This window comes from Eucalyptus grandis, chromosome 5, assembly GCF_016545825.1.
Source record: "Eucalyptus grandis isolate ANBG69807.140 chromosome 5, ASM1654582v1, whole genome shotgun sequence".
Classification (NCBI taxonomy): domain Eukaryota; kingdom Viridiplantae; phylum Streptophyta; class Magnoliopsida; order Myrtales; family Myrtaceae; genus Eucalyptus; species Eucalyptus grandis.
The window spans coordinates 29,767,317-29,907,637 of record NC_052616.1 but is presented as its reverse complement, the minus strand read 5'-3'; the positions used below and the strand labels follow the sequence as shown (position 1 = coordinate 29,907,637).

The window sequence follows — 140,321 nt, the reverse complement described above, 5'->3', positions numbered from 1 at the left end:
TTCTCTCTTCCACACACTATTATGTTCCACATGTACAGAACGATGGTGAAAGATAAGGCTCAACTTCCTTACTCAGCACTTGTCACTAAGTTATTTAGACATTTGGACATTCAGCCTCCCAGGATTCTTTGTGTTCGAACATGTGATCAAATGGTGGTGGGACTAAAAATGGTCTTAAAAATGCTTTTAAAGGAACTTAACAAAGCTTTGGAGCGATTCAAGGAGAAAACCCCTGTCAAGACTCACCCAGACTCTACGGCTGCAAAGTGGAAAGGGAAGGTGCTCATGGTTGCTCCATTCAAGAAAAGAAGAGCACTTATCTTGGATGATGAAGAAAATGATGATGATATCACAATTTCTACTCTTGCTTTAAAAAACTTGAGTCGTTCTGTTCCAGAGACAGAGGTGAGATAGGAACAAGTCAGAGAAGAGATCGAACAAAGGAGTGGAGAGAGAGAATCAATGGAGAAAGAAGTAGAGGAAGAAAGGATTGCGGAAGAAGAAGAAGAGGGCAGAGGTGAACCAGAGGAAATAGAGCATGAAGAGTACTTCTCACCACCCGAAGGCAATGAAATAGGGGGAGATGCTGAGAAAAGAGGTACATCTTCAATTGCTGCTAGTGAAAGAGTAAGTCATTCACCGGCAGATTCATAAGACATCTATGCCTCTCAATTCCCTGAGGAAGGTCATGAGGTTTCATCGCTAAATCTGAGTGATCGTGCTAACTTGCCATCATCTGCCAATATACCTACTGATCGTGCAGAAGCCAGTACTCAGACTGATAATTCAGCAGACTTTCGCAGAGTGTTTGATATTCTTATGGAGATGCGAGGCCAAATTTATGCTTTAAGATGCGAAGTTTAGAACTTGCAGAATGCAGGTCAGGCCTCTTTCGTTTATTTGCATGATCAAATTCATGCCCTTACGCTTCAAGTGCAAGCAAATGCCAAAGGTGAAGATGTTGCTCAACTGAAGGAGGATTTGAAAAAAGTGGAAGTAATTGTCCAGTCCATGGGAGATTTCCAGCTTATTCGTGTTCCAAAGCAATCCTAATTCCATTCTCTTTTCATCTCTACCTTTTTAATGCTGACAAAAAAGGGGAGAGATGTGGTGCATATTTGATTTGAGATTTAAACTTCTTTTGACTTTTTTGATTGACTTTTGTGTTTGGTGTTTGGCTGTTTGGATGTGACTGGATTTGGATTTGGAATGTTTGATCGTTTATCTTAAGCACTATTGGTATTTCATGGCAAAGATAGTTGTTCATTTACAGGACTAACTTATTTTCTGTGGATGCAGATTTTAATGCTAAGACAATTATTTCTTGTGAGATATCCATGTTTGCTTGAGTATTGTTTTGCAAGTCAAAGTTATCCAAATCTGCAGGAAATTGTCACCATAAAAAAGGGGGAGATTGTTGGAGAAAACTTCCTTAAGTGTTTTGAAGTTGACAAAACATTTCCATCAGTCTAGTCTGAAGACTTGCAGACTCTTTCATCAAAGTCTGAAGACCTTCGGACCGCTAGACTCAAAACTCAAAGTCTATCCTCATTGACAGTTTCTAGACCATTGAAGAAGGCTTATCCAAAATCGTGTATTTTGTTAAGGATTTGATTCTATCGACTAAAGAAGATCTCTTGACTGGATATGGCATATCGGAATCCATTATTCAAATGAAGATTGATTTAGGGATTTTGGATCCGTTGATTGGCAAAGTATACTTGGAAGGTTCTATTTTTGGAAACCTTGATCCTGATTGTATGGGCGAGCAGGATTGGTGGGCTATCGTCATATTTCTTAAATAACTCGGAATCTCCCTAATTGATTCTGTCTAATGGGTAGATTGAAAGAACTCCTTTGATAAGTGCCAACGGGTGTGATGGCATAGAGGAGTATATAAGGAAGATGTTCCAGTTATTCTAGTGTGTGTGCGATAGAAGAATTTCAAAGTTTGAAACTCCTTGTTCTTAGTCAATTCAATTATTGAGCGTAATCTTGTACTCAAAAGAGAGTTTATATCTTTGTGAGACCTTGAGGAAGTGTAACAGAGTCTTTACGCTGTGGAATCAAGGAAGAGCCATACTATAACAACTCTTTTGATTCATAGTGAAATCCAGCCGGTGGGCTGTCAATGCGGAAGAGTGGACATAGGCTTGGATTAAGCTGAACCACTATAAACCTTGTGTTCTTCTTCTCTTCCCTAAGCTCTCTTACTTTGATTGTAACTTAATTTGTTTACAAGAGTCTAATTTCCTTTTCATAATCTATTGTTAATTAGAATTGCACACTTCTCTCTGGAAAATTTGTTTTTGCACCTATTCACCTCCCTCTAGGTGCTCGTACTAGCTTTCACACCTTCTTCCTCTATATTTTTCTTTTTCTTTTTTTCTTTTGCCTGATCAATTTTCTACGTGTCCCTATTAGAAATATTCAGTTTAAAACATTCACACATATTCACCTTAAGTCTTTTAAAATCATGATTTGTGGATTAAATAGTTCCATTACTGTGGGAATTATAAGGTGGTTCATAAATGGGATGATGACCGTAAATGTACTAATGGATGAAATAATGGGTGTTCGCATTGTTTAAAAAGTGCTTAGAGGGAAGTGTTTGCCAAGACAAAATTGATTTGATTACTTAAAGGGTAATGGTATTTTCACAATAATAATAACTTTTTCCACAATCTACAAACTAGAAAATTTTCTTTCACAACAATAATAACTTCTTCAGCAGCCATTTTATGACTTAGTATGCGATGTGCTTGTATCACAGGCCGATCGATTGAGATTGTGACCGTGTGGTGACTTAGGCTCTTTTGGATCACTTAAGCTAGCCTTGCTTGATCAATCGTACACTCGCTCGCACACCTGGATCATAGAGAGAAAAAGCTTCTAGAGAGAGGAGCTCTGGAAAGAAATGAACCTTTTATAAACTAAAATGGTTGGATGGTTCAAATGAGAGGGAGGGCACCCTTTCTTATACTTGAGGCCCTCTAATTACATCCGTTGATCTAAAATTTATCCGGCGGACAAGATCGTACTGCCTCAACTACTGACACTAATGACAACTACCATCTACCGACATAAATAGCTAGAGACTTCTAGAATTAAGCGTAAAGACGATGTCGCCCGCTCTTGGAAATTTCCGGAAGAAGACTTCTTGGAAATCCGAGTGAGCACAGGAGGACCTCCACGAATGAGTCATGGCCGTCACTTAGGAACCTCTTGGATCGGTTTTCTTTCGGGCTGTGACATTCTCCCCCACTCATTCCAGCGACGTCCTCGTCGCTCATAGGTTGACGGGTAGCCTTTTTAGCACGAGCACGGGCTCTCCTCTTTTGATTATGCTTCACTCCGACGCTCACGAACGAAGGAGCACACCCTTCTATCTTCAACTTGGGTTTGGCACGCGGCTCCATCTTCGGCTTGGGCATAGTACGTGGCGAGTACTCAACCTCGGGGAAGAGCGCTTGGATCGACATGACGTGTGTTGGAGTGGGATCCTTCGGTTTCTCCTCGGTCGGCTTGTTCATGTGCTTCTCGGCCTTCAAGCTCTTGTTGAGGTGTTGGATCATGGTGATGGTCTTCGTGTTGATCACTCCTTTGATCATGGGAATCATCAACGAGCATTTTGGATCAAGGATCATAATGCACTTGGTCCTCATGTCGATCATGGCTCTCACGCTATCGAAGAATTTCATTCCCAAAATGAGATCATAATCATTGAGAGGGATTACCTTGAATGCCATCTTGCCCTTCCATTCGCCAATTTTGACATCCACATCCGAAGTTGATCCTACACCATGGAGGCCTTCCAAGTTGATGGGTTTGAACATCTTCCCAGTCGGCTCCACGAAAAGTCCCAATGCTTTGGCTACTTCAGTCGACATGAACATGTTCGAGGCTCCGGTGTCGACCAAGGCGTGAAGCACTCGGCCACACACTTCAACCTCCACGAAGAACATGTCCGTGTTCGATGTAGCTTCCTTCTCTTTAGACGGTGATCGAGTTTGGACGGTGTTCACGACCTTCACAGCTCCAAGCCGGACTTGTCACTTCTCTTCTTTGGGCTCCTCCTCCTCTTCTTTGATGGCAAGGAGGGCGTTGATCCTACCCTTCTTCGGGCACTTTTGGGCCCAATGCAGACCTTTGCAAATAAAGCAAGGAGAAGGCGGGAGTTGATCGAACTTACTCGTCGTGTAGTCTGTTGGTCGACCTTTTTGGAAGGACGGCTTAGAAGTGCCTTCACCCCATGTCTTGACTCAGCCACCTTGATCATGCGTGCCTCGAGGAGTGCTTCTTCCTTCATCCTCGGAGGATCAATTCGACCTCCAATCTCTTGCTCTATTCTTTGGCTTGGCTTTGGTGAGGCCGACGAGAGACTCGGCCACGCTTAGCACTCTTGCAAGAGTACTCACATCCTGTCGCTTGACCTCGAGCTGCGCCCATGGCTTCAGTCCATCCATGAATGCTCCGAGAGCTTCCTCCTCACCTAGGTTGCGGATTTTGAGTTTGAGCTCCGTGAATTCCTTCACGTACTCTCAGATCACACCTCTTTGTTCGAGGCGATGGAGCTTGCTACGGGCTTCTTGTTGAGCAAACTTGGGGAAGAACTAGTCTCGGAATTTCCTCACGAAGTCATCCCATGTATTCACGGGATTGGTGCCATGCTTGGTCTTGTCGCACCTATTGCGCCACCAAAGCTTTGCAGTATCGGAAAGGAACATCGAAGTGGTTCTTACCTTGATTGACTTGTCTTGGATGTTGACGGTGCCAAAGTATTGCTCCTTGCTTCACACGAAGTTGTCCACATCCTTGGCAGATCGGTCGCTTTTGAACTCTTTAGGTTTTGGCACCTCAAGCTTGGGCACTACTTGTGTGGGCATCGCTCCATTGGTGATGCTCAATTTGCATAGGGCGAGCTCGATCTTGAGCTCTTGGATCTCCACCTTCATGGCTTCGATCTCATCCATACAAGGGCTTTCTTTCTCGATCACTTGGACGTGCTCCTTCAACACATCGATCGACGCTTCAAGGGCTTCGTCCTTGTCGTGCAACGGGGCCGTCGCTTGGTTGAGGCCGATCGTGAAATCTTCATGAAGCGTGCCCTCAACTTCCATGATGCGGTCTCTCATGTCGTCCAGGCCTTCCATGAATTCGACCATGGCACTTCAGACCTTTGTGAGCCTCTCATCAATCGCAGATTACGGCATCCATCAAGGCTTCTCTTTTCTTCATTCGACCGCGGGTCTGCTTGACTTGCACGGCCTCTCCATCCATAGTAGCATCTTGGCTCAACATTCTCTCGAACAGCTGATGCTCCTTAATCTCTGGAAACAGATCTCTCATTTGCTTTGATACCACTTGTCAATGGCCGATCCATTGGGATCATGACCGCATGGTGACTCAGGCTCTTTTGGATTTCCTGAGCCAAGCCTTGCTCGATCAATCTTACACTCGCACGCACACCCAGATCATAGAGAGAGAAAGCTTCTAGAGAGAGGACCTCTGGAAAGAAAAGAACCTTTTATAAATTGAAATGGTTGGATGGTTCAAATGAGGGGGAGGGCACCCCTTCTTATACTTGAGGTCCTCTGATTACATCTGTTGATCTATAATTTATCTGGCCGACGAGATCGCACCGCCTCAACTACCGACACTAATGACAACTACCATCTACCGACATATGTAGCTAGAGACTTCTAGAATTAAGTGTAATGACGGTGTCGCCCGCTCTTGGAAATTTCCGAAAGAAGACTTGTTGGAAATCCCAGCGAGCACAGGAGGTCCTCCACGGATGAGTCACGGCTGTCCCTTAGGAACCTCTTGGATCGGTCTTCTTTCGGACTGTGACACTTGTATAATGGTTGTGGAAAAAGTTATTAGGGGTGTGGAAACATCATTAGCCTTGTGTAAAGGGCATTGATTTAGCTAGTCACCTATGTAGTGGAGGGGAGAGGAGGGTCTTTGAAGGAAGACAAAGTCCTCGGATAATTATTTGTGGAAGCACGGGAGATGATTGTTGGAGGAAATGACGAGCTATACCTTCGTTTGGCATTATACTGAAAACTTGTTCAAATAGATTATTGAAATCTTTATTGATGAATTTTTGGTCATATGAAGTAGTCGAAAGCTCGATGTGGTGATAGCTTGGTATAATGTAGCGAAATTGTGGTTATTGTCTTGATTTTGATGCACTAATATCTGATGGTTATTATAATTATTAATTTGGTTATTTGTCTTACACAATAATTTTCATGTAATTTGGGGATCAATGCAATTACAGTTGTTTTATCATGGTTTCAGCAAATTAGCCATTGTGCTTGAGGTCGGAGTTGGGGCTTACTGCATAACGGCGGTCCTCTACTAGCTCAAGGTGGCGCACGGCATCCTCAAGATTTTCCATAACATGGTCAATAGCTTCTAGTGCTTCTTTCTTTTCCAGCACATATTGAATCTTCATATTCAATATTTCATAATTGTTGCCGTTCATATCAGTAATTACATTCTTAGTTGCTGAAACTATCGATCTGAACACATTAGACATATATGCACGAATAATTAATGCCTATCATTTATGCATCCATTTTGCACAGACTCATCATATTAATGAACAATTTCAAGTAAGGTTTCAAAATCAAAAGGTCACTATGTTTCCAATCATCCTCCAAAAATCCTAACTCAAAATTATTATTAATATAATTGCTTTATGCAAAATAAATTCTATGAAGTTACAAAAACTTCTATGAACTACCCACAGCAGTCAACAATAATAGAAAGCAAATAATATTTGACATCCAATAGAATAATAATGCTTTCACATAATACAACTCTCCATTACACTAAGCAATATATACAGAGGAAAAATATCAACATAGAAAGAGATATTCACATTCAAAAACATCTCAAACTCATCTAAGAAATAAATATGGAATGTCCCTTCTAATCTATCAGTCAAAATATCTAAGAAATTTGAAGGCACATTTGCCAACCATGGAAAAAATTTTGAAGAGCTTTCATGTCGCCTCCACTGAAGTTCTGACTTTCCGTGCATTGTTGAAAAATCTGAGAATATCTTTCGTGTATTATCTTGTTCATGTCGTTCGAAACTGAAGCACTATGTAGTGCAAAGAAACTATTCTTGCGCTTTCTAGTTCTGCTCTCGGATATCATATATGCCTTAATCGATTTGTTTGTGGCCATATTTCAGGATGCCCAAGCTCCTCAGGGACTGTTGGTGAGCGAGCTCCGCTTCGTTGAATTGAAGTAAGCAAGTCATTTCTCTTCTTGCACCTGCAACTCATATGCTGATACTCATGGAAATCATACTTGGTTTAGTCGGAACTCAAAGACCTAAAAGAACCCAGGCTACATGTGCTAAGAAATCGTCTGAGGTTTTCTAGAAATATACAACAGAAGGAAGATGATTACGAATACCGAAAGGAAGTCATAAAGCTAAAATCCATTAACAAAAACTCATTTCTTATGTATCATACACACACCAACCAATGTGTACATCCAAAACTACTACTTCTTGAAACGTTGTAGTTGGAGTGTCGCCATTTGGAATGAACAAACCATTCTAATTCTGGAGGAAATGTCAATGAAAGAATAAATTTCGCAAGAGAAATGATACAGTGCAAATTACCGACTTCTTCATTATCTTCAAGCTTTTCTTCAGCTTTGACATGCATATTTAAAGTACAATATATTACCGAATTGGCTTGTTTCCTCAATGTTGCATTGTCAATGAACATGACCGTTGACATCTTCCTCGATTTTTCTCATGGTTTCAAGTTCCACTTCTGGATCTTTGACCTTCAAGACAATCTTCATGAATTTAGTTGGATCCAAAACAATGACAAGTGAAGGAACACGAGTATATGGCCGCAGTCAGAAAAGTCAACGCGCAAGTAGGTAATGACGGCCTCTTAACCATTTAATGGAAAAGTATTTTTTTTTCCACCGATCTAAAGAGTATAATATGTCAATGTCTCCAGATGGGGATATCACAACCAGAACGACCCATAATAGATTAAGCATCCATGTAAAAGCTCAACAACACAGAAAAAATAACAGATTGGAGCACTCAAATTTTCAAGGGCTAAACATGTGGTGTATTCATTAAATAGATCCATACTGCCTTTCATCCTTTGACTTCATCTGATTAGTTCTGCAGACACTATCAAAATGACTAGTGGCATATGTTCAAACTACAGGGTGAAGTTCGGAGTTACCAGCTGGGGAAAGAAATACCAGTAATTTACTGCATTGAAGCTGAAATTCTGGATGGCACAATTATCTCAAAATACAAAATGGTGAAGAGCAGCAAACATTTCTCTTGATTGGAGATGATGAGTAGATACAAGACTTGACATTTTCTCCAAGAGCAAAGAACATATTTTTTTTGTTAAGAATAGTCTTACCGCAATCTCTAGATTCAATCTGGCTGTGAGATCTTTAATGTATGTTTTTGCTGTAGATAAACTTTGCTGCGCAGTTGTAAGAACGCTGTTCAACTTATGCCGCTCCTCTGATGGAAGAGGGAAAGCTAAGACCCTTGGAAAACTGCAACCTTGCTGTGGCAGGATGTTGCACATTAGGAAATCGGGATTGTACATAGTGTTGTTTGCAATGGGGGTCCTCTGCCACTCATCATGCTGATTACATACCTCCGATGCATACTTCAAGCCAGGAAAACCTTTCTATGTCCAAAATGAACTTTCTATTCAAGAGTCCATACTCCAAACTTGCTTCCGGATAGGTCAGCTCATGTTCAGATTTGTCAATGCCAAGATCAGCAGGATCACTATGCCCAAATCTTGGTTATCCAAGTTTCAGATATCTCATAGGATGAATTATTCCCCTGATCTGACAATGCAGAGACTTGGAGGATTATTGAAAACATGAGCTATAGGTTGTGGTGTTAGCAGTTGAGCTGCACCAGGGGCAATTGAATTTGAATCTGAGCGCTGTAAATGTACCTCATCAAAGTCCGCAAAATATAAGGAAAACACATATCGGTACTGTACCCTTATGTCCATCATGCAACAATCACGGTTCAAGTGAGGAGAAATAATGAACTGATGAGGTTTAATCAAATGAGCACCTCCATGACCTCGCAGCAGCTTCAAGCTCAAGAAAATTTGCTACCGTAGCGGATCATGTTTGACCGGAATCCAGTAAGAATTTTTCCATCCAAATCTCCAGACCTCTGCAGTGAACTAAATGTTTGAACGTGTGGAATTATGAATGCTGGGGCACGCTAAAGCAGGGAAAAGGGGCGGGGGTAATGAAGAGATAGCATACCGCTCCCAGAAGTATCCTGCCTTCGATCTCAGAATTTTCTTAGGAGTTGGAGGCAACATTTTCACGGGAAATGCTGTCCCAGAATTTTCTTAGGAGTTGCCATCCCTTCTGGCAATTGTATCCCAACTTGAACCCCGTAACTGTTCCATCGCAATGTCAAAACAGAATCTGATTTGTGGTACCAATAAGTGAAGGCGGCGAATTACTGTAACAAGATATTGTTCTGAGAATATTCAGCTTCCAGAGTACACATACACCTACACAACTAGTTAACCAGACACAAATTCTGTCACTATGTACGGCAGAGAAAACCGAAAGAAAAGGAAAATGACAGACCACCAGCTTGAAATACGAGGTAACAGAGTGAGATCACTAAACGTAATGCAGGAACTACTCTATCAAGATCGACAACACGCAGTAAAGAAAATATTGACTATGGTCAAACTAAAATTGGCAATGGTTTATAACATGTGGAAATTACAGAATTTCCCGATTATACTGGCAATCTGAAAAGACTCACAATGAATCTGAATGAGAGTCAGTTGAGATAACTGCCAGACTCGATTGGAGGATTGGAATCCCTACTCGAGTTGGATTTATATGAAGCAAATATTTAGGGATTACCGGATTCAATTAGAAATCTTGAACTGTTGTAGCATATGAAGATTGAGAATATTATAAGAGAGCTAACAAACATTTTGAACCCTCGAAGTAGGCAACCCAAAACTAAAAAAGTTGGAAAACGGAGTTGTGAGTTGGGGCAGTAACTTCATATTGCTTGTATGGCTCACTTCTGCATTGATTTTGACGCTGCTATCACAGTTGTGCTGGGCACAACACATACAGCGTTATGTGAATTTTTGTAATTATTGCAATTTTCAGTAATTTCTGGAAGAATATAGTATACTTGGAATCTTGTTCCTCTCAATAGATGGAAAATTAATTCCATCTACATGTTTATGTTATTTTTTGTAGAAAAATATTAGGTTTTAAATTTGATATACGAAGTATTTTAAATGAAAGTACATGTGTACAGAGAAATTTCTAATATCAAATTAAATTCTCAAAATTATGTTCTACACGTGTCCAAATGCATCCACTGCTCTGAATATCTATTATTCCATTACTTATCAAAAAATTAATGAAAGTGAGCCTTGGAGATTTCGGCGCTAGTTTAGAAAATTCTATTTTAGGACTATTTCACAAGGAAAAATTATTTTCTGATATACTGGAAAATTATATGGCAATATACTAACATGTAAATATTTTTGAGCTATTTGATATGCTTCGGGCCACGAACCTAAGATCGAACCTCGGAGGTTTTTTATCGTATTTTTGCCAAAACGGGCCTTTTCGCCCAAGACAGTCTACTTGTTGTATTAAATTAGTATATTTCAATATTGGGCCTTAAATTATGTTAGGTACAATTTGAATTTGGGAGTGAACGAGGAAAGTGGCATTCATGACTTCTGTGTTCTGTGAAAACTGATTAACATGTTTTCATTGTCACCCAAACTTATATGTGTTCATTCACAGGTAGGTTCTATTTTGGAATTTAATCACAGCAGACGTGATTTTCGGGACTTATTCACAGCTAATGAGTTTTTCGGGATTTAACCATGCCCAATACGGTTTACATGCCATTCATCCAGCAAAATGTGATTGTAGGATTTCTGATATGATCGACTGAGAATGATTTTTGCTTGCGATATTATATGTCGTGCTATGAATCATGCAACCATGGCAAAAGAATGTGTGGAATGTTCACATTATTTGAGAATGCATGTTGGAGTTACGGCCAGGATGCACATAGAAGTACAAAGTTATAATATTGCATTGGCCATGGCTTGATCCTATGAAATGTGGTGACCGTCACTTATTGAGCCATCGTTTTGTTCAACCCTCTTCGTTCACCATTTCAAGTTTTGAGAACGGAAGACAGTGACGAGTTTACAAAGATGGCGAGGGGTGGCTTAGAATTTATTTTGCGATTCGAAGAGAAGTTTATTATATTAGCGGCGATGGAGGCGGTGGGCCACGTTTGCGGAAATATTTCAATGAGTTTCTCCTCTTTGGCTCTTGGAACGAGCGCGAAGTGAATTATATGCTCAAACTCAACTAATAGAACTTTCGTTGTGTTTGGTTCGGGTTTTCAAATAGTTTTAGGGAAATTCAAAGTAGTTTAGCCTAAGGAGCTTTAGGAAAATGCAAATGTTGTTTGGTAAACTCTGCTTTAAAAAGTAACTTTCAGGTAAATGCTGTTTGGTAGAAAACCTATTTGAAAAACTTACTTGGATAATTAATTTAAATTTTTTTAATTTTTATTCATTTAAAAGAAAAAAATGTCTAAAACTTCTTTACAACATTGTTAAAGATATCGTGTAAACAATTTTATTAAAAATAAAATTTCTTTTTTTTTATTGGCTAACAAAGTTTCAAAGGAAAAATTCACATCAAAGTGGTCTATTTCTCAAATAAAAAAAGAATACTTTCATTACAATAATCATAATAACATATGTCCCGAGAAAAGAAATTCATTATCCTTAAAAGATTACAAATATCCTTAAATATTTCATAAACTCATAGCTATTTGATAAGATAAACATGTCATTTCAGAAGTTGTAGCATCATTTGAAGCACTATCCTCCTCATTTACATCATCAACAATTGTGTACCTTACTTTGATGAGCCAATTCGTATGAACTTTTGAGGGAATAAAAGAAATTACGGGGATTTGTGATAGATTTGCCAATTTTCATTGAGTAGGCACAGAACCAAACTTCCCTAGTTTTCTGTTTGTATCCAAGTTCATGGAACTGCTTTGCCACAAGAAACAATCTGTAGCTAAACCAAAATTAAAATGAATTTGTAGATGTCTCTCAAGTCATCATCTCAAACGATAACCCAACCCAAATAATATAGATGAACCAAAATAAGCTTTCAATATGTGTTATCACAAGAAGAGCAAAATGTACACTCGTTTTCAGTGATTTCTCAACAGATTACAATCATTAAATATGGACAAGAAAAAATGGCAAATTTATGTTTGTAGCTGCCCTAAAAGAAAGGCAAGAATTCATTACTTGCTGCTTCTTATTAACCTCTTATCATGGACAAACAAAAAGCCACTCATGATGATGGAAGCGGAGTAGCTCAGGCACCAAATCCAAGAGCGTCTTCGTATCTCCTTGTAAGGAAAATTACAGCAGCTGCACCGTGCGCTGCAACTTATCAACTTGAATCTCAAGTCCATGAACACATTGTGTGAAACATGTTCAGATGATGATAGTTTATCATTGTCGGCAATCAACTAGACACTTCACCGGAGTTCCTCTTGCTCTGACCTTCTAAATCATCACGGTTAGGCTGCTCACAAAGGCACACCAGAGGATTGCACGAAAATAATCCTCCTCCTTGGGCTTATGACGATAACTCTACGATGACTTGGCTTTGCCTTCTCATGTGCCAAATGTACAGCAACTTCAAAATTATTCTGTGAAAGTGTCCCATTCTGATGCAAATCCAGTAAAACCACAAGCCTTTTACAATCTAAGAGAACGGTTCTCTTAAATCCAAGATACCTGCAAAAAAATGTCACAGTTTGCACACAACTTTTTGGAGGAAAATGGGATAGGCCTAATTAAATCGACTTGTTCTTCCAAGGGAAATAATGGAAGAACATCAATCAAGTTAACACACAAACAAAAAATCTCGAAGGTCCTAAGGCAATCAACAAATAACCAATCAGTTAACTCCCCCTTCTCACATTCAATTGTCACAGATCCGACGCAATCGACAATGACCATTTGTGATATTTCATAGTGTCTACTCAAAACAGGACAAACAAAAATCAATTCTTTGTCGCAACCCGCAAAAAGACATACAAGAATCATGTTGGTGACACGAACTAAAATCATCATTAGCAATGTGTACTAATGAACTCGTAGGCTGTCAACACGAAGCCATAACTGAAATTCACCCACAATTTCAAATTTGATCACCACATCAGCATAACAATCAAACATGCAGACAACACAAGCTGCAGACTGCGCAAACGGCCAAGCATCTGGAATTAACGAAACAAATGACAACTGCGAATTACCTGCGGCGGCAATAGGCGTTGGGAGGAGCAGCAGTGGCGAGTCCGCTGGCAAAAAGTGCTTGGCCATTGCACCGTTAGCTTGACGTAAATGAATTCTCTCTAGTGGCCTCCATCATCAGCCTCTCTGACAATAATCACCGTTGCGATCCTCGCGACAAGAACCGCCGGGCGAAGGGGACAGGAAGAAGAAGCCATCGATGGAGAGAGAGACTGAAACAGAGAATCGAGCGGAGGTAGATCTTAGGGCGAAGGAAGTGCAGAGTCGAGCGGGGAGCAAGCTGAGCGAAGAAGCGGTCTAGATCTAGGATTTTAAATTTTAAAAGGGACAAAATTGGATTTTTAGTAAGGTCTTGGGGGCAAAATGGGCAACTGATTAATTTTCATTAATCAGCCCTTCAAATATTGAAAACTCAAAATAAATCCCCACTTATCTTGAATTTTTAGTATTCTCAACGTTAATTTTCGTTTGAAAACTACTTGAGTTCATCTAGAACTAGCTTTCATCTCGATTGTTGATGAAGATAGGATTTGTATAACATTTTAAAAAAAATTATGCATATAAGATGGATCAATTCGTATTATTTAAATATAAGGAAAAAATAAATTCAATTGCTCAACAACATTTTGTACTTGCTCCCACCAAAAAATATAGCGAGATTGACCTTGACTCATGCAGAAACTTGACTGAACTCCATGACGACCTTAAGAAAATGGTATCCACCTTCTCCTTTTTCTTTTTAATAGTTATTTAAGTCAGCAATTATAAATTTCTAGCATTGGCAAGATTCTAGTATCATGTGCTAAAAAACACGGATTTCTTTCACGTGCCAGCAAATTTGTGGTAACGTTTGGAGGAGTTGCTAGTGTTGATCACTCATCCCTATCAATATAACTATCAAAAAAATAAAAAGAAAAATAATGCATTATGATTGCTTAGCTTTGCTAGCAAAAGTGATTATGCTTGCGTTAGATTGAAGTGATAAGATCTCTATTTAGACTTTAGGTTCCGTACAATCACCTCCTAGGCCTTTTTAACTTTTCTACATTTCTAGATCGATCCTTAGCCTCCAGTCAACGCACGAAAATATACAAAGCAACACGCTTCAAGTCGAGCAAAAAATAAAATTTTGAAGTCTCTAAAAGCCTCTTTGACAAAAAGAAACACAAATTTAACCTTATGAGATTGTAATCAACTAGGATATCAATTACATTGATTGGCCATGATATCAATGGGCCGAAATAGTGAACGGAAGCCTGTCACTACTATTGGACTATCAGTGCACATCAAAGTACATAAAATTCTATTTTTCCAAGTTTCCTTGTAGCAACCGGATATATAAATGTGCCGATGAGTATGCTTCTGAAACCATATGGCCATTGGGCATCGACGGCACATGGGGCAATTCGAGATTGAAACCGAATTGGAGCTGCCGTGAGGGCATGTCATGAGGAATTTGATGCGGATGGATTGATTCCAACTTTTGAATTTGTGCACGAGCCCGATGTGGAGTTCCAGCAGCTCGTGCTTGCCTAAACTAAAACTGGACTTCCAATTGGCAACGGAACAAACAAAAATTATAGCTTGATCCTGGACGGCTTACCTCCTATGTTAAATCACGTGAGTTCTATCTGGGATTTGTGGGACACACCTCATTCAAATGGTATATGTGAGTCTAAGTGCAGCCAAGAGTTTTTCTTAAAATAGAAAAAAAAAAAAAAACCCCTCGTATGGAGTCGAGTTTGATGAACTAGATTTATCTTGATCGTCGATCATTTGTGCTGCAAATAACGGTTTAGATGAACCCATTCGGACTTGGGTAGACAAGTGCTTCCTCTTGAGTAATAGTTTTAGATGTGTGAATGTCAATTCAAAATTGATTGTGATAAGCATCTAATATTCCAACGGTAGATGACTTAATTATAAGAAACTCGCTGGGTCTAAATTAAGGTGGAATCTGGATGAGAAGAGCTCCAGGCATTCTTCCAGCGTTATTGCTTGAGGCTTCCTGCACCATTGATGATCTAAACGTTTGAGTAATACAACCATCATCCTTATTTAGAGAATAATATGGTGAATGCATTGATTTTCGAGATGTGGATAGCTTAATTTAGTAGAATAAGAATTTATGTAGGATGTCTGAAATCATACGGTAATGATGCCATGTATTACTTCTGTTAAAACGTGCCCCAACATGTGTATTTGCCAACACCATATAAAGTTCCAACGTCATGAAATCTCAAAACTTCCATAACTCTGAAAATGATACATAGTTGTACAATATTAATCAAGTATGTTGAGATCCCTGATTTGATATTTATAAGTGAGACTTGTTCAAAATAGTGAATGTGGGTATAAGGAACAATCAATGCATGGTGGACTATTCTTTTTTTCTTACTTGGTTGCTTAACAAGTGTCTAAAAAGCATTTTTTTTTTTTTATAAATAAAATCAATCTTGGAAACGCTATTCATTCTTTTGTATCAAAGCAAAAGGGAAAGAAGCAAAAGACCAAGTATGATATCTCCCACTTCGGAAAGAGCTTCGCGCAGCACACCAAACTAGGTCGTACCACCCACAAGAAAGGCCTCTCTCTCATGGCCGATCCGGCAGTTTCGAGCAGTCATTCCTCGTTCATGCTAGCCACGTTGCCGAAGCTCACATCCAAAACATGATCTGCTAGCTTGTTCGTGGAGCCATGAAATGCACCCGGTATCTTCCTTCTATAATGAGCTAGAGGAAAAAGGGGCTAACTTGTGAAAAGGGCCAATGGCAAATATCGGTCCAACAGATACATTTTCGAATATTGTTGATACTTAAATTTTGCTGATCCGTTTAATTATTCATTAATTACATATGCATTAATTTTAATCCCTAACAAAATTAATTTTCATTAAATTGCATCATGTATGAGCATTAGGAACATTTGCATTACTGGTATTAATTATTAAAAATTTCAAAAAAATTAAAAAAATTAAAAAAATGGAAGAGGGCCTATCGCCGGCTGGTCTTCCATTTTCCTTTGCCCTATCATTTCTTTCCCCGGCCCGTCCCTTCTCTTCCTTCATCAGCCCGGCCTGTTCTCCCTTTTTCTTCCTTCTCTTCTCGCCTATTTTGGGTGCGGCATTACGACAAACAGATGGCAGACGAAGGATGGTACGAAGGAAGGAGGACGAGGAATGTTGTGCGACGCGGCTGCTACGCCTTAGCCCAAAGCTGGCGTCGTCCGGAGGAGAGAGTAAGGACGAAGAGAGGGATAAAGGAGAGAGAGGGAGAGCTCGGAGGGTTCTTCGGGACGAGAGGGGGAGAGAGACGGTGAACGAAGAGTGAGAGGTCCAAGCAACTGAGATAGCAAGAGACGGCTGAATAGGTACGCTCGTCTCTACTCGCGTTCTTTTTTGAGCATGCTAGGCTGGAGATCGCGGCCGTTCGGCTCGTGCGAGCTCCGGCCCTTGTCGTCCTTATATTTTGTTTCCACAGTCCCGGTACGTCGTGCGTGGATATCGCCGGCGTAGGTTCGAGTCCCGGCGGAGCCGGAAACCTTAGGATTTGGTAGCGCACATCAACTGCTTGTGAAAATGTCTCAGTTAGATCTGTGAACACTTACTCCGATTTTCGCTTTGCTTTCGGAATGCTAGTTGTGATTTCGTGTTTCCTTCGTTCGTGGTTGCTTAGTCGGCATTTCCTTGTCGCCTGTTTCGACCGATGGTGGGGTCGGGTCTGTCAAGTCTCCGAATCTGGATTGGGTCAGGGGGGTCGCCGGAGTTTGGGACCGCTAGAGGCGACCGCACCGCTCGTTCGTGGCAACGTTGGTCGGCGAGGGCGGTTGGTGTTGAGGCGAAAGAACTTTTCGATGAGAGTTCGTCTGGTGGATGGCTGCTTCGGGGAAGGTGGGGGAACGAACCTGTAAATAAAGAATAAAAAGAAAAAGAAAAAGAGAAAAACAAACTGGAGAAGGAGAAGACAATTGGGGGCTTAAGTTGCGTTTTTTGTTGAATGCAGGCTTATTTAATGATCGAGTAATTTTGGGCTTGAGTGGTTTTAATAGATTTGGGCTGGCTTCATTTTAGAAGTACTTGGGCTGAGTCCTTTTTAGTAAGATGGGCTTTGGTGCATTCAGTTGCAAAGACATGGGCTTGGTGTAGCTTTAGTGGAAGAGTGGGCTTATTTGGGAGTTTTTAGAACGGGAAGAAATGGAGTGGGCTTGAGGATAAGATGAATTGCGCCCTCTAGTCTAAATCTTGAGTCCAAGTTCACCCATGTTTCGGCCAGGTCCTTATTTTCGGACTACCAATTAATTGAATAAAAATATATCTTTTTAAAAATAATATTTAAAAATTAATTATAAATTCAGAAATTTTTATTTTTATTTTTCCTAAAGTCAGAAAAAGCTTTAAAATAGTTTTTTTGGATAGTTTTCTCTAAAATTATGGGGAATTCATTGAGAAAAAAAATTGTGTTAAAATTGAACAAGCCCGTACGGCTTTACCAAAGAGTTTCAATTGTCCTTAAAAATGAATGCCCTTGATTGTGTGCTTCCATGATGATGATTGCTGTTTACCTTTAGCTTGGTTAAAATTGACGTTTATTTCACGTTAGATCCTTGCTCTCCCTTGAAATTTATTTAACGCTTTTTTTAATTGTTGATTGTTATTTTAATGATTGCTTACTTACATGATCACCTTGTATGTTAGTAAATAGGTTTAAAATCAATCTAGACTAAATGAGACAAATCTTTTGACATGAACGGGATTAGTTACTGAAAGTGTAACCAAGTTCTCGATCCTAAATTCTCTAATTGCATAAGAAGTCAAGTTTTCTCTCATATTTCATTTGAATAATTAGTGGTGACTCCTTATTAGAAAATTCTTAGAGCCTTAAATTAAGTTAACGTTGAACATCCCAACGTCGATGAGATATGGGTTTGGGAGAGCCAATGTCTAAAACTAGGGCCATAGGCTCATTTTTTAGGCAACATCCCTAAATCAATTTCCTCCTTACCGAGGGATAGGTCGTGACAAATCTTCAGTAGCATTTCTTCTTTGAGGAAATGTATTGTGTTCGGGATGATTGGGCAAAAATTTGTCATCATGCTTGTCGTGGCAGCCCAAAGCTCTAGGGTGGTGTTTGAGGGATTCTCTCCCATGGTAATGAGAAGGTGATATTAAAAACGTCTTCCTAGTTGCCTTGCGAATCATTTAGATGAACTTCTCAATTCAAGGACTGTGAGGGCTCTTTACTGCTGCCACCCACGGAGCAAACCCCACCATGAAGAAGTGAAGACGAGGAAAGCACATGAGGTTCGCGGCATGTTTCGTTAGGTCAGAGGTTAGTTGCCCCCAAAACCTCCAGCAGAATGTAACTCCAGATATTGCAGCTGATAACAAGGGTTTCAAATCTCCAACAACAACAACCAAACATACATAATGTTTGCTTAGTTCACAAATAAGCCTAAATGCAGGACAAAAATACACCTGCCCCAAGTATTTCTTTACCAAATACTGCCAGTATATCTGCCCCAATGACCGCGATGTTCAGTGCCGGGAAGATGTGCATGACTGGAGCATCTGGTTACATCACCTCGCGGTTCGTCAAGCCCCTCTTGCAGTGTGGGTACACCGTCAATGCCTCCGTTCACGATCCAAGTACCTTCTCAATCCTCTCCTTTCTGTTTTCCTTTGAAGTTGGTTCCCTTTAGTTCAGTTGCTTTGGTGATAATTTGTCCTTGATCAAAGGAAGATTACTTAACAAGGAAGTCCTCATCATTTTTTATGAGCTGGATAAGAGGGACCAGCTTGCGAAGCTAGCAAGCGAATCCAATTAATTTAGTCCGGAAGGTATAACTATTATTACGACCAGGAATATTGATTGCTTAGCAATCGATGGTATCCTAAAGATTACTATTTCTATGAAATCAACCCATTGAGTCCTACCCCTACTCTTCAACTTTCAGCAAGCGTGCCTTTGAAAGTGAATCGCCTCCACATCATTACCATTAGAGTGGTCACTCCTCTCAAACTTGTTGGATCATGTAGTGCTCATGGTCGACTAATGTATTAAGATATATGTTCACAGATTGGTTTTGTGCTGGTGCTTTATCACAGGCGATGTGCTTTTTGGGTCTTAATTACAGGCAATGTGATTTCTGGGTCTTAACTATAGGTGATTAAGTTTCTGGGCCTTGTCACCTGGTGAAGCGTGACCATAGTATTTTGATATGAGCAATGAGTTTGATATCTATATCTATTTATGATATTGAAATGGCTTGTGAGAAGCCGTATTGCATGCAAGCTTAAGTGTGATTTTCATGTACGGCATAATTATTGTAAAGTTGCATAATTCATTACTCGATCCCATAGAAGTGGTGATTGTCACTTACTGAGCCAGGATTTTACTCATCCCCTTATATTTCCATTTAGGCTTTGAGAATGGAGGAGGGTGACAAATTTATGAAGAACGCATGATGGGGCTGGTTTCTTCATTTTGCTCTTTGAATCAATCTTATTAGACTGAATTACAAAATAATATGGTAAATTCATGGTATTTTGGACCTTATGTTTTTCCATCTAATGCAAGGTTTTGTCTGGTTAGGACCTTTCTTGTGAAATGATTCATTTTGATTAAGCCCTTCGTCCTCTTATTCATGAAAAATGGCCGGTCATTCCTTAAATTTTAAATACAGATTTGGCGTGGACACAGATGCTTCCATCTTATGTTGTGAATTGCTGCAAAATGGGTCTATTTTATCACATGCAACTTGTAAGGTCTATATATACTCAAGCCGTTGTAAGCTTCACAAAGAAGAGAGAAGAATTATTTTACTCGCTGTCCAGAATTTAATGACAGCTAACTCTAGAGAGAATTAGTCCCTCTACTGAAATCCTAGTTGTTTGTTTCTCGAATCATGTTGATCCTTCTAAATCTCCAAACTTCTGTCCGAAATCATCGTCAATAATACCCTCCGATTAATCAAACTAATGCCCAAAAGTTGATCTCTATATTTAGTGAACAAATTGTTGGGAATAACTGATCCCCGAAAATCGGATTCGACACTAAATCGAACCCCTAAATCAATGCGGAAGACAAGCCCGGGAAAATCACGTATCACTGATCGTAAAGCACACCACGGATTCGAGCATACCTTGTTAGCCACAGATTAGACACCGACGCCGATAGGAGGAAGAGAATTTGGCCCTATTCGATCTGATGACGCCTTGAAGGGAAGAAGAACGATGCCTTATGCTTACTGTTTCTTCCTTTTGTTGGAGAGAGAGCGAGGGAGAGAACGTACGTACGTTTTCTGTTTCCAACGGGTGTCATCTCTCTCTCTCTCTCTCTCCTCCCTTTTATACCTTCCCCCATCCACGGGCCCTATTCTCGTGGGCCGGGCCTTTTGGGCCCAGCATGGGTTGGCCTTAAGCCCATCATCAATTAAAACCATCATCTCTCACTCGCATATGGTGGGCTGAACATGATTCTTTTTACCTCTCTTCAACATTCATACTGGTGAATAATCCGTGCAACCAGCATACTTTGAGAGCTCGTTGCTATACATCTGTTAGGAATATATAGTAGCTCACAATGGGCATCACACTCCGAGTAGATTTAGTATGCAGTACCCTAGATCGATTGATCACATTTATATCTCTCTTGATCTCTTTCAAACAATGATATATATATATATATATATATTGTATTCACAATTATGATTATCACAAAGACAGTCATAATTGGTTAACCGATGAATACAAAACTACAATGTGATTCTCTAAAAACGATCTTCCTCTTTCTTTCAAACTCTCAATTTCAGTTCAGCTTGCTTTTCTAGAAATGCCCTATTAGATCGATCAAACTCATGACCATTGGCAACATCCTAAGATAGCAAACACTAAATAGAAATTTTGATAATAAGTAAGAGTCATGAGGGGACTAAAAAATTGAGGAACTTTTTTTTTCAAGAGTCTCACACGACATAAAAATGTTGAGATCAAACTTTTGCCACTCTTATTGGTCGTCTCATGCATAAGTAGTATGAAATACGTATTACGGTAATAACTCATTTCCCATGGAGCGTATGTCTACACCTTCAATACCGTACAGATGATAGTTCAGATATACCCAATGTCTAACTTGAGTTCACGTATCTACTCATTCACAAAATTCATCAGAACTCACATTTGGCATCATAGACAGATAAAGTAAAATATGTGGGGTATTTTACTTTCGGACATAGTAAGTATTATGTCCTCATCTTAACACCCAGTTAAGGCGACATACATATTTTAAGCTTGAGCTCTTGATTATCACCTAAATAATAAGCTTAAAACAGTTTCATCTCTATTTATCACACAGTAAATAGAGGCGATTACCCGTGTAAGTGGGCTAATCTTATATTTGTCCGACATACTTTCTCAACTTAAAATAATGCACTGAGCATTAAGATGCATAAAAATCAAACAAAGATTTATAGGCATTAATGATGAAAAACACAAATTCATCAAATATGAACATTTAAGGGAAATTGCAATCCAGTACATCAGACTCTACGCAATCCTAGAGATTTCATATGGCCACAAAACACATCTCTAGGTATTGGCTTTGTCATAGGATCTGCTACCATTCTATGCGTAGTATGTATTCTAAGTTCACATCTTTTCGTGCAATCATATCCTTGACAAAAGTATACTTGGTATCTTTATGTTTGGTCTTGTCATGATATTTTGGATCTTTGGCGTACGCTTTTGCTGCTTGGCTATCATAGTTAACCAACAATGAATCTGCAGCACTTCAAATAACACATAAATGATCCAATAATCTCTTAAGCCAAACATCTTCTTATACTGCTGCTGATAATGCCACGAACTCAGTTTCCATCGTGGATAAGGCTATACACTTTTGTTTCTTATTGCTCCAACATATGGTGCCATTATTCGGTAAGAAAACAAACTCAGAGGTAGATTTTCTTTCATCTAAATCTCCTCTTCAATCAGCATCAGAATAACATTTGAGTTGCAGATCATTTACTTAATAACTCAGCGTATAATCAGCAGTCCCCTTTGGATACCTCAGTATTCTTTTAACGGCTTTCCAACGTGCTTGACCTAGATTGGATTGGTATCTACTCACCATTCCAACTACATAACATATGTCAGGTCTTGTACACACCATAGCGTACATCAAGCTCCCAACAGCACTAGCATAAGGAACATATTTCGTTTGTTCCTTCTCTTGTGGAGTCCTTGGACACAGTCTATGGCTTAATCCTTCACCTTTTGCAATAGGAGTGTCTATGGGTTTAAAATCCTATATCCTTCAATTCAGGAAGACAACCAACTTTTGACAATATTGACAATCTTCATATTGCTTCCGGCAATTAGTATATCATCAACATATAATGATGTGATCACAAATAGACCTTTGGATCTTTTGATATATATACAATGATCCTCATCTATCATTGTAAAATCATATGCCATTATGGCATTATGAAATCGTATATACCATTGTCTTGACGTTTGCTTAAGGCCATATATCGACCCCCAAAGTCGACATACCTTTTCTTCTTGGCATTTCACTATGAAACCAGCAGGTTGTTCCATATATTTATTTCTTCCTCTAATTCTCCATTGAGGAAAGCAGTCTTTACATCCATTTGATGTAACTCAAGATCCATACTAACCACTATTGCCAGAATTATGCGAATCGAGGTAAATCTCACTACAGGAGAAAATGTTTCTTCATAATCAATTCTTTCCTGTTGATTATACATATTTGCCACAAGGTGAGCCTTATGCCTTTCTATCGAGCCATCAGCCTTTCGCTTTATTTTGAGAACCCACTTGTTCCCAATAGCTTTGTGTCATTTTGGAAGATCAATTAGTTTCCCAAACTTGGTTTGATTTCATTGACTCAATTTCCTCTTCCATTGCATGAATCCATTTTTCCTTACTAGGGCAATTCAGAGCCTCATTAATATTTCTTGGCTCATCCTCATCTTGTGGAGTAACCATAAAAGTTTCCCCTTCAATGTCAAAACGTCGACGGGGAATACTTTGGCGCCTTGTTTACCGTATGGGAGATTGTACACTTTGCACATCATTCCCCATTATGCTCCCACTTGGATTAGGTAATGATGATGTCGTCTCATCATGCGGTTGTAATTGAGAATGAGTTGAATTCAATTCATCACTTCTCATATTACTCCCACTTGGATGAACTCCATTAATATCATTATCTTGATCCAAGGTTTCAAATAAGAAGTAATCTTTCCCTATTTCGCCCTTCTTAGGAAATTCATCCACTAAGAATGTGACATCCCGTGATTCAAAATTCAGTTATTCTCCCACTTTTCTGCTCACCTGTGAACACATATCCTTTCAAGTGTTCGGAGTATCTCATTAAAATACTCTACTTTTATCCGGGGACTCAATTTCCCAAACTTGTGAGAGGACATATGAGTATAGGCAGCATAACCCCATGGCTTAAGTAAACTTAAGTCCGGTTTCTACCTATCCATAACTCATATGAAGTGGAACTAACTGATTTGGAAGGCACCCGGTTAAGTATTTAGGCAGCAGTTAACAACGCATCACTCCAAAAAGTGATATGTAAGTTAGCATATGACATCATGGACCTAACCATTTCCAGTAGGGTTCTGTTTCTTCTCTCCGCAACACAATTTTGTTGAGGAGTATATGGAATAGACAACTATATTTCTATTCCTTTTCATCACATTATTTTCTTAACTCATCAGATAAATATTCTCGACCTCGATCGGATCTCAATACTTTTATTTTCTTGTCTAATTGATTTTCTTCCAAGTTCATAAACCTTTTGAAACAACTTATGCTTCAAATTTATGAGAAATCAAATAGACATATCCGAATCGAGTATAATCATCTATAAAAGTGATGAAATAAATAGCCCCATGCCTTCCTCTCACATTCATTGAACCACAAACGTCAGAATGGATTAAATGCAGAGGAACGTTAGCTCTTTTACCTTTTCCAAATGGTTTCCTTGTCGTTTTTCCCTTCTAGGCAATGCTTACATATGGACAAATCGACTTTTTCAATATTGCCCAACAAGCCCTCTTTGGCTAGTCTATTCATATGTTGTTGGCCAATATGACCAAGTCTAGCATGCCACACATTCACATCATTATCACATGAAGTAAAAGACGTGAAACAAGGGAACAACATATTGACATCACCACAGTCAACATTCAGTATAATAAAATCATCTAGAAAGTGACCACAACCATAGTAGTTTGTATCAAAACATAAATCTACACCTTTATTATGGAAGTTCATACCAAAACCAAGCTTAACCAACACCAAAACAGACACTTAAATTTCGACGAATCTCCGGAGTATATAGATCATCATGTAGGAACAAGGTGCGTCAATCACGCATGTTCAATTGGCAGGTGCCAATCCCTTTAACTTCATCTCTGGAGTTATATCCCACATAAATCCACTTAGTTCCAGTTGGTACTCGTCGGAATTCCACGAAGGATCCTCTATCCTTCGCTACATTATCTGTTACTCCTGAATCTATAGTCCACAAAGGATTGGATTCATCCAATAATACAGAACTTGACACATAAGCAAAGTTCTCAAATGTGCAAGAGGTGTTTACCTTCTTTGGCTCACGACAGTCGCGAGCATAGTAACCCTTCTTGTCACAATTGTAACACCTCACCCTTGATATTTTCTTCACTTGAAGACGTTTTCCTCTCTTGTAATGTTTAATTCTTGATCTCTTGCAATAATGACTTGATCCTTTGCATTCCCACATATTAAACGAATCAATACGATTGCGCTTAGAGCTCAAAGCGCTTTCTGAGCTAGAACCAGCATTGCAAATATTTATTTTCAGCTCATATGCCGTTAAGCAGTCCTCTACCAGCTCAAGGTGGCGCACAGCATCCTCATGGTCAAGAGCTTCTAGTGCTTCTTGCTTTTCCAGCACATATTGAATCTTCATATTCAATATTTCACAATTGTTGCCGTTCATATCAGCAATTACGTTCTTAATTGGTGAAAACATCGATCTGAACACATCAGACATACATGCACGAATAATTAATGCCTATCATTTATGCATCCCTATTTGCACTGAGACCCATCATATCAATGAATAATTTCAAGTAAGGTTTCAGAATCAAAAGGTCACTACGTTTCCAATCATCCTCCAAAAATCCTAACTTAAAACTATTATTAATATAATTGTCTTATGCAAAATAAATTCTATGAAGTTACAAAAACTTCTATGAACTACCTGAGCAATCAGCAATAATAGAAAGCGGATAATTGACATCCAATAAAATAATAATGCTTTCAATTAATACAACAATTCATTACACTAAGTAATATATCCAAAAAGAAATATCAACATAGAAAGAGATATTCATCACTCAAAAACATCTCAAACTAATCTAAGAAATAAATAGGGAATGTCCCTTCTAATCTATCAGTCAAAACATCTGAGAAAACTGAAGGCACATTGGTCAACCATGGAAAAACTTTTGGAAAGCTCTCATGTCGCCACCAAGGCGCATTCACTCTGCACCATGTGGCGCTTAATCTAAGGGTTGAAGTTTTGGCCAACTCAATCCTATAGTACTCTCTTACAAAAGCTTCCACTAGCCTCCTATAATCCGAGACCACGTTGACCTCCCATAGCCGATCTAACACTACTTGTCATTCAGGTGGAAGAGTGTTCATCAAAGCTGGCACCTTCTCAAAGTCCGGCATAAGATAACCATTCCAGATGATTTCTTGTATCATCTGATTAACCTTGACCATATGTGATACTAAATCACCATCAAGCCACCGATAATCAGCTAACTCTTTCATCGGCCTTTCGCCTAGCTCTTCCTTCGTCCGTTCTCAGATTGCGGGTATCCGTGCATAACGCATCATAGTTCCCGCAACAAATGCGTAACTAAAATGGATCACTTTTAATCCACAATAAACAAAATGGAAAATATATAACTTTCCATGATTCATGCAACAAATGCAAAATTAAAAAATGGATTACCTCTAACCCACACAAACATAATTGAAAAAAGAAACAAATTCTTTTTTTTTTTGTCAACGGTCAACGGGTCAACGGTCAAGTCGTCGAACCGGTTGGACTGGTCGGACCGATCGGACCGGTCAGGCTGTCGAGTCGATCGGGCTGGTTCTCGCGAACTGCCCGCACGTGCCGCCCGCGTGCGCAGGCTGACGTCACGCAGACGTCAGCCAGCACGTGCCACGCGCGTGCCGGGCGTCCGCTGTTGTTGGGTCGGGTCGGGTCGCTGGCCGGTGACCGCCCACCCAACCGGGCGTCATTGTTGATGTCATCGATGACGTCACCCCAGCGATTATTGACCATTGGGTGATGTCATGCTGACGTCAGCACTCGTCGATCCGCCGATCGGCGCGTGCCGGTTCTCCGGCTGCCAGCGCCCACGTGCCGGTTCACCACCAGCGCGTGTGGCGCACGCGCTGGGCGAGCCAGCGCTTCCGGGCGCGTCATGCCCACGCGCAGCGCCTTCTGGCCGCGCGTGTGGGCGCGTGCTGCGTCGCCCGGCGGCACACAACATGTCGCCAGACTCGCCTCGATGACCTCTTTCACCCAGTGCCTTCAAAATTCGATTTTGACTTACGAAAACTCAAAAAAATGGCTGAACAGCGCTCGGGTGTTGGGATTTCTCGCCCTGATCCGTACAGCCGATTTTTTTTTTTTTTTTTTGGCAAAAAATCAATCAAAAAACATCAAACGGGTCAGGAAAAACGTAAACTAGGGCTCTGATACCAATGTTGGGAATAACGGATCCCCAAAAAACCGGATTCGACACTAAATCAAACCCCTAAATCAATGCGGAAGACAAAGCCCGGGAAAATCACGTATCACCGATTGTAAAGCACACCACGGATTCGAGCATACCTTGTTAGCCACAGATTAGACACCGACGCCGATAGGAGGAAGAGAATTTGGCCCTATTCGATCGATGACGACTTGAAGGGAAGAAGAACGATGCCTTATGCTTATCAAGTTTCTTCCTATTGTTGAGAGAGAGCGAGGGAGAGAACGTACGTACTTTTTCTGTTTCCAACGGGTGTCATCTCTCTCCCTCTCCTCCCTTTTATACCTTCCCCCATCCACGGGCCCTATTCCCGTGGGCCGGGCCTTTTGGGCCCAGCATGGGCGGACGGGCCTTAAGCCCATCACCAATTAAAACCATCACAAATGAATAAAATATTCATGTGCATGCTACATATGTCGCTTCCTTGTCGCAAAATCTGGGAGGAAATGAACTAAAAGAATAACTTAACAAGAAAAGGATCACAATAAGTAATCATTTGCTCCTTAAAAGTTGATCTCTATCATTGATTGTCAACCGTTTGATTGGGCCGATAACTTTGCCATGGTTTAAGTCACGGCAAGGTAGGAATGCCTAGTTATGTTAGACGTATTTTCAATTATGATAGGGCGGTGGGTGTACCCTAAAGACAAAGATAACAGGGAATTCCAGGAAAATGAATAGAACTTGTGTGGAAGTGCCCTTCCTCTTTCCATAAAGCTGGAGACTTTACTCCTCCACTTTGGAAGACTTGGTTGGCTTTACTTGAAGTCATTGCTCTTCTTTTCTTTCGATGCTAAGGGGGAAAAAGCTAAGCAAATGTCATGTCTTGAGCTTTAGAGGGCTGGGAACTTGCGTCAATATGAAGCGACTTTATTACCACCAAATGTCCTTGGTAGTCTAAAATCTTTGTCAACTCTAGAGATGCATTCTAGAACTAGGGAGTCTGAAGCAATTGCACCTGTTGTGTTCTTAGGTAAGAAAGCTTCCAACCTCAATTGGACGATTGAAGTCACTAGTTAATTCATTCTTGTCCAACAAAAGAACTGCAGGATTACCATGTTCCATTCAAAATCTTAAAATGTTGCAGGTGATAACATTTGTACTTGACTAAGTAAGAGAGCCACCAAAACTCAGTGGAGAATCTTGGAGAATTGCCCAATGTATTAACATGGAAACTTCATCATCTTGTCATCTTAAGTTTTAGAGTGCCCTAGGTTACAAGACTTCGATGGCCCCTTCTGGCTTTACACTAAGTGAGAAAGTCACGGTAGAATCTGATTGTCATTTGTTTGTGACACTTTCCAATCAATCATTTCATGTTTAAAACATATTCAATGGGTGTTATTGACCGAATGCCCTAAGCTAATTCAGATTCCAGGCTTGTTGAGGTCATTGAACATATACTGCCAATTGAATTCAACAACTCCATGTAAACTTTTAATTGGCAATATATCCAATGGGTATTATTGACTGATTGGATAATTTTTTCATTGTCTAGAAGTTACCAACAGGCAACTCTAAGGAGAATAGTCCCTCTATCGAATCCTCGCTCTTTGTTTCTCAAATCTTGCCAATGCTTCTAAATTGTCCAAACTTCTATCCGAAATTATAGTCTATAACACCCTCTAATTAGGCATCTCTCTCTCTACACTTTGAATTTATTAAACTAATCCCTTAATGTTGATCTCGATATTTAGTGAACTGATGAATGAAACATTCATGTTCAGGATATATTTGTCGTCTCATTGTTGTAAAATCCAGGTGAAAATGACATAAAAAATAACGTAATAAGAAAAGGATCAAGAAAATAATCATTTGCTTAAACATTCTCCCTAAAACTCGATCGCTAATGTTGATTATCAGTCGTCTAATTGGCCTGATAACTTTGCCTTAGTTAAAGTCACGGTAGGATAGGAATGCCCAATAATGTTAGACGTGTTTCCAATTATGATAGGGCGGTGGGTGGACCCTGTAGACATATATAACCGGGAATTCCAAGAAAATGAATAGAATCTTATGTGGAAGTGTTGTCCCTCTTTCCATAAAGCTGAAGACTTCACTCCTCCACTATGGAAGACTTGGTTGGCTTTAGTTAAAGTCGTTGCTACTCCTTTTCTTTAGGTGTGAAGGGGAAAAGCAAGCAAATGCCGTGTCTAGCTTTCGGAGGGTCAGGCACTCGCGTCAATGTAAAGCAACTTGATTACCACCAAATTTCCTTGGCAGTCTAAAGTCTTCGTCAACTCAGGAATAAATTGTTTAGTTTCTGGAGACCTATCCCACAGGAAACCACCAGTCCCCCACAAGATGTCGAAACTATTGACGTGCTTCTACGGCACATGAGGATTGGAACTACAACCGCAACTTATGATGGATCGAGTAGAGGGGAGTTTGGTATAGCCAGGAAGGTTAGGAGATAAGCACAGTCAGCCTTGGCGAGGGTGAGCCTCGCCCACCCCTAGCAAGGTTCGACCCTTTTTCTCGACCAAAGAAGCTTAAGAATTTGTTATAGTCACCATGGGGTCAACATGATCAAAGGAAGATTACTTAACAAGGAAGTCCTCATCATTTTTTGTGAGCTGGATAAGAGGGACCAGCTTGCGAAGCTAGCAGGCGAATCCAATTAATTTAGTCCGGAAAGTATAACTATAATTACGACCAGGAATATTGATTGCTTAGCAATCGATGGTATCCTAAAGATTACTATTTCTATGAAATCAACCCATTGAGTCCTATCCCTGCTCTTCAACTTTCAGCAAGCGTGCCTTTGAAAGTGAATCGCCTCCACATCATTACCATTAGAGTGGTCACTCCTCTCAAACTTGTTGGATCATGTAGTGCTCAAGGTCGAGTAATGTAATAAGATATACGTTCACAGATCGGTTTTGTGCTGGTGCTTTATCACAGGCGATGTGATTTTTGGGTCTTAATTACAGGCAATGTGATTTCTGGGTCTTGACTATAGGTGATTAAGTTCCTGGGCCTTGTCACCTGGTTAAGCGTGACCATAGTATTTTGATCTGAGCAATGAGTTTGATATCTATATCCATTTATGATATTGAAATGGCTTGTGAGAAGCCGTATTGCATGCAAGCTTAAGTGTGATTTTCATGTACGGCATAATTATTGTAAAGTTGCATAATTCATTACTCGATCCCATAGAAGTGGTGATTGTCACTTACTGAGCCAGGATTTTACTCATCCCCTTATATTTCCATTTAGGTTTCGAGAATGGAGGAGGGTGACGAATTTATGAAGAACGCATGATGGGGCTGGTTTCTTCATTTTGCTATTTGAATCAATCTTATTAGACTGAATTTACAAGATCCCTAATATGGTAAATTCATGGTATTTTGGACCTTATGGTTTTCCATCTAATGCAAGGTTTTGTCCGGTTAGGACCTTTCTTGTGGAATGATTCATTTTGATTAAGCCCTTCGTCCTTTTTATTCATGAAAAATGGCCAGTCATTCCTTAAATTTTAAATACAGATTTGGCGTGACACAGAAGCTTCCATCTTATGTTGTGAATTGCTGCAAAATTGATCTATTCTATCACATGCATCTTGTAAGGTCTATATATATTCAAGCCGTTGTGAGCTTCACAAAGAAAGAATTATTTTAATCGCTGTCCAGAATTTAATGACAGCTAACTCTAGAGAGAATTAGTCCCTCTACTGAAATCCTAGTTGTTTGTTTCTCGAATCTTGTTGATCCCTCTAAATGTCCAAACTTCCGTCCGAAATCATCGTCAATAACACCCTCCGATTAATCAAACTAATGCCCAAAAGTTGATCTCTATATTTAGTGAACAAATGAATAAAATATTCATGTGCGTGCTACATATGTGGCTTCATTGTCGCAAAATCTGGGAGGAAATGAACTAAAAGGATAACTTAGCAAGAAAAGGATCACAATAAGTAATCATTTGCTTAAACATTCTCCTTAAAAGTTGATCTCTATCGTTGATTGTCAACTGTCTGATTGAGCCAATAACTTTGCCATGGTTTAAGTCACGGCAAGGTAGGAATGCCTAGTTATGTTAGACATGTTTTGTTTAAGATAGGGCGGTGGGTGGACCCTAAAGACATATATGATAGGGAATTCCAGGAAAATGAATAGAACTTGTGTGGAAGTGCCCTTCCTCTTTCCATAAAGCTGGAGAATCTTGACTAAGTAAGAGAGCCACCAAAACTCAGTGGAGAATCTTGAAGAATTGCCCAATGTATTAACATGGAAACTTCATCATCTTGTCATCTTAAGTTTTAGAGCGCCCTAGGTTACAAGACTTTGATGGCCCTTTCTGGCTTTACACTAAGCGAGAAAGTCACAAACGAATCTTATTGTCATTTGCTTGTGACACTTTCCAATCAATCATTTCATGTTTAAAGCATATCCAATGGGTGTTATTGACCGAATGCCCTAAGCTAATTCAGACTCCAGGTTTGTTGAGATCATTGAACATATACTACCAATTGAATTCAACAACTCCATATAAACTTTTAATTGGCAATATATCCAATGGGTGTTATTGACTGATTGGATAATTTTTTCATTGTCTAGAAGTTACCAATAGGCAACTCTAAGCAGAATAGTCCCTCTATCAAATCCTCGCTCTTTTTTTCTCAAATCTTGGTGATGCTTCTAAATTGTCTAAACTTCTATCCGAAATCATAGTCTGTAACATCCTCTGATTAGGCATCTCTACACATTAAATTTATTAAACTAATCCCTAAATGTTGATCTCCATATTTAGTGAACTGATGAATGAAACATTCATGTTCAGGATATATTTGTCGTCTCATTGTTGTAAAATCCAGGTGAAAATGACATAAAAAAATGACGTGATAAGAAAAGGATAAAAAAAAATAATCATTTGCTCAAACATTCTCCCTAAAACTCGATCGCTAATGTTGATTATCAGTCATTTGATGGGGCCTGATAACTTTGCCTTGGTAAAGTCACGGTAGGATAGGAATGCTCAATAATGTTAGACGTGTTTCCAATTATGATAGGGCGGTGGGTGGACCCTAACCGGGAATTCCAAGAAAATGAATAGAATCTTATGTGAAAGCGTCGTCCCTCTTTCCATAAAGCTGGAGACTTCACTCCTCCACTATGGAAGACTTGGTTGGCTTTAGTTAAAGTCATTGCTATTCTTTTTCTTTCGGTGTGAAGGGGAAAAGCAAGCAAATGCCGTGTCTAGCTTTCGGAGGGTCAGGCACTCGCGTCAATGTAAAGCAACTTCATTACCACCAAATTTCCTTGGCAATCTAAAGTCTTCGTCAACTCAGGGATAAATTTTACGGAACTAGCGTGCCTGAAGCATTTGCCAGCAACACTAACACCGAGGTATAATATACACTACGCTTTAGTGGATGTGAATTTTAAACCAATACTTCTAGATATGAGGTACTATCGCTGAAGAAGGAACAGTGTAAAGCAACCTCATTTATTGCCAGAGTAACGTGATGAAGTTGGACCCCGCCACCTTGGAAGACTTCCATTGGCTAGACTTACCAAAGTCATCGCCATTCTATTTCCTTTCGGTGCCGAGGAAAACGCAAACAAATCCGATAAAGACAGCGAAAGAGCATCGCAATTCTCCAGCCTTTGCCGCTTTTTTGAATCCCACATTAGATTCAGAAAGGATCCACATCTCGCTGCAATTAAACCCGGTGGAGATTTGAGCACCTGAAGGAGAATGAAGAGAAAGAGGGATTCCCCAGATGCAGTGACCATGTCTGCCTGTGTCGATGATGGCAATTTGTCTTTAGGGACTGAATTCGAGGTGTTTTTGAGTTTCAGAGGCCCGGATACTCGCCTCAATTTCACCGATTGTCTCTATCACTCCTTAGTCAAAGCTGGGGTTCGTGTTTTCAGAGATGATGAAGAGATCCGAAAGGGCAAAAAGATTGAAGGTGAACTTTTGCATGCCATTGAATCCTCCAAAATATACTTGCCCATCTTCTCTAGGAACTATGCATCCAGTAAGTGGTGTCTTCGTGAGCACGCACATGCTAGAGTCCTCGAGCAAAGCGAATGACAAAGTGATCCTACCCATTTTTTATGACGTAAACCCTGATGATGTAAAGCTTAAAACTCAATTGTACCTCAATGCTCTAAAGGAACAACAGAAGAAGTTCAGCCACGATGAGGTTTGGCAATGGAGGGAAGCTTTGACCGAGGTCGCAAGAATCAAGGGATGGGACATGAAGGACAAAAGGTAAGAGTATGACTTTGGAATCTGCTTTTGTTCTCTCTTTTTTTCCCCGAGCAATAAAAAGTGAGATTATAATAAGGAATGTAATTTTCTCCCTTTTTTTTTGTTTTAATTACTCCCGCCAATCATAGTCCTAGTAATTATTATCTTCTGTTCCCAAGTCACTCATCCAAATAGAGTATAGATCTAAGTTTTCATTAGTCAAGATTTCCTTTTACTAAAGAAAGTGAGCTTCCATTTGGTAAAACCTTGCCCATTTAAAAATCCATTAGTTTTGTGTCTACATATTTCTCGACTTGAAAGTTCATTTGCCATATGTTTCACGCTAAGACTCTTATGTCAATATGGCAGCCATGGTGAAATCATCAACACTATTGTTGATGAGGTTTTGACCAAGCTAATGAAAAGAATGCGAAATCTGCCTAATCATTTAGTTGGGATTCATGATCATGTTGAAGCTATCATGGACATGTTAAACAAAGGTTCTTGTGATGTTCGTTACCTGGTCATCCATGGAATGGGTGGTATCGGTAAGACAACTCTTGCAAGTGTTGTCTTTAATAAAATCTCCAATCAATTTCAAGGTTGTAGCTTCCTTTTGGACATTCGCGAATCTATGCAACAGGGTAGAATTGTTGACTTACAAAAACAGTTGTTATCAGAGATTCTCCAAGGTGGATCTCTAGGGATCCACAATTCTGTTGATGTAGGGATTAACACAATTAGAGAAAGATTTCATCGTAAGAAAGTTCTCCTTGTTCTCGATGACGTGGATAATAGGGATCAACTCTCTAAGCTAGCTGGAAAGAGTGATTGGTTTGGTCCAGGAAGTAGAATCATCATTACAACGAGGGACATCAACTTTTTGCCAATCAAAGGGAAGGACAAAGAGAGTAGTTTCCAAGCACATTCTCAAGAGTTTCAAATCTATAAAATGACAGAAATGGATTTTTTCCATGCTCTTCAACTTTTTAGTAAACAAGCCTTCAGGATAGATTTACCACCACATGACTTTGTTGATATCTCAAGGCAAATTACGACCAAAACGGGTGGACTTCCTTTAGCTCTTGAGGTTATCGGTGCCTCACTTTATGGCGAGAGCAAAAAGTTCTGGAAAGGCACTTTGCAGAAGTTAGAGTTGGTGCCCAACCAGGAAGTCTTCAACAAATTAAAGATCAGTTATGACATGTTGGAGCCTCACAGAGAGAGATCTTTCTTGATATTGCGTGTTTCTTCATTGGAGAAGATAGACTCCACCCGTGCTATATGTGGAAAGCTTCCAACTATTTTCCAACAAGGGAACTACCTGTCCTTGACTCGTATGTCTTTGATAAAAATTATGATAGATTGTGGATGCATGATCAACTTAGAGATCTTGGAAGAGAAATTGTTCAGCGTGAGGACATCAATTTTCCAGGGAAGCGTAGTAGGTTGTGGGAGCCCAAGATTGCCTTTGATGTGGTTCGGATGAAAGAGGTAAGCTATTGTCACCGTACTATTTTCTTTTGGAAAAAATCAACCATGCATTTTTCAAAGGTTGTGGAGTTAGTTTCTTGCCGGTATATATTTTTGTTTAACTTTTAATTTGGCAAAGCAAAAAAGCAAAAGGTTTGTATATGAATTCATGATGGTAATTCCATTACATATTGCATCTAAATGGTTGCAATGAAAGTTATTGGAAGCAAATATCATAGGAATACAGTTAAATACAAGGTTGTTCAACAAAATATATGGAAACAGATTGCGACCTCCTAAGCTATCAAAGCTATTTAAGGCTGATTTTATTCCCTTTTGTTAAGTTGGAAATCATTAGCAATATTACTTTGCGATGAGATCCCTTACCTGAAATTTGGTAATAGATTTAGATTTTGTAATTGAATGTAACATGCAATCTTTTGTGTATACTCCGATAGAGCTTTCAAACAATATATGAGAGACTTTTATGAGGTTAGTTGAATAACTTTATTATTATGAAAGCAAATCCTATTTTTACTATAATCTTTTCTGTAGAATCTGCAACGAGTTCTACAACAATTAAGACTTTCTAGCTCCTGTCTTCATCTTGTAATCAAACTCATATGAAACCTAATAAAGAGACACTCTGGAGTTAACCGATCTTCCACACACTCTAGACCAAGCAGATTTTGACGCGTAGAGTTGCAATGGGGTTATAAACTCAAGAGACTTTTTTTGGATTTGGTCTGGCCACTTTTTCTAAATTTTGCAAAACCATGGCAGGTTTTTTGTGTTGCAAAATAAATAAATATGTGGGCAATATTTTCTATCAGGTGGTTTCGCTCAAAGATAATAAAGTTTTTGTTATCATTACACAATAGGAATTCGCTTAAATTGATGGAATAGAAATATTACTATGCTTAACACATTGTAGAGAACTCTTTCCAATTGTATGAGCTAGTTGAATTAACTTGATTAACTCTTTGTTATGGTCAATTTAAATATGTACAAACGAAATAGTAATGTGTGTTTCATTAATGAACATAATTAAGTTTCTCAGACTTGTACAATATTATGTTTTTGATCTAGTTTAATTGTTTATGTATGCTTTTCCTATCACTGTGGGACAGACAAAGTCATAGCACTTAGATTAACAAGACTTTGCGAAGAGCACAGTTTCACAAGTGAAGAATTTTCAAAGCTGCTCAATCTAAGATATTTGGAATTAGAGTGCAAGAACTTGGTAGGGGACTTTAAGAATCTTCTCTCCAAGTTAACATGGCTCTCTTGGAGTAATTGCTCGTCGGAACTAAACGCGACGAATTTGCGTCTCGAGAAATTAGCCGTGCTCAAGCTTTCGGGAATTAACATTACTGAAGATTTGGCTGGATGGGGGTCATGTCTGGTACAAACATTATATCTTGCAGTTTACTTTTTCTCAGATTTGTCTTGCTAACCAAACTTACTAATTTGCCATTCTTGACTTGGTTGATCCTTAATTTGTTTTTTCAGATGAGTGAGAACTTGAAAGTTATAGAAATTAATTTTGACCCAGGCTTAAAGAGGACTCCTGACTTCTCAAAATGTTTGAATTTGAAGAGATTGGTTATTCGACAAAGGACAAACTTGCTAGTGGTTGATGGCTCTCTCTCTAAACTAGAGCACCTGAAGCACTTGGAAATCATCTCTTACGGATCCTCGAAGAGAGATGATTGCGACCTTGGTCTAGTGTCTTTTGTATTCGGTAGTCTAAAACCACTGTCAAATTTGCAAATAAGAGGGATGCACTTGCGAGAACTTCATCATTCCATTGGAGGAGTGACACGACTAAAGTATTTGTCTTTAGATGATTGTTCTTTGCTTAGAACACTTCCAGACTCCATTGGAAATCTTAAAATGTTGAGGACGATGAGTCTTAGAGGAACTTCAATAAAGAAGCTACCGAACACAATAGGAAAATTAGAATCTTTGCTTGAGCTATGTTTGGACCAGACAAAAATAAAAAAATTACCTGTTTCTATTGAGAATCTTAAAAAGTTGAGGTACATGGGCCTTGATCACACTCCTATAAAGAAGCTACTGAACCAAATAGGAGGGCTGGAGTCTTTGTTAAGGCTAAGTTTACAAGGCACGGATATCACAAAATTACCTGCTTCTATTGGAAATCTTGAACAGTTGAGCTTCTTATGTCTAGACAAATGTGCAATCAGAGAGCTAACAAAGGCCATAGGAATGCTAAAGAATCTTGAAATTTTGTATGTGAGTTCTTGTGAAAATATGGAGGAAGCAATTCCAAGTGAAATTGGGGATCTATCTTTTTTAAGGGCCCTACATTTGACAAAGAACAAGATTAAGAGATTGCCCACGACTATGAGTAAGCTTTCTCATCTCCAAACTCTTCGTTTGGATCAATGTGATGAACTTGAACAGTTGCCAGAGCTCCCTGTGAGTTTGAAGGAGTTAAAGATCTCATCTCATTTATTGTGGACAGCCCTTGACCTATCATACCTGACTAACTTAGCCAATCTTCATATATGGGGCGATACTCCTAGGTTGTCGGAATTCAAACAAGGAGTTCCAAAGATAGAGTGGATCGAAGGATTATCTAATCTAGAGAGATTAACAATTGTTGTTGGAGATTTCACATTTCCTCCGATTAATTTGGCTACTCTTTCGCAGCTTCAGATTCTTGAGATAACTTGTGTTGACACGCGATCTCTAATGGGGCTTCCATCCAATCTTGGACAATTGACTATATATGATTTGAAGTCACCTATGGGAAGGTCACTCTTTTCCAATTTGACAAATCTGCTCAATTTGTGCCTTGTTAATTGTCGGCTGAGGGAAGTCGAATTCGATGATGTGCTTGGACAACAATTGAAGAAACTCCGTAGTTTGCAATTGACGAAAACTACAATGCTTGAGAGGCTTTTGGTATCGAGACTAGAGGGGCTCCAAACGTTGATAATGGATGTTTGCCATGGGCTGACGGAGATTCGAGGTCTGGAGAAATTGGAATCATTAGAGGGATTATTTTTTTTGGAATGCGATTCCTTGAAAGAGTTGCCTGATTTATCAAAATTGAAGAAGTTGCTTTATATGGGTGTGCCGGATAATTTTCCGGAAAAGTTGGTTTATCCACGTCTTCCAAACACGTGGGAAGAAGGCCAGATTTCATGTCAGCGGTTTTACCCAAAGTCAAAAGTTTACATCATTAACCGCCATTTTTAAAAAAATTTGGGACCGACCGACCGAGCGCGAGTCTCTTTCTTCACGTCTCTTTCTTCACTCTCTCTCACTCTCTCTCTCTCTCTCTCTCTCTCTCCGACGAACTCTCTCACTCTACCCTCCCGGACGCGACCTCCCAGTCTCTCTGTGCTTTCCCTCTTTTCGACCGGCGAACCACCGCCAGCGACCGACGAACCACCACACCGGACCGACGAGAGGACCGCGACCTCCCCCTCTCTCTCTGCCCTCCCTCTTCCGACCGGCGAACCACCGTGAGCAAATAAGATGTTTTTGTAGAGATCTTCTTTTTCCCCCATTTTCCCCCCGAGGCCGGCGACATCATCGGCGCTTGCTCCTCGACGACGCGCTTGCTCCTTCGCGTCTCCAAACTCGGGGCTCTCGTGGTTCGACGAGGTCAAGAACATCCTGATGAAGGACGACGACGTCCACGTGCTTGCTGAGTCGGGGGCTAAGCGGGCCGTGCCGAAGGGACTCAAGCTTCCCGCGGACCTTCGCTTCCCGGCCCCCGCCGCCGGCTTCTCCGCACACCTCGCAAGATGCGGCAACAGGCCTCAGTGCTCCGCCGCTTGGCTGATTTCCTCGGTTTCCATGGCGCGTGTTAGGGATTCTCATTTTTTTTTTTTTGTTTCGTGTGTGGATGATTACTAGTTCTGGGAGCAGGAGGCCGCAGGTCAAGAAGGCTTTGCTGGATAGGATGCCGTCGATTGTGGTTAATGGAGAGGGCGAAGAGGACGCTGCTTTGGCGGAGAGTGTGCGTAGCGCTGATCGGGAAATTGTGGCTAATGATTTTGAGGACGATGATTCCGATGGAGTCGTGATTGATGTGGAGAACCAGAATGCTGATAGAACAGAAGCTTCCGGCCGACGGTGCGATGGAGACAAATTTGTATTTTTCTTTGCATTTCTAATGCTTTCTAGGGAATTTTTTTTTTTTAATCTGTCCGGATACGCGTATGCAATGTGCACATTGGTTCTAGTTCATGAATATCTCGCAAATTAAGAATTTGAGAGCATGTTTTCTTCGGGGAGCTGCAATTGTTTTACACCTTCAAGCACAAAGTTGACACTATTGTTGGTGATGTTAATGATCTCATATATGGGCTTTATTTTGCACTATAGCATCAATGTGGTTGAATTGCAATGTTCTACATTGCTCAATTATTAGATTGTTATTTCTTAAAATTACGGGCTTAGTTCTCTTGTCCTTTTTGCATGGGACTAGAGATGAAGGCTCCATTCGCCCGTAATTTAAGTTTATATAGGAAATATGCTCATTCCTAGTCTTTTGAATATCTGTACATGTTCTTATATAGTGTGAGTTGTTACTTCTATAGTAGGCCATCAATAGTTCTTTAAAGATATATTATTAATTCCTTCAATTTTTATGGCTTTAGGCACCATGTTTCATCGATGGAGTAACTTCACCACAATGAGGAAGATGACTTGCTGCAGTTGAATCTAATGTAATTAAGATTTCAAAATTACAGCACTTGAGACTGACATATCATAGAGTGTATCCTCTTGATCGATTGCTCATATTTGTTTGATTTCCATGGCTGACCATGTGGTTGACCTAAGTCGCAGTTTTCGTGAGAGAAACCATGAAGTGGCCCTTTTTTCAGATAATACTTTACCGTCAATACACCCCTTATCTGTTACCCTTTCTATATGTGTTTAATGTCTCATGATGCATTGATTTTCTAGAGTTTGGAATAATAATCAATGTTCCTTCCAGAATATAGGAGAAATACAGTTACATTTTAAGTCCATTTGCATGCAGGTGATTGGTGTTAGTCAACAATAATTGAGTGGCTCTCATTTTTTGTGTCTTCTATGAGACTGCCATGATGCAGTGATATGAAGAATTAGGTGTTGGAGAGTTTATTGTTCCCAGTATATTTTTTCACTCATGCTATTTCCAAAATCATCATTTAGACCGTTTTAGTTGACAATATGGCTAATGAGCAAGTTGTGTTAGACATGCAATAGTACTTATTGGGATGCTGAATAATGCTTCCATTTGACAATGTGATGCTTACTAAAACAGAAGAAGTTGCTATTGAAGGTGAAATTGGAAAAGTATACGAGCAAGTTTTCATGATTGTTATGGAAGGAGTGTTCTTATATTGAGACTTGGAATGCAGTTATTTATCCATCCTGTTGTTGCTAATTTCTGTAGCTTTTATTTGCTCTTCCCTATTAACTTGGCAATAAATCTTGCAGAATACTCATGTACTATTTGATGAGGACTACAGCATGTACTGGCGGAGGTCGGAACTCATGAAATACAAAGATGGTGAACTCTCATGGTTCAATGCCGGAGTGAGAGTTGGAGTTGCAATTGGGCTTGGCATATGCATAGGAGTAGGGCCGCTGGTGCGTACTTACCAAGCAACTACTCGGGAACTTTAGAAGGCGGCTCATGTAGGACATCACCTCTCTAAGTTCTACACTACAATCTGCGATCCGTGGATACCTCATAGATTCTCGCCTCCCGGCATTCCACCAATGTGCTTTTCCTTGTTGAAGGTTTTGGCTCAAAGTGTCTCATTTCCATGGTCGAGCGTGAGCAAATTTTCGTGTGCTTTATTTGTGGTATCTTCTATTTAGAGGGAGGCAAACGATGTGTAGATTCAATGAATCTTGAGGGCGCTGAGTTGAGTTTTAGTTTGGAGAACAATGTGTGTGGTGCTAGTGTGGCCAAGGGAGTCTCGCCGTGCTCTCGGTATGCATCTTGAACCTTGAAATCAGCCACCGAGCTTTACAATCTTGATTACCACCATTTTCCTGCTTGATATGTTCAAATATGTTCTGATTAGAAAATTAACTTCAATCCATATGTAGGAAATACCGATGATATGTTACCCCATGTTGCAAAGTGAATGAACTATTTTAAAGAGTAAACTAAAGGTTACTACCAGTGCATTCTGCTTGTAAGGTGTTCTTCGCCGATGGTTATTGTGACATCTCGGCGTGTAAGTAGATGATAGATGATTGATGTGTTCGAATTTTAGGAGCCTCTCCTTCATCTTATGCACCAACATGTTTGTTTTGAATTAGCAAGATTTTGTGCTGGAGGTCATCAAATCTTTGAAGTCATCGTGAGCCGTTTCAAGCTTTTGGTTCTTTCATTTGTCAAGTAGCATAGTCTTGGTTAGTTATAAACATTCTGTGTACTTGGTTGAGCCACCTGTTGTTTATCCTAGAAATTTCCTCTTCTCCTTCATGGAAGGAAAATTGTAGAGAAATTTATGATAGAAATTAGTTTATAAGTTTCGCTGCTGTCTTTTTGCATGTTGCTCGATACCAATTTTAACGTTGTTGTGTTGTAGAACCCCGCCGCTAGGTTCCCTGTTTTTGTTCCTATGCATCACATGCCTATTTACCCTGCCCCCGCTGCTCCTGTTGGCACTGGAAGCAGTGTTGCAGAAAACGCAGAAAAGGGAAATCCGAAACCTCTGGCAGCTTTGGATCGTGTGGGCTACAAACCCTCGACAAGAGCAGGAGACACAAAGTATCAAGGACGAAGATGAAGGCGGGATTTTTGCTGTCCCGAGTTTTGGCATAGGCTGATTCTCTTTGTTGGGAATGACTGATCCCCGAAAAACGGATTCGATACTCAATCGAACCCCTAAATCAATGCGGAAGCGAAGCCCAAGAAAACGACACGTATCACCGATCGTAAAGCACACCACGGATTCGAGCGTACCTTGTTAGCCACGATTAAACACCAATGCCGAAGAAGAGGAAGAAATTCTGGCCCCGTTCGATCCGATGATGACTTGAATGAGAGAAAACAAAGGCCTTGAACTTATCGCGTTTTCTTTTGTCTTTTGGAGAGAAAGCAAGGGAGAGAACGTACGTACGTTCGCCAACCAAAATCATCTCTCTCTCTCTCTCCTCCCTTTATACCTTCCCCCTCCATGGGCCCTATTCCCGTGGGCCGGGCCTTTTGGGCCCAGCATGGGCGGATGGGCCCTAAGCCCATCTCATAAATCCATCATCTCCCACTCGCACATGGTGGTACAATACCAACATGGGCGGACAAGCCCTACTCAGCCTCATTAGAGAAAAAACCATCATAGACTTTCTCTTAACATGGTGGGTCGAACATAATCCTCTTTTCCTCTATTCAACATTCATACCGGTGAATAATCTGTGCGACCAGCATACTTTGAGAGCTCGTTGCTATACATCTGTTAGGAATATATAACAGCTCATAATAGGCATCACACTTCGAGTAGATTTAGTATGCAGTACCCTAGATCGATCGATCACATTTATATCTCTCTTGATCTCTTTCAAACAATGATATATATATATTGTATTCACAATTATGATTATCACAAAGACAGTCATAATTGGTTAACCGGTGAATACAAAACTACAATGTGATTCTCCAAAATCGGTCTTCCTCTTTCCTTCAAACTCTCAATTTCAGTCCAGCTTGCTTTTCTAGAAATGCCCCATTAGATCGAATCAAACTCATGATCATTGGTAACATCCTAAGATAGCAAACACTAAATAGAAATCTTGAGAATAAGTAAGAGTCATGAGGGGACTAAAAAATTTGAGGAACTCTCTTCCTCAAGAGTCTCACACGACATAAAAGTTGAGATCAAACTTTTTGCCACTCTTATTGGTCGTCTCATGCATACGTAGTATGAAATACGTATTACGGTATTAACTCCTTTCCCATGGAGCGTATGTCTACACCTTTCAATACCGTACAGATGATAGTTCAGACATACCCAATGTCTAACTTGAGTTCACGTATCTACTCATTCACTAAATTCATCGAACTCACATCCGGCATCATAGACAGATAAAGTAAAATATGTGGGGTATTTTACTTTCGGACATAGTAAGTATTATGTCCTCATCTTAACACCTAGTTAAGGCGACATACGTGTTTTAAGCTTGAGCTCTCAATTATCACCTAGATAATAAGCTTAAAAACAGTCTCATCTCTATTTATCACACAGTAAATAGAGGCGATTACCCGTGTGAGTGGGCTAATCTCATCTGTCCGACATACTTCTTCTAACTTAAAGTAATGCACTGAGCATTAAGATGCATAAAGATCAAACAAAGATTCATAGGCATTAATGATGAAAAACATAAATTCATCATATGTGAACACTTAGGGAAAAATTATAATATTTAGTACATCAGTCTCTACGCAATCCTAGAGATTTCATATGGCCACAAAACACATCTCTAGGTATTGGCTTTGTCATAGGATCTGCTACCATTCCATGCGTAGTATGTACTCTAAGTTCACATCTTTTCGTGCAACCATATCCTTGACAAGATTATACTTGGTATCTATATGTTTGGTCTTGCCATGATATTTGGATCCTTAGTGTACACTTTTGCTGTTTGATTATCATAGTTAACTAATAACAAATCTGCAGCACTTCCAATAACACCTAAATGATCCAATAATCTCTTAAGCCAAACATCTTCTTATACTGTTGCGATAATACCACGAACTCAATTCCATCGTGGACAAGGCTATGTACTTTTGTTTCTTACCGCTCCAACACATGGTGCCATTATTCGGTAAGAGAACAAACCTAGAGGTAGATTTCCTTTCATTTAAATCTCCTCCCCAATCAACATCGAATAGCCTTAGAGTCGCAGATCCTTTCCATAATAACTCAACATATAATCAGCAGTCCACTTTAGATACCTCAGTATTCACTTAACGGCTTTCCAACGTGCTTGACCTGGATTGGATTAGTATCTACTCACCATTCCAACTGCAAAACATATGTCAGGTCTTGTACACATCATAGCGTACAACAAGCTTCTAACAAAGCACTAGCATAAGGAACATGTTTCATTTGTTCCTTCTCTTGTGGAGTCCTTGGACATAGTCTATGGCTCAATCCTTCACCTTTTGCAATAGGAGCGTCAATGGGTTTACAATCCCATATCATTCAATTCAAAATTTGGAAGACAACCAACTTTTGATAGTATTGACTAGCTCCATATTGCTTCCGGCAATTAGTATATCATCAACATATAATGATATGATCACAAATTGATCCTTGGATCTTTTGATATATACACAATGATCCTCATCTATCATTGTAAAGTCATATGCCATTATGGCATTATGAAAATGTACATATCATTGTCTTGACGACTGCTTAAGGCCATATATCGACCCCCAAAGTCAACATACCTTTTCTTCTTGGCCTTTCACTATGAAACCAACAGGTTGTTCCATATATATTTCATCCTCTAATTTTCCATTGAGGAAAGCAGTCTTACATCCATTTGATGTAACTCAAGATCCATACTAAACACTATTGCCGAACTATGCGAATCAAGGCAAATCTTACTATAGGAGAAAAATATCTTCATAATCAATTCCTTCCTATTGATTATACCCCTTCGCCACAAGGCGAGCCTTATGCCTTTCAATCGAGCCATCAGCCTTTCGCTTTATTTTGAGAACTCACTTGTTCCCAATGGTTTTGCGTCCTTTTGGAAGATCAACCAGTTCCCAGACTTTGTTTGATTTCATTGACTCCATTTTCCTCTTTCATTGCATAAATCCATTTCTCCTTACTAGGGCAATTTAGAGCCTCATTAATATTTCTTGGCTCATTCTCATCTTATGGAGCAACCATAAAAGTTTCCCTTTCAATGTCAAAACATCGACGGGGAATACTTTGGCGACTTGTTCACTGTATGGGAGATTGTACACTTAGCACATCATTCCCCATTATGCTCCCACTTGGATTAGGTAATGATGATGTCGTCACATCAGGTGGTTGCAATTGAGAATAAGTTGAATTCAATTCATCACATCTTATATTACTCCCACTTGGATGAACTCCATTAATATCATAATCTTAATCCAAGGTTTCAAATAGGAAGTAATCTTCCCTATTTCGCCCTTCTTAGGAAATTCATCCACTAAGAATGTGACATCCGTGATTCAAATTCAGTTATTCTCCCACTTTCCTGCTCACTTACGAACACATACCCTTTTGAGTGTTCGGAGCATCTCATTAAAATACTCTACTTTTATATGGGACTCAATTTCCCAAACTTGTGAGAGGACATATGAGTATAGACAGCATAACCCCATGGCTTAAGTAAACTTAAGTCCAGTTTTCTACATATCCATAAGTCATATGGAGTGAAACTAACTAATTTGGAAGGCACCCGGTTAAGTATTTAGGCAGCAGTTAACAGCACATCACTCCAAAAAGTGATGGGTAAGTTAGCATGCGCCTTCATGGACCTAAGCATTCCAAGTAAGGTCTGTTTCTTCTCTCGCAACACCATTTTGTTGAGGAGTATACGGAATAGACAACTATCTTTCTATTCCTTTTCATCACATAATTTTCTGAACTTATCGATAAATATTCTCAACCTTGATCGGATCTAAATACTTTTATTTTCTTGTCTAATTGATTTTCAACCAGGTTCATGAACCTTTTGAAACAACTTATGCTTCAGATTTATGAGAAATCAAATAGACACATCCGAATCAAGTAGAATCATCCATAAAAGTGATGAAACAAACAGCCCCTTGCCTTCCTCTCACATTCATTGAACCACAGACGTCCAAATGGATTAAATGTCGAGGAAATTCAGCTCTTTTACCTTTTCCAAATGGTCTCCTTGTCATTTTCCCTACTAGGCAATGCTCACATATGGACAAATCAACTTTTTCAATATTGCCCAACAAGCCCTTTTTGGCTAGTCTTTTCATATGTTGTTGGCCCATATGACCAAGTCTAGCATGCCATCATATTCACATCATTATCATATAAGATAGAAGACGTGAAACAAGGGGATAACATATTGACATCATCAGTCAACATTTAGTACAATAAAACCATCTAGAAAGTGACCACAACCATAGCATTTTGTATCTAAACACAAATCTACACATTTATTATGGAAGTTCATTCTAAAACCAAGCTTAACCAACATCAAAACAGACATTTAAATTTCGACGAATCTCCGGAGCATATAAAACATCGTGTAGGAATAAGGTGCGTCCACCACGCATATTCAATTGGCCGGTGCCAATTCCTTTAACTTCATCTCTGGAGTTATTTCCTACATAGATACACTTAATTCCAGTTGGTACTGTCAAAATTCCACGAAGGATTTTATATCCTTCGCTGCATAGTCTGTCGCTCCCGAATCTACAGTCCACAAAGGATTGGATTCAGCCAATAAAGCAGAACTTGACACATAAGCAAAGTTCTCAAATGTACAAGAGGTGTTTACATTCTTTAGCTCACGACATCGCGAGCATAGTGACCTCTCTTGTCACAATTGTAACACCCTTCCCTTGACATTTTCTTTACTTGAGGACGTTTTCCTCTCTTGTGTTGGTTAACTCTCGATTTCTTGCAACAAGGACTTGATCCTTTGCATTCCCACATATTGAACGAATCAATATGCTTGCGCTTAGAGCATAAAGCCCTTTTTCTGAGCTAGAACCAGCATAGAAAATATCTATTTACAGCTCAAATGCCGTTAGGCGGTCCTCAACTAGCTCAAGGTGGCGCACAACATTTATAAGATCTTCCATAATATGGTCAAGAGCTTCTAGTGCTTCTTGCTTTTCCAGCACATATTGAATCTCCATATTCAATATTTCACAATTGTAGCCGTTCATATCAGCAATTACATTCTTTGTTGCTGAACAATCGTTCTGAACACATCAGACATACATGCACGAATAATTAATGCCTATCATTTATGCATTCCTATTTACATAGACCCATCATATTAATGAATAATTTTAAGTAAGGCTTCAGAATCAAAAGGTCACTACGTTTCCAATCATCCTCCAAAATCCTAACTTAAAACTATCATTAATATGATTGTCATATGCAAAATCAATTCTATGAAGTTACAAAAACTTCTATAACTACCCACAGCTAACTACCCATAGCAATCAGCAGTAACAGAAAGCAAATATTATCTAACATTCAATATAATAACAATGCTTTCACATGATACAACTAATATATCGGTTGCTACATTAACAACAATCAGGTAGTAATCATTACACTAAGCAATATATACAAAGAAAAAATATCAACTTGGAAAGAGATATTTACATCCATAAAAAATCTCACAATTAATCTAAGAAATAATTAGGGAATGTCCCTTCTAATCTATCAGCCAAAACATCTGAGAAAAAACTGAAGGTACATTTGCCAACCATGGAAAAACTTTTGGAGAGTTTTTATGTCACCACCAAGGCACATTCACTCTGCGCCACGTAGTGCACAATCTAAGGGTTGAAGTTTTGGCCAACTCAATCCTATAGTACTCTCTTACAAAAGCTTCCACCAGCCTCCTATAACCCGGGACCACGTTGACCTCCCATAGCCGATCTAACACCGCTTGCCATTCAGGTGGAAGAGTGTTCAACAAAGCCGGCACCTTCTCAAAATCCGGCATAAGATAACCATTATTGATGATTTCTGTATCATCCGATTGACCTTGACCATATGTGATACTAAATCACCATCAAGCCACCGAAAATCAGCTAACTCTTTCATCAGCCTTTTCGGTCTAGCTCTTCCTTCGTCCGTTCTCGGGATTGCGGTGTATCCTTGCATTACGCATCATAGTTTCGCAACAAATGCGTAACTAAAATGGATTACTTATAATCCATAATAAACAAAATGGAAAATACATAAATTTCCATCATTCATGCAACAAATGCAGAATAAAAATGGATTACCTACAACCCACACAGACATAATTGAAAAAGAAACAAATTCCTTTTTTTTTTTTTTTTCGGGTCAACGGTCAAACTCAACGGTCGGTCAACGGTCAAGTCAACGGTCAACGGTCTTCGGTCAACGGGTCAACGGTCGCGCGGGTCGGACCGGTCGCGACGGTCGAACCGGTCGGACCGGACGGGCCGGTCGGACCGCTCGCACGGACCGACCGCACGTGCCTCGCGCGTGCGGGGGATGACGTCACGCAGACGTCATCCGGCACGTGCGGTGCGTGCCTCGTTCGCGAGTCGGGTCGGGTCGCCGGGGGTCGGGTTCGCCGGCCGGTGACCGGCCGGCCAATCAGCCGTCGGTGGTGACGCGTCATCAATGACGTCATCTCGACGGTTATCGACCGTTGGTGACGTCACGATGACGTCAGCGGGTGACGTCAGCACGCGTCGGTCCGCGGACCGGCGCGTGCCGGTTCGCCGGCCGCCGGCGCGCACGTGCCGGTTCGCCACCGGCGCGTGTGGCGCACGCGCTGGGCGAGCCAGCGCTTCCAGGCGCGTCGCGCCCACGCGCAGTGCCTTCCGGCCGCGCGTGTGGACGCGTGCGGCGGCTTCCGGCGGCGATCGACATATCGCCGGACTCGTCTCGACGTTGCGCTTCTCCCAGTGCCTTCAGAATTTTATTTCGACTTACGAAAACTCAGAAAAAAGGCCGAAAAGCGCTCGGGTGTCGGGATTTTCGCCCGGTTCCGTACGGCCAAAGGGATTTCGCGAAAAATCAATCAAAAACATTAGAATTGATCGGGAAAAACGTGAAACAGGGCTCTGATACCAATGTTGGGAATGACTGATCCCCGAAAAACGGATTCGATACTCAATCGAACCCCTAAATCAATGCGGAAGCGAAGCCCAAGAAAACGACACGTATCACCGATCGTAAAGCACACCACGGATTCGAGCGTACCTTGTTAGCCACAGATTAAACACCAATGCCGAAGAAGAGGAAGAAATTCTGGCCCCGTTCGATCTGATGATGACTTGAATGAGAGAAAACAGTGCCTTGAACTTACTGTTCTTTTTATCTTTTTGGAGAGAAAGCAAGGGAGAGAACGTACGTACGTTCTGCCAACCAAAAATCATCTCTCTCTCTCTCTCCTCCCTTTTATACCTTCCCCCTCCACGGGCCCTATTCCCGTGGGCCGGGCCTTTTGGGCCCAACATGGGCGGATGGGCCCTAAGCCCATCTCATAAATCCATCACTCTTCTTTGCGACTCGATTGATTTCCCGCATCAGGGTTCGCCTTTGTTTCTCATTTCGTGGTCTAAAATGGTGTAAGATACTGGAATAATTGGCTAGGAAATGAGGACTTTTTGAGTAGATCCGAGCTTTTTATGTAAATCCCCCCAGAACCACACCCATGATTAGTCCGTATGATTATAGCAGTTGCTTTGCCTAAGTGGGTTCATGATTTGGTTCAGCGCCTTCTTGTGTGTCCTTTAAGCGGAAAAATGTAGGAAAGGGAAATCCGAAACCTCTTAAACGTGATATGTTGCTGCATTTTAGCCCTCTCTACCAGCGGTTGCCACCTGCCACTGCCACGGGCAGCGATGGTGGCAGGCATCTAAATTCAGCAATGGTTTGGTCTCCCGTGGGATAGGAAGGACTGCCAAGGGGACATAAAATCATTTGAGTTTTTCCTCTTTCTTTGTCCTAGACTAGAACTGTTTTTCCTTTTCTCTGCTCAAATCGAATACAAAATGACCGATTCCTTTCAATTTTTCTTTCTGTTTCTTCAGTGAATATCTATTTGAAAATCAAATAGGTCTTCTCTTTCGTTTTCTCTTTTTGCATTTCTCTTCTTATGTTGTTATCATCGAGAGTCCATTTTTTACCCTTATCTCTATCTGAACGAAACAGAGTTGGCAATCTCAGATTGAGATCTCTCCGTTCTAAAATTGGATCAAGCTGTGTTTGACCAGAGAGCAACATGGAGTTAGATGGAACAAAATGAGGGATTGAAATCAATCCTCAAACTTTTTTTTATATCAAATCACTTATCCGACGACTCATTTCATATATAATCATACTCGAACTTCTTTATATCAAATCACTTATCCGACGACTCGTTTCATATATAATTGTATGTACTATGGATGCTTTCTAATATAAATTACTGAAAAATTACAATATAAAATACTAGGATTAGAAAATAAATCAAACAAACAAAAAGAAAACCTAGACCTAATGACTGCCCCTGAAACTCTAGGATAACAGCCCCGTCCTCCTCGATGGCGGGCGACACCAACACCACAACGACCCCCATGGTGGCGGTCGTCTCCGTCGCAATGGTCACTTAAGACTGTCGTAATTGATTCTCCATCTCACGCGCACCCGTGAGAGATACAAAGGCGACCACCGCATACCATTCAGGTGAGAAATAGAGAGATAGCGAGTGAGAGAGATGGCCACGCAATAAATAAAACAAGGTCATTGTTAGATATCATTGTAGCAACAAAATAGCACAATAGTACATGGCGAACGGAAAAAAATTTAACACAACTCGATGAGAGAATAATATAACCAACCAACTCTAATATAAGCTCACATCCACCTAATGCGAACATTTAAACTCCAGGTTGAAATGAATATTCACAATACCTCTTCAGCTTTCAAGGCGACTCCAATTGAATCGTTGACATAAGATAAGGACACTTCCATATTGTATAGGGACAAATCAGGATAAACGAATGACTCCCCACTAGAGTATATCACTTCAACTGGTTCAACTTCATACTTCTTCCCACAGTATGCTGAGAAGATTGTCACCTAAAGGAAAACACTCGCCCGCGTTAGTCCTCTATACAGAAGGATGGGTGGTGTAGAGAGAAGGACAAACAATTGAGTATGCTCACCATTGTATTTAGAACTATCTTAGCTTTTGTTAAGTCCATCGCAGTACATTCAATGAGAACATTTTTCTGTCTTTAAAGTTATTGCCGAATGTGCACCATTGATAATTGGCGGCAGAGACAGGACAGTTCTGCATGGAGTAAAAAATTTGGCTTTTCAGTGATGAGAAGCTTAGTCAACTGTATCATTTCAGTCAATGTAGATGCTCGCTAATCAATCAGACTATACATCACAAATATCTGTCAAATTGTTGATTGCAAGACACCCAAAAAGTGGATGAAGCATCACTTTGCCCACGCTGTTTGGCTATGACAGCTAAATAGTCACTACAATTTGTTCACATTGAGCATATTCAATGGGAAACAAAATTGTGAAGCCAATGGCAACAGTGTAATCTAACCGCAACTGGAGTAACCAAATATCATTGAACCTGAATGAGCTAGATTAGAACCCCATGTGCAAAAAAATTCGAAACCATTCTTTTTAAAAAGCTGACCCCTGTCCAAACAGGATAAACAGCTTAATGGTCAACCATAATTGGTTGTTGCCTAATTAATACATTACCAATAAACATCAGTCCACAGCTAATCAAGAATTTGTGTACTACATTATAGCATCTTTCTTATTGACATTAGGCACTTGCTTTCCCATGTCAAAGTTTGTGACACTGCATGCAAAAGTTCTTTTTCCTGATATGGTACCTAGCAACCGGTGGAGAGAGAGATGAAATAAGAATGGACTGCTATGTTCAGTGTAAAGGTGTACATAGGAAAGACAATGTTCAAAGAAAAGCAAAGATGTATAGAAGACTACACATTTTCACTTTTTTCTCTGGCTCTCTTAAAAGTAATGTTATAGGCATAAGACTAGGCTCTGGAAGTCTCCGACTGTGCTAATGTAGAGTCAACAACTGCTTTTCTAAAAACTTCGCCCTTTTACTAAAATAGTATACCTCCTTTATCAGTTTTGTTTAGAGAAAGGAACAAAAAGGGTCAAAGAACATGACCTAATTTCATCTTTTTCCTTGAGGGAATGCCTCAGAGAATGATCGACCTTACTTGAGGTGCTTTTGAAGTCGCCACATTGGGTGCCTGCCCAGGCAACTCCAGTGCTTTTGAGAACACTAGTGAGACCTAAACAGAACAGTTGATCTCACTTCAACTCATAAACGAGACCAAGCGCTTAGTGGCTTAACGTGGCAGAAGATGCTTGAAGGCCTAGATTATTTTCTCTTTGCAAATTGAACCCATTGCATCGATCAACCCCCAAATAACTCAAGGTTGCAATATTAATGACTTAAGTGGCAATGGTTGAATCAAAACTAAGTCAACATGTCATTACATTTAAGTGGTTATTTATTATTTTCCTTAACATCAATATACACACTTCATATTTATACATGGAACTCACATTACAAAGAAGAGTGTATGAAGAAACCAAGATACCTCTTTGAATCATAGATAACAGGGAACACAGCGAGTTCTCTATTATGTGCAAGAACTTGTTCAATTTCAAATCGACGCAACAAAGTAGCGAAAAACAGTTAAAACAACATGGCAAAAATGAGGAACTATTACATAATTCTTCATTTACAGGTAGATATCAACTAGCACACTGAATAAGCAAGTTCCAAGCATAAGATATATGTAACAAAACAAATATGACAGTTATAAAAAGACCATTAAAAGGAGCAGCTATCGAGGACCCACCTTATAAAATTCCATTAGTTCATCACCTCTGAAGTTCTTCACCTAATATCAGAACAGAAGCTAAGGCGCGATCAGCCAACACATCAATCACAGTTCGTAGAGAAAACACAACAAATATATAAATGAAAGCAATCTCATGAACTCATAAGTGGCATTGACATTTTAAGCATACTTAATTTGGAATAATTCACTTTGCAAAATAGTAATTCGAAATAACACGCTAATGCATTGGAAACTACAAAATTTCCTTTTTAGTTACTTAGTAAGTCTCCTTAGAGCACTGTTAACAAAAGGGCACTTGTTAAACATACTTATTTAATATGATTCACTTTCCAAAGAAAAAATTACAAATATCACAAGAACAATCTGTGCATCCAATTGAAAACCATAAAAATTTCTTAATCAACTACTTAAGAATTGCCCCTAGAGAACGATCCAACAAAATCCTTACAAATACATAGATCTTCACTACAGATCAGACTCATGGTACATGCATGAACAGAAAAATACGATCTTTATCATGAAACTACCTGCGTCAAGGGGACGAAACTTATACTGGAAGGTGGCAAAGCCTGAGACCAAAGGAAAAGGAACATGAGTCGGTGATACGCTGCACTTCTCGTAACATTTTATCATACTTTGCTCTAAGAAACATTTAGCTGTAGCAGATATATAACTCGTACATCTTAAGAAGAAACATTTAGCTGTAGCAAATATATAACTCATACATATTAAGCTAAACCAACTGTGCAATTCCTCGTCATGTTTGTTTTCGTCTATGCTTTATCTAGTAGATGAGCACTCTGATAGCAAAACATAATACTACGAATTTTGGGATCAAAATAGAGTATCTCAGATATATATAGTAATACCATCCTCGGGACAAGCTCGAGAGGATGACAAAACTTGAACTGGTCAAAGCTTGTCTAGCTAGCTGCAACTCCTCAAAACATGTAATAGATGCCGAGGCAAAGTGTGGGGTAGAAAGAACCTTCAAGAGGGAATCCTTCAGGCATTTAAATATATAGAGAGAAAAAAAGGAAAAAATAGGTGAGCACAAGCTTCTAGCCCGGATAACACTCTATCATGACAAGATCCATTATGCCAGCAATCTGAAAATCTTCCATTTAAGTTCTAGCTGGGCCTGAGCTTCAAGTAAGGATAGTAGGACACGCGTAGAATTCTTCATTTTAGATTCTAGTTTAGGCGATTAGTTCAAACACACACCTCATAGCTGAAGGGGCCTTCTAGCGTATCCAAGTCATGAGTCCCAATTGCAACCAGTGTTCTTCGCCTAAAATCCAAGCAGAACATTTTGAGGATCTAGCATAAGCACAAGCATCTGATGTACTAAGTGGAGGGATTGTGGGGCTGGGCATCTATTACATGCAAATAAAATATCAAATTGAATATAGATCTCGAGGATGAAAGCTAGTTCAAAACAACTCAGCGGAGTCCTCTCTCTTTACATCCAGGCATTTCTCACAATTTAAAGCCCTCCTAAGGGTAATAATATATATGGCCCCTACTGAGCACATAGAGCATAAGCAACGGTAAAGCCATGACTTATTTAAAAATAAATAAATAAATAAATAAATAAATAATGCTTCCCTCACATCTTTAATTTATAAAGTAACATTATTGTATCACACTAAAATGCACGCTTGCAAAGACAATTGGCTGCATGCTGGAAATTTTTTAAAACCATTGCTCTGGACAAGTCATATAGGACGTTGCATCTCAATGTTAGATCACGGTCTCTCTTCTTTACATTTAAGGTTCAAATGAACACAGTAAAAGCTTCCCAAAAATGTGTTGTCCTCCCGCCACTCCCTCTCAAACCTAAAATCTTGAAATAGAGAAGGAAAACAGGTATTATGCTGCATGTTAAAGATCCAAAATTAATACCGGCAAATGTTACGATGGAGCTTGTCTTGAAGATCAATGAAGCTGTTATAACTGGCTTCATCAAATGTTATCCCTCTTAAGACAGCAGAAACAACGTATGGATGGATTTGTGAGGTCTGCAACACATACATGGTCACTCAAGTAATAAATGATTCCAGCATAGATCAATCTAGACAGATCAATCCTCACATATGTACCTCTGGTTTTACATGCATCTTAAGCATTGATCCCCTGCTGATGTTACGAAGACTGTATTGAGGTGTCTCCTCCTGCTTATTGAATACACGTAGGGCCTGAGCAAGCCCTTCGAGGCAAAGCAAGTCGTATCTGTGCATTTCCCAGAGGATACCTTATTATTATAATAGTATAGTCATTTCTACAGTACATGCACAAATGTATCAAGAAGAATAATCATTAATTACCAATACAGACTAAAATGATGATAAACCCGTCATCTCTTTGAAAAACTTGACTTATAACTAAATAATGAAGTTTCTAGATGCCATGATTCAAAATAAAGCCAACAGCATTAAGGAGTCAATATCGCAACCTGCTGACCAAATCTGAAAAGGCTTGTTACCTTTCTTGCCAACGATAATACCTATAAAATTTGGGGATTGACCCATCTAGCATGACAAAATGTTGAACATAAACTAAATTCAAGATCGACCCCTTTCAGGACCATTATCATGAACTGGGAATCCCAAGGTTCATAATATCAACCCACTTCCCCATACAACTAGAATTCTTCACAAAGTGGTGAAAAAATGTCCTAACTTGTACCAATCTTTCGAGACTATTAAAAGAAACTATTTACACATAAGTAAGAAAAGCCTCGATGCACACTATAAATGCTACATCACATGTGACTACTCAAAAGCTGAGCCTTTTTCAGGTGGTAATGTGTTTATGAAGTCTCTAATTACATGCAATTGGTCCTTCACATTGATCGACAGAAAAGATAACAAAAAAAAAAAAAAAAAAACCTTCGGCAACATCATAACATCAAAGAAAAGATCGAACCACACAGCATCTTGATAGCCATTACGAGCAACATGTTCCGCGAAAGACTTTAACCCATCCGAAGTCGGACACTAGCATCTTAAACCCCCGAACCAAAATTCATCCAGGACCCGCGAAACAGCTCCAAACCCATCCGAAACACACAACATCTAACAGAATGCTGAATCAGCTTCGCAGTCACCTGTTCGCCGGAACTTTGATTTTATAGATGACTTCCTCGTCCTCATCAGTCTCCTCTTCCAGGTGCTTCTCCTTTCTGATGATAGCCTTCTCCGTCGTCTAGCCAGCACAAACAAAGAAGCCCAACCCCCTCAGCCTCTTAAAAAAAAAAAAAAAAAAAAAAAAACCCAGGCAAACCACGGTCTGATTTGCTCGCGCGGTGGTTCGCCGGTCGGAAAGAGGGAGGGCAGAGAGAGAGGGAGAGGTCGCGGTCCTCTTGCCGGTCCGGTGCGGTGGTTCGTCGGTTGCTGGCGGTGGTTCGCCGATCAGAAAGAGGGAGGGCACAGAGAGACTGGGAGGTCGCGTCCCGTTCGTCGGAGAGAGAAAGAGAGAGGGAGAGTAGAGTGAGAGAGGCGCGAAGAAAGAGAAGAAATCCTCGGTCATCGGTCAGTCCAAAATTTTTTCAAATGACGCCTAACACGAGGACACGTGTCGTCCTTCTACTGCCTTTTTATTTGCCACGCTGGAGCGTGAGACACGTACCCAATATTTTCTCCTAAAATACACCCAATATGGACAATATCACAACCAATTCTAGAAACAAAAGAATTATCCATCCGTCCACCCTGGCTGGCCAGGCCTTTTCATCAGGTGTACCTGGCCGGGAATGGTTACCTAGGATTGGCATCGCGCCCTCCAAAGTGGCCCCCTTAACCCCCCAAAGGGGGTGTGGACAGGGTGACCAATGGGGCAGAAATATTTTTCGAGGCCCGGATTTTACCCAGACTTTTCCGATAGTCAAAACCTTTTAAGGTCTTGCCTGGGACCAGAAAAGACAAAAAGGTTCTCATCTCCTCTTATAGTTGGTAAAAGTTCCTTTGGTTCCCTCTTCCTCTATATTTCTTTTGCCTAATCAATTTTCTATGTGTCCCTGTTAGAAATATTCAGTTTAAAACATTCATGCATGTTCACCTTAAGTCTTTTAAAATCATGATTTGTGGATTAAATAGTTACGTTACTGTGGGAATTATAAGGTGGTTCATAAATGGGATGATGACCGTAAATTTACTAATGGATGAAATAATGGGTGTTCGCATTGTTTAAAAAGTGCTTAGAGGGAAGTGTTTGCCAAGACAAAATTGATTCGATTACTTCAAAGGGTAATGGTATTTTCACAATAATAATAATTTTTTCCACAATCTACAAACTAGAAAATTTTCTTTCACAACAATAATAACTTCTTCGGCAGCCATTTTATGACTTAGTGTGCGACATGCTTGTATAATAGTTGTGGAAAAAGTTATTAGGGGTGTGGAAACATCATTAACCTAATGACAACTACCATCTATAAATAGTTAGAGACTTCTAGAATTAAGCGTAATGATGGTGTCACCCCGGTCTTGGAAATTTCCGAAAGAAGAGTTGTTGGAAATCTGAGCGAGCACAGGAGGCCCTCCACGGATGAGTCACAGCCATCCCTTAGGAACCTCTTGGATCGGTTTTCTTTCAGGCTGTGACACTTGTATAATAGTTGTGGAAAAAGTTATTAGGGGTGTGGAAACATCATTAGCCTTGTGTAAAGGGGATTAATTTAGCTAGTCACCTATGTAGTGGAGGAGAGAGGAGGGTCTTTGAAGGAAGACTAAGTCCTCGGATAATTATTTATGGAAGCACGAGAGATGATTGTTGGAGGAAATGACGAGCTATACTTTCGTTTGGCATTATACTGAAAGCTTGTTCAAATAGATTATTGAAATCTTTATTGATAAATTTTTCGGTCATATGAAGTAGTCGAAAGCTCGATGTGGTGATAGCTTGGGATAATGTAGCGAAATCGTGGTTATTGCTTGATTTTGATGCACTAATATCTGATGGTTATTATAATTATTAATTTGGTTATTTGTCTTACACAATAATTTTCATGTAATTTGGGGATCAATGCAACTACAGTTGTTTCATCATGGTTTCAGCAAATTAGCCATTGTGCTTGAGGTCGGAGTTGGGGCTTACTGCATCATAGATCAATTCCCTCAATCACTGAAGTTCTGACTTTCTGTGCGTTATTGAAAAATCTGAGAATATCTTTCGTGTATCATCTTGTTCATGTCGTTCGAAACTGAAGCACTATGTAGTGTAAGGAAACTATTATTGCGCTTTCTAGTTCTGCTCTCGGATATCATATATGCCTTAATCGATTTGTTCGTGGCCATATTTCAGGATGCACAAGCTCCTCAGGGATTGTTGCAGAGCGAGCTCGGCTTCGTTGAATTGAAGTAAGCAAGTCATTTCTCTTCTTGCACCTGCAACTCATATGTTGATACTCATGGAAATCATACTTGGTTCAGTCGGAACTCAAAGACCTAAAAGAACCCAGGCTACATGTGCTAAGAAATCGTCTGAGGTTTTCTAGAAATGTACAACAGAAGGAAGATGATTACGAATACCGAAAGGAAGTCATAAAGCTAAAAATCCATTAACAAAAACTCATTTCTTATGTATCATACACACACTAACCAATGTGTACATCCAAAACTACCACTTCTTGAAATGGTGTAGTTGGAGTGTCGCCGTTTGGAATGAACAAACCGTTCTAATTCCGGAGGAAATGTCAATGAAAGAATAAATTTCGCAAGAGAAATGATACAGTGCGAATTACCGACTTCTTCATTATCTTCAAGCTTTTCTTCAGCTTTGACATGCATATTTAGAGCACAACATATTACCGAATTGGCTTGTTTCCTCAATGTTGCATTGTCAATGAACATGACCGTTGACATCTTCCTCGATTTTTCTCATGGTTTCAAGTTCCACTTCTGGATCTTTGACCTTCAAGACAATCTTCATGAATTTAGTTGCTTCATCCAAAACAATGACAAGTGAAGGAACACCAGTATATGGCCGCAGTCAAAAAAGTCAACGTGCAAGTAGGTAATGACAGCCTCTTAACCATTTAATGGAAAAGTATATTTTTTTTTCCACCGATCTAAAGAGTATAATATGTCAACGTCTCCAGATGGGGATATCACAACCAGAACGACCCATAATAGATTAAGCATCCATGTAAAAGCTCAACAACACAGAAAAAATAACAGATTGGAGCACTCAAATTTTCAAGGGCTCAACATGTGGTGTATTCATTAAATAGATCCATACTGCCTTTCATCCTTTGAGTACATCTGATTAGTTCTGCAGACACTATCAAAATGACTAGTGGCATATGTTCAAACTACAGGGTGAAGTTCGGAGTTACCAGCTGGGGAAAGAAATACCAGTAATTTACTGCATCGAAGTTGAAATTCTGGATGGCACAAATCACAGCTCTTATCTCAAAATCCAAAATGGTTAAGAGGCAGCAAACATTTCTCTCTTGATCGGAGATGATGAGTAGATCCAAGACTTGACATTTTCTCCAAGAGCAAAGAACATATTTTTTTTTTTTGTTAAGAATAGTCTTACCGCAATCTCTTGATTCAATCTGGCTGTGAGATCTTTAATGTATGTTTTTGCTGTAGATAAACTTTGATGCACAGTTGTAAGAACTCTGTTCAACTTATGCCGCTCTTCTGATGGAAGAGGGAAAGCTAAGACCCTTGGAAAACTGCAACGTTGCGGTGGCAGGATGTTGCACGTTAGGAAATCAGGATCGTACATAGTGTTGTTCGCAATGGGGGTCCTCTGCCACTCATCATGCTGATTACATACCTCTGATGCATACTTCAAGCCAGGAAAACCTTTCTATGTCCAAAATGAACTTTCTACTCAAGAGTCCATACTCCAAACTTGCTTCCGGATAGGTCAGCTCATGTTCAGATTTGTCAATGCCAAGATCAGCAGGATCACTATGCCCAAACCTTGGTTATCCAAGTTTCAGATATCTCATAGGATGAATCATTCCCCTGATCCGACAATACTGAGACTTGGAGAATTATTGAAAACATGAGCTATAGGTTGTGGTGATAGCAGTTGAGCTGCACCAGTGGCAATTGAATTTGAATCTGAGCGCTGTAAATGTACCTCATCAAAGTCCGCAAAATATAGGAAAACATATATCGGTACCGTACCCTTATGTCCGTCATGCAACAATCTCGGTTCAAGTGAGGAGAAATAATGAACTGATGAGGTTTAATCAAATGAGTACCTCCATGACCTCACAGCAGCTTCAGGCTCAAGAAAGTTTGCTACCATAGCCGATCGTGTTAGACCAGAATCATGTAAGAGTTTTCCCATCCAATTCTCCAGACCTCTGCAGCGAACTAAATGTTTGAACGTGTGGAATTATGAATGCTGGGGCACACTAAAGCAGGGAAAAGGGGCGGGGGGTAATGAAGAGATAGCATACCGCTCCCAGAAGTATCCTGCCTTCAATCTCAGAATTTTCTTAGGAGTTGGAGGGAGCATTTTCACGGGAAATGCTGTCAAAGAATTTTCTCAGGATTTGCCATCCCTTCTGGCAATTGTATGCCAACTTGAACCCCGTAACACTGTTCTACAGCAATGTCAAAACAGAATCTGATTTGTGGTACCAATAAGCGAAGGCTGGCAAATTACTCTAACAAGATATTGTTCTGAGAATATTCAGCTTCCAGAGTACACATACACCTACACAACTAGTTAACCAGACACAAATTCTGTCACTATGTACGGCAGAGAAAACCGAAAGAAAAGGAAAATGACAGACCACCAGCTTGAAATACGAGGCAACAGAGGGAGATCACTAAACGTAATGCAGGAACTACTCTATCAAGATCGACAGCACGCAGTAAAGAAAATATTGACTATGGTCAAACTAAAATTGGCAATGGTTTATAACATGTGGAAATTACAGAATTTCCCGATTATCCTGGCAATCTGAAAAGACTCACAATGGATTTGAATGGGAGTCAGTTGAGACAACTGCCAAAGTTGATTGGAGGACTGGAATTCCTACTCGAGTTGGATTTACATGAAGCAAATATTTCGGGATTGCCGGATTCGAATAGAAATCTTGAACTGTTGTAGTATATGAAGATTGAGAATAATATAAGAGAGCTAACAAACATTTTGAACCCTCGAAGTAGGCAATCCAAAACTGAAAAATTTGGAAAACGGAGTAAGTGAGCGGGGGCAGTAACTTAAGACTGCTCGTATGACTCACTTCTGCATTGATTTTGACGCTGTTATCACAGTTGCACTGGGCACAACACATACAACGTTATGTGAATTTTCAAGAATTTTTGTAATTATTGCAATTTTCAGTAATTTCTGGAAGAATATAGCATATTTGGAATCTTGTTCCTCTCAATAGATGGAAAATTAATTCCATCTACATGTTTATGTTATTTTTGTAGAAAAATATTAGGCTTTAAATTTGGTATACGAAGTATTTTAAATGAAAGTACATGTGCATAGAGAAATTTCTAATATCAAATTAAATTCTCAAAAATTATGTTCTACATGTGTCAAAATGCCTCCATGCTCTGAATACTTATTATTCCATTACTTATAAAAAAAAAATTACTGAAAGTGAGCCTTGGAGATTTCGGCACTAGTTTAGAAAATTCAATTTTAGGACTATTTCACAAGGAAAAATTATTTTCTGATATACCGGGAAATTATATGGCAATATACTAACATGTAAATATTTTTGAGCTATTTGATATGCTTCGGGCCACCAACCTAAGACCGAACATCGAAGGTTTTTTTTATCGTATTTTTTGCCAAAACGGGCCTTTTCGCCTAAGACAGTCTAGTTGTTGTATTAAATTAGTATATTCTAATAATGGGCCTTAAATTATGTTTAGGTACAATTTGAATTTGGGAGTTAACGAGGAAGTGGCATTCATGACTTCTCTGTTATGTAAAAACTGATCAACATGTTTTCATTGTCACCCAAACTTATATGTGTTCATTCGCAGGTAGGTTCTATTTTGGAATTTAATCTCAGTAGACGTGATTTTCAGGACTTACTCATGGTTGATGAGTTTTTCAGGATTTACCCATGCCCAATACGGTTTACAAGCCATTCATCCGGCAAAACGTTATCGTAGGATTTCTGATATGATCGACTAAGAATAATTTGTGCTTGCTATATTATATGTTGTGCTATGAATCATGCAACCATGGCAAAAGAATGTGTGGAACATTCACATTATTTGAGAATGCATGTTGTAGTTACGGCCAGGATGCACATAGACGTACAAATTTATAATATTGCATTGTCCATGGCTTGATCCTATCCTATGAAATGTGGTGACCGTTACTTATTGAGCCATCGTTTTGTTCAAACCTCTTTGTTCACCATTTCAAGTTTCGCGAGAGGAGGACAGTGACGAGTTTACCAAGATGGCGGGGGGTGGCCCAGAATTTACTTTGCGATTCGAAGAGAAGTTTATTATATTAGCGGTGACCGGAGGCGGCGTGCCACGTTTCTGGAAATATTTCAATGAATTTCTCCTTTTTGGCTCTTGGCACGACTACGTGAAATGAATTATATGCTCAAACTCAACTATAACTTGGCCTCATTAGAACTTCATTTCGATTACTGCTGAAGATAGGGTTGTTATAACATTTAAAATTATGCACGTAAGATGGATCAATTGGTACTATTTAAATATGAGGGGGAAAAACAATTCAATTGCTCTCCCACCAAAACATACAGCGAGATTGACATCAACTCATGCCAAAACTTGATTGAACTCCATGACGACCAAAAAAAAAGTTATCCACCTTCTCCTTTTCTTTTTAATCGTTATTTAAGTCAGCGATAATAAATTTCTAGCATTGGCAAGATTCTTGAATCATGTGCTAAAAGTTACGGATTTCTTTTTGTGCCGGTAAATTCGTGGTAGCGTTTTGAGGGATCTTTAACATTGATCGCTCATCTCTATCAATTAATTATTAAAAAGAAAAAAACAATAGAATGCATTATGATTGCTTGAGCTTTGCTAGCAAAAGTGATATGCTCACATTAGATTGAAGTGATAAGACCTCCGTCTAGACTGTAGGTTTCGGACAATCGCCTCCGATGCCTTTTAACTTTACTACATTTCTAGATTGATCAATAGCCTCCAGTCAACGCATGAGAACATACAAAGCAACTTGCTTCAAGTCGCGTAAAAAATAAAATTTAAAAGTCTCTAAACATATAATATACACAAGAAAATCCCATAAGCCTCTCGAGAAAAAGAAACACAAATTTAGCCTTATGAGATTGTAATCAATTGGGATATCTATTATATCGATTGGCCATGATATCGATGGACCGAAAAAGCAAACGGAAGCCCCGCACTACTATTGGACTAGCAGTGCACATCAAAGTACATAGAATTCTAATTTTCCGAATTTCCTTGTAGCGACCGTATATATAAATGTGCCGATGAGTATGGTTCTGGAACCATATGGCCATTGGGCATCGACGGCGCATGGGACAATTCGAGATGGAAATCGAATTGGAGCTGCCGTAAGGGCATGGCACGAGGAATTTGATGGGAATGTATTGATTCCAACTTTTGAATCTGCGCACGAGCCCAATGTGGAATTCACCCTGGGAAGCAACGAGCAAGGGTTGGTCTCGCACAGCTGCTCGTGCTTGCCTAAACTAAAACTGGACTTCCAATTGGCAACGGAACAATCAAAAGTTAAAGCTTGATCCTGGACGGCTTACCTCCTATGTCAAATCACGTTATTTCTATCTGAAATTGGCGGAACATACCTCGTCCGATGGTATGTGTGAGTCCAAGTGAAGCCAAGAGTTTTTCTAAAAATGGGAAGAAAAAATCACGTATGGAGTCAAGCCTATTGAACTAGGTTTATCTTGATCGCTGATCATTTGTGTTGGAAGATATGCTTGAAGATCCGCCGGATTTGATCTAAATTGATCATCCGCCAGATTTTGATCTAAATTGATCTAATCATATCAATTAATATTGGACAGAAATATAGATTTGATTTATAGAATTTTTTATTTCCTTTCTTCATGTACACTCTGTATTATAATTACAGAACATTGTATATCGAATTGATACAATTGAAGTAATAGAAAAACTTCTCTCAATCCCTTCGTCTCTTGCATCTTGCTTCCTTTACACATTCTGTCATGGTATCAGAGCTTTAAGCTTTTGAACTTGCTTCCGCACTAGTTGTTCTTCGAACTCTCTAATCTGCAAAAGAGATTTATGAAGGAATCATTTTTTCGCTAAAAGGAAGAAGAAGCAAGCACAAACGATTATCATGGCTCACCTAGCAAATTCATCCTCAACTCTTGATGTTTCGTCCACAGAAGAAACTACGCCACAAATCTCAGAGGCACAAAGCCATCTCGTGCCGATTCCCACAACCCAACAGCAATCTCAGACTCAAGGCGTGCAATGGCCATTCTTCCCGGCTCAGTCAAACATGGGGTTACCCATTGCGGGCCATCCTTACCAATGGGTACCGTATCCATGGTATGTTGGGCCAAATGCATCATCGCCGAGGATTATAGGCTACCAAAGTAGCGTTCAGTCTGACGGAGGCTCACCAGCCACGAATGGGGCAAGCCAGACCGCCGGAGCAGAACAAGTTGGTGGGTCGGATGAAGCGGGTGGGATCGAATCCCTACCCGAATTTATTGCATGCAGGTCATGGAATCGGATCCAGTGGGTCGGGCTTAGGGACGAATCCCTACTCGAGTTTCTTGCCCAATTTTTTACCTTTTCTGATCGCGGCTGTTACCGGCCGACCAGAATCTGGAGATCCCTTTTATGTATCAACAGCCGATGGTCTAGAACTACGATTAATCACCTTGCAGCTGATCGGACCAGAAACCTATTCCAGATGGTCACAGGATTTCTGGCGAGCCCTCGTGACAAAGGACAAGGACGGATTCCTCGACGGAACCGTGCCCGTTCCTTCGGACGAGCGACTGGCCCGACACTGGAGAAAATGCAAACACCTAATCCGAACGTGGATTGGCAATTGCGTCTCTCCAGACATCGCGGCTGGCCTCCCACCAACAGAAGATTCAAAGAAAATGTGGGACAATATCAAAGAAATATATGGAAAATTAGATCGAGCAAAGATTTTTTCACTCAAGCAGGAACTCGGCGAATTCAAGCAAGGAAATCTGACCGTCACGGCTTGTTACAACAAGCTATCGTTGCTTTGGAACGAGCTCGAGGACACAGAAGAAAAACTCAAGGGACCGGCGGAGACCCTCAAGCAAAGTATAGATCTATAAAAGAGAGGGAGAAAACCACTTGTTTCCTTTTGATCTTAAACGAAAATTACCTGACGTTCCGATCGTAGATCCTGGCGATGGATCCCGTCCCTCCTCTCGGAAGGATCTTTCAACTCGCTGTCCAGGAAGAAAACCAACTACTCATGGCGCCGGAGCACAAGGAAGGAAGCAACAGTGTCGCACTTGCACTTCGCGGCAAGCGATTGGGGTTCAAAACCCTAACGCAAGAGAAAGAGAATCGAGAGACCCTAGGATTTCACGGGAGCGGCGAGAAGACGATTAAAAAGGGAGGCACCAACGGTCCAGATTTCTCTCGCCGATCCGACGGTATCCAGGAGGCTGATCTTTCTGTGGAATCGAACAGCGCATATAATCCCGCAAAAAGAGGATCGGACGGTCAGATCTTTTCAGCATCGGACGGCCAGATTATTTCCGCATCTTTAAGAAATTTTGGCCAAAATTTGAAAGGGAGAGGTAAATTATATTGCGAATACTGCAAACGCCCGCATCATACTATAGAAAATTGCTGGAAATTGCATGGAAAGCCAAGAGAAAAAAAGAAAGAATATTCTGCAGCTTACCAAGTTACTGGGCTCAGTAATGACCAGGCAATTACCTATGGACAATATGAGCAATTAATGTAGGCTCTACAGAAGGCAGACATCACAAATAAAGGAGACAGTTTTTCAGGTATATCTCATTGCCTAATAAATTCTATTTCAAGGAAAGCTTGGATAGTGGACTCAGGAGCAAGTGATCACATTATTTGTGATAAAAGTTATTTTTCTGATATGCATAAGGAGCTGAATATTCCTATTTCTGTGCAATTGCCAAATGGCAACATCACTAATGTCACCTTGATAGGCACTATTCATTTGAGTCCTCAAATTATCCTTCGAAATGTCCTCTATGTTCCTAAATTTCAATTCAATCTTATCTTAGTGTCCAAAGTTTGCAAGGAAAATTCTTGTCGAGTCTTCTTTGATTCTGATGCTTGTTTTTTTCAGGCCCTTTCAACTGGCAAACTGATGGGCTTGGGTAATCTCTCAGAAGGATTTTTTTTCTGGAATGACCTTCCAAATCACTTTTGATTTTTCATCAATTGTCTTGAATAAAATATCATTGTGTAATGCTACTACCGATGATAAGAGCTTTCTTTTACATTCAAGAATGGGTCATAGTGTTTTTTTTCCCCTATTCTAAATGTCATATATGTCCTATGGCAAAACAATCTCGCACACCCTTTCCCACCACTAAGAGTCACTCCACTACTGTTTTTTCACTACTTCACGTTGATGTTTTGGGACCTTATCACACAGCACATTGTGATGGTTCGCGTTTTTTTCTTACTATTGTGGATGATCACTCTCGTGCCACCTGGATATTTCTAATGCAATCCAAAGCTCAAGTGTCTTCTAATATGAAATTCTTTATCATTCTGACCAAAAATCAGTTTGGGAAGACAATCAGACGGATTGGCACTGATAATGGGAAAGAATTTTTTAACCATGAATGCAGCTCGCTTTTCTTATCTCATGGGATTCTCCATGAAAGCTCCTGCGTTTACACTCCGCAACAAAATGGAGTAGTAGAACGTAAGCATCGTCATCTATTGGAGGTTGCCAGAGCACTGAAGTTTCAGGGATCCATTCCAGATATTTATTGGGGCGATTGTATTCTCACTGCAGCATATCTTATCAACCGGATGCCAACTTGAATGCTCGCTGGTAAATCACCTTTTGAATTACTATATGGAAAAAAAACCAGCACTTGATCATTTAAGAGTTTTCAGTTGTTTATGCTATACTGCAACTGTGAGACCTCGGGACAAAATGAGTCCTCGTGCCAGATGATGCATATTTATGGGTTACCCCAATCTACAGAAAGGATATCGTGTTTTTGATCCCATCCACAGGGGATTTTTTCGTGAGCAGAGATGTCATTTTTCATGAAAATATTTTCCCATTCCAAGAAACCAAGGAAAATTTAACCGTTTCAGATAATTCTCGTAATTCTTCCCATCAGGAAGATGTTTTTCCTGAATATTTTCTCACAGGATCTCCAGCTCAAGTAATTCCTCCACACCCATCATCTCGTTCACCTCATCAGTCAAATCATGAGGAAGAGATGGAAGGTATGCCTACAACTCCATCTAATGTGGACAATCTTTCTGATGTTTCGGCAGAAACAGCCATAGGAGAACCATCTCCTTCACCTCCAGAGCATCCTCCACGTCGTACGGGACGAGCCACACAACCACCGACATGGACCAAGGATTATATCCGTGCCTCTCTTAATTCACTAGGTATTCACTACCCAATATCCTCATATGTCTCGTTTGGTAGACTCTCGTCCGAACATCGATGTTGCATTAGTCAGATTTCCGATGAGAGGGAACCATCTAGTTATAATGAGGCTTCTAGAGATCCCCGATGGCAACAGGCTATGGCAGCAAAATTACAGGCATTGAATGATAATCAAACTTGGGAACTGGTCCACCTTCCCTCCAACATAAAGTCTATAAGATGCAAATGGGTTTATAAGATCAAGTATAGAGCTAATGGATCCATTGAGTGTTACAAGGCTCGGTCAGTGGCCAAGGGTTATACTCAGTGAAAAGGTTTTGATTATCATGAAAGCTTCTCCCCAGTTGCTAAAGATGTCACCGTTCGATCTTTCTTATCAGTTGCAGCAATCCATGATTGGTCCTTACACCAAATGGATGTTCACAATGCTTTTCTCCATGGCAACTTGGATGAAGAAATTTATATGGATATTCCTCAGGGCTTACAGAGACAGGGGGAGAATAAGGTATATCGTCTCCGCAAATCCCTTTATGGACTAAAGCAAGCTTCTAGGCAACAATATGCAAAATTTGCTAAGGCTCTCATCATTGCGGACTTCAAACAATCCAAATATGATTATGCCTTGTTCACATGGACTAAATGTACGTCATCTATTTACTTAATGATATATGTAGATGACATTCTCATTATGGGAAATGATGAAGCTGCAATAGAGAATCTTAAGAAATATTTGCATACTACATTCCATATAAAAGATCTGGGAGCACCAAAATATTTTCTTGGAATTGAGATTGCCAGATCTCACCAAGGAATTTCTCTCAGTCAGAGGAAGTTTGTATTAGAGATTATATCATAAGTAGGTTTATCAGGATGCAAATCAGCAATTATTCCAATCAAGCAGAATACCAGATTAATTGCAGCGGATCATGTCAAGGAAACATCTCAGGATGATCCTCTTCTTAAAGATCCAACAAGTTATCAGAAACTCATTGGAAAACTCATATACCTGACTATGACCAGGCCTGATATATCGTATGCAGTGCAAAATCTCAGCCAATTTATGCACAAACCGAAGGAATGTCACATGAATGCTACTCTGAAGGTTGTAAAGTATTTGAAGAAGTGTCCAGGACTGGGAATACTTTTGTCTAGAAAATGCAACATGGAAATGACAGCATATTGTGATGCAGATTATGCGACTTGCGCTATGAGTCGAAGATTTGTCTCTGGTTTTTGCATTAAACTAGGAGAATCACTTCTTTCATGGAAAACCAAGAAGCAGGCAACGGTTTCTTTATCTTCAGCCAAAGCAGAATATCGAGCTATGGCAAAAACCACATGTGAGATTGTATGGATACAAGGTCTACTTGGAGATCTTGGAATACAAGTTAAAGGGCCGACAAAACTGTTCTGTGACAATGAGTCGGCACTAAAACTTGCAGCCAATCTCATAATGCATGAAAGAATATAGAAGTGGATTGTCACTTCACTCGAGAGAAAATCCAAGAAGGGATGATTGAAACAAGAGGGATTGGAACTGCTGAACAACCGGCGGACATTTTCACCAAACCTCTATGTTCAAGGCAGCATGCATATCTACTAAGCAAGCTAGGTGTCTTGGATATCTACAAGCCACCGGCTTGAGGGATAGTGTTGGAAGATATGCCTGAAGATCCGCGGATTTTGATCTAAATTGATCTAATCATATCAATTAATATTGGACAGAAATATAGATTTGATTTATAGAATTTTTATTTCCTTTCTTCATATACACTCTGTATTATAATTACAAAACATTGTATGTCGAATTGATACAATTGAAGTAATAGAAAAACTTCTCTCAATCCCTTTGTCTCTTGCATCTTGCTTCCTTTACGCATTCTGTCAATTTGTGCAACAAATAACAGTCTAGATGAACCCATTTGGACTTGGGTAGACAAATTCTTTCTCGAGTAATAGTTTTAGATGTGTGAATGTCGATTCAAAATTTATTGCAATAAGCAGATAATATTCCAACGGTAGATGAGAAGAGCTCCGTGCATTCTTCCAGTGTTATGTCGAAACTACCATAACTAAGATGTTATGTAGTTGCACATGAGATCCTTGATTTCATATTTATAAGTTGATTTGTTATGCTCAGAATAGTGAATGCGGGTGTCTTGGATATCTACAAGCCACCGGCTTGAGGGATAGTGTTGGAAGATATGCCTAAAGATCCGCCGGATTTTGATCTAAATTGATCTAATCATATCAATTAATATTGGACAGAAATATAGATTTGATTTATAGAATTTTTTATTTCCTTTCTTCATATACACTCTGTATTATAATTACAAAACATTGTATGTCGAATTGATACAATTGAAGTAATAGAAAAACTTCTCTCAATCCCTTTGTCTCTTGCATCTTGCTTCCTTTACGCATTCTGTCAATTTGTGCAACAAATAACAGTCTAGATGAACCCATTTGGACTTGGGTAGACAAATTCTTTCTCGAGTAATAGTTTTAGATGTGTGAATGTCGATTCAAAATTTATTGCAATAAGCAGATAATATTCCAACGGTAGATGAGAAGAGCTCCGTGCATTCTTCCAGTGTTATGTCGAAACTACCATAACTAAGATGTTATGTAGTTGCACATGAGATCCTTGATTTCATATTTATAAGTTGATTTGTTATGCTCAGAATAGTGAATGCGGGTATTACGAGTGTCATGGGAACAATTGATGCATGGGGAACTATACTTTTCTCTTACTTGATTGCTTAACAGCGTCCAAAAAGCATTTGTTAATAAAATCCATTTTCGAAACGCTATTTCTTCTTTTGTATCACTAAAGGGAAAGAAGCAAAAGACCTGGTATTATATCTCCCACTTCGGCAAGAGCTCGAGCCACTTCGCGTAGCACAACAAACTGGGTCGTACCACCCACAAGAAAGGCCTCTCTCTCATGGCCAATCCAGCAGTCCTTCCTCGTTAACGCTAGCCCCGCTGCCGATGTTTACGTAAAAGACCGATCTGCTAGCTTGTCTGTTGAGCCATGAAATGCACCCGGTATTTTCCTTCAGTAATGAGCTAGATGAAGAAGGGGCTAACTTGTGGAAAGGGCCAACAGAAAATATCGGTGCAACGCATATATTCTCCTATCTTCGGTAGCATTTCTTCTTCGAGGAAATGCATTGTGTTCGCGATGGTCGCGCAAGAATTTCTTGTCGCCCTTGTCATGGCAGCCTGGAGATCTAGGGTGGTGTCTGAGGGATTCTCGCCATGGTAATGGGAAGGTCATTGAGTGACAGCAACTTGTTCTGATTTTCGATAATTAGATATCTCATGTAACGTCTTCCTAGTTGCCTTGCGAACCGTTTAGATGGACTTCTCAATTCAAACTTGCCTTGGAAAGTTAAATAGCCTTGCTTGTTAGCTAGGGGAAAGGCGGCAAAAGCCAAAATAGAAGCAGCTGAACTGGCGTGTTCGAGGGCCGCTCAGGTGAAGCTGAGAAGCCGGTTACGATGGAGATCGACTTCGATTCAATTCAAAAGAAGGTTTTATTTTGGAGTCATATAAACTTAATTTTTACGACAAATCTGTATTTTGGTTTACGAAATTTAGAACTGATGAAGCGACTACTTTACTCGTTTCATTTCCCTCCAATTTCTCTAATCAGACCTTTTTTCCCCTGAAACAAAAATGGGGACAAATTTCAGAAAATAAAATACAAATAGCAAATTTCTTAATTATTTTTCAAATTAATATCTGAACTTTAGTTTGGTTCACGAATTATTCAACGTACAATGATAATATCACTGCTTTGGCAAAGCCTGCATTTGTCAAGTACCGTACAATGTTCTTCCTTCATTTGCCAGGATAGCAGAATCCGATACAAGTTTTAGGTGACATACCACCTTACAATTCTCATATCTGTAGTTAAATACATGGCATGCCCATCAGACAAGACTCAAAAGTCCTAGAAAAGAGCGTAAGACACTCTCCAGATCAACCTCAGCTCACAAAATTTGCCTCGTTAAAATTGCAAGCCACAACTCGCAGTTCATGATAATTGAACATTCTTAGAGCCCTCAGAAAAAATTTCCAGAATCTGATTTTGGGATGAGAAGGAATTCAGAGAGCGAGGGAGCACGGAAGCAGAGAGCGAACAAGCCAAGCAAGCGCCGGAGCAGAGAGCAAAGAAGCGAGACACAATGAGAACGAACGCCAAGCGAGCAAGCACGCATCGGAGAAAACAAAGACGAGGGAACCTAAAATTTTGAACTTACAAGAGGAAGGGAGAGAGAAGGCGTCAGTCTTCATCCTTCGGATGGAGAAAAAGCAGGAGAGAGGAAATGACTCCGCGCCGGGTCTGGCGCGGCAACTAATGCGTGCAAGCCTATTATCGTTTTTTCTTTTCTTCTTGGTCAAATGCAGGCCTATTATCGGGGGAAAACCTTTTAACTAAGAAAGAGGTAATTCATATTTTATATGTGAAAAGAGCAGTAGGAAGTAGGAACCATTCGTTGACGTGGACGTGTTGTGGCCGACCGATCTCATATTTCAATGAGGTATTATTGCACAAGAACGAACGGTGTAAAGCAACCTTTTTCATTGCCAGCATAACGTGATCAAGCTGGATTCCGCCACTTTGGAGGAGGCTAAGACTGTCCAAAGTCGTCGCCATTCTTTTTCCTTTCCGTGCCGAGTAAAAAGCAAACGAATCCGAGAAAGACAGCGAAAGAGCATTGCAATTCTCCTGCCTCTGGTGCTTTGCTGATTCCTCTTGAGGAATCTCAGATCAGATTTAGAAAGGACTCCACATCCCGCTGTGATCAGATCCGGTGTAGATTTTGAGCTCCTGAAGAAGGATGAAGAGAAAGAGGGACTCTTCAGATACGATGGCGACGTTTGCTTGTGTCGATGATGGCAATTTGCTGTCAGTGGCCGAATTTGAGGTGTTTTTGAGTTTTAGAGGCCCCGATACCCGCCTCAATTTCACTGATTGCCTCTATCACTCCTTGGTCGGAGCTGGGATTCGTGTCTTCAAAGACAATGAAGAGATCCGAAAGGGCAAAAAGATTGCAGGCAAACTTCTGCATGCCATTGAATCCTCCAAAATATACTTGCCCATTTTCTCTAGGACCTACACATCTAGTAAGTGGTGTCTCCGCGAGCTCACATACATACTAGAGTGCTCAAGCAAAGCAAATGACAAAGTGATTCTACCCATATTCTATGACGTGAATCCCGATGATGTAAAGCTCAAAACTCGATTGTACCTCGATGTTCTGAAGAAGCATGAGAAGGAGTTTGGCCTCGATGAGATTCGGCAATGGAAGGAAGCTTTGACCGAGGTCGCAAGAATCAAGGGTTGGGGCATGAAGGACAAAGGATAAGAGTATGACTTTGGAATATGCTTTTTGTTCATTTATTTTCTCAGGCAATAAAAAAAGTGAGATTATAATAAGGAATAGAATTCTCTCCCATTTGTTTTCTGTTTTAATTACTTCCACCAATCACAGTATATTGGTTTATCCAATTTCTTTCCTTTTTCCCTGGCAATTATTATCTTTTGTTCCCGAACCACTCGTCCAAATATAGTATAGATCTAATTTCATTAGTCAAGATTTCCTTTCAGTAAAGAAAGTGAGCTTCCATTTGATTAAACCTCGCCCATTTAAATCCGCTTGATTCCGTGTCTAGAATATTGCTCAACTTGAGAGTTCTTTTGCCCTATGTTTCATGCTAAGACTCGTATGTCAATATTGTAAGCAGGGTGAAATCATCAACACTATTGTTGATGAGATTTTGACCAAGCTGATGAAAAGAATGAGAAATCTGCCTAATAATTTAGTTGGGATTCATGATCGTGTTGAAGCTATCATGGACATGTTAAACGAAGGTTCTCGTGATGTTCACTACCTAGTCATCCATGGAATGGGCGGTGTCGGTAAGACAACTCTCGCAAGTGCTATCTTTAATCAAATCTCCAATCAATTTCAAGGTTGTAGCTTCCTTTCAGACATTCGCGAATCTATGCAACAAGGTAGAATTGTTGACTTACAAAACAGTTATTATCAGAAATTCTCCAAGGCAGATCTATAGGGATCCACCATTATGTTGATGTAGGGATTAACACAATTAGAGAAAGGTTTCGTGATAAGAAAGTTCTCCTTGTTCTCGATGATGTGGATAAGAGAGATCAACTCTCTAAGTTAGCAGGAAAGAGTGATTGGTTTGGTCCAAGAAGCAGAATCATCATTACAACAAGGGATATCAACTTTTTGCCAATCAAGGAGGAGGACAAAGAGAGTAGTTTCCAAGCACATTTTCAAGAGTTTATAATCTATAAAATGACAGAAATGGATTCTTTCCATGCTCTTCGGCTTTTTAGTAAACATGCCTTCAGGATGGATTTCCCACCGCGGGACTTGGTTGATAGCTCAAAAAAATTACTACGAAAACAGGTGGACTTCCTTTAGCTCTCGAGGTTATTGATTCCTCACTTTATTGCAAGAGCAAAATTTTTTGGAAAGACACTTTGAAGAAGTTAGATTTGGTGCCCAACCCGGAAGTCCTCGATAAATTAAAAATCAGTTATGACATGTTACAGCCTCATCAAAGAGAGATCTTTCTTGATATTGCTTGTTTCTTCATTGGAAAAGATAGACTCCACCCATACTATATGTGGAAAGCTTCCAACTATTTTCCAAGGAGTGAACTACTTGTCCTTACCCGTATGTCTTTGATAATGATAACAAAAGATGATACGTTGTGGATGCATGATCAACTTAAAGATCTTGGAAGAGAAGTTGTTCGACGTGAAGATGTCAATTTTCCAAAGAAGCGTAGCAGGTTATGGGAGCCTACGATTGCCTTTGATGTGGTTCGGATGAAAGAGGTAAGTTATTGTCACCTTACCATTTTCTTTAGGAAAAATCAACCATGCATTTTTCAAAGGTTGTGGAGTTAGTTTCTTGTTGGAATTTTTTTTTTTTTTTTTTGGTAAAATATTTTTTTTGTTTGACTTTTACTTTGGCAAAAAGAAAAAGAAAAAGAAAAAGGTTTGTATAAGAATTCATGATGGTAATTCCATTACAAATCATATCTAAAAGGTTACAACGGAAAGTTATTAATAGCAAACACTTTGGGAATACATTAAATACAATGTTGTTCAGCAAATTATATTAAACTAGATCCACATTGAGACTTCCAAGGCTATCAAAGCTTTTCAAGCCTGATTTCATTCATTTTTTGCTAAGTTGGAAATCATTAGCAAGTTTAGGAACTTTACTCTGGAATGAGTCCTCTTACTTGAAATTTGGTAATAGATTAAGTGAATAATTGTAATATGCAATATTTCGTGAATTGTCCAGTAGAGCTTTCAAACATCATACTAAAGACTTTATGAGTGGATTGAATATCTTTACTGTTATGAAAGCAAATCCTTTTAAAACATCGATCCTTTTTGTAGAATACACAATCAGGATTTGATCCATATAATTGCAATGGGGTTATAAACTCAAGAGATTTTTATGAATTCGGTCTGGCACTCAATGATAGGGAAAATTATTTAAAAATTCTAAACCTATTAAATTTTTGTTAACTCAGTGTTAAACCTTTCAATTTTGCAAATTGAGTGCTAAAAATTTTCACGTTTTGTCAATTGAGACCGCACTAATTTTGGCCGAAAATTGTTGATGTAGACATTGGTAGTTTTATGTGCTATGGCCAACACACACATGAACAATTTTAAATAATATATTAATTTTATTTATTTATTTATTTATTTATTACCCTATTTCGGCAACCCTCGCCTGGTTTGGTGAAGAAGTTGGTTAGCAAGGGCCTCCATCCCATTGCCTAGACCAAGCAAGGGTTGGCTAACAATCTCACTAGCCTTAGTTTAAGAAGAAAAAAATAAAAAATAAAAAAATTTTAAAAAAATTGAAAAAAATATTATTAAAAATTGTACACGTCAACGTCGGCTGCGTCATGTCTTACCAAAAAAAAAATGTTAGCTACGTCACATAAGACAACCATCATCCACATTAGTGATTCCTAGGAAAAATTGGCCAGATATACTAAATTGGCATAATATAAAAATATTTAGAACTTAATTGGCAAAAATCCAATATGTTTAGAACATTTTGGACAATTTTCCCCTAAGTAGTAATAAAGTTCTTTGTGACAAAAGTTTGCTTCAATTGATGGATTAGAAACATTATTAAGCTTTATACAAGATAAATCATTCTTTTCAACAGCAAGACCACTTTTGTATTCTTTTCTCAATTTAGATTTGTACGAAGCACTAATGTGTGTTTCATTGCTAAACATAAATAAGCTCCTTAGACTTGTGCAGCACCATGTTTGTCATCCAATTCAAATGTTCATGTAGGCTTTTTCCTATCACCAGGGGACAGACAAAGTTGTAGCACTAACATTAACAGGACTCTCTGAAGAGTACAATTTCACAAGTGAAGAATTTTCAAAATTGCCCAATCTAAGATTCTTGGATTTAGAGGGTGGGAACTTGGTAGGGGACTTTAAGAATCTTCTCTCCAAGTTAACATGGCTCTCTTGGCATCGTTGTCCTTTGGAATTAAATGTGAAGAATTTGAGTCTCAAGAAGTTAGCTATGCTCGAGCTTTCAAGTGATGACATTTCTGAAGATTGGACCGGATGGGGGTCATGTCTGGTACGAACATCACGCCATGTAGTTTACTTTTTCACATTTCTCTTGCTAACCAAACTTTCCAATTTCCCATTCTTGACTTGGCTGATTCTTGTGGCTGATTCTTGCCTTTTTTTTTTTTTTTTTTTTTTTTTTTGTTAAGTGAGCAAGAACTTAAAAGTTATGGAGATTGGGTATTGTCCAAACTTAAAAAGGACTCCCGACTTCTCGAAATGCTCAAATTTGAAGAGATTGGTCATTAAAGAGTGCACAAACTCACTAGTGGTTGATATCTCTCTCTCTAAACTAGAGCACTTGAAACACTTGGAAATCAACACTTGGTATGACTCACATAACAACGGTTCTGACCTTTTTCCTCTACCGTTGGTATTTAGTGGTCTAAAATCCCTATCAATGCTAGAAATAGTAGGGATGCAACTTCAAAAACTTCACCATTCCATTGGAGAGATGACGCGTTTGGAGTATTTGTCTTTAGATGATTGTCATTTTCTTAGAACACTTCCAGATTCCATCCAAGATCTTAAAATGTTGATAAGGATGAGTCTTTGTAACACTTCGATAACGGAGCTACCGAACACGATAGGAGGATTAGAATCTTTGCTTGAGCTAGATTTGAGCGGAATTGAAGTCACAAAATTGCCTATTTCTATTGGGAATCTTAGAAAGTTGAGGAAGATGAGTCTTTGTCGGACTAATATAAAGGAGCTACCGAACCAAATAGGAGAGCTAGAGTCTTTACTTGAGCTAGATTTAAGGGACACATATATCACAGAATTGCCTATTTCTATTGGGAATCTTAAAAAGTTGAGGAAGATGAGTCTTTGTTGGACCGATATAAAGAAGCTACCAAACCAAATAGGAGGGCTAGAGTCTTTGCTTGAGCTAGATTTGAGGGAATCAAAAATCATAGAATTGCCTGTTTCTATTGGGAATCTTAAAAAGTTGAGGAAGATGAGTCTTCATCAAACCCATATAAAGAAGCTACCGGACCAAATAGGAGGGATAGAGTCTTTGCTTGAGCTAGATTTAAGCGGAACGGATATCATAGAATTACCTACTTCTATTGGAAATCTCAAACGATTGAAGATTCTTCGTCTAGACGAATGTGCCATTAGAGAGCTACCAAAGGTCATAGGGATGCTAGAGAATCTGCAAGCTTTACATGCGAATTTCTGTGGAAATATGAAGGGAGAAATTCCAAGTGAAATTGGGGGTCTATCCTTTTGTACAAAGCTAGAGATGACAGAGAGCAAGATAAGGAGATTGTCCACAACTATGAATAAGCTTTCTCATCTGCAACAACTTCATTTGGATCGGTGTAATGAACATGAACAATTGTCAAATCTCCCTGTGAATTTGAAGGAGTTAAAGTTCTCATCTCATTTATTGTGGACAACCCATGACCTTTCATGCCTGACTAACTTAGTCCATCTTCATATACAATGTGACACTCCTAGGTTGTTGGAATTTAGACAAGGGGTTCCAAAGATAGAGTGGATCGAGAGGCTAAATTTTATGGAGAGCTTGACACTTGTCACTGGAGATGTCACATTTCCTCCGATTAATTTGGCTACTCTTTCGCGTCTTCAAATTCTTGAGATAACTTGTGTTGACCCACGATCTCTAATGGGGCTTCCTTCCAGTCTTGAAAAATTGACTTTACATGATGTGAAGTCACCCATGGGAAGGTCACTCTTTTCCAACTTGACCAATTTTACTAGTTTGTACCTTCTTAACTGTCAGCTAAGGGAAGTTGAATTTGATGATTTGCTTGGACAGCAACTAAAGGAACTCCACAGTTTGGAGTTAAAGGATAGTGCAATGCTTGAGAGGCTTTTGGTATCGAGATTAGAGGGGCTCCAAGTGTTGAGTATGAGGGGTTGCCCTGGGCTAATAGAGACTCGAGGTCTAGAGAAATTGGAATCATGAGTCTCATTGACTTTTGATGGATGCGATTCCTTAAAAGAGTTGCCTAATTTATCAAAATTGAAGAAGCTGTGGCATTTGATTGTCCCAGATCAACTTCAAGAAAAGTTGCCTTGTCCACATCATCCAGACACGTGGGACCACCAAAATTCAAATATAAGTCATTGCCTCTTGTGAAAGATAATAGAATACCGATATCAACAACCAACTCGAGAAAGAAAGAATTATCTCAGCTCTTCTTACGGTCGGTAAAAGTTCCTTTGGTTTCTTCTCTTCCTATATATATACACTTGTCCCCGTTAGACATATTCAGTTTAAAGCATGCATACATGTTCACCTTAAGTTTTAAATCATGATTTGTGGATGATGACGGTAGAAGTGCTAATGGATAAAATAATGGGTTTTCACATTTTTTTAAGTGCTTAGAGGGACTTTGTGTTAGCAAAGACAAAATTGACTCAATTACTTAAAAGGGTAAGGGTTAATACCTTGAAAAATTTCAAACTGTTACACTTGTGATAAATTTACCCAAAACTAATTTTTTGATCACAAAAAACCTCAAACTGACACGCTTTTGACAAATTTACCCCAATTTGATACACTTATGACAATTTTACCCTATGTTAGTTTTCGTTAAATTTTACTGTCACATTACTAAGTTGAATGATACGTGACAATTGTTTGGTATACCAATTTACGATTTTACTTTCCATTTGTCACAATTATACAATTTTTGTGATTTATTATGGTATTAATACAATTTAATGGATGGTATATTTGTCACAAATGTACCAGGTTTGGAGTTTTTGACTGTTGAATAAATTTGTTACGGATATACCAGTTTTGGGTTTTTTATGATCAATTGCGGTAAATTTGTAATAGATGTATCAGTTTGGGTTTTTCATGAGGTGAATTTGTTACACGTGTACTAGTTTAGGATTTTTCAGGGTATTAACCCAAAGGAAATGATATTTTCACAATAATAATAATAATAATAATAATAATAATAATAATAATAATAATAATAATAATAATAATAATAATAATAATTTCTTCCACAATCTAAGAACTAGAAAATCACGGTGATTTTCTTTGTTTTCGTGTAATTTTGTCCGATTGTTATTACGATCATTAATTTGACTATTCGTCTGATGCAGAATGATTTTCATGTAATTTGAGGTATCGATAGAACTAGAATTGATTATTATGGTTTCAGCAAATGAGCCGATTTGCTCGAAGCTGGAATTGGGGGCTTGGTGCATCGTAGATAAATTTCCATATGGTTGAATCTCGTATGACCACCTTGTAGCTATTTGCCCATAAATTTGCCAAAAATACTCTGTAAAACCATACAATGAATTTGTTTCTCACATATATCGGCATTATTTTTTTCTTTTTTTTCCAAATGTCATGTAAATCGTATTCCTTTTTTCCGAAAACATAAAGACTGGTTCATATAGTGGGAACCTGGACTATATACGTTTTCTTTGAACTTGTAGGTAACTAAATTAGCTCCGGCTGGAGCTACTAAATGATGCCCTGATGATGTAACTCGGATTCGATCGCCAATGGACGGTCTAATTTGGCATTATACTGAAAATTTGTTAGAATGGATTATTGAAATCGTTATGGATGATTTTTTGGTCATATGAAGTAGTCCAAAGTTTTCGACCAAAAAAGAAAAAAAAGTAGTCCAAAGTTCAATGTGACTTGGTATAATGCATCGAAATCATGGTTATTGTCTTGATTTTGATGCACTAACGTCTGATGGTTATTATGATTATTAATTTGGCTATTCGTCTTATAAAGAATAATTTTCAAGTAATTTGGGGATCAATGCAAGTACAGCTGTTTTATCATGGTTTCAGCAAATTAGCCATTGTGCTTGAGATTGGAGTTCGGGCTTAGTGCATCATAGATCAATTCCCCAAATCACTGAAGTTCTAACTTTCTTTGTGTTGTTAATAAATCTGAGGATATCTGTTGTGTATAATCTTATGCATGCCGTTCGAAACTGAAAGCACTACAGAGTGCAAAGAAACTATTCTTGCACTTTCTAGTTCTGGTCGTGGATTTCATATATGCCTTAATCGATTAGTTCATGGCCATATTTCAGGATGCACAAGCTCCACAGGGATTGCTGGAGAACGAGCTCGGCTTCATTGAATAGAAGTAAGCAAGTCATTTCTCTTCTTGCATCCGCAACTCATATATTGATACTCATGGAAATCGTCATCGGTGATGTTAATCAAGGATTTGGGCTTGGTTTAATCAGAATTCAAAGACCTAAAACAACCCAGGCTGCATATGCTAAGAAATTGTCTGAGGTTCTACAAATATACAACAGAAGGAAGATGATTACAATCCCAAAAGGAAGCCATAAAGCTGAAATCCATTAGCAAAATCTCATTTCTTATGCATCATATACACACTTATAAGTGTGTACATGCAAAACTACCACTTCTTGAAATGGTGGTGTCATGGAGTGTCGCCGTTTGATATGAACAAACCATTCTAATTCTGGAGGAAATGTCAATAGAAGAATAAATTTTGCGAGAGAAATGATATTGTGCTAATTACCAGATTCATCATCTTCATCCTTTTCTTTGGCTTTGACATGCATATTTAAAGCACCATGGATTGCCGAATTGGCTTGTTTCGTCAATGTTGCATTGTCAATGAACAAGACTGTCAGCATCTTCCTCAATATTTCTCATGGTTTCAAGTTCCACTTCAAGATATTTGACCTTCAAGACACAATCCTCATGAATTTAGTTGCATTATCCTAACACTGACGCATGAACGAACACAGGTATATATCAGCAGTCAGAAAAGTCAATGCGCAACAGGTAATGGTAGCCTCTTAACCATGTAACAGTCTCAAGATGGGGCTATCACAACCCGAACGACCCATAATAGATTAAGCATCCCATATAAAAGCTCCACAACACAGAAAAAATAACAGATTGGAACACCGTAAGATTTCAAAGGCTAAATGTATTCATCAAATATATCCATACAGACTTTCATCCTTGGAGGACATCAGATTTGTCCCGCTGATACTATCAAAATGACTACTGGCATATGTTCAAACTGCAGGGAGAAGGTTGGAGTGACCAGCTGGGGAAAGAGATACCAGTAATTTACTGCGTAGAAGCTGATCGCAACTCTTATCTCGAAATACAAAATGGTGGAGTGGCAACAAACGCTTCCCTTGATGAGAGATGATGGGTACATACAAGACTTGGCATATTCTCCAAGAGCAAAGAAGATACTTTGGTTGTTAAGAATTGTCTTACAGCAGTCTCTTAATTCAATCCAGCTATGAGATCTTCTATGTCTGTTTTTGCTATAGATAAACTTTGTTGCGCTTTTGTGAGAACTCTGTTCAACTCATGCCACTCTTCTGATGGAAAAGGGACAGCTGACACCCTTGGAAAACTGTAACCTTGTGCTGCACGTCGGGAAATTCGGGATGATACATAGTGTTGTTTGCAATGGGATAAAATGCAGCTACTTCGCTCGCTTTTCTGGAGCTTAAGGGGGTGCATGACAATCCAAAATTTCTGTTCCAGAAATAGTTTTTCTGTTCCAGACCTGTTTCTGGAAGAGAAATCCGTTTGATAAACTTATTCAGTTTTTCTATTTCTGGAATAGATTTCTATTCCAGAAATAAATTTAGAAGAGAAATCAGAAGCTAAGGGCGCGTTTGGCAACGATTCTGTTCTCGGAACCGATTCGACAAGAAATGATTATTTTTATTGTTCCCGGGGAACCGATCCCGAGTAAAAGAACGTGTTTGGTAAGAATCGTCTAAAATTTTTATTATGGAATAGAATTGCGTTTGATAACGTGTCCATTGATTATGTTCCAAATTATTTTTTTATTTTTAAATAATTTTTCTACTTTTTTTTTCTTTTTTTTTTTTACCTTTTTTTCATTTTTTTTTTACCTTTTTCATTTTTTTTTCTTTTCATTTTTTCCTTTTTCTCATATTTTTCTTTTCTTCTTGTGGCCGGTCGCGGACCAAAGAAGCCGGCCGGACGAGGGCCGACGACCTCACCAGCGTCGCCGGCCCGGCGAGGGCGACCCTCGTCGGCCGAGCGTCGCCGGCAGCCTCGCCCGGCCCGCCGAGGCTTAGCCTCGCCAGATTTGGCGAGGCCGAGCGTCGCCGGTGGATAGGCGGGCCTCACCGGGCGGGCGAGGCTCGCCGGGCGGGTGAGGCCCGCCCGGCCACCGGTCGGGTTAGGTGAGCCCGGCCGGTGGCTAGGCGGGCCTCGCCTAGCCCCGGCGAGGCCTCGCCTCGCCGGTGGACGGCGGGCCTCGCCGGGCCGGGTGAGGGCCGCCTGGCCACCGGTCGAGCTAGGCGAGCTCGGCCGGTGGCCGGGGCGGGCCTCGCCCGGCCCGGCGAGGCTCGCCGGTGGGCGGGCGAGCCTCGGCGAGCTCGCCGGACCCGGCCGGCGGCCGGCGACCAGCGATGATGAGCGGCGGCGGACGGCGGGCGGCGGCGGGCGACGGTCGCGTGATGGCGGAAGGAAAGAAGAAGAGTTTTATTGTGTTGATTCTTTTTTGATTCTCGGACGTAGAATCAACTTTTTTTTTTTTATTCTCAAATCTACTCCAAAACCGGTCGGGAACAAATTTGTTCCTAGGAAACAAAATTTTTACCAAACGCGATTCTCGTCCCAAACCGATTCTCGGGAACAAAAAATCAAAATTAGTCACTGTTTGGAATGTTGCCAAACATGGCCTAAAATTTTCTACTTCGATTTACGGAAGATAAATCGAAATAATTTCTCTCACTAAACCCTAATTTCGGTGAGTCCTCCCTCATCTCCTCTACGTCTCTGCCTCCTCCTCCTCCTTCTCCTCCTCCACCTCTCCTCATTTTATTAAAAATAAAAATAAATAAAAATAAATATATTCATTTTATTCATTTAAAAATAAAAATAAAATTATTAAAATAAATAAATTATTTTTATTTATCATTTTATTTTTAGTTTATTAAAAATAAATTTAATAAATTTACTTTTATTTGCCTTGAGTGTTTTGCCAAATAATTTTTTTTTTTTTTTTTTATTCATTTTAAAACAAATTTATTCATAAAATCAAATAAAATAGAATAAATAAAATAAATTTGTTTTTATTTTTATATTTTATATTTTATGATTTATTTTATTTTATTTTATTCATTTTTTTTGTTACTAAATCATTTTTATTTTTTATATTAAAGGTCGTCGGTCGTCGCCGCCACCGTCCGAAAGGAAGAAATTTTGTGTCGTTATCAAACGGTTATTTTTCTTAGAAACTCTTCTAGAAATAAAAATAGAAAAATCTATTTATGTTTAGAAACTATTTTAAACAGAATGGTTGTCATGCGTCCCGCGCTAACAATTTCTGATGGTGGTCATTGAGCATGAACCATGTGACTTTCTCTTTCAGAAGGGAAGTCCTTGTAATACTGATCTTTGACCATGGCAGCATTATCATAAGGGGCTTTCTGCCACTCAAAATGCTGTTTACACCTCAGTTGCGTATGTTGAGCGACGAAAATCCTTCTATTTTTTCCAAAATGAAATTTTATTAATGAGTGTCTACATCAAACTTGCTTCCGGATAGGTCAACTCATATTCAGAATTGTCAATGCCAAGATCAGCAGAATCCTCATGCCCAAGTCTTGTTGATCCTAGTTCACATATCTCATAAGATGAATAACTGCCCTGATCTGATAACAGATCACTCACCCACTTTGAGACTTCAAAAATGACAAAATCTTTCACAATAATCCTCGTGTTGTGAGCCCTTCTGGCCATGTATGCCCCCTTGAACCCTGTAAAACTGTTCTACATGAATGTTAATATAGGAAATGACTTTTGTGATACCTCTACTACAACTAAAGGTGGCAAATCGCTGTATCAAGGTTTTCATCCACCGGATATGGAAGTTTCTGCACAACTAGTTATCCAGACACAAATCCTGTCACTTTGTACAGCAGAGAAAATGTAAAGAATAGGAAAACAACAGATCCTCAGCATGAAATATGAGGTAACAGAGTGACAACACTAACAAGATCGACAATACACACACTCATGACCCCAACATAATGCAAGAACTACTGTATCAAGATCAAAACACGCAGTAAATAAATAAAATAAAATCTGAGTGTGGCCTAACTAACAATTGGCAATGGATCTATATATCCATAAAAGTCTATGGTGTTTGTTTTAGGGGACTAGAATTGCTAATTGCAATGGAACTATCTGATACCGAAATTACATCGGAGGTAACGGATCTCCATGGGAGTCGGACAAGAGTGCTACCAAACTCTGTTCAAGGACTTGACTCATTCCTAAAATTGGATTTGAGTGAAACATGCATTATTACGTTCTGTGGATTTTCTGGAAATTTTCGAATTATTGCTATTTCCAGTAATTCCTGGAAAAATATTGTATACTCGGAATCTTGTTGCTCTCAGTAGATACCAAATTATACGTCTATGTTTTTTTTTCTGGGGAAAATATTAGGTTATAATTTTTGGCGTATAAGTATTTTGAATGAACATACATGCGTACATCGAAATGTATGAACTGCAATATTAAGGTTGACGCGTGTAAAAATGTTTTACTCATCTAAATGTTTGTTATTCCCTTACTCATAAAAGAAATTGATGGAAACTAAGTTTTGGAGATTTCGGTATTCTAAGATTTGGAGAATTCAAATTTAGGACTAGCACACGAGAAAAATTATTTTCTGATATCCTGGGAAATTATATGGTAACATACTAACTAGTAAATATCATTGAGCTATTTGATATGTGTCGGGCCAACGAACCTAAGACCAAACCCCGGACGACATTTTTGAAATTTTACCAAAACTGCCTTTTTCGCCCAAGACTGTCTAGTTCTTATTATAAGCCAATAATTTATGATAATGACTCCGCATCGTTTGACTTCGTGATTAAAGGAGGTAAGTGACTTTTATCACTCTATGTTTTGTAAACATTGCGTGGCAAAAAAAGTCCAAATAAGAGTCTAAATTATTCTCACTTTCTCAAATAAAGATCTAAAGTGGATTTTATTTCAAATTAAGGACCCGAAGTGGAACATATTTTAAATAAAACCCTGAATGCTCATATCAGTCTAAAGAAAAAGCCTAACCTCTCTTACTAAAAGGACATTTTCATCTTTTACATTTTAACATTTTTATATCTTTTTTCTGTTCTTTTATTTATTTATTTTTCTTTTTCCTTATTCCCTCTACCATCCATGGCAAATGTCACCAAACTAGGGCCCCCGTCACCTGGGCTGGCAAGGGTCACCCTCACCCGCCCAACCTAGGCGAGAGTGAGGGTTGCTCTCGCTAGATCAGGCGATGGGGGACCAAGCGAGGGCATTCCTCGCTAGATCCGATGAGGGGTCCCCCTTGTAATGCCCTCGCCCTTGCCCGCCTAGGCAAGGGCTGCCCTTACCCAATGCTGATGAGGGTAGCCCTTGCTTGAGGCCTCTGACCTCCACTGACCATTGATGAGGCACAACGATGTCAGAGGAAGGTAGAGGAAAAAGGGAAAAAAAAAAGGAAAGAAAAACAATAAAAAAATATACTTATAATTTTTTTTTTTTTACTAAAATACCCATTCTCTGATGGCAAGAATAGTTATCAGCCTACCAAAAGTCTATATTTAATATGATTTAGCCCCTTCGGGCCTTATTTGAGAAAATATCCACTTTTGGCCATATTATACAAAATTATGGCATTTCAAGCCCTTATTTGAAATTTTCCATTTTCCTTTTATTGTGAATGAAATTTATATGTATTCATTCACCGCATAGATTTTAAGATATAGAGAATTTGTTTTGTAGCATGCTATTTGTGAAAAATTGGATCAAGCGTTTGATCATTTTGGCATCACGCGAATGTTGTTCGGAAAAGTATTGAAGCTGAAATATAATCTATGTTAATGTGCCAGCATATTCGATTGTGATTTAGTTTTTGTGCTCATCATCAAACCTAGAAATGAGGAACATTAGTTCTATTTCGGGGCTTAATCACAACTGATGTGAATTTCAAAGCTTAATCACAGTCGATGTGTTTTTCGAAGCTAGCCTATATGATTTTTGGGCCATGTCACTAGGCCAAGCATAACCATAGGATTTTAAAAATGAGCTAATCGAGAATGATATTTGCTTGCTGTTTTGCCTCATTGCGTTACAAAAAAAGAATTTAAGGAATATTCACGTTATTTGAAAATGAATGTTGGAGTCATAGTCATGGAATTGCATTTCCATTGTTTGATCCCATAGAAAGTGGTAATTGTCGCCATTTCAGGTTTCGAGAGAAGGGGGGAAAATGACGAGTTTACAAAGAGGGCAAGGGGTGGCTAAGGATTTATTTTGCTACAAGACAGAAGAATTCCATGTTTGGTACATTTATAATATTCTGAACGGGGAAAATTGTGAAGACCTACCATTGCACCTCACCTTTTTGCCAGGGAACTAATTTCGACCAGAATGCTGGAAAAAAGAAAAAAAAGAAAATACAGAAACATCAAGCATGGACCTTGTCCTCGATCGCCACGTTGGGAATGGTCGGGGATTTGATGCCATTCATTTCATGGCGCGTCAACATGATCATGCGTGCTTGAGAAAGTGAGAGAGGAGTTAGCTGATGAATCGTAGCCATTGAGGGGGCTTTGGAGACAACGGGCGAGCGAGGTGGAGGCAAAGGAGCTCGGGACCCTAGGGGCTCTTGGGGAGGTGGAGGCGATGGGGGCTTTGAAAGGGAGAGAGAGGGAATGGAATTTGAAAGGGAGAGGGGGGAATAAAATTTGAAAAAAAAGGAAAGAGAGAGGACACAGCTATCTAAGGGAGAAAGTGGGACCCATGGGCGACATGAGGCGCCACGTGTCGTTCATTGAATGGGACGGTCCATGTTTACGCTACATTTTTCTCGCTTTCGTATACCGTGATAAAGGTAGACCTTGCCACTTTGGAGGACTTTACTTATCAAAGCGGTCGGTGTTCTTTTCCCTTTCGGTGCTAAGGTAAAAGCAAACCAATCTGCGAAAAATACAGCGAGAGCGCATTGCAGTCCTCCTGCCTCTTCCGGCGCTTTGCTAATTCCTCTTGAGGGATCCCAGATCAGATTCAGAGAGAAGGATTCCACGTCTCGCTGTGATCTAATCCGGTGAAGATCTTGAGTTCCTGAAGGAGGATGAATAGAAAGAGGGACTCACTGGAGAAAGTGACCACGTCGGCTTGTGGTGATGATGGTGATTTGCAGTTGGGGGCCAAATTCGAGGTGTTCTTGAATTTCAGAGGCCCCGACACCCGCCTCAACTTCACCGATTGTCTCTATCACTCCTTGGTTGGAGTTGGGATTCGCGTTTTTCGAGACAACGAAGAGATCCGAAAGGGAGAAAAGATTGGAGGCGAGCTTCTCCGTGCCATCGAATCATCCAAAATATACGTGCCCATCTTCTCCAGGAACTATGCATCCAGTGTGTGGTGTCTTCGTGAGCTCACGCACATGGTGGAGTGCTCAAGCAAAGCAAGTGACAAATTGATCCTACCCATTTTCTATAATGTGAATCCTGACGACGTGAAACTTAAAACTCGATTATACCTCGACGATTTGGAGAAGCATGAGAAGAAGTTCATGCGTGATGAAGTTCTAGGATGGAAGGAGGCTCTGACTGAGGTTGCAACAGTCAAAGGATGGGGCATGAAGGACAAAGGGTAAGAGTGTGAGTTTCGAATCTGTTTTTTTTTTTTTTTTCGCTTTGCAATAAAAAGTGAGATGATTATAAGGGGCAGAATTTTCTTTCAATTTTTTTTTTCTTTTTTAATTACTCCAATCGATCACAATATATTGGCTAATCCATTTTCTTTCTTCTTTTTCCTTTGTAATTGTTATCTTCTTCCTGAACCACCCATCCAAATTTAGTATTGATCTAATTCTTTCATCAATTGAGATTTCCATTTACTAAAAAAAGTGAAATTTTACTCGGTAAAACCTCGCATATTAAAAAATCCAAGTAGTTTTATGTCTACAATATTCCTCATTTTGAGAGTTCATTTGCCATATGTTTTGCGCTAAGACTCTTACCTCAATATGGCAGCCATGGTGAAATCATTAACACTATTATTGATGAGATTTTGACCAAACTGACGAAAAGAAAGAGCAATTTGCCTGATCATTTAGTTGGGATTGATGATCATGTTGAAGCTATCATGGACATGTTAAACGATGGTTCTCATGATGTTCGCTACTTGGTCATTCATGGAATGGGCGGTATCGGCAAGACAACTCTCGCAAGTGCTGTCTTTAATCAAATCTCCAATCAATTTCAAGGTTATAGCTTCCTTTTGGACATTCGCGAATCTATGCAACATGGTAGAATGGTTGAGTTACAAAAACAGTTGTTATCAGAAATCCTCCAAGGCAGATCTCTAGATATCCACAATTCTGTTGATGTAGGGATTGAAATAATTAGAGAAAGGTTACATGATAAGAAAGTTCTTCTTGTTCTCGATGACGTGGATAAGTGGGAGCAACTCTCTAAACTAGCAGGAAAGAGCGATTGGTTTGGTCCAGGAAGCAAAATCATCATTACAACGAGGGACATCAACTTTTTGCCAATCAAAGAGGAGGACAAAGAGAGTAGTTTCCAAGCACATTCTCAAGAATTTAAAATCTATGAAATGATAGAAATGGATCCTTTCCATGCTCTTCGGCTTTTTAGTAAACATGCCTTCAGGATGGATTGGCCACCACATGACTATGATGATATCTCACACGAAATTATTAGAAAGACAGGTGGACTTCCATTAGCTCTGGAGGTTATTGGTTCCTCACTTTACTGCAAAAGCAAAAAGTTTTGGAAAGACACATTGAAGAAGTTAGATTTTGTGCCCAAGCAAGAAGTCTTCAATAAATTAAAGATTAGTTATGACATGTTAGAGCATCGTCAAAGAGATCTTCCTTGATATCGCATGTTTCTTCATTGGAAGAGGAAGAATCAACCCGTACTATATGTGGAAAGCTTCCAACTATTTCCCAAAAAGTGAACTATTTGTACTTACTCAAATGTCTTTGATAAAGATAGATGAAAATGATATACTACGGATGCATGATCAACTTAGAGATTTTGGAAGAGAAATTGTTCAACGTGAAGATGATAATTTTCCAGGGAAGCGTAGCAGGTTGTGGGAGCCCAAGATTGCCTTTGACATGTTTCGGATGAAAGAGGTAAGCGATTGTCACCTTACTATTTTCTTCAGGAAAAAATCGACCATGCATTTATTAACGGTTGTGGAGTTAGTTTCTTGCTGGTATATTTTTTTTGTTTAATTTTTCTTTTGGCAAAGAAAATAAGAAAAAGGCGTGGGTAAAAATTCATGATGTTAATTCCACTACACATCATATCTAAAAGGCGTTGATAAGTTACATTTAAATACAAAAGTTTTTCCACTAATTATATGCAATCTTTTGTGGATAGTCTGGTTGTGCTTTCATACAATAGACAAGAGACTTCTATGAGGTTTGTTGAATATCTATACTATTTTGAAAGCAAATCCTTTTTGTACGCTGATCTCTTATTCCGTAAAATCCACAACTAATCCTAAAACAAGTAGGACTTTCTAGCTCCCATCTTCGTCTTGTAATAAAACTCATATGAAACCTAATAAAGAGATGCTATGTTGAAGTAAAGTCGACTTCCACATGGACCATACCAAGCAAGTTTCGATCCATAGAGATGCTCTGGATTAGAAATATTATTATGCTTTATATAGTGTAAAGAACTCTTTTCAATTGTATGAACTAGTCAGATCAACTTGATTAACTCTTTGTTATGGTCAATTTAGATATGTACGAACAAAGCAATAATGAGCGTTTCATTACCGACCATAATCAAGCTCCTCAGACTTGTCATCCAATATAAATGATCATGTATGCTTTTCTTATTATCAGGGAACGGACAAAGTCATAGCACTCAGATTAACAAGACTCTCCGAAGAGCACAAGTTCGTGAGTGAAGAATTTTCAAAGATGCCCAATCTAAGATATTTGGAATTAGAGGGCGGAAACTTGGTAGGGGACTTTAACAATCTTCTCTCCAAATTAACATGGCTCTCTTGGAGTCATTGCCCTTTGGAACTAAACGCGACGAATTTATGTCTCGAGAAATTAGCCGTGCTCAAGGTTTCGGGGATTAACATTACTAAAGATTGGGCCGGATGGGCGCCATGCTTGGTACAACATCATATCGTGCAGTTAACTTTTTATGGCATTTGTCTTGCTAACCAAACTTACAAATTTGTCATTCTTGACTTGCTGATTCTTGGTTTGCTTTTTCAGGTGAGCAAGAACTTGAAAGTTATAGAAATTAATTCTTGCCCAAGCTTAAAAAGGACTCCCGACTTCTCAAAATGCTTGAATTTGAAGAGATTGGCTATTGCATTGTGTTCAAACTTGCTAGTGGTTGATGACTCTCTATCTAAACTAGAGCACCCGAAGCACTTGAAAATCATCTCTTGGGATACCTTGAAGTGGGACGGTTGCAACCTTTTTCCACTATCTTTTGTATTTGATAGTCTAAAATCCTTGTCAATGCTAGAAATAGACGGGATGCAACTTCGAAAACTTCATCATTCAATTGGAGAGATGACGCGTATGGAGGATTTGTCTTTAGATAATTGTTCTTTGCTTAGAACACTTCCAGGCTCCATCGGAGATCTTACATTGTTGAGGAGGATGAGTCTTTCTAAAACTCCGATAAAGAAGCTACCAAACTCAATAGGAGGATTAGAGTCTTTGCTTGAGCTATATTTGAGCGACACAAAAATCAGAAAAATACCCGCTTCTATTGAGAGTCTTAAAAAGTTGAGGAAGATAAGTCTTTTTGAAACTCCGATAGAGAAGCTACCGAACTCAATAGGAGGATTAGAGTCTTTGTTGGAGCTATATATTGATGACACAAAAATAAGAGAATTACCTGCTTCTATTGGGAACCTCAAAAAATTGAGGAAGATGAGTATCTGTTGGACTCCTCTAAAGAAGCTACCGAACCAAATAGGAGGGCTAGAGTCTTTGCTTGAGCTAAATCTGAGAGAAACACGTATCACAAAATTACCTGTTTCTATTAAAAATCTCAAATGGTTGGAGATTTTATGTTTGGACTTTAGTGCAATTAGAAAGCTACCAAATGCCACATGGAAGCTAGAGAATCTTAAAGCTTTGCATGCAAGTTTCTGCAAAAATCTAAAGGGGGAGATTCCCCGTGAAATTGGGGGTCTATCCTTTTTTATGACACTAGAGCTATCAGGAAGCAAGATTACAAGATTGCCTGCAACTATGAATAAGCTTTCTAATCTCCAACAACTTCATTTGGATCAATGTGATGAGCTTGAACAGTTACCAAAGCTCCCTGTGAATTTGAAGGAGTTAAAGTTCTCATCTCGTTTATTATGGACAACCCTTGACCTCTCATACCTAGCTAATTTAGTCGGTCTTCATATATGGGGCGGCACTCCTAGGTTGTCAGAATATGGACAAGGAGCTCCAAATATAGAGTGGATCGAGAGGCTATCTCATCTGGAGATATTGACACTTGTTGTTAGAGAGGTTACATTTCCTCCAATTAATTTGGCAACTGTTTTTCGGCTTCAGATTCTTGAGATAACTTGTGTGGACCCGCAATCTGTGGTGGGGCTTCCACCCAGTCTTCGAGGATTGACTCTACATGATGTGAAGTCACCCATGGGAAGGTCACTCTTTTTAAACTTGACAAATCTGTCCAGTTTACGCCTTCGTAATTGTCAGCTGAGGGAAGTCAATTTGGATGATTTGCTTGGACAGCAACCGGAGAAACTCCATCGTTTGGATTTGACGGATAGTGCAAAGCTTGAAAGGCTTCTAATTTCGAGATTACAGGGGCTCCAAGAGTTGAGTGTGACCAATTGCCCTGGGCTAATGGAGACTCAAGGTCTGGAGAAATAAAAATCATTAAAGGAATTGTCTATTAACGGATGCAGTTCCTTAGAATGGTTGCCTGATTCATCAAAATTTAAGAAGCTGCAGAGATTGGATTGCCCACATTGTCCACCGGAACAGATGCCTGATCATGACATTGAAGACCTGTGTGACTTGGTCATTGGAGGACGCCGCATTTCTTATACCTTTTCTGGCCTTTACAAAGTTCAGCTCTGTCATAAGCATTTGCGTGATGACTCATCACTGATGAGTGAGCCTTAGAGTAGTAGTTTGCTCCTATTTTTGAATGCAAATCAATGCAAATTGGAAGTTCTAACGGTGGCGGCGGAGCATTGAGTCAATTCATGAGCCATGATTGTAACATTTCATGCAAGCATCAGCGATGAGCAACCCTCTATACCTCACGAAGAAATCCTGCCTGGAGATTATTTTGCTGTTCAACATTGAGGGTAAGTAATTTATAACTGCTTGATGCAATCAGACATATCAGAAGTAAAGCAATACTTCTTAGCTAGAACTTAGCAATTTTGAACAATGTCGTATCTAAACCTGTTGAAAAGTATTATGTTGTTTTGACAGGCCTGATGATTGTGGGTTTTTTGAATAGATTGATCTTGATCTGACAATTCAGGAGAAATAAGTGATTTGCCAACTGATGAATGATAATGAGACATTGAAGGAGATGGTGCAAAATGTGGAGAATCAATTGAATTATGGCTTACAGAATGAAATCATGAGATGCAAGCGAAGAAGAAGACATATGTTAGATATACTTGTATTGATAGGAGCTTTGATAGGAGGTTGCAACATCGCTTGCCGTGAGGTTTATTTTCTGAGAATTTTTTTAATTATATATATATATATTTGGCACCGTATTAGTCAGCCATTTTAGAGTTGGCGTTGTGGGAGGGGGAAAGATGGGCTGTTTTTGTTAACGTTATTCTGGAAATACAAATTGTTTAGCTCATGTTCCTGGGAACATGCTGTCAATGAACATGACCGCCAGCATCTTCCTCAGCTTTTCTCATGGTTTCAAGTTCCACTTCAAGTTATTTGACCTTCAGGACACAATCTTCAAGAATTTAGTTGCATCATCTAAAACAATGACACATGAACGAACACAAGTACAGCAGTCAGAAAAGTCTACGCACCACCAGGTAATGACAGCCTCTTAACCATGTAATGGTCTAAAGATGGTAAAATTACAACCAGAACGATCCATAATTGATTGGAACACAGAAAATACAACAGATTGGAACACCACAGGCTTTCAAGGGCCAAACATGTGATGTATCATCAAATAGATCCATACCGCCTTTCATCCATTGAGTACATCTCATTAGTCGTGCAGATACTATCAAAATGACTTCTGACAGGTAGAAATTCAGAGCAACCAGCTGGGGAAGGAAATGCCGATAATTTACTGCCTAGGAGCTAAAATTCTGGAGGGCACAAATCACGACTGTTGTCTCAGTTTACAAAATGGTGCTCAGGCAGCAATCGTTTCTCCTGATTGGAGATGATGAGTAGATACAAGAATTGACAAATTCTCCAAGAGAAGAAAACATAATTTTGTTGTTAAGCATTGTCTCACAGCATTCTCTTGATTCAATCTGGCTATGGGTTCTTCCATGTCTGTTTTTGCTGTAAATAACCTTTGTCGCACGAAGGTAAGAACACTGCTCACCTTAAGCCGCTTTGCTGATGGAAGGGAACAGCTAAGTCCCTTGGAAAACTGTAACCTTGCGAGGGCAGGATTTTGCATGTCAGGAAATTTGGGACTATACATAGTGTTGTTTGCAATGGGATTAAACGCAGCTCCAGAAGCTTAAGCTGCTGCCAACAATTTCGGATGATTGTCTCCAAGCATGAACCGTGTTACTTCCTGTTTTAGAAGGAAAGTCTTTGTCACGCTGATCTTTACCATGGCAGCATTATCATAAGGGGCTCCTCTGCCACTGACAATACTGTTTTCACCTCTGTTGCGGATTTTAAGCGAGGAAAATATTTCTATGTTGTCCAAAATGAAGTTTTTATTAAAGAGTGCCTACTTCAAACTTGCTTCCGGAGTGGTCAACTCATGTTCAGAGTTGTCAATGCCATGATCAGCAAAATCAGTATGCCCAAGCCTTGGTGATCCAAGTTGAGATATCTTATAGGATGAATCATTGCCCTGATCTGACAATATAGATGGGCTTGCGACATTATTGAAAACATCAGTTACAGGTTGCTGGGTCAGCAAAGGAATGGCACCAGTCACAATCAAATTTGCATCTAAGCTCTACAAATGTACCTCATCAAAATCTGTAAAATCTAGGAAAACGTTTATCAATACCATTACCCTTATGTCTGTCATGCAACAATCTCGGTTCAAGTGAAGGGAAATAATATACTGATGAGGATTCATCCAATGAGCAAATGCACGACCTCGCAGCAGCTTCAAGCTCAAGGGATATAACAGATCGTGATACATCAATATCAGGCAAGAGATTTAGCATCCAATCCTCGAGAGAACACCTTCTCTGCAGTGAACTAAATGTTTGAGAAACATTACTAATTACCATTCATATGATGAATTTATTATGTAAGAATAGCACTGAGAATTATTTATCACTAGGTCTTAGGGTAATAAATAAGGGTCGGGGTTGAGGCCAGTTTTTCAAAAAGGAACCCAGAGTGTGAACAGATTCGTGCCTATACTTCCTTTTTTTTTTTTTTTTGGTCGATAAAGCATTTACCATTACTAATTTGTTGCTGAACTCGAACTAAGTTCGAGATCATTACATAATAAAACCGAAAGTGGATAGGGGGATATAAAACCCAATTCTGAGGAAGGTGGTTGTCTCGACTTCCTTGAACGGTCATGCTTGGTACCCAAAGCTGGGTGTAGTTTTACGGGGAATTGGCAGAATTGGAATCAGAAAGGATACTGCCAAGAGCAATATGGTCATGGACAGGGAAGTTACATACTCACTAATTGCAGCTGACTATCCAAGCGCATCTATAAGTTCGCCTCCATGGGTCAATTATCTAAGGGAATGGCATCCTGAGATTGCTTTGTTAGTGCAGAGGAGGTAAAGAAGGTGCAGCAAGTATTGCTAGGAAAGCTTAAATCGGCATTTGATAGTTTGGTGAAGAGTCTGTCAAGTGAGTTGTTGGGGCAGGAAGGGCCTACATGTCCTCAAGAGCACCTGGAGTGGTGAAAAAGTTTGAGGATTAACCCAACTATAGCTCACATAGTAGGGATAAAGGCAGACACAGAAGTTGTTCTTATCCAGTTTATATCTGTGGTGTACTTAAGTGATTCTTCAATTTTGTTCATAGATTGTAAGCAATTTTACCACTTGGGAATCAATAATATCCAAAGTTTCCAACACTATAGAAATACATTATACATACATTTAAATCATATCAGTTCCCCAAATAACTTGAATTCACTATTAACAACAGTCAATAGTTTCTAATGAGCAAACTGCTCTGATCAACCAACAAAAAGATATGTTTGGAAAACAAAAACAAAGGAAAACTCCCCTTAACTAATTCAACACTAGTCAACGACATTTTAATGAAAAGCTCAAATCTAATTATCACATGAAAAATGGTCGGCATCTTTCAACATCATAGAGCCAATTTAACTGCATTTCTGGTGAGAGAGCGCCAGGAAGAAGCCTGACAAAGGGCCAGCAATAATAGATGTGAAAGGGATGATTCAACGAGTGCTAAAGATCGCCCAGAAGAGAAAAACTAATGCTTAAGTTCTTGCTTCATAATCTCAGGCAATGTGTGAGCCACTCTAATTATCCCAATCAAGATCATTCTCGTTTGTTATACTATGTTAGAAGGCCCATTTGTTGTGTGAGCTTATTCATATGCTAGCTTTGTCCCATCCATTCTCCACTGGCTGCTCAACGTTACCTGTTGAGTTACCTTATGTTAAAGTCGATTCAATCTTCTCAAGGACTGGGCTTCGTATGAGAAGGTCGTCCCAACGGGAAGAATTCTCCAGCAAAAAAGCATCAATGTCAAGATATTGATGCATTGAATGAATCCAGATCCATGAAACCACCGATTCCCAAATAAGTTCTCGCTTTGTCCTCACCAGCAGTATCTGGAACTCTATCTTGCATCATATCTGACAATGAAGAGAGCTCAGGCAAAGTCACATCTTCCTCACCAATTAAGGCAATGTGGCAAACTCCTCTTCCACTAGGCGGACTCACGGCTAAAAGCTCACTTGGAGTCACTCTTGGGACCCGAATTTTCGTCGATCATGTAGGCGTCCGTCTTTTTGCAAAAATATAAAAATAAATAAATAAATAATTAGACAAAAAATTAAAAATAATGAAAATAATGAAATACATCGGATGAGCCTATGTCCCCTAGCCCATTTTCCTTAGCGAAATTTTGGGCTTGCAAGAGCCCATGCGACCAGCGTTACTCTTCTCATTACCCGGATTATTATTTCCTTTGGGGCCCAAGTTTTTTGTGTTGTTTTCTTTGAGCCCAGGAATTGAGCCCGTGAGCAAAGTGAAAAAAAAAAAAAACAGAGGCCTGGTCCCTTTGTTATTCCCTCTCCTAAGCAACTCCTCATGACTGTGAACGCGAAGCAGTGACGGCAACAAAAGGACACGGGCGAGTGGATGGCGAGCGAAGCACCGTCTCTGATACAAGGAAAGCACGGGTGAGTGACATGAGCAGAGCCCAGTTCTGCCCTCATTCAATGGCACAGCAGTTGATAATAAAGCTCGATCGACAAGCTCCTCTCCCGGAGCTCCTACTCCTTGCGCCCTCTCCAGCTATGGCGGAGGCTTGCCTCCGGAGATTGGTGACCTCACTGAACTCGTTAGGCTCGATGCTGTTAACTGCGGATTGCCCAGTGAAATACCGCCTGAGATTGTCAAGTTGCAGAATCTCGACACTCGGTTTCTGCAAGTGAATACGTTTGACTCCGGAGTTGGGCTACTTGAAGAGCCTCAAGTTTCTGGATTCGTCTAACAAAATGTTATCAGGAGAGATTCCCGAGTCCTTCTCCCAGCTGAAGAACCCAACCCTTTTGCATCTCCTCGGGAACAAGCTTAATGGTGAGATTCCTGAATTCATTGCTGATTTGCCTTGAGTTATAGCACGGGTCATTTGCTTCTCTTAAATCCACTGCACGCCCTGTGTCTGACAAAATGTTTAAACCAAGTTGTGCCCATTTTCGTCCCATTTTCAGTTGCTTCGAAGAATATGTAGTAATAGGGCTCGTTTAATGGTGATCTTTCGGTAACCTCAACACGCTTTTTTCACCATTGCTCAATATGCTTTTTGTTCTTTTCGAGTCTTGTTCGGTGCTTCTATGGTGCTTGCTTGGTGACTGCGGGCAAAGTGCTAGCGAGAATAGATGATGGTCGATGATGCCCTGGTGGTCCGGCAAAGTGCTGATGGTAGATGATAGTGAAATTTCATTGAATGTTTGAGTGGCAGTCCATGAGTGACGCCTTCTTTTGTTGATTTTAAGTCCTAATGTTGAGGGTGGATGAGTTCACGTTTTGGGTTGGGCAGAAATAGCTTCGGGCAGGGAGGGTGCTGTTCCGGCGGGAGACGGGCGGAGGAGAAGGGAGAATAAATAAAGAAATAAATAATAAGCCGAAAAGGAAAAAAAAAAAGAAAAAGAAATACAAATAGAAAATGGGCTGGGTTTTTAGGGACCGGCCTCTTTTTTAGTCCAACCCTGACCCATAGGGTCTGTGTCGGTTTGGTCTGGCCGGGTCTCTAGAAAGTTAAACCCAAAATTAGAAAAGCCTTTAGGCTTTACAATAAGGTACTTTGTTTTGATATATTTTTTTTTAGGACAATATGAAGATGCTTGCGCGTTTTCATTATGATTATATTTGGTTGTGCACCTCAATATCTTGAATGTTATTTTCTTTGTTTTAAAATGGTTAGGACGAAACCCAGAATTTTTCAATAGGTTGCTTCGGCGTAAGCTAGCATTTGATTGAATTGGGTACCGAAAGGTCATTACTCTTAGGACTAATGTAATCAAATCCACAAGTCTATAATTTATGGTTGCATAAATAATAAGATATGCTTGTATCATTCTCGATTTCTAGCCAACCAAATAAGGCTGATGGCAACTCCTTATGTAATAATTTAGGTAGGATTAATTGTTTAAAATTTGAACGCTCGATGTAGCGCGAGGAGGAATGGGAGAACTCAAGTTAATGAAAGACCATTGGCTTGAAGTTGGCAATACCCCTAAACCTAATTCCCATTCCCTAGTCGAAGGCCTCGGGTTGCGACAATCACCCTTTGAACAAGGTAGCATCCAATCCCACAATCTACCTTTAGCATAACATTTGATGCGTTTGGAAAAGTTTTTAGGGAAAGTCTTTGGGGAAATGCAAATGCCGTTGAGTTAAAGGTGTTTTTCAAAATATAAATTGTGTTTGGTAAATTGTATTATAAAAGTCCATTGTGAGGTATCTTTAAATAAAATGATGTTTGGAAAAATTATATTTGCAAAAGTCTTTTGTTATTAGAAAAAGAAAAAAAAGGAGAGTTGGCTAGCCAAGAACAAGTAGTCGCCGGCGAGGAGCAAGCGATCCGGCGAAGGGCGGGTGGTCCGATGCAGGCCATCCGGCAAAGGTAGGTGGTCCAGCAAGGGTCGCGCGACCCTCCGGCGAGCATCACAACCCTCCAGCGAGCATCGTGATGATCAAATCTGGTTGCTGCAACCCTTGCCAGAAGGTTGGCCAGATTTGGTCACCGCGTGACCCTCTGGCAAAGGTCCCGACAACCACATCTGGTTACAAATAGATCTGCACTTAGATGGGTCACACGGCCTCGGTGACCTCCATGTAGAGGTTGCTGCCAACGATTGCCTACCCTTCATCAGTGAGCACTCACGGAGAAGAAGAAGATAAATAGTCAAGACAAAATCGGAAAAACGAAAAACTAAAGAGAATAATTTGGGATTTTTTTTTTATTTACCCATTTAGGTCAGCATGCCAATAAGGCTAAAAGCCCAAGGCAACCCCAACCTGCCTTGAGCTTTTAGCCTTGTGAAGGCTGGCATTTCCCAAATGGGATTTGAAATTTTTTTACCAAACATCCCTAAATTGGCCCAAGGAGCTTTGGGTGCCACTCCCAAATGCACCCCTTAGATGCCTCATTTATCGGAGGGTAATATCTAAAGGGTAATATCTAACAATCTATCCATCTAAATCATTAGTATCAACATTCCTAGACACATCTTCCTACTTAAGTCTTCACCATTTGTTGCCTATGGTTATTTGTATGTTGTTCTCATTCTAATGTTGGACAAAGTGTGCCAACGATCCGGGGCTCGAATAGCCTGTGTCGGGAATGACATCATTTCTTTGCTACCAGCTCCATCCCTTGAAGGCATTAGGCTGTCGGTTGTAATTGTTTCTCAGTAGCCTATCATTGTTGCCTGAACTTTACAAGCTCCTGCATAAGCAAATTCTTGTCTCTTTTGAACCTATCAGCCTCTTCCTCACATTTTCCAATCTCCACACAAGCACCGACTGGTTTACTATTTGATTGTTGTGTCAGCTAATGACTATGTCCATGAGTAGGTTTTTCACCGATTTATACTCCTATCTAGCTCTTGTACCTATCAAGACTCCGCTAGGAAATTACGTCAGAATCAAGCCCTAAGACGCAATCTGAGTTGCGCCACGCTGAGAACAGCCACCTGCCATTGTAATTGTTGAAGCCACTCGGACCTTGACTACCATTTGTTGATCATCACTATTGCCATTGGAGGGCATATCGATGCTGCTGGGGTTTCAATCACTGTTGAAATCCAAGCCCTAGGACTCGGTTTTTGGGGCCCCCAATGTTGTCACGTCCTTCAACTGCATGCCACTAGTCCTCAGCCAAGCCCAAGCCATTGTCATCGGTCATTGTCAAGCTCGTGTGATTAATGAAGAAATGGATGCATTTGGGAAAGAGAAGCGTTATTTAGAAGTGTGTAAATCTAAAACTACCACTTCTTGAAATGTTGGAGTCATGGAGCGTCGTTGTTTGATATGAACAAACCATTCTAATTCTTGAGGAAATGCCAATTAAAGAATAAATTTCATTAGAGAAATGATAAAGTGCAAATTACCGACTTCTTCATCATCGTCATCATTTTCTTTGGTTCGGATGTACATTTTTAAAGTACAACAAATTGCCAAATTGGCTTGTTTCCTCAATGTTGCATTGTCGATGAAAAAGACTATCAATATCTTCCTCAATTTTTCTCATAGTTTCAAGTTTCACCTTAAGATAATCAACTGTTGACATCCGAATTTTTATCGATGTTTTAAATATCCATTTATTTTGTAAAAAAAAAAAAGCTAAAAAACTTATAAAAAGGTCAAAAGCAAGAAATATATATGTATAAATAAAAAATAGCAGTAGTAGTAGTAGTAGTAATAATAATAATAATACATGAGAGTGGTTAAAAAAATGATGAAGAAAAATGAGAAAAGTCGAGTGGGCTGGCGTAGCCCGGCCCATTCTTTTATTTCCTTTTCAGCTCACTCTTTTATTTCTCTTCCAGCCCATTCTTTCGTCTTTCTTTTGGCCCATCGGAAATTATATAAAGAGAGGCCCAGCCATCATTCCTTTTCTCTCCTCTACGCACGCCACCGCACGACGGAGGGGGCGACACGGCGCCGGCGGGGATCGTGAGCCAACCACCCCACGTTCGAAGATCTTTTTGCAACCGGAGGGCCTCAAGCATCCCTCGCGAAAATATATGTGGATGTCAATCCACTACTTCTAGATATGAGGTCCTAGCGCACAAGAAGGAACAGTGTAAAGCAACCTCAATTATTGCCAGCCGCTTTGGAGGAATTCCGTTCACTTGTTGAAGTTGTCGCCGTTCCTAATCCTTCCGGTGCCGGGCCCAAAAAAAAAAAAAGGCAAACAAATCCGAGAAATAATGCGAAAGAGCATTGCAATTCTCCTGCCTCTGGCGCTTTGCTGATTCCTGTTGAGAAATCCAGCTCAGATCCAGAAAGGGCTGCACGTCTCGTTGCGATCCAACCCGGTGAAAATTTTGAGCTGCTGAAGGAGAATGAAGAAAAAGAGGGACTCACCAGACGCAGCGACCATGTCTGCTTGTGTCCATGATGGCAATTCATCATCAAGGGCTGAATACGAAGTATTTTTGAGTTTTAGAGGTCTTGATGATATTGCTAGTATGAGTACCTAGAGGGGGGTGAATAGGTGCATAAACAATTTATTGAAATACGGAAGCGATTCTTAGCATATGATAGAAAGTAAATTCTCTCTTAATTAACAAAATGAAATACGATCGAGGTAGAGAGAATGAGGAAGAGAAAATTGAACACGGGATTTATAGTGGTTCAGCTTATTCCAAGCCTACGTCCACTCTTCCGCACCTGACCCACCGGCTGGATTTCACTATGATCAAAAAGAAGTTACAGCACAGCTTTGCCTTGATTCCAAAGTGTAGATGTTCTACCACACCTCCTCAAGGTCTCTCATAAATATAGACTCTCTTTTGTATACAAGTATTCGCTCAAAAGATTTGTCTAAACAAAAAGAAGCTTGGACTTTGGAATTCTTCTATCGCGCACACCTTGAACAACTAAGACAGTCTTCCTTATATACTCCTTTATGCCATCATACCCGTTGGCACTTACCAAAGGAATTCCTCCAATCTACCTGTTGGTCGGAATCAATTAGGAAGATTGTTCAAGCTATTAAAGGAACGTGTTGATAGCCCATCAATCTTGTTCGCCCATACAATCAGGATCTCGGTTTCCATAAGCAGAACCTTCCAATAATACTTAGGCAATCACCGGATCTTCAATTATCGAGTCAATCTTCGATCAATCAAAGGACTCCGTTAAGTCTTCTCCAGCCACGAGATCTTCTCCGGTTGATAAGGTCAAATCCTTAACGAAACATACAGTTACGGGATAACCTTTCTTCAATGGATTAGAGACTATCAATGAGGATAGACTTTTAGTCTTGAGTCCGGCTGTCCTGGGAGGTCTTCGGACTTTAAATAGCGAGTGCAAGCCTTCGAGACTAGGCGATAGAATCGTTTTGTCAACTTCAAAACACTTCAAGAAGATTTCTCCAACAATCTCCCCCTTTTGATGGTGACAAAACTTTCCTGCAGATTTGGATATCTTTGACTGCAAAACATTCCTCAAACACATATGCATATCTTATAGAGATAAATGGCTAATGAGAATAACACTAGAATCTGCAACCACAGAAAATAGGTTAGTCCAGGTATATGATTTAAGCCATTCATAAGATATCAATATTGGTTAATAAGCGATCAAAGTCCAAGTCTAGTTCGGTTCTCATCCAGGACACAAAACAAAGTCAAACAGGTTCAAACCACAAACCACAAAACAATCCAACAAACAAAAAGTTTAATGAATGAAAAGTTTTGATCAAATCTTGCATCTCTCCCCCTTTTTGTCATCATTAAAAGGATGAGATGAAGTTAAGATTGCTTGGGAACGCGGACAAGCTGGAAATCTTCCATAGGCGAACGATGCCTTCCGGCCTCTTAAAGTCTTCCTTTAGTTGTGCAATCTCCTCACTCTTGGCATTGGACTGATTCGAATAGAGAGGGCTTGCATTTTATCATTCAAAAGAACAGGAAGAAGCTTGACCTTCATTCTTCAAGCTTTGAACTTCGCATCCCAAGGCATAAATTTGACTCGCATCTCAAGAGAATATCCATGATTCTACGAAAATCTGCTCCATTATCAGTCGAGTACTTGCTTCGGCTCGATCGATGGAGTAAATGCGAGACGATGGTAGATCAGCATAATCTTGCGGGTTTGGCGATGAAACTTCATGACCTTCTTCTTGAAAGCGAGATGCAAAAACATCCTGCAGGTCCTTTGGTGAGCGATTGACTCCTTCACTTGCATCGGGACATGAAGACTTCACTCCTTTCTTGATCTCCCTGTTTTCATGCCTACGGGTGGAGAAGAGTGTTCCTCATGTTCTCCTTCTTCTCTTCTTTCTTCTTGGTCTTTCCTCCTCTGTTTCTTTTTCAGCTTCTAATTCTTCTGCTTCCTTCTCCTCTGCTTCTTTTGTCATTTGTTCAGAATCTTCTTTGTGGAATAGGACGACTTAAATTCTTCAAGGCCAATGCGAGAGATGGTGATGTCTTCCTCATCATCTTCATCCTCAACGAGGAGAGCTCTTCTTTTCTTGGATGGAGCAACCATGGGCTCCTTCCCTTTTCTTTAGCTGCGAGAAGATATTTGATGAGATTTTGCGGGAGTCTTCTCCTTGAATTTCTCCAACTCCTTGCTCGGTTCCTTCAAACGCATTTTGGTCACCATTTTCAGACCTACCACCATATGATCGCATGGTCGAACACAAAAGATTTGTGGAGGCTGAATATTCGAGATAATCGAATAACTTCGTAACAAGGCTTGGATAAGGGAGTTGACCTCTGTCCTTCATCATTGCTCTATACATGTGAAACATCACGGTGTGAGGAGAGAAAACCTTTTCCAAAAAGAATGGCATACATCGGCTTGGCCTCCGAACTTGAAACATCTGTCTTGGAAGTTGATTTGGTCGGAGGCAATTAATCACAATCTTGTGAAGCAAGATGTTGAATGCACCCATCCTTAAGTAGTTGATCTTTTCATCTGTTCTCCTGTCCTTCACTAGTTCAAGTGTGGCCCGAGCAATGGAAACTTTGATTGATTGATATCTTCCTCTTTCGACTTCTAACACATGCGGTATATTCATATCCACAACATAGTCTTGGTCTTTTACGCTGAAAGAGAATCTATTTGCATCCAAAAAGCTTAGATTTGAATAGAAATATGCAGTTAATTCAGCATATGCCTACGTAGTATCGAAGCGAGAACTTTTCAAGTTGAAGATAATGAACTTTTCCCTCAAGTTCACATTCTTTGCATCCAGAAAATCAAAATCCACACTTCTAGGGTTTATTACCCCACGTTTCAGCAATTTCGAGTACATATCATTTTGCTCCTTTGATCTGAACAAATCTCCCATTTTTCCTTGATTTTCAACCGCAACACCCATTTTCGGTTGAAATTGTATATAATTTATCATCATCATTTCCATCTACAGGATTATTTGCCCCCACGAGGATCACTTGGGATATTTGCAAGGGTCTCCTCAGCCACCCCTTTTCGAGCAATTCCCAAACTTTCCATTTTTTCAGAAAGATATATTCGTTCCCATGTCCTTTGTCTTTAAGAAAATCATCAATGTATTTCAAAGGAGTACGAATTCCTTTTAGGGCACGATATAACTGGTAAATATAAGCGGGCTTTTGAACTCTTACGAGTCTGCATCCTCGATGATTTCTTTCATTGTTGATGATCAACTCCTTGAGGACTAGATGGAGGAGAATGACGCTGTTGAGAATGTTGTGGGCTCGCTTGCTGTTGGAGTCACTTCATCTTGAAGATCGAAGTGCGTAGGCCCCCTCACTCATCCGCCGTGGTCCCCCGCTTGCGATTCTTGAGGACTTCCTTGAAGATGACATCTTTCTCAGTTTTGGAAGATTCCTTCTTGCTTGACTTTCCCAGGAAAGATGACAACTTTTTGAGGATTAAACGAAGAAGACAAACGGGAATGGAGGATCGATGCTTTCTAGGGTTTTTTGAGAGAAAAGTGAAGAGGAATCGACGGTGCACGATCGGTTAAAAGAAGGGTAAACGAACCATCACAAAGGAAATAAAAATATGCCTTTTCAAAATAACTGTATTTTTCGCAAAAATAGCTATTTCAAAAATAACTTCCCTTTTGAAAATGAAGCGATGCAATATTTACGTCAATTAAATATAACAACAATTTAACACGGTCGATGATCGTACATTTTCAAGATGAGATTCAAGGGAGAAAGACTTACGGTCGACGGACGTACCAAGGCTTGTCTTTCGAGATAAAGTCTTGTAAGTGCGAGTCCGAAAGTCTTTAGACTTTGATATCCTCATACCTCGGAATGTTGAGTCCGGACCGAATAGACTCAAATTGATTTTTCTCCAAAGGCTTTGTGAATATATCCGAGTTGATTCTTTGAGTCAACAAATTGAATTGAAACATCTCCATTTTGAACATGATCTCTAATAAAGTGATGTCGAATCTCTATATGCTTTGCTCTTGAGTGGAGAATTGGATTTTGGTGAGGTTGATAGCGGGTGTTGTCGCAATTAATCTCTGTGCATGAGTCTTCAATTTCAAAGTCTCTTAGCTGTTGTTTTATCCATAGAATTTGCGAACAGCAGCTTCCTAGGGCTACATACTCGCTTACGTTGTTGAAAGAGACACGGTGCTTTGTTTCCTTGAAAACCAAGACACTGTCCCGCTTCCAAGCAAGCGGCAAGTTCCGAAGTGCTCTTTCTATCAACTCGCAACCGGCGGATCTGCGTCCGAATACCCAGGAAGATTAAAGTCTCCCTTCTTAGGATACCAAAGACCGATGCTTGATGATGAAGCCACGTATTTAATGATGCGTTTCGCAGACTTGAGATGGGATTCTCTAGGATACGATTGAAACCTAGCACGAGATGCAAACACTCAACAAAATGTCGGGTCTAGAAGCGGTAAGATAAAGAAGTGAACCAATAATGCTCTGTATAGCTTTTGATCAACTTTCTTCCCTTCTTCATCTTTGTCTATCTTCAAAGAACTTGACATCGGTATGTCGGTCTTTTGCACTTCTCAGTCCAAATCTTTTGACAAGATCATTAATATATTTTTCTTGATAAATAAAAGTTCATTCCTTCAATTGTTTTATTTGAAGACCAAGAAAGAATGTTAATTCTCCCATCATACTCATTTCAAATTCATCTGCATAGACTTAGAAAATTTCTTGCACATATTTTCATTTGAAGATCCGAAAATAATGTCATCCACATATATTTGAACAAGTAGGAAACTTTTGATTTCCTTTTTGATAAATAAAGTCGTATCTACTTTACCTTTGACAAAACCATTTTGTATTAAAAACTTACTTAATCTGTTGTACCAAGCTCGAGGTGCTTGCTTTAAACCATACAAAGCCTTTTTTCGAAGACTAAGTCGGCTTCTTTGGGTCTTCAAACCCTGGTGGTTGTTCACATAAACTTCCTCATGGATAAATCCATTTAGGAATGCGCTTTTGACGTCCATTTGGAATAACCTGAAATTCTTATAACAAGCAAACGCAAGTAATAGTCGAATAGCTTCTAACCTTGCTCGGAGCGTAAGTCTCATCATAGTCTATTCCTTCTTCTTGCGTATATCCCTTGGCCACGAGTCTTGCTTTGTTTCGTACGACTTTTCCTTTCTCATTCATCTTGTTTCTAAACACCCATTTAGCTCAATAACGGTTTTACCTTTTGGTTTGGATGTCAATTCCCGGACATCATTAATGCTTGCTGTATCGAGCTCTTCTTGCATAGCTTCAATCCAGCTTTCATCGGACAAAGCTTCTTCTATGCTTTTTGGTTCAATTTGAGAAACAAGAGCTACGGCACTAGACTCTTCTTGCCTTTTGGATGCAGTGCGAATTCCTTCATTAATTTCGCCGATTATAAGATCTTTGGGATGACTGGACTTATGCTTCCGGTTACTTGTTGATTTGTCTGTTTGATGATCTCTCTCTTTGTTTGAATCTTCACGAACATCCCGATCTGGTTTTCAGTCTCGAGATGCTTCTTGAGTTGTAAGCTTTGGAAGGTGCGGAGCGGAGTTCGGACTCTTTTTGATGAGTCGACTTGATTCATCTTGTGTTGAGTCTTGAAATTTGACATTCATTGACTCATCCATAGACTGGCTCTTCTTGTTATAGACTCTGAAGGCTTTGCTTGATGTAGAATATCCAAGGAAGATACATTCATCTGATCTTTCTTCAAACTTACCAACTCGATCTTTTGCATTTTTCAATATAAAACATTTGCAACCAAATACATGAAAGTATGAAACAATAGGCTTCTTATCTTTGAACAATTCATAAGGTGTTTTCTCTAGAATAGGTCTTAAGAAGACTCTATTGATGATATAACAAGTTGTTGAAACTTGACTTGAGCCCAAAATCGTGAAGAAATCTTGCTTTCTATTAAAAGAGTTCTAGCCATTTCTGAAGAGATCTGTTCTTTCTTTCCACAACTCCATTTCTTGAGGAGTATATGGAGAGGAGAACACATGATTAAAGCAGATTCATCACAAAATTTTGTAAAATCTTGATTTTCAAATTCACCTCCATGATCTGTTCTTATACAAGAGATAACACATCCTATTTCATTTTGAACCTTTTTAGTAAACTTTTCAAAATACGAGAAGGTTTCGGACTTACTTGCAATGAAATATACCCAAGTAAACGGGAGTAATCGTCCACAATTACTAGGCAATATTTCTTACCTCCAATACTCGTGTTGGTTGGTCCGAAGAGATCCATATGCAGCAACTGTAGTACATGATTAGTAGAGACATGATTTATTGGCTTAAATGAATTTCTTACCTGTTTTCCCAGAATACATGGAGTATATGGATCAGTCTTTTGATAAGGTAACTGGGTAGTCCTCGAACAAGCTGTTTTGATGAGATTTTGGCTAATTGCTTCATGTTGACATGACCAAGCTTTCGTGCCATAAGCTTGCTTCGTCTTGAATTGAGATAAAACATTGCGATTCATTTGGTTTCACATCCGGAAGATAGATGTTTCCATGTCTACGACCCATGAAAGGGCGAGTAGAGTCTTTCTTGATTCAGAACATATTCCTTCTTGAAAGAAGATCTTGAAACCCGGTATCACACAGTTGACTAATCTTTGAGAAGATTGTAATTGAGTCCTTCCACTAAGGAAACATTACTTATTGTGAGATTTCCAATTTTCACAGTTCCAAATCCCACAATACTTCCTTTCTGTTTCCTCCAAATGAAACTTTTCCACCATTTACTTGAGCAAGCTTTATGAAGCATTTTGAGTCTCTGTCATGTGTCTTGAGCATCCATTGTCAAGATACCACTTTACATTTTTCTTGACGGTGACCTGCATTTAAAAAGAGTCTCAAGCTTTCTTTGGTACCCAAACTTTCTTGGGTCCTTTGGTGTTAGTAACATAAGCGAGTATTAGCCCATATTTTCTTAACAGGTTTCCAAACCATAGGACACTCTTTTCAAAGTGATCCGGACTATTGCATTTGAACATTTTAGAGCATTTCTACCTACAGATTTAACAAAAACTTTCTTGAAGTGATTTTTGTAAACCTCACTCGAGAGTCTTTTCTTAATTCTTTCTTTTACTTTAGGAAAATCAATCAAGGGAATTGTTTCTTCTGTCATACCTAGACCGGACTTATTGAAGTAAGGTCTTTGTGCTGAAAGAATTTTCTCAAGTTTTCAGACCCTATTGAAAATTTCTTTGATATATTTGATAAGTCTGTTTTTAAAAAAAGCATTTTCTTTTAAAAGATTGTCTTCATTTTCTTTAAGATTGGAAGCAGAGACAAGTCTAGACTTTTCACTCTTTCGCTAAAACATTTTCCTTTTGTTTTAGAGCTGAGTTTTCTTTTTTCAGTTCGGAAATTCTTTTGAGAGAAGTCTTAAGACTAAAGCATAGTTCATCAATATATTTAGAAACTTTGACAGGAATTTTAAAATTACTTGCCTCAAATTCACTTTGTCCGAGTCGATTGAGTGCGAGTGCGAGTCGATTATGCCATCGACATAGATTGGCATATTCATTATCACTTTCTTCACACTCCGTGTCACTCCAGGTTTCGGCTTTGAGAGCTTTTGAAATTTTCAGCTTTTCTCTCTTCTTCTTCGAAGAGGACGGTTGGAGTCCGATGTGTCCCTTTTTCTTACATTCAAAGCGGACTACGTCTTTATTTGGTTCCTCATCATCAACAGACTTAGTCTGCTGTCTTTGAAAGCTTTGTTTCTTTGTGTTGAACCTTCTTCCTTTTCTATTCAGTTTCTGAATTTTCTTATCATGAGAGCAAGCTCCTCATCGTCCATATCATCTTGAGAGAATGTATCATCGGAATCATCATTTGATTTTAACGCAATGGATTTCTTACCTTTTGGATCTTCATCTTCATTGATCATTTCCACTTCATAAGGCGAAGAGTTCCAATTAGCTCGTCGACGAGATAGTGGCATAATTCTGCGTCTCTCTTATCGAAGTCTTTATGTGATTCTAATCCCTGGAGAGTCCACGCAGTAGCTTGTTTACCTTCATGGGATCAGAAGTTGGTTGACCTTGATTTTCAAGACCATTCACAATATTTGTAAAACGACTAAACATGTCAGATATAGATTCTCCTAGTTTCATTCGAAGGCTTCGTATTGACCAAGAAGAATGTTGATTCTTGTTTCCTTCACTCGTCTGTTCCTTCATAGGTGATATGCAATCTGTCCCAAACTTCTTTTTTGTACCACAAGAAGATATTATATTATATTCAGTTGGTGATAAAGCACAATATAAGGAGTAAATTGCTTTTGCATCGAGTGTTTGTCTCTTGATTATTTCTTCTGAGACATTCCGCTGGTTTCATCGGTTTCTTTTCCTCTTTCGGGGCGATGCGGTGGTAGGAGTAATTTCTTTTTCTACAACGTCCCATTCCAGAGGATCCTTTGATCGTAGGAAAGCTTTCATCTTGTTCTTCCAGATGTTGTAATCCTTTCCATCAAAGTAGGGTGGTCAGTATTGCTTTGCTCTTCCATCAGCCCTGGTGCTAGCATACTAGCCATGGATCTTTTACTACAGTAAAACACTTCAAATAAAGTAAGTACTCGGGCTCGATACTAATTGATATTGCTAGTATGAGTACTTAGGGGGATGAATAGGTGCATAAACAATTTATTGAAATACGGAAGCGATTCTTAGCATATGATAGAAAGTAAATTCTCTCTTAATTAACAAAATGAAATACGATCGAGGTAGAGAGAATGAGGAAGAGAAAATTGAACACGGGATTTATAGTGGTTCGGCTTATTCCAAGCCTACGTCCCTCTTCCACACCGATGCCCACCGGCTGGATTTCACTATGATCAAAAGAGAAGTTACAGCACAGCTTTGCCTTGATTCCAAAGTGTAGATGTTCTACCACACCTCCTCAAGGTCTCTCATAAATATAGACTCTCTTTTGTATACAAGTATTCACTCAAAGGATTTGTCTAAACAAAAAGAAGCTTCAGACTTTGGAATTCTTCTATCGCGCACACCTTGAACAACTAAGACAGTCTTCCTTATATACTCCTTTATGCCATCATACCCGTTGGCACTTAGCAAAGGAATTCCTCCAATCTACCCGTTGGTCAGAATCAATTAGGAAGATTGTTCAAGCTATTAAAGGAACGTGTTGATAGCCCATCAATCATGTTCGCCCATACAATCGGGATCTCGGTTTCCATAAGCAAGAACCTTCCAATAATACTTAGGCAATCACCGGATCTTCAATTATCGAGTCAATCTTCGATCAATCAAAGGACTCCGTTAAGTCTTCTCCAGCCACGAGATCTTCTCCAGTTGATAAGGTCAAATCCTTAACGAAACATACAGTTCCGGATAACCTTTCTTCAATAGATTAGAGACTGTCAATGAGGATAGACTTTTAGTCTTGAGTCTGGCTGTCCGGAGGTCTTCAGACTTTAAATAGCAGAGTTTGCAAGCCTTCAGACTAGACTGATAGAATCGTTTTGTCAACTTCAAAACACTTCAAGAAGATTTCTCCAACATCTGATACCCGCTTCAATATCACCGATTGGCTCTATCAGTCCTTAGCCAATGCTGGGATTCACGTTTTCAGAGACAATGAAGGGATCCGAAGGGGCAAAAAGATTAAAGGTGAGCTTCTGCATGTCATTGAATCCTCCAAAATATACTTGCCCGTCTTCTCTAGGACCTACGCATCTAGTAAGTGGTGTCTTCGCGAGCTCACACACATGCTGGAGTGTTCAATCAAAGCGAATGAAAAAGTGATCCTACCCATTTTTTATGACGTAAATTCCGAGGATGTAAAGCTCAAAACTGAATTGTACCGTGGAGATCTAAAGGAGCATGAGAAGAAGGGCCGCTGCAATGAGGTTCAGCGGTGGAAGAAAGCTTTGAAAGCGGTTGCAGGAATCGCGAGATGGGAAATGAGGGACAAATGGTAAGAGTATGATTTTGGAAACTGCTTTTGGTTCATTTATTTTCCTGAGCGGTAAAAAGTGAGATTATAATAAGGAATAGAAATTTCTCCCATTTTTTTCTGTTGTAATTAATCCCACCAATCACAGTCAATTGGCTTATCCATTTTCTTTCTTTTTTCCCTGGTAATTATCTTCTGCTCCCAAGTCACTCATCCAAATAGAGTATAGATCTAATTTTTCATTAGGCAAGATTTCCTTTCACTAAAGAAAGTGAGCTTCCATTTAGTAAAACCTCACCCAGTCAAAAATCCAATTAGTTTTGTGTCTACAATATTCCTCAACTTCAGAGTTCGTTTGTCATATGTTTCACGCTAAGACTCTTATGTCTATATGGCAGCCAGGGTGAAATCATCAACAATATTGTTTATGAGGTTTTGACCAAGCTGATGAGTAGAAAGAGAAAATTGCCCGATCATTTAGTCGGGATTCATGATCATGTTGAAGCTATCATTGACAAGTTAAACGAAGGTTCTCGTGATGTTTGCTACTTGGTCATCCATGGAATGGGCGGCATTGGTAAAACAACTCTAGCAAAAGCTGTCTTTAATCAAATCTCCAATCGATTTGCAGTCTGTAGCTTCCTTTCGGACATTCGTGAATCTGCAAAACACCAAAGAATTGTTGACTTACAAAAACATTATTATTAGAAATTCTTCAATCCCAATTTCATGAAACTCTCAGTTCTGTTGACATGGGGATTGAAATGATTAGAAAAACACTTTGTGATAAGAAAGTTCTCCTTATTCTTGATGATGTGGATAATAGGGATCAACTCTCTAAGCTAGCTGGGAAGAGTGATTGGTTTGGTTCAGGAAGCAGAATAATCATTACAACAAGGGACATCAACTTTTTGCCAATCAAAGAGAAGGACAAAGGGAGTAGTTTCCAAGCACATTCTCAAGAGTTTCAATACTATAAAATGAAAGAAATGGATTTTTTCTATGCTCTTCGGCTTTTTAGTAAACATGCCTTCGAGATGGATTTACCACCACATGACTTCGATGATATCTCAAGGAAAATTACTACCACAACAGGTGGACTTCCTTTAGCTATTGCGGTTATTGGTTCCTCACTTCAAGGCAAGAGCAAAACGTCTTGGAAAGTCACTTTGCAGAAGTTAAAGTCGGTGCCCAACCGGGAAGTCTTCAATAAATTAAAATTCAGTTATGACATGTTAGAGCCTGAGCAACAAGAGATCTTTCTTGATATTTCATGTTTCTTCATTGGAAAAGATATACTCCACCCGAGCTATATGTGGAAAGCTTCCAACTATTTTCCGGAGATGGAACTACTTGTCCTTACTCGTAAGTCTTTGATAAAGATTACAAAAGATCTTAAATTTTGGATGCATGATCAACTTAGAGATCTTGGAAGAGAAATCGTTAGGTGTGAAGACATCAATTTTCCAGAGAATTGTAGCAGGTTGTGGGAGCCTGAGTTTGCCCTCGAAGTGGTTCAGAGGAAAAAGGTAAGCTATTGTCACCTTACTATTTTCTTTAGGAAAAACTCAACCATGCATTTTCCAAAGGTTGTGGAGTTAGTTCTTGCTGGTACATTTTTTTATTTAACTTTTACTTTGGCAAAGAAAAAAAAAAGGTTTATAAGAATTGATGATGGTAATTCCGTTATCTATCATATCTAAAAGGTTACAACATGAAAGTTAATAGTAGCAAACACTTCAGGATTGCATTTAAATACTAGTTTGTTCAACCAATTCATATTGCAACTCCCCAGGCTATCAAGGCTATTTAAGGCTGATTTTATTCCTTTTTGCTAAGTTGGAAATCGTTAGCAACATTACTCGTAATGAGACCCCTTACCTGAAATTTGGTAATAGATTTTGTAATAGTATGTAATCTTTTGTGTATAGCTCGGTAGAGCTTTCAAACAATATACGAGAGACTTTTATGAGGTTGGTTGAATATCTTTACTATTATGAAAGCGGATCCCTTTTTTGCATGCTCTTTTATTATGTAGAATCAGCAGCGAGTCCTAAAACAAGACTTTCTAGCTCTTGTCTTCATCCTGTAATAAACCTCACAGGAAACCTAATAAGGGAAACTCTTGAGTATATCAAGCTTCCACACACCCTAGGCCAAGCAAATTTCGGGGCATAGAGTCGGAATGGGGTTATAAACTCAAGAGACTTTTTTTAATTTGGTCTGGCAACTTTTTCTAAATTGCAAAACCATTGCAGAACTTTTTGTTGCAAAAAGGTTAATTATGGGGCAGTATTTTTCTATCAAACGGTTTTGCTCGGTGATATTAAAGTTTTTTGCAATCATTTTGCAACAGAGCTTAAATTGATAGATTGAAAATATTATTTTGCTTTATACAACATAAGCAATTCATTTCAATTGTATGAACTTCTTACTTATTCTTTTCTCAATTTAGATTTGTATGAACCAATAATGTGTGTTTATTACTTTGAACATAATCAAGCTCCTCAAACTTGTACAGCACCTTGTTTGTCATCCAGTTCAAATGTTCACTTATGCTTTTCCTATTACTAGGGGACACAGAAAGTAGTAGCACTCAAGCTAACAAGACTCTCCAAAAGCAAACTTTCACAAGTGAACAATTTTCAAAGCTGCCCAATCTAAGATTCTTGGAATTAGAGGGCGGAGACTTTCTTTGGGGACTTCCAGAATCTTCTCTCAAAGTTAACATGGTTAACTTGGGTTGGTTGCCCTTTGGATTTAAGTGCAACGAATTTGTGCTGGAGAAATTAGTCGTGCTCTTGCTTAGCCGTAGTGATATTGCGAAGATTGGGCCGGATGGAAGTCATGCCTGGTACAAACATCATATCATGCAGTTTACTTGTTTTATCACATTTGTCTTGCTATTCAAACTTATCATTTCTTGAATTGGCTAATTCTTGATTTGGTTTTTTTAGGTGAGTGAGAACTTGAAAGTTATAGAGATCTATTTTGGTACAAGCATGAAAAGGATTCCCGACTTCTCGAAATGCTCAAATTTGAGGAGATTGACTATTCAATCATGTGCAAGCTTGCTAGTAAATGATGGCTCTCTCTCTCAACTAGAGCACCTAAAGTACTTAAAAATATGCTCTTGGAATATCGTGACCCTTTATAGCCCGATAGAGGCAAATCGTTGTGATGACCTTTTTCCAAAACCTTCTATATTTGGTAGTCTAAAATCCCTATCAATGCTAATAATAAAAGGGATGTCCATTCATGAACTTCCACATTCCATTGGAGAGATGACAAGTTTGAATGAATTGTCTTTGACTAATTCTAATTTGCCTAAACTTCCAAATTCCGTAGGAGGTCTTAGAATGTTGAGGACGATGACACTTACAGACAGTTGGATAGCGAAGCTACCGAAGACAATAGGAGGATTAGAGTCTTTGCTTGAGCTAGATTTGACCAGAACAAGAATTAGAAAATTACCTGCGTCTATTGGGAATCTTAAAAAGTTGAGGAAGATGAGCATGCTTCAGGCTCCTATAAAGAAGCTACCGAAGGAAATAGGAGGGCTAGAATCTTTGCTAGTGCTAGATTTGAACTACACAAAGATTACAAAGTTACCTACTTCTATTGGAAAGCTCAAACAATTGGAGATTTTAGGTGTAATTGGTACTGCGATTAGAGAGCTACCAAATGCCATATGGATGCTAAAGAATCTTAAAGTTTTGAATGCTGGATCTTGTGAAAATATGGAGGAGAAATTCCAAGTGAAATTCAGGGTCTATCTTTTCTTAGGGGGCTACAGCTATCAAAGAGCAAGATTAGGAGATTGCCCACAACTATGAATAAGCTTTCTCATCTCCAACAACTTTGTTTGGATCAATGTTATGAACTTGAACAGTTGCTTCCTGTGAGTTTGAAGGAGTTAAAATTCTCACCTCTTTTATTGTGGACAGCCCTCGACCTCTCATACCTATCTAACTTAGTCGATCTTCATATAAAGTACGACACTCCTTGGTTCCCAGAATTCAGACAAGGAGCCCCAAATATAAAGTGGATCGAGGGGTTATATTGTCTAGAGAAATTGACACTTGTCATTGGAGACGTCAAATTACCTCGAATTAGTTTGGCTACTCTTTCTTGTCTTCGTATTATTGTAATTTTTAGTTCTGCTCACGGATATCACATATGCCTTTATCGATTTGTTCATGGCCATATTTCAGGACGTACATGCTCATCAGGGATTATTTGAGAACTAGATCGGCTTCATTGGATTAAAGTAAGCAAGTCATTTCTTCTTGCATCTGCAACACATATATTGATACTCATGGAAATAGTCGTCGATGATATCAATCAAGGATTTGCACTTACTTTAGTCGGAATCCAAAGACCTAAAAGAAAACAGGCTACTATGCTGGATTCTTAGCGATGTAAAAGAAATTTTCTAAGGTTCTACAAATATACAGCGGAAGGACAATGATTACAAATACCAAAAGGAAGTCATAAAGCTAAAATCCATTAACAAAACCTATTTCCTATGTATATAAACTCTTAGAAGTGTGTACATCCAAAACTACCACTTCTTGAAAGAGTCGTGGAGTGTCGCCGTTTGATATGAACAAACCATTCTAATTCTGGAGGAAATGTCAATCAAAGGATAAATTTCGCAAGATACAATGTGAATTACCAACTTCTTCAACATCTTCATCATTTCTTATGGCTTTAAAGCACAACAAATTACTGAAATGGCTTGTTTCCTCAATGTTGCATTGTCGATGAACTAGACCGTTCGCATCTTCCTCAATTTTTCTTATGGTAATCAAGTTTCACTTCAAGATCTTTGACCTTCAAGACACAATCTATATGAATTTAGTTGCATCATCTAAAACAATGACACGTGAATGAACACGAGTATGTGGCAGAAGTCAGAAAAGTCGACGCGTAACTAGGTAATGACAGTCTCTTAACCATGTAATGGTCTCAAGATGGGGATATGACAACCAGAACGACCCATGACAGATTAAGCATCCATATAAAAGCCCAACAACACGGAAAATATAACAAATTTGAATACCGCCACTTCCAAGGGCTACACATGTGAAGTATTCATCAAATAGATCCATACTGCCTTTCATCCTTCGAGTACGTCTGATTAGTCCTGCATATACTATCAAAATGACTACTGGCATATGTTCAAACTACAGGGAGAAGTTCGCAGGGACCAGCTGGGGAAAGAAATACCAGTAATTTACTGCATAGAAGCTGAAATTCTGGATGGCACAAATCTCAAAATACAAATTGGTGGAGAGGCAGCAAACATTTCTCTTGATCGGAGATGATGGGTTGATACAAGACTTGACATTTTCCCCAAGTGGAAAGAACATACTTTTGTTGTTAAGAATTGTCTTAAAGCAATCTCTTGATCCAACCTGGCTATGAGATCTTCCATGTCTGTTTTTGCTGTAGATAAACTCTCTTGCGCAGTTGTAAGAACTCTGTTCAACTTATGCCCCTCTTCCGACGGAAGAGGGACAGCTAAGACCCTTCGAAAACTGTAACCTTGCGGCGGCAGAATGTTGCGCGCCAGGAAATTTGGGATTGTACGTAGTGTTGTTTGCAATGGGGCTCCTTTGCCACTCACCATGCTGTTTACACCTCTGTTGCATACTTCAAGTGAGGAAAATCTTTCGATGTTGTCCAAAATGGACTTTCCATTGAAGAGTCCGTACTCCAAACCTGCTTCTGGATAGGCCAGCTCACATTCACATTTGTCGATGCCAAGATCAGCAGGATCACTATGCCCAAGTCTTGCATATCCAAGTTCAGATATGTCGTAGGATGGATCATTGCCCTGCTCTGACAATATTGATGGACTTGCAACACTATTAAAAACATCAGCTACAGGTTGTGGTGTTAGCAGTGGAACTGCACCAGTGGCAATCAAATTTGCATCTGAGCTCTGCTGATGTACCCCATGAAAATCTGCAAAATAAAAGGAAAAAATATACTAGTACCATTACCCTCATGTCTGTCATGCAACAATCTCGGTTCAAGTGAAGATAATAATGAAGTAATGAGGATTTATCAGACAAGCCCCTACATTACCTCCCAGCAGCTTCAAGCTTGAGAAAGTTTGCTACCTAGCAGATCGTGATATATCGGTATCAGGTAGGAGCTTATCCATCCAAACCTCCAGAGAGCACCTTCTTCGCAGTGAACCAAATATTCAAGCACATTACTATTACCATTCCGGGAATGAATTTACTATGTAAAAAGGTAGCACCAAACAGAGAAATTTATTTTACAGTAGATCTTGGGATGATAAATAAGTAAGCCCTTAATGCAAAAATTGTCAAGTTTGAGCATATTGCTATATCAGATGCAAAAAACCAAAAGAAAATTATGAAAGATCAATGGAAAACACACTTCTAATGAAACAAGAAAGAAATAATGCAGAAATGAAATCCACCTAAAACACAAGTATCTACTTGATTGTTAAATCTGCATAGCAAAAGGAACAAAGCTTGTAGAAAAAAAATGACTGCTAGGGCACTATAAATATGCGAGAGAGAGCGAGAGAGAGAGAGAGAGAGAAGAAACATGGCATTTTCTTTGGAGGAGTTGAAGGCAGCATTTTCACGGGAAATCCCTTTCTAAGCAGCAAAAACATGGAGAAAAATATCCAGTTTCCAGAATAATTTACTTGAATGATTAACCATCTCCCTGTTGAAGAGGATTTAAGTGCTTATGAGCACAATTCCAGAAATTACATACATTGGTTGAGTAGACAATTGTCCAAGCATTGATACACTTCCCAATCATGAAACAGAACAGTCACCTCCTATGAAACTTCAAAAAATCACCACATCTTCATAATATTCCTCGTGTTCTGGCGATCCCTTCCGGCGATTGTATGCCAACTTGAACCCTGTAAAACTGCTCTACATGGATGTTAAAAGAGCAAGTGACTTTTTTGATGCCTATACTTCAATAAAGCTGGCGAGTCGCTGTAACAAGATATTGACATGAGGATATTCATCGTTCCAGGATACATAGATATATCTAGTCATTAAGATACAAATCCTGTCAATATGTACAACAGAGAAAGCCTAAAGAAAAGGAAATGATTGAAATTTGTATTTACTTATCCCGATACATTTACCTTCTTCGAAACTTATCCTAAAGCTTTCGTGAGTTAAGTCCCTTTACGAGAGAGACATCTTTGATGATCAGATTGCCCAGCTTTATGTTGCCTCTACCAATAATTATGTCTTTACCTTTTCCTCCAAAGGTGACAATACACTATCGTTTTGAACAAGGCTTGAATTTGGTAGCATCATCGGTAATGTGTCGCAAGCAACTGCTATCGAAATACCACTTATTTGGAGATCCTCCTGCTAGTTCTGAAAATAATTCCAAACTCTTAAGTATTCCGAAAATTCAATTTTAGGTCAATTTCATGAGAAAAATTATTTTCTGACATTCCAGGAAAATATGTGGTAATTTACTAACTCGTAAGTATTTTTGAGCTATTTGATATGTGTCGAGCCCACAAAACCTAAGACCGAACCTTGGAGGGCATTTTCATAATTTTACCGAAACAGGCTTTTTCCCCCAAGACAATCTAGTTGTTATATTAAGTTAATATTTTCTGATAATGAGCCTTAAATTGTGTTTGGGACCGGGTAGGTTCAATGGTTGACTCCGTATAGTTTGATTTTGTGAGTTATTGAGGTAAGCGACTCCTACCACTTCTATATTTGGTAAAAGCTGCATGGAATTTCTTTTTAGGGAACGAAACTTATATGTGGCGTGCTATTTGTGGAAAATTGGAACAGGCGTTCAATATTTTTGGCATCAAGTGAATGTTGTTCGGAGAAGTATTCAAGCTGAAATTATCATCCATGTTAATGATATCTATATGCACGCATATTGGATTTTGATTTAGTTTTAGTTTTTGTGCTCATCATCAACTGATGCAACGAGATATGGTGTCTATGTTCACAAACCGGTTCTATTTTGATATTTAATCATGGCGACTTGATTTTCAGGGCTTAATCATAATCTATGAGCTTTTTTGGTTTTAATCATATCCAATAGGGTTTTCGGGCTATGTCATCCGACGATGACCATAGGATTTTTGACATGAGGGACTGAGAATGATTATATTTATATGTTACGCTATATGTCATGCAATTATGGAAACAAATGTATGGAATATACACATTATTTGAGAATGCATGTTGAAGTTACTGTCATGATGCACATAGCGAGACATACATACATACATACATAATGTTGCATTGTCCATTGCTTGCTCTTATAGAATGTGGTGACTATCACTCTTATTAAGCCATGATTTTGCTCAATCCCCTTTATGTAATTTCTAGTTTCGACAATGGAGGAAAGCAACAAGTTTACAAAGATGCTTGTTACACATTCGAAATTATGCACATAAAATTGATCAATTCCTACTTTTTAAAGATAAGGAAAAAAAAAACAATTCATTTGCTCAACAACATTTTTTATTTGCTCCAACCAAAACATATAGCAAGAGTGACCTCGACTCATGCGAAAACTTGATCGAACTCCATGACGACCATTGAAAAAAAAAAGGTTATCCACCTTCTCCTTTTCCTTTTTAATGGTTTTTTAAGTCAGTGATTATAAATCTCTAGCTTGGCAAGATTCTAGTATTATGTGCTAAAAGATACGGATTTCTTTCCCATGCCGGTAACTTTGTGGTAAAGTTTGTGGCGACCTACCCCTCGGTACGAAGGCAAACATAAGTTTAAGGATATTGCCTAAAGGACTAATTTACGACCAATGATTTAGACGCGAGCTCTCTCAAATCCATACCTCGCGTAACATTGAATGCTCAAATTGATGGTATGAAAATTTTCTAAAAATGAGTTGCCACTAACCTACTAGGTCAGCTAGAAATGTGGATTGATTTTAAGTTTATTCAGTAACATATGAGGTGATCATGCGGGTGCGCAATCATTAAAATAATAATTAATAATTAAAGAAATGTTAAATAAATTGCAAGGCAAAGCAAGTATCTAATGCTAAGAAAAGTACCATTTTTAACTAAACTAACAATCAACATGTTGAGAGTCTACAATTCAATTATAGTCGAAATAAAGATGTGCGAACAACCACTTGGCATTCATTACTAAGAATATTCAAACTCTATTGTAAAACACTAAGAGCTCGTTCCATTTTGAGCAAAATCTTTTCATCAAGGATACATTTTAAGAGAAAACTTCTAAAAATATAATTTTTAAATAAAATCAGTTTTGGAATTTTAAATTTTTTATTTCTTTTAAAAAAATTAATCAGAAAATAGGGCCCGGTCAGAACACGCGTTGAACTTGGACTCTCGGGCCTGGGCCAAGGATATAGATAGGGCTCTCCGGTCAAGTCCACTCGCGGGCTAAACCCAACTCGCTAGAGTACAAACCCAGCCCAAACAAAACTAAGTCCACACTTGTGTAACCTAAGTAAAGCCCAGCTTACCAAACTAGAACTTAAGCCCAACACTTGGTTGCCCCATAACTAGAACTCAGCCTATTTTCAACGCCCAGGACCACTTTTTCTTAAAACAATAACCAGCCCATTCTTGATGAGCATGACGCACTAAAAATCAAGAACAATCTTGCGCTGAACAAAACCAAATTGCAATGTCTTTAAGACAAGTTGGAATTTGAGACTAAGACCCTGTTTGGTTCAACTTTCAAAAGGAGCTTTGGGACTCTAAAGTCCCTTGGTCAAATGCAAATGTATTTGGTTCGATTTTTTGGGCGACTTTGGCGAGATGCAATTATATCTCCAAAAGACTCTAAGGGCCCTTAGTCCAAAGGAAGTCTAGAACTCCTTCGCGAACTTGCATTTTCAGAATGCAAGTTCGGGTTACTATTCATTTTCGGAGAAACCACCACATGGAGAGGTCGATCGGAGGCCAACGACTGCTGGCCAAGGGTCGCATGTGCCGGCGACGCGCCAGCGACCGCCGCCGAGGGTCACCCAACCCCGGCGACTGTTGCCGGACCTCAGGTGACGCCTGGGTCACCAAGGTCGCGACCCCGCCGACCGTCTAAGGGTTAGATCTGGCCATCCGACTGCCAGGTCCGGCGGTCCGATGGCTGGACTTAAAAATAAATACAAATGTTTATTTTGTTTTTTAAATTTAATAAAAGTCTTTTACAAATGTAAATTTTACCGAACGATATTTTGGCCAAAGTTGTTTCTCAATGCAAATTTTATGAAACGATACCTACATTTTGGAAAATCCCCCTTCACCCAAAGGTATTTGCATTGCAAATACATTCCCCAAAAAACCGAACCAAACGGGCCCTAACTTGAACAGATTTGGTTCGGACATTTCTTCAAACATATGGTGAGCGGCGACTTGGGGAGCAAATATTGACTTGTTCAGAGGCTCGAGGGCACACCCAAACTCAAAAGTAATCAACGAGCAACGTGCAGATTCCACAAAAACCAACTCATTCAGATCTGGCACGAGTCAGAACTAAAGAAATGGAGTCGACTCTCACCTCGCTCGAGACAGGACAGAACAAGGAGGGCAAAGAGGTTCGCGGGATTAGCGTTCAACCGTGGGGGTTCCTACCCGGCTTGGCGATGACGACTAGAAGGCGAGCCCGAAGCAAATCGAGCTATGTTCAGCCGCCTCGATGTCGCCGAGGCGGGGGGAAGGAGGAAAATATAAGGGTTGGGCCGAAGGAGGGGAAAATCGGCGGGCCGGCCGAGGCGAAGAGAATGAAGGGAAAGACAAAAGAGGCCCGGCCCGGTTCGTTTTCCATTCTTTTTTAATAATAATAATTAAAATTGATAATGATTTTTTTGAAAATTTTAATAATTAATACTATTAATCCAAATGCTCCTAACGTCTATATGTGATGCATTTTAATGAAAATCATTTACTTTACTTTTTACTTTTTACTTTAAAAAAAAAAAGATCAATCCCTAATTTTCTATGCAATTAAGTCTGAAATAAAAATGGTAAAATTTATGTGTCAATAAATTTTAGCTGGTCTTTTTTGCCGATCGTGCTTCCCTACCATTTAATTATCAAAAAGAAGAAGAAAAAACCAATAGAATGCATTATGATTGCTTGAACTTTGCTAGCAAAGGTGATTATGCTTGCGTTGGAATGAAGTAATAAAAATTTTGTTTAGGTTTCTTACTATTGTCTCCGATGGTTTTTACAGACTCTCTGATGAGCTTTAACAATTTTAGCCCCAGCGAATGTGCGCGAAACATACACAAATCAACTTGCATAAAGCTGCGTAGAAAATAAAATTGAAAAGCCTCCAAAACATATTATATATATATATACAAGAAAATCCCATAAGCCTCTCAAGAAAAAAAAATTAAATTTACCCTTATGAGATTGTATTCAATTAGGATACCAATTACGTCTATCGGCCACGATATCGATGGGCCGAAATAGCAAGCGGGAGCCCACTGCCGCTATTAAACTAGCGGTGCGCATCAAAGTACCTACAATTCTATTTTTCCAAATTTCGTACATACAATTCTATTTTTCCAAATTTCCTCATAGTGACTGGATATATAAACGTGTCGATGAGTATGGTTTTGGAACCATATGGCCGTTGAGGGTCAACGGCGTGCGGGATAATTCGAGATTGAAATCGAATTGGAGCTGCCGCGAGGGCATGACACAAGGAATTCGATGCGGATGGATTGATTCCAATTTTTGGATTTCCAAACGAGCCCGACGTGGAATTCGTTACTTGAATATTCAGCAACGAAGAAATGCATTCTATTCGGGATGATTGTACAAGAATTTCCCGTCGCGCTTGTCGTGGCAGTCCGGAGCTCTAGGGTGGTGTCTAAGGTATCCTCCCCCACGCTAATGAGAAGGTCCCCGAGTTCGTGGGACAGCAACTTGGGGGATTCATCCTGATTTAAAGAATCTGCCAACTCAGTAGCAATTATGGCATTAGTTTCTGATTTTGGACAACTACATGTTCATGTGTAATACCAAAAACGTCTTCCGAGTAGCCTTGCGAATCATTTAGATGAACTTCTCAATTCAAACTTGCCCGCGAAAGTGTATAGCCCTGCTCGTCCGCCCAAGGAAAGGCGGCAAGAACCATCATAGAAGCAGCTGCATTGGCATGTTTGAGGTCGAGGGTCACTTAGGTGAAGTGGGAAGTCGGTTGCGATGGAGATCGACTTCAATTGAATCTAGAAGAAGGATTTATTTTGAAGTAACTGTAAAACTCTAGACCGGACAAAATTCCTAAAAGTTCTAAACTTATTATAATTGTGTTAATTTAGTCCTAAATCTTTATCTTTTTAACTAATTGAGTTTTAAACCTTTTACATTTTTGTCAATTTAGTCTATCTGATTAATTTTAGCAAGAAAATTGTTGACATACATATCGATTATCCTAAGTGGTGCGGTCGATACTAATGTTGACAAATTTTTAATTTTTTTAATTTTTTTTCTCCCTTCTTTTGCTTCAAGCTGTGGCCAAAGACGGTTGCTGGAGCTTGCCGGCCACTAGGCGAGGCCATGGCCGCCTTCCGCAGCCACGCACCTTCATTAACTACTTGAAGCTCTCTACCGGTCCAACAGCGAAGCTTCACCATTGATTGCAAACGTGATGTACTTGACTTTGAACCAAACGAGAGAGAGAGAGAGAGGTTTATGGGTAGGCCTTGAGGGTTTTGTTTCTAGGTTGCGTTGTGAAGCTCAAAGAAAAAGATTGAGTGGGAGGCATGGCTGTCGTTGAAGGCGACAATGGCCTTACTAGCCGTGGGTGAGGCATGGCAAGGCTACCCTCCCCCAATCGCTAGCGAGCTCCGACAACCCTCACCAGCCATAAGGGAAACAAAAGAGGGAAACAAAAGAAGGGAGGAAAAAAAGAAGAAAAAAAGTTAATAAAATATTTGAAAAAAATTTGTCCACACCAACGCCACGTAGGATGACTAACATTCATGTTAGCGATTTCCAGCCAAAATCAACCGGATAAACTGAATTGACATAAATGTAAAAGGCTTATAATTTTATTGGTGAAAAAAAAAAGATTTAGGACTAAATTAACATAATTACAATAAGTTTAGGATCCAAAAAATTGGTACGCACCTAAGCGGCTGGGAAAAAATTCAATATGGAAAAGGAATTCTTATGTTGATTCACATTTTCATTTTCATTTTTTTTCAAATTTTGACTTTGTCATATAAAATGCATCATCCAACTCGAAAACTTTACAAAATGCACTTATACATGTAGATTCGCGTAAAATTTTACAATATTCCCTTGAAGTTTCAATTATTTTCAAATTTGGATGAGGAAAATGAAAATAAAAAAAAATTGCTCTTGACCTTTTTATTCCAAAGCATATGCAAATTTCAATTGCTCAAATTTCACGCGGCAGTATTATTTGAAGACAATTTTATCAAGAACTTTGATAGAGGTATAGTTAGGATTGCTATATTTTGTCTTCGAATCAATATAATAATAATGTAACAGATCTTATAATCAAACAACGCTATTAACACTTTAACACCCTTTCTCATTTTTATGTGTAAGATATGAAATTTGGCTTCGATACAATCAAAAAGATCAATCAACCATTATGTAAAGTGACACCACATACAATCATAATCCATTGGAATGTCACATTCGTAAAATATGAGATAACGCTTTAATAAATAAAGCATACGGATCCGTATCTGTGTGAAATTTAGAACTTTAACTGATGAAGCGACTCAATTACTTGTTCCACTTTCCTCTAATTTCTCTAATCAGGCCTTCTTTTCTCCCCCGAAACCAAATTGGCACAATTTTCAGAAACTAAAATACAAATAGCAAATACTGAGCATCTCCATGCATTTCCATGATCAAGAGAATTCTTGCCTGTTGAAGAAGTCAAATTGTACCTGGAGTTAGCATCAATAGTGGCGCGAGAGTTTTCATAGCAATTACGGGGTGGCAACCATTAAGGAGTTATGGAGAAACATGAGGATTATCAGGACCATGATTACAAAGAAATATGAGGATTATCAGGACCATGATTACAAATTTCTTAATTATTTTTCAAATTAATATCTGAACTTTAGTTTGGTTCACGAATTATTAACCGTATAATGAGAATGTCACTACTTTGGCAAAACCTGCATTTGGCAAATACCGTACAGTGTTCTACCTTCATTTGCCAGAATAGCACAAACCCATACAAGTTGGAGGTGACATAGCAGCTTACAATTCTCATGTAAATATGACACCTAGTAATACATGGGAGATTCAGCAGGGTCATATCCAATCTCATAGTATTCGCCAGAAAGACTCCCCATAGGCGCAGTGCCCATGGGACCGGATGCTGCTCCGGAACTTCGGACCTCTCTCATGACCCGCTTCAGGTTGCTCCGTTGCACCTCAGAGATCCGACTAATGGTCACCTGTTAAAAACTGATGGCGGAGTCAGTAATAGTGGAGATTTGAGAGGACGATGTTGCTTCAAAGCAGATGGGGGCGGATTGATTCGCGGTCAGGAATTACCTTCTCCGAGGGCCAAGTTGAAGTAAAGGTCATCAATGTTGGGGCAGTTGTGGTAACATGCCGGTGAGCAGAGCTTGGTAGTGAAGCGAGGCTGAAGGAGAGCCTCTGAAGATATGCCAACAGACTTCCTATCCACTCCACAGGCATCGGTCTCGATCCACTCGTGCATGGTATACACAGCCACTTGAGAGGTCTCGCATTTGCATTCCATCTTCCCATCCGTTGGGCTCACGTAGTTCTCCAGGACGCACCGCCTTCCATTATACCAAGCAACTGCTCGCATACAATGTCACCTGACAACGAAAAAGGTAAGGAAAGAAAGACAGGTCAATCGAAAAATCAAATAGCTTGTCACGGTTGCACTGTGGTGAAGAAGAACCACGGGTTATATACCCATTACCCAGAGCTCTTTGGAGGAAGAGCGAGAAGGCAAGGAAGAGATTCCAGGCCATTTTGGGAGAAGAAGAGGAAGCCTGTTTCTCAGGCCAAACACGGGCGAGTGAGAGATCTCGGTGTCTTGCTTGCTGTGCTTGTTTCTGTAGCAACTTTTCTTATGCTGGTGATGAATATGAAAGTGTAAGCTTGTTTCTGCACCGTAATTCCCCATGGAATTCGATGACACTCCATCCAACCACCGTAAATCAATTATAAATCAATAACCAGGCATCTTCAAGAAGAAATAAAACAAGTACACTCCCCAAATTTTACATGCAAGGAAAAAGAAATAAAAGCAAAAAACTAAAAAATAAAATATAGGCAAGCAGTGAAAACACCTTTCTTTCCTCCCTCTTTCTTTCTTTCTTTTTTTTTTTTTGATAATTTCGTCAGGAATATTAGCATATTTACATCAATCATAAACCCCATCTCTTCGATTTACATAACATGCAATGAAAAGCAAGAAAAATTGAAAAAAAAAAGCCGAAAGATAAAAAAAGAAAAGAAAGAAGAGAAAGCAAGCAATGGTAAAAACGGTTACTTGCTTTGGAATGTTATTTTTCTTGTTGACTTGTTGACTGAGGTTCTGGTCGGGCTCTCTCTCTTTTCAATCCAATCATTTGAGGGCTTCCATGTGGCACATTGGAGAGACCGCCACCAAACTGGACCCTACCCGTGTTGGGTATGCCAGGCGGCTTCATCGCGGGAATCCGGCCTGGGGGAATTTCTCAATTTGGCTAATTTATCTTCAGCGGTTTATCATTACTCCATTTTACGTTTGGAGTTGACTCGATAAACGGAGCCGTTTAAGGACTTGCTCAGGTCCTATGAGAGAATCATAGAGGATGTTTAGTTTGGTGGTGGTCTCTCCAATGTGCCACATGGAAGCCCCTCAAATGATTGGATTGAAAAGAGAGAGCCCGACCGGAACCTCAGTCAACAAGTCAACAAGAAAAATAATATTCCAAAGCAAGTAACTGTTTTTACCCTTGTCCAAAAAAAAAAAAAAAAAAGTAACTGTTTTTAGTATTGCTTGCTTTCTCTTCTTTCTTTTCTTTTTTATCTTTCGGTTTTTTTTTTCAATTTTTCTTGCTTTTCATTGCATGTTATGTAAATCGAAGAGATGGGGTTTATGATTTATTTAAATATGCTAATATTCCTGACGAAATTATCAAAAAAAAAAAAAAAAAAAAAGAAAGAGGGAGGAAAGAAAGGTGTTTTCACTGCTTGCCTATATTTTATTTTTTAGTTTTTCGCTTTTATTTCTTTTTCCTTGCATGTAAAATTTGGGGAGTGTACTTATTTTATTTCTTCTTGAAGATGCGTGGTTATTGATTTACAATTGATTTACGGTGGTTGGATGGATCGTCGTCCACTTAAATGACGTTCTTGTTTGTGGTAGATAACGGGTGAAATTGGTAGCTGGAGAAGGACAAGTTGTCTATCTAAACGCTCTTGAAATGGAATGCAATTAGTGTTATTTTGATGGAGCACCGTGATGTCCAAGAACGTTGCATTTCAACAAGAAGTTAGGTTTTCGCCCCCAAAAAAAAAATTAGGTTCAGTGCCGGTGTCGTCCTCGCTCTTCGCTGCGTCGGAAAAGATTATGCCTTATCGATCCTTTTAACCTTGTACAATTAGCCTTGCTGTTCTCCCCTTTCGAGTTCCCCGGAAGATTTCTTGAAATACTAACGACAGCTCCACCTTTGAAATGGATAATCGATGCACTGCTCCCGGTTCTTCCTAATTGCGACAGTGCCTATTGGGACGTATGTGCGAATTGTGTTAAAAAGGTTTCGCATCGAAAAGTTAGTATAGTGTGGTGTGGAGTAGCTGATATTTCTATTTTGCCAATAACTCATTGGTTTAAGTTTCTTAGTGAAAGTTGGTTAACTAGATATGTTGATAGGCTCATGTGAGGAGGGAGATTGTTAAGATGCATTGTAATATTTAAATATTAAATTATGACTTCATCTAATGGCTTAAACATTTAAAATAATTGACAATGGTCTTGTAAAATTTCACATGACCCAAAAAAATTTCACCTCAACACATCATGCTTTGATAATATGTAAGATATCATGAGATTATTGTCAATTGTTCCAAAAGTAAAAACAAATTTATCTTATGTGGTATTAGAATAGAAGATCCAAGCTTTGGAACGGTTGTTAGTTTTATCATAGGAGGCCCTATTTTCTCACCTGTAATATTTTTCCACACTTTAGTCCTAGGGTAAAATCCAACTTGCATGTAAGAGGGAATGTTTCAATATTCAATTATTAAATTGCTTCTTCATCTAATAGTATAAACTTTTGAATAGTTAGTAGTGTTCCTATAATATTTTACATGTGTGAGTTGTGTTGTAAAGTCCCATATAGAAGAATTCGGTGATGTATGAAGTAATTAATTATCCTAATTAGCCACAATTTATTGACTTTAATTTTTGAGTAAATGTAGTTCTATATCGAAGGGCGAGGAGTTAGACTTCCTCTTGATGATCTCTCCTATAAAGATATCTAGTCTCAGCCGCGTCGCCTGACAATACCAACAACTATAGGTCGGCTTTCCCTGACTTGCAAGAACTTCTTTTAGGGCTTGTGATGAGCTTTAACAGTTGGCTGGTCGGTTTTTATTAAATTGCCTGGAGCTAATCGAGATTCAAGGCTTGCAGGACTGGAATCCTTTGGAAGAGTTATCAATTGAGGATTGTCGTTGCGTTCAAAGCATACATAATCTATCAAATTCGCATAAGCTAAAGGAATTGAGTCTTTATTCTTGTACATCGTTGGAATTGAGTTTTCATTCTTGTTACATGACTTCGATATCCCTTTCCAAATTCACAACGAGGGAGAAATCTATAAGTAGGACCTTTTCTCAGATTGTCAAGGCAGAAACTTTTTCATTTGCTTGTGAGGCTTTCCAGTCAATCATTCCATGTTCAGAGTACCTCCAACGGGTGGTATTGACTGAATGCCCAGAGCTAATTCAGACTGCGGGCTTGAAGGAAATTGGAATAATCTGTTTTCTTCTCTCTTTCTCCCGCCAAAATAGGAAATGAAATCATCGAATCCACTGCCAATTGAATTCAACTTCTCTAAAGAAAGGTTACCCGGTCTATCAAATAAACTGAGCCGCGGAATGCTCTGGTTGGTATGATTTCAGAGGTAAAAGCAAGAGCAATGCGATTCTGTTCATTGTGGTCGTCATTAAAATCTCAACACAAGTAAGTCTTTCAGATGATCTACATATCCATTCCCCACTTCGCAGTGAAATGAATCGGCGACTTTTAGTTCGTTTTTAGCCATTTAGTTAGTCACTTAAAAACAAACGGTTTTGGGTACTTCAGTGAAGAGATACCAGAAGATCAAGAGAGTCAAGTCAAGAGTACAAACTAAGTAAAAGAAAGTTATAAGAGATGAGATGTCGAGCATATAGTACTCATAGAGGACCGTAGAATTGACCACCGAAAGTAAAAGGATTCATGTCAGTGACCACATAGTGATAAGTTCATTGTCCATGTTAAAATATGTCTCGAGTTTGAATTATTTATAAAACCTGATCTAATTAAGGAAAAGAAGACATGACTAGAAAGAGAGATACATACATACATACATACATACATACATACATACATACATATAACTTACTAAATAACTTCTTATTTGCGTAGTTGCAATTGAAAAGCTCTCTTGAACCAAAGCATGGTAATCATCCTCCCAATCGATAATTTTTCAATAGTTCTATCCACCATCCGAAAATAGTAGATCCTCCAAGATCGATTGACATGTAATATTCCACATAATCCCATTAATGCCACTGCGAAACCTGATCCTAATCCTGAGTAAAACCAATTAACAACAAAGCCACCTTCAGAGTCACCTTCATTATGCTCATCTCTCGAACAAACTTTCAAAAGAGGAGCTCCACAAAGTGCATGGTTGCCGCGATAAACCAATTGATCATCCAGAGTGCTTAGTTGATTCCCTGATGGAATAGGACCAGATAAATTGTTGAAGGAAAGATCCAAACGACTTAGAAAGTATAAATTGGATATGCTATGAGGGATTTCACCCAATAGCTTGTTATTGGATAGATCAAGAGATTCCAAATATCTCAAGTTGCCAATATCTAAAGGGATTTTCCCGATCAGCTTATTTCGGGAGAGGTTCAAATTCTGAAGTTGAACAAGCCTAGTTAGCCCTTTCGGTATTTGTCCTTCTAGTGCGTTGCTTGAAAGGTCAATGGAAAACAAATATTGGAGCGACGTGGTGAATTCCAGGCTTATTCCTTTTATATTAACCACCATAACGAAGAAAAGCGTCCTCCAATAATCCGTAGGATATGAACCAAAACTAGAATTGGCCCACATCTGCGAGAAGTCGCTAAAACAAGGAGGAATGCCTCCAGAGAGGTTGTTATGTGCTAGGCTTAGATATTGGAGTTTAGAATTGTGACATAATTGCCAAGGAATGTCCCCGGTGAAGTAATTTCTCTCAAGATTGATTACCTTAAATCCTCTGGTAAATGGAGGTATTCTACCGGTGAATAAATTGTCACTGAGATCAAGGATTCCCAAGTAAGATAGGCCTATTAAACATTTTGGAAGCACTCCATTCAAGCCATTTTTATGGAGGCCTAGAACTTGCAAATTCTTCAATTCACATAAATAGTTTGGAAACCGACCATTTAACTTATTGTCACCCAATGAAATCCAATTCAAAGTATTTTGCAACCCCCAACATGGTGAAAGTCTTCTAGATAGTTGGTTCTTAGAGAGATCAAGATAAACCAATCCATCAAACATGCATGTAAAATTTGAAATGTCACCACTGAGGTTATTTCCAAAAAGTGACAGTTGATATAATCTTGGTGTATTTTTTCCAACAATTTCGAATATGTTGCCTCTGAGCATATTGCTCGAGAGATGTAACTCTCTAGTTATATTTAAAACATCAGGTAGCCAATGGGGAATTTCAGCTGTGATGCCAGCATTTGACATGTGCAAAAACAAAATGTTCCTTTGAGTTCGAAGCCAATTTGGAAATTTTGGTCCTACCTTGCAACTTGACAAGTGAATTGCTACTAATTGGAATGGAGGAACCCAAGATGCACTAACATTTATGACAAGCTTGTTCAACGATAATTGAAAAAAGATCAAGTTGGTGAGATTTGCCAAGTGAAGTTCGTTGACAACTCCATCCAATCGATTATTATGAAAGTCCAAATCTTCTAGATTGGATAGTTGCCCTATACTTTCTGGAATGTTCCCACTCAAATTATTTCCATTGAGGGACAAAGATCTTAGATGATAATTGACCCACAGTGGCAGGAATAGGACCTGAAATCAAGTTAGATCCAAGATCAAGGATTTCAAGATCTTTGAAATCCCCAAATTGGCTGGGTAGATGACCAATGAAATTGTTCCAACCAAGGTATAGATACTTTAGATGCTTCAATTCGCTAAGAGCAGGAAGAACCTTACCTCCTAGATCACACGTGCTTGATCGAGCTCCAAGATGTGACCAGTTCTGTCGTTGCATTCGACTCCATCCCACTCGCAACAATGCTCGCCAGTCCACGATGACAGACATCTCAAAGGATCGGTTAGAGTCTGCTTGAACTTCAGAAGAACTTCCCTCTCGGCACCAATGCAGCTTACATTTGTTAAGGCATTGGAGTGACTGAATTTCAAGGCTTGAATGACAAAGAGTGCATGCAAGAGCGCAAAGATGAAGTTAGTGTAGAAGTAGGACGCCATTGTTGTTTAAAATGAACCTGAGAACTTCCATTTATAATGGCAAAGCGACCCTTCCTTTAAGAAATATTATATTTTTTATTCACAAAAATGTACAAAAAATTAAGGAGGAAATTAACATATTTTCTAAGTCCAACCTCTGATCGCTTGCCACCTAGAGCGACTTAAAAATTCCAAATCGTGCGTTGCAAGACCCGTTGAATCGTTTAAGACATCAATCGAGCAAACCGTTTGAAATGGCGTTAGCATAGAGTAAACATTGGGTTTGGGCCCCGCCAGGAAAACTTCGGCCGAAAGCTGTTGAAGACTATGGGAAGCCCCTTGAAAAGAGATCTTTTTGGACTTTTCTTCATGTTGTGAGGGAAAAAGAAAAAAAAAAGGGTGGTTTTGTCCATCAGCAATTTTAAGAAAAAGAAAAGGTTTCGTTTGCTGTTTGTTCAGCTGAAAATGAATGTTTTGTGAAATATTTTCCTAAAAATGATTACTTGTAATAATTAGTTAATGAAACATGTTTTCATTATCGACAACAATTTATGTCCAAATATTTTCGTGGACAATGAAATATTATTCGTTCAGTCATTTTTTGATCGATATAAGCAATTATTTTTAGTAAAATATTTTTCAAATTATTTATATTTCGTACGACAACATGGCTCTAAACAATAACGAATTGTCACCAATTTTTTTTGTTTCCACCCCAAATCAGAAGCCACTATCATTGTTCTTCTCGTGAAAAGAAGCACTTCACTTGGGTAATATGGGAACCTGAAATGCGCGAGTCATGATGTGGAGGCAACAGTTTCAGATTCTGCTCTCGGGATCAAAGCTCTGTAGATTGAAGTAGTTATTTAGTAGCTCTTGAAGAAAACTTCCGCCTACGCTGAAGCTATCCTCAGTTCCTTTCCCTGAATTTTAGAAGAGCTTCCCTCTCTGTATTAATAGAGCTTACATTAGTTGGAGCACGGAATTCCAATGCTTGAATTACAAAAAGTGTACACGAGAGCTTAGAACTTAAAAACTAAAAGTTAGGGGATAATTACCAAAAATGTTTTAAACTTATTATATGGATAATTCGGTCCTAAGCATTTTAATTTGACTAATTTTTTTCTAAATAGTTATACAATTTTTTGTCAATATAATTTTTATGATCAATTTTGGTAGGAAATTACTAACGTGGTCACTAGTTGCGGACGTGACACACCCAATTCTAACATGGACAATTTTTACAATTATTTTAAAATAACATTTTTGAATTTTATATTTTATTTTCTTCAATTTTTTTTTTTAAACTATGGCTTCTCTGGCCACAAGCAAGGCCCGACGACCCTCACTAGTCATTGGGCAAGGGCTGCAACACCCTTGCCTAGATCTAGCGACCTGCGCCACAATTGAGGCAACGAACTAGTGGAGGGCAATAAGAAAAAAAATAAAAAAATAAAGAAAATATTTTAAAGAAATTGTTCACGTTAACGTGGATTGTGTTATGTAGGACGGCAAATGTCTACGTTAGCAATTTCTAGGAAAAATTGGCTGAAGGACTATATTGGCAAATCTCTAAAAGGTTTAAAATTGAATTGATATTTGTATAATCAATTTAAAGTTTAAAAGAAAAAAATTCTTTAGGGTAGGATGCCATAGTTCTTCGCACTTTTCCAACTTAGGATTCGCAAATACATTAATGCTAGGTTGGATCAAACGGATCTCTTTATTTGATTCACAAGGAAAAAACGCTTAATCTTTTCCATATCCTAAATTATGATTTGATATTTCCAAGTCAATGCCCTCCAAGACCCGTCTAGTCCTTTATGTCGTTTATTATTTCGTACTCTAAACCTTTCAACAATCTCACGACATCTTATTTTATTTGCCAATGTAGAAAGTTTCCATTTGCAACCAAATTGTAAGTTCTGATAGAAAGTCCAATCAAGAGAATATAGGACTCGTTATCAGGTGATGTGAAATTACATTTCAACACCTCCTCTCACATTCAAGCCAGATTAAGAATGACATGAGGAATTTGACTGATGAGGCGTGGACATGCATATGCAAAGGTTTAGGATTATATTGGCAAATCTTTAAAAGGTTTACAATTGCATTGACATCTATATAATAAATTTAAAGTTTTCAAAATAATTGTCCTTTTAGGGAAGGACGCCATAGTTCTTTGCACTTTTCCAACTTAGGATTCGATGAATACATTAGTGCCAGGTTGGGTCAAACGGATCTTTTTATTTGATTCACAAGGAAAAGGCACTTAATCTTTTCCATATCTTAAATGATAATTTGATATTTCCAAGTCAATGCCCTCCAAGACCCGTCTAGTCCTTTATATCGTATTATTTTGTACTCTAAACCTTTCAACAATCTCATCTGCCAATGTAGAAAGTTTCTATTTGCAACCGAATTGTAAGTTGCGATAGAAAGTCCAATCAAGAGAATATAGGACCTTTCGTCAGGCAATGTGGAATTGCATTTCAACACCTCCTCTCATGTTCAAGCCAGATTAAGAGTGACGTGAGGAATTGACTGATGAGGGGTGGACATGCATATGCAAACGAGATAACACTAACTCTAATATTATGATAATTATTAAGCTGAATGAGACCACATGAATATAAATAGCATAAAAGATCTATTGTCAAGTAACGTGAGATAATATTTTAACAAATTATTCTTACTATTACGTATATCATGTTTTTGTAGATGCTGGTTGGTAAACCAATCCCACAATCATGCCAAGATTGATGCCATCTGCGATGGCAAAAGAACACCCAAAGTACCAAAATTTTGCATAAGGGGATACTTAAATGCCAAAAGTTACAAAAATGATACTTAAGTTTCACATTTTTTTAAAAGTGAGACGCTTGAGTGCCACATTCGATGAACCTGGCTGGAAATCCTATGTGGCAATTAAAAATTAATATTGCTTGCTTACGTGGCTTGCTGGAGAGCTGACTTAGCTCTGATTCACCCAATACTATGTCGTTTCTATAGTTGCCAAAAATAAAGCTCTTAAATTGGCTAAAACGATGCCATCTCCCCAAATGCCCTAAATCTAAAACCCTAAATCGGGCAAAACCCCCATTGAAGCGCTTGAGCCCTAGTCCCGAACCTTTATTCGATTTGCCCCAAATTCTACAACCAAATATTGGAAATGGAGAGCAAGAATTTCAGCAGCGACTCAAATTCCTTTTGCCGAAGTGAAGGAAAAGGCGAGCGTTTCTATTTTTATTGGTTACCAAGTCCAAGAAGAACATTATGGACTCAAATGAGTCCCGTGAGAAGATTCTATGGATGCGCCAGATATAGAGAAGGGTCGAAGTGCAGATACTTCAAATGGGTCGATGCGAAGTTCTCTCACCAAGCCACATAAGTGATATTGGACCTACTTAATTGATGACACCAACCTCCATCTATGCTTGTGGACGACTTGGACGATGTTGACTCAATGCAAGCTCAAGCATATTCGGCTAACCATTTGAAGAATGGAGTTTCAGGGATGAAAATTGAACAAACGTATTATCAAGCATTTATTGTGGTGCTGTTTTTTTTTTTTTTTTTTTTTTGGTCTATCATACTTTATGATGAAATGTAAAATGCTAGAATATGAGAAGGAAGTTTCTCCGACTGTCATAGTTGTAAATGAGTAGACAAATATATATACTTGTATTTGTCCACAAAATTGTTGTGGCTTTTTTTTTTTTTTTGTATTGTCATATGTATTATGTGTTACTTCTTGTGCTTGTGGGGAGGTCAAGGAAAAGGAATGAATGAATGAATGAGATACTATTTGCACTATATTTTTGCTTATTCTTGAATATAAACTGATAATGATGGATGTGTATTGGGTCAATGTGTTGTGGTGATTTCTTTACTTAAACTGAATGTAAACCATCAATAAACATTGAATTGAATGGAATTGCGAAAAGTTAAATTGAATATATAAACCAGTAGCTTCTACGGTTTGCTGCAAACTAGCATATACAGAGGACAAACACGAGTGATTACTCGAGTGTTATAAGTCGTATTTAGTGATCACTTAAGTGCCAATCGTGATAAAAAAAAAGAATCATTTAAGCATCAAGTTATTTTTAAAAGTGATCACTTAAGTGCCACTTGTGGTTAAAAGTGAACATTTAAGTGCTAAGTTTTTTAGAATGTGATTAGTTTTTTTTTTTGGTTAGAGAATGTGATCAATTAAGTGTCAGCTTTTTTGGAAGTTTCTTCTATAAATTGCACTAACCACCAGTTACCACCACCGCCGACTACTGGCTATAATCGGCCTTCGGTCATCACCAGCAACCCCACCAGGCATCCCAGGCACTACCTTGAGCCACCACTAGCCACCACTATGCTGGTGGTGTGCTGTTGCAAAAGTTGCTGGTCATGCACTAGCTTGCACCAGCACTACCTGATGCAAGATGTTCATATTGCACACTTGCATCTTGCACTAGTGTAACACAAGCTCCCAACCCAACCCCCATGTGAATTTTCGAGAATTTTTGTAATTATTGCAATTTTTAGTAATTTCTGGAAGAATATAGCATACTTGGAATCTTGTTCCTCTCAATAGATGGAAAATTAATTCCATCTACATGTTTATGTTATTTTTCATAGAAAAATATTAGGTTTTAAATTTGGTATATGAAACATTTTAAATGAAAGTACATGTGTACAGAGAAATTTCTAATATCAAAAGCCCTTTGGTAGAAAACACATTTGAAAAGCCCATTTGGATAATTATTTTAAACTTTTTTTTTAATTTTTATTCATTTAAAAGCAAAAAAAAAAAAAAAAAATGTCTACAACTTCTTTATAACAATGTTAAAGATATCGTGTAAACAATTTTATTAAAAAAATAATTTTTTTTTTTTTTTGGCTAACAAAGTTTCAAATGGAAAAAATTCACATCAAAGTGGTCTATCTCTCAAATAAAAAAGAATACTTTCATTACAATAATCATAATAACATATGCCCCGAGAAAAGAAATTCATTATCCTTAAATATTACAAATATCATTAAATATTTCCTAAACTCAAAGCTATTTGATAAGAAAAATGTGCCATATCAAAAGTTGTAGCATTATTTGAAGCACTTCGACAAAAAAAAAATAAATTATTTAAAGCACTATCCTCCTCATTTACATCATCAACAGTCGTGTATCTTACTTTGATAAGCTATTTCATATGAAGTTTTGAGGGAATAAAAGAAATTACGGGGATTTGTGATAGCTTTGCCAATTTTCATTGAGTAGGCACATAACCAAACTTCCCTAGTTTTCTGTTTGTATCCAAGTTCATGGAATTGCTTTGCCACAAGAAACGATCTCTGTAGCTAAACCAAAATTAAAATGAATTTGTAGATGTTTCTCAAGTCATCATCTCAAACAATAACCCAACCAAAATGATATACATGAACCAAAATAAGCTTTCAATTTGTGTTATCACAAGAAACGAAAAATGTACACGCGTTTTCAATGACTTCTCAACAGATTACAATCGTTAAATATGGACAAGAAAAATGGTAAATTTATGTTTGTAGCTGCCGTAAAAGAAAGGCAAGAATTCTTTGCTTGCTGCTTCTTATTAGCCTCTTATCATGGACAAACAAAAAGCCACTCATGATGATGGAAGCAGAGTAGCTCAAGCACCAAATTCAAGAGCGTCTTCGTATCTCCTTGTAAGGAAAAATAAAGCAGCTGCACCATGCGCTGCAACTTTTGAAGAGATCCACTTGAATCTCAAGTCCATGAACACATTGTGCGGAACACATTATCGGCAATCAACTAGACACTTCACCGGAGTTCCTCTCGCTCGGGCCTTCTAAATCATCACAGTTAGGCTGCTCACAAAGGCACACCAGAGGATTTGCATGAAAGTAATCCTCCTCCTTGGGCTTATGACAATAACTCTACGATGACTTGGCTTTGCCATGTTCTTCTCATGTGCCAAATGTACAGCAACTTCAAAATTATTTTGTGAAAGTGTCTCATTCTGATGCAAATCCAGTAAAAACACAAGCCTTTTATGATCTCAAAGAACGATTCTCTTAAATCCAAGATACCTGCAGAAAAATGTCACAGTTTGCACACAACTTTTTGAAGGAAAATGGGATAGGACTAATTAAATTAACTTGTTCTTCCAAGGGAAATAATGGAAGAACGTCAATCAAGTTAACACACAAACAAGCAATCTCGAAGGTCCTAAGGCAATTAACAAATAACCAATCAATTAACTCCCCCTTCTCACATTCAATTGGGATAGATCCGCCGCAATCGACAATGACCATTTGTGATATCTCATAGTGTCTACTCAAAACATGATAAACAAAAATCAATTCTTTGTCACAACGCGCAAAAAGACGTACATGAATCATGTTGGTGACACAGAACTAAAATCATCATTAGCAACGTGTACTAATGAACTCGTAGGCTATCAACACGAAGCCATAACTGAAATTCACCCACAATTTCAAATTCGATCACCACACTAGCATAATAATCAAACATGTAGACGACACAAGCTGCAGACTGCGCAAACAGAGCCCTAATTAGAAAGCAATCGAACATCAAATACCCAGAGCACGAGACACGAGCCAACAATGAACGGCCAAGCATCTGGAACTAACGAAACAAATGACAACTGCGAATTACCTGCGGCGGCAACAGGCGTTGGGAGGAGCAGCAATGGCGAGTTCGCCTTGGCCAGTGCATTGAAGTAATCGAATTCTCTCTAGCAGCTTCCGTCATCAGCCTCTCCGACAATAATCACCGCTGCGATCCCCGCGATGAGAACCGCTAGGCGAAGGGGAGACGAAGAAGAAGCCATCAATGGAGAGAGTGACTGAGATAGAGAATCGAGCGGAGGTAGATCTAGGGTGAAGGAAGTGCAGAGTCGAGCGGAGAGCAAGTTGAGCGAAGAAGTGGTGTAGATCTAGGATTTTAATTTTCAAAAGGGGCAAAATTGGATTTTTAGTAAGGTCTTGGGGGCAAAATGGGCAACTAATTAATTTTCATTAATTCATCCCATAAAATGCTGAAAGCTCAAAATAAGTCACTACTTGCCTTGAGTTTTCAGCCTTCACAATGTTAATTTTCACTTGAAAACTAATTGAGTTCATCTAGAACTAACCTTTTTATCTCGATTGTTGATGAAGATAGGGTTGTTATGACATTCAAAAAAATTATGCATGTAAGATGGATCAATTCGTATTATTTAAATATGAGGAAAAAATAAATTCAATTGCTCAACAACATTTTGTACTTGCTCCCCCAAAAAATATAGCGAGGTGGACCTTGACTCATGCCAAAACTTGATTGAATCCATGACGACCACAAAAAAAGAAATGTTATCCACCTTCTCCTTTGTCTTTTTAATGGTTATTTAAGTCGGCTATTATAAATTTCTAGCATTGGCAAGATTCTAGTATCATGTGCTAAAAGATACGGATTTCTTTCTTGTTCCAGCAAATTTGTGATAACGTTTGGAGGGGTTGTTAGTGTTGATCACTCATCCCTATCAATTTAATTAGCAACAAAAAAAATGCATTATGATTGCTTGAGCTTTGCTAGCAAAAGTGATTTTGCTTGCGATAGATTGAAGTGATAAGACCTCTGTTTTTAAAAACTTTAGTTTCCGTACAATCGCCTCACATGCCTTTTTTAACTTTTATACATTTCTAGATCGATCCTTAGCCTCCAGTCAACGCACAATAGTATACAAAGCAATTCGCTTCGAGTGGCGTAAAAAATAAAATTTAGAAGTCTCTAAACACAATACATACACAAGAAAATCCCATAAGCTTCTTGACAAAAAGAAACATAAATTTACCCTTATGAGATTGTAATCGACTGGGATATCAATATCAATCGATGGGCTGAAATAGCCAACGGAAGCCCGCCACTACTATTGGTCTATCAGTGCACATCAAAGTACATAAAATTCGTAGTTCAAAAAAAAAAAAAAAAGTACATAAAATTCTATCTTTTCAAGTTTCCTTGTAGCGACCGGATATATAAATGTGCCGATGAGTATGCTTCTGGAACCATATGGCCATTCGAGATTGAAATCGAATTGGAGCTGCCGTGAGGGCATGGCATGAGGAATTTGGTGCGGATGGATCGATTCCAATTTTTTAATTTGCGCACGAGCCCGATGTGGAGTTCCAGCAGCTCGTGCTTGCCTAAACTAAAACTGGACTTCCAATTGGCAACGGAACAAACAAAAGTTATAGCTTGATCATGGACGGCTTACCTCCTATGTTAAATCACGTGAGTTCTATCTGGGATTTGTGGGACACACCTCATTCAAATGGTATATGTAAGTCTAAGTGCAGCCAAGATTTTTTCTTAAAATAAAAAAAAGAAAAAGAAAACTCATATGGAGTCGAGTTTGATGAACTAGATTTATCTTGATCGTTGATCATTTGTGCTGCAAATAAACGGTTTAGATGAACCCATTTGGACTTGGGTAGACAAGTTCTTCCCCTTGAGTAATAGTTTTAAATGCGTGAATATCGATTCAAAATTTATTGTGATAAGTATCTAAATATTCCCACTGTAGATGACTTAATTATAAGAAACTCGCTGGGTCTAATTAAGGTAAAATCTGGATGAGAAGAGCTCCAGGCATTCTTCCAGTGTTATTGCTTGAGGCTACCTGCACCATTGATGATCTAAACGTTTGAGTAATACAACCATCATCCTTATTTCGAGAATAATGTGGTGAATGCATTGATTTTTGAGATGTG

At 39.1% G+C, this 140,321-nt stretch overlaps 9 protein-coding genes and 1 long non-coding RNA gene across 14 annotated transcripts; 8 read left to right on the top strand and 2 right to left on the bottom strand.

Annotated features, from left to right (window-relative positions):
• Window positions 1-18,433: 18,433 nt before the first annotated feature.
• LOC108956186 (cinnamoyl-CoA reductase 1-like) lies at window positions 18,434-30,782 on the top strand. The gene is made up of 3 exons (XM_039314135.1): window positions 18,434-18,736; window positions 18,870-19,053; window positions 30,486-30,782. Exons 1-3 carry the CDS (start codon window positions 18,704-18,706, stop codon window positions 30,506-30,508), a joined length of 240 nt encoding a protein of 79 aa, XP_039170069.1. The 5' UTR covers window positions 18,434-18,703; the 3' UTR covers window positions 30,509-30,782.
• Window positions 30,783-32,695: 1,913 nt separating this feature from the next.
• LOC108956185 (TMV resistance protein N-like) lies at window positions 32,696-38,186 on the top strand. The gene is made up of 4 exons (XM_039313582.1): window positions 32,696-33,488; window positions 33,837-34,804; window positions 36,071-36,345; window positions 36,453-38,186. The coding sequence occupies exons 1-4, from the start codon at window positions 33,148-33,150 to the stop codon at window positions 38,169-38,171; spliced, it is 3,303 nt and encodes a 1,100-aa protein (XP_039169516.1). The 5' UTR covers window positions 32,696-33,147; the 3' UTR covers window positions 38,172-38,186.
• An 8,127-nt stretch (window positions 38,187-46,313) lies between these two features.
• LOC104444916 (phenylalanine--tRNA ligase beta subunit, cytoplasmic) lies at window positions 46,314-56,314 on the bottom strand. Its single transcript, XM_039313581.1, is given in 14 exon segments — window positions 46,314-46,369; window positions 48,287-48,305; window positions 50,576-50,743; window positions 50,830-50,895; window positions 50,897-50,957; window positions 52,273-52,303; window positions 52,306-52,348; window positions 52,537-52,578; window positions 53,067-53,108; window positions 53,764-53,830; window positions 54,445-54,560; window positions 54,642-54,771; window positions 55,649-55,746; window positions 56,252-56,314. Coding segments are annotated over 14 exon segments (1,002 nt in total).
• Window positions 56,315-72,011: 15,697 nt separating this feature from the next.
• LOC104446789 (toll/interleukin-1 receptor-like protein) lies at window positions 72,012-72,509 on the top strand. Its single transcript, XM_039313580.1, has one exon. It carries the CDS (start codon window positions 72,012-72,014, stop codon window positions 72,507-72,509), a length of 498 nt encoding a protein of 165 aa, XP_039169514.1.
• Window positions 72,510-76,255: 3,746 nt separating this feature from the next.
• LOC120293818 (leucine-rich repeat protein soc-2-like) lies at window positions 76,256-77,737 on the top strand. Its single transcript, XM_039313579.1, has one exon. It carries the CDS (start codon window positions 76,256-76,258, stop codon window positions 77,735-77,737), a length of 1,482 nt encoding a protein of 493 aa, XP_039169513.1.
• A 9,036-nt stretch (window positions 77,738-86,773) lies between these two features.
• LOC120286267 (disease resistance protein RUN1-like) lies at window positions 86,774-88,719 on the top strand. Its single transcript, XM_010058698.3, has 2 exons — window positions 86,774-87,468; window positions 87,852-88,719. Exons 1-2 carry the CDS (start codon window positions 86,945-86,947, stop codon window positions 88,717-88,719), a joined length of 1,392 nt encoding a protein of 463 aa, XP_010057000.3. The 5' UTR covers window positions 86,774-86,944.
• On the top strand, window positions 88,711-92,743 carry LOC104444914 (disease resistance protein RPV1). Of its 3 annotated transcripts, none has more exons than XM_039312201.1 (4): window positions 88,711-88,981; window positions 89,705-89,986; window positions 90,092-92,175; window positions 92,358-92,743. In XM_039312201.1, exons 1-3 carry the CDS (start codon window positions 88,766-88,768, stop codon window positions 91,730-91,732), a joined length of 2,139 nt encoding a protein of 712 aa, XP_039168135.1. In that variant the 5' UTR covers window positions 88,711-88,765; the 3' UTR covers window positions 91,733-92,175; window positions 92,358-92,743. The 3 variants fall into 3 exon arrangements, with proteins under 3 accessions (XP_039168135.1, XP_039168136.1, XP_010057001.3); XM_039312202.1 differs by having other exon boundaries at window positions 92,334-92,743; XM_010058699.3 differs by having other exon boundaries at window positions 92,306-92,743.
• A 7,740-nt stretch (window positions 92,744-100,483) lies between these two features.
• Window positions 100,484-114,728, top strand: LOC104446791 (disease resistance protein RPV1-like). 3 transcript variants are annotated; one of them, XR_005550942.1, is made up of 4 exons: window positions 100,484-100,911; window positions 110,445-110,859; window positions 111,237-112,367; window positions 113,413-113,531. XR_005550942.1 is itself a non-coding variant. In XM_039312169.1 (2 exons), the coding sequence occupies exons 1-2, from the start codon at window positions 111,591-111,593 to the stop codon at window positions 114,672-114,674; spliced, it is 1,656 nt and encodes a 551-aa protein (XP_039168103.1). In that variant the 5' UTR covers window positions 111,556-111,590; the 3' UTR covers window positions 114,675-114,728. The 3 variants fall into 3 exon arrangements, 2 of the variants coding, with proteins under 2 accessions (XP_039168103.1, XP_039168104.1); XM_039312169.1 differs by lacking the exons at window positions 100,484-100,911; window positions 110,445-110,859; window positions 113,413-113,531 and adding an exon at window positions 113,796-114,728 and having other exon boundaries at window positions 111,556-112,367; XM_039312170.1 differs by lacking the exons at window positions 100,484-100,911; window positions 110,445-110,859 and having other exon boundaries at window positions 111,556-112,367.
• A 245-nt stretch (window positions 114,729-114,973) lies between these two features.
• Window positions 114,974-116,481, top strand: LOC120293206. Its single transcript, XR_005550941.1, has 2 exons — window positions 114,974-115,108; window positions 116,034-116,481. It is a non-coding gene; the product is annotated as an uncharacterized LOC120293206 (long non-coding RNA).
• An 8,628-nt stretch (window positions 116,482-125,109) lies between these two features.
• On the bottom strand, window positions 125,110-125,835 carry LOC104427555. Its single transcript, XM_039313578.1, has 3 exons — window positions 125,784-125,835; window positions 125,445-125,656; window positions 125,110-125,283 (listed from the first exon to the last, which is right to left on the bottom strand). Exons 1-3 carry the CDS (start codon window positions 125,833-125,835, stop codon window positions 125,110-125,112), a joined length of 438 nt encoding a protein of 145 aa, XP_039169512.1.
• Window positions 125,836-140,321: the final 14,486 nt, after the last annotated feature.

Bases quoted from the DNA above. Each gene is read 5' to 3' on its own strand.
- LOC108956186 (XM_039314135.1), top strand. From the start codon at position 18,704: ATGAGGTTCGCGGCATGTTTCGTTAGGTCAGAG. The intron at 18,737-18,869 runs GTTAGTTGCCCC...GCCTAAATGCAG, and splicing joins CATGTTTCGTTAGGTCAGAG to GACAAAAATACACCTGCCCC. The intron at 19,054-30,485 runs GTACCTTCTCAA...ATTTCCATTTAG, and splicing joins TGCCTCCGTTCACGATCCAA to GTTTCGAGAATGGAGGAGGG.
- LOC108956185 (XM_039313582.1), top strand. From the start codon at position 33,148: ATGATGAAGAGATCCGAAAGGGCAAAAAGATTGAAGGTGAACTTTTGC. The intron at 34,805-36,070 runs GTATGTCTTTGA...ACTGTGGGACAG, and splicing joins GAACTACCTGTCCTTGACTC to ACAAAGTCATAGCACTTAGA. The intron at 36,346-36,452 runs GTACAAACATTA...TTGTTTTTTCAG, and splicing joins CTGGATGGGGGTCATGTCTG to ATGAGTGAGAACTTGAAAGT.
- LOC104446789 (XM_039313580.1), top strand. From the start codon at position 72,012: ATGGCGACGTTTGCTTGTGTCGATGATGGCAATTTGCTGTCAGTGGCC.
- LOC120293818 (XM_039313579.1), top strand. From the start codon at position 76,256: ATGACGCGTTTGGAGTATTTGTCTTTAGATGATTGTCATTTTCTTAGA.
- LOC120286267 (XM_010058698.3), top strand. From the start codon at position 86,945: ATGAATAGAAAGAGGGACTCACTGGAGAAAGTGACCACGTCGGCTTGT. The intron at 87,469-87,851 runs GTAAGAGTGTGA...TCAATATGGCAG, and splicing joins TGGGGCATGAAGGACAAAGG to CCATGGTGAAATCATTAACA.
- LOC104444914 (XM_039312201.1), top strand. From the start codon at position 88,766: ATGTGGAAAGCTTCCAACTATTTCCCAAAAAGTGAACTATTTGTACTT. The intron at 88,982-89,704 runs GTAAGCGATTGT...TCTTATTATCAG, and splicing joins ACATGTTTCGGATGAAAGAG to GGAACGGACAAAGTCATAGC. The intron at 89,987-90,091 runs GTACAACATCAT...TTGCTTTTTCAG, and splicing joins CCGGATGGGCGCCATGCTTG to GTGAGCAAGAACTTGAAAGT.
- LOC104446791 (XM_039312169.1), top strand. From the start codon at position 111,591: ATGGGGATTGAAATGATTAGAAAAACACTTTGTGATAAGAAAGTTCTC. The intron at 112,368-113,795 runs GTAAGCTATTGT...TGGTTTTTTTAG, and splicing joins AAGTGGTTCAGAGGAAAAAG to GTGAGTGAGAACTTGAAAGT.
- LOC104427555 (XM_039313578.1), bottom strand. From the start codon at position 125,835: ATGGCCTGGAATCTCTTCCTTGCCTTCTCGCTCTTCCTCCAAAGAGCT. The intron at 125,657-125,783 runs GTAATGGGTATA...GTATGCGAGCAG, and splicing joins CTTCCTCCAAAGAGCTCTGG to TTGCTTGGTATAATGGAAGG. The intron at 125,284-125,444 runs GCATGTTACCAC...AGTTTTTAACAG, and splicing joins CTACCAAGCTCTGCTCACCG to GTGACCATTAGTCGGATCTC.